Genomic DNA, 140248 nt, shown 5'->3' on the forward strand with positions numbered 1-140248 from the left:
TATAAAACCACAATATAAAAGTACAACCAGAATAAAACCGAGCAGCAATGCAGAGATTTAAAATACAGATTTAAAATACAGATTTAAAACAGCAGAGCTAAGACTAGGGGGCTGTCTTGATGTTGTCTTTGCTCTGAATCCATGCTGTGTCGCAGCTGCAGGTTCGAAGCCACACCTGGGCAAAGAGGCAAAGATGTGTGGCTGAAAAGTCAGGGACTTACTCCGACTTTTCCAGCCAGAGTGTGGTCAGCTCAGCTCTTCTGCCGGTCTGTCCTCGCTTGGAGAAACTCTGGGGCTGTTCCTGGGTGGAAGGCAATCTATTGGTTGTTGGAAGCCGCCTGCATTGGCTGCCTATATGTTTCCGAGCCCAATTCAAGGTGCTGGTTTTGACCTATAAAGCCTTACACGGCTTAGGACCATAATATCTGATGGAATGCCTTTCTTGACACGAACCTACCCCCCCCTGTTCACTGCGCTCCACATCTAAGGTACTCCTCCGAGTGCCTATTCTGAGGGAAGCTTGGAGGATGGCAACAAGGGGGAGGACCTTTTCAGTGGTGGCCCCCCCAATTATGGAATGATCTCCCCGACGAGGCTCACCTGGCGCCAACTTTGTTATCTTTTCGGCACCAGGTTAAGACCTTTCTCTTCTCCCAGGCATTTAACAGCATTTAACAACATATGCTGAGTTTGTTTGTTTTTAACGGACCCCAGAATAGCTGTTTTTATAAGGATACTGTGTTTTTATTCTTTTTATGTTTTAAAACTTTGTATATTTGTTTTAATGTTTACTGTTTTTAACTTTTGTAAACCGCCCAGAGAGCTTCGGCTATGGGGCGGTATATAAATGCAATAAATAAATAAAGAGGGGGAGGGCCCACGCTGCCTCCCCTCGTTAGAACAACTTGCCGCCACTGTGCACCAGGGATCGTGCTGTGTTTGGCAGTGGAGTGGCGCTTACCCGTCACTTCTTTTGGCAGGGGCTCATGGAGAAGGACCTCCTGAAGATGATCCAGGCAGGTACATATGTCTCTTGTCTCCCAGCCACCATTCCAGGCTTTACAACTACTTCCACATTCCTGATATCTTAGAACAACCACCACATTGTTTGCCAACACTGTTTTTAAAAAAAAATGTACTCTGATCATGCGCAGTTTTGCATTTTAAACTCAGTTAAATCATAACACCACCATGTCTACAGGAATACAATGGAGTTTGCTCCTGCTGTCCTGCCGCTCAGGGTGGTCATTTGGGGTACCCTGGGGCTGCAGGGCCCTGACTTTAGCCCCAAGGTCCAGCCCTAGCTGCACCACTGTTGCCTTATCCTGAAAAGTTCAGGGTGGGCTTCCACGTAAAAATGTTTTCAAACCTCATGCCGGTTAAGTCTATTCTAACTATGCTGAAAAACCTTTGGGTCAAGAGCAAAATCAGATGAAACACCCCAGTTAAAACACTCACACCTTCTACTGGCAACCCCAAATTCCTATCCTTATCCTTCCCGTCTCTCACCTACGAAGATGCCCTTCCTGAAGCCAAGGTTATTTCTGACACTGCAGATGTCCAACCCTAATATATGGTCCAACTGAGCCTAGCGTCTGGGTCTCTTGCAAAGGAGGCATATTTTAAAATCCGACTGTGAGGTCAGACAGGTCTCTGGGTCATTTGAGCTCCCCAGCAGTAGCAACAGACTCCTGTGAGTGGTTTATGGAGGAGGAGGAGCGGGGGCTGGGCCTTTGGGGTTGGTTTTTCTGGTCACTCTTTAGGGCACTGTGTGGTTGAAGGGATTTCAGCCACACACGGTTGATTTCCTCTTTGCTTGCTGGGGTGTTTTTCTACACCTAAGGATTATCCCAGGAAAATGGAGGGATCGTCCCTGCCTGCTCCTGGGATCCCCTGTGTGTCATTTGCATGCACAGGGATGATCCCAGGACGATCCTGAGGAAAAGAGGCAGGTGTAGAAATGGCCGTGGAAAAAGATGAATGGGTGGTTGGGTGGGGAGCTCCTCTTGCAAACAGGCCAGGGACCATGATAACCCTTACACACAACTAGATGTTAATTTGATTGTTTGGGAAGGGAGGGGGGCAGCTTTGAGGAGGTTTCAGTGAGAATGTTCTGCCAAAGGGCTCTCAGAGTATCCGGCCTGCCAGTCCCTTGGCAAACTCGAACAGGGGGACCAGATAGAAAAGGAGGAGGAGGAGGAGGAGGAGGATAAGACTCCTGTGTGCATAGTTGTGTAGACAAGGGAATTCTGATAGGTGCAGGGCCGGTGCCAGACTATTTTGTGCCCTAGGCAAGGTGAGCTACTTTCACACACACACCCCAAAATGCTAACTTTGATTTTTAAGAACATTTGTTTCCTGGAAAAAATAAGCACAAAATTTGAAACTGCTAAATTTATTTTAAAGTGCAAGAAATACATCATGCCAATTATAGCAAACAAATTGGAAAGGAACATCTATGGGTCTAAAATGCATTATTTAATAGGAATATCACCTCCAAATCATCCCCCCAACTCACACACGCGCGCACACACACACTCAGCATCACTCACTCCAAACAAACACACGCGTGAACACATGCATTCACTCAAAGACCCCATGCACCCCATGCACCCATACATTCTCTCTCTCTCTCTGTCTCTTCCGGGCACTTTCCAGAAGTCCGAACATGGAGCCGCCCCACCCCCACCCCAGCGTCCCTGGCTTCGCTTCGGCTGGGCAGGCGCAGGGCACCATCTCGCCCACCCAGGCCCAGCTAAATCCTCAGGCCGGGCCAGCTTACAGCCAACGCACGTGAGTGCTGCGCTGTGCCCGGCACCCCTCTTAGCTTGGCGCTCTAGGTGGCTGCCTGAGTGGCCTCTATGGTAGCACCGGCCCTGGATAGGTGCAGCTTCTCATACTTGGGTGAAAAAAGCTGCATGCCTTCTTGCATAAAACAGAGCAAGAGGGATCCTGTCCTCCATTCCACCAGGTCACACTGAACCTGGAGAGTTAGAGAAGGTGGGGAAATGCTTGCTTCCCCCTCTTTCCCCAATATACAATATATCTGACCATAGTACAGAAGACTATGGCCAAGTGAGCTGCAGGCTAACTGTCGATGGGCAACTTCAAGGCCCCTGCTGTTGCTCTCCCTCCCTTTATATGTATCTTTAATTAGGCTTTAGACTGGACAAGCCTTCAAATAGAGGACCGTGAACTGCAAAGTAGAATACGTGGGCTGCCCTAGAAGCAATCTTCTACATTTTTGCATTTTTTTTGTTTTTCTTATTGTCCATCCCCAAATATTGGCCCATGAGTGCCCTCTCTTCCTCCCTAGTATTTCTCAGGCCAGAGGCAAGTGTGAAGATCACCTTCTAGCTAAAGGACTGGCTCAGAATTTGTCATGAGCCTCCCTGAAGGTCCGAATCTACACTATGAGCTACTTTAAATGAGCGTTTTATAGCATGCTCGTTATAGGCCACTCACGGATGTTTGTGGGTCATTCTGATGACACCGTTAGCCTCCTGTGCATCTCCAGCTCCATTACCCCATTCTAGCGCTAAAAATAAAACCTCAGAAAACCCGTCTCTTCTTTGATAAATCAATATTTGCTGGGTTTTCCTGCCGTGTGCAGGCAAAGTTGTGCTATAAAATGCCCACTAGAAGGCGTTGTCCCGTTCAACTGCATTGAGGCTGCACAAGCCATGTGGTCACTGCTCTCTTCCTGCTCCTTTCCTCATGTAATTACAGCTTGTTGCAGAGATGCAGGAAGCAGAGCCACGGTAAGGGAACGCAATTCCCCCCCCCCTCTGTCTGAAGGAGCTCTATATGACCCTGTTCAAGTGACATGCTAAACCACAGTGGTTAATCATTTTGAGCTTAGTGTGTTGTGTGACGTGAACCATTCCTAACCATGGTTGGTTACATAACCAAGGTTTAAACGCACTCACTAACCTTTTGCTGCAAAAGCCTAACAATGGCTTAGCGTGTTGTCTGAACAGGCCCTGTATGTATATCAGTTTAATGCCGGTTTTGCTGCACAGCTTCTGCCAAGTAATCCTGGGAACTCTAGTTTTGTGAAGAGGCTGAGAATTCTCCAGTAACTATCCCGTGCTAGGCCTTGTTACACAAGGCTGGCTCTTCCACTGGGGAGAGCGAGGAAGTCACCTCAAGTGACCAATGCTGGAAGAAATATCAAGGTATGGGAGTCACACACAGCGTGTTCTGTGCCCCCTGAGTTAGCCTGCTGTTTTATATGTGGTGGAAGAAAGTTTCAACTGCCTGTCCAGTCAGCTTTTGTGCATGGAATGAGAAGGGGCACCTCCTCCTCCTCCTCCTCCTCCTCCTCCTCCTCCTCCTCCTTCTCAGGTGGCAAAATGTCTTATGCCTGCCCTGCTGTCACAAATAGGTTTGCCAAGTTTTATTTTTTAAAAAAACTGCTCCTGTGACATCATCTAAAAACCTTGGTTTGTAGTAGGGTTATGCAAGGGTTGTTTAACCCTAAAATAACCCACAGTTGCTGGGTTCACATGACACAGCCCCCACTAATAAGAAGTCGCGTATGCAAAATGTTGCCCAGCTTGTGCTGAGGCTCATCATGGACTAAACAACCTCCAATGAGCCTAACATGTCATATAAACCAGGGTACTTGCTTGGATCTGAAGTAAGAATTAGCGGAGTTCTGCTTGTGCTGGAGAAAGAAAGTGATAGAGTGGTCATTTATGCATTGCCAAAAAGGAAAATGAAATTGACCAAACTGCATTAAATTTGCATATGCAAATGTGTGTGTGTGTGTGTGTGCCAATGCAAATTTAGAAACTATCATTATAATTTAAATCGAAATACAATAGATCTCCCCATAGCAGGGAAGAGTGTTACCAGGTGACCCATGTGCCTGCTGTTGAGTGCTGTTGAGGGGCAACTTCAGTGCCCCTTCTGGCTCTCCCTTCTTCTAGTTCTTTTATTTTTAAACCAAACTCAGATTGGACAGCCCTTCAAACAGAGGAAGCCTTCAAACAGAGGATGGTCTTCTGGCAGCGTTTCAAATAGAGGACTGTGCTCTGTAGAATAGGAAACATGGTCTCCCTAGGGGCAGAGAGGCCATCTTTGTGATTCCTCCTTCCCTTGGCAGACCTCTGGCCTCCTGATGTTCTGGCTGGACATCAGGAAAAACTTCCTGACTGTTAGTTCAGTACAACAATGGAACCAATGACCTAGGGAGGTTGTGGGCTCTCCCACACTAGAGGCTTTCAAGAGGCAGCTGGACAGACATCTGTCAGGGATGCTTTAAAATGAATTCCTGCACTGAGCAGGGGGTTGGACTTGATGGCCTTATAGGCCCCTTCTAACTCTACTATTCTATGATTCTATGACTGGAGATCCTTCAGGGCAGCATGAGAGGCTATGTACTAGGCTGTAGGAGGAAGGGAGAATGGGCAAAGATGCCTCTGTGCCATCTTCCTCTGGCGGGCAGCCTCTACTGGATCCTTGTGTCTTCCATGAACGGAAGGAGTCCTTCTGTTCAAAGAATGGCCACTCTACATCCAACCTGCGGAGTTCAATGGAGCATATTTTCAAGCAAGTTTGCAGTTTTAAATCTCATCTCAACTATTTCAATGAGATAATTAAGTGTGTGTTTTAAATCTTTCCATTGATGTCTGTCTCATCTGACGGTTTTTGACCTTGGCAGGTTTGTGCCCATATTTCAGCACTTCTGCTTAGCCTAGGCCAATTCACAGTGAATGTCGTTCTGTGCATTCCTCCATGAGAACCTAAGAGCTCATGTAGAGGTGACGTGGCAGACGATCCGTGAATCTTCTGCAGTTTTGTTCCATTTTAAACTGAAGAACTGGCATGTGGGTTTGTTCATTTGAGTGGGTAGAGGGCATTTCCTTGATCTAAACTGTATCCTTTTCCAAACTTCTAGGGCATGGCTAGAGGGCATTGCCCCGGGATTGTCTCTGTGTGTCTACATGACGCACAGGGGAGGGCATCCCAGGAGCAGGGAGGGATGATTCTTCCCTTCCCCTGGGAAATCGCCCTACCTTTCCATCTTGGTTTTTCCCATGGTCTCAGGAGGATCCTGAGACTGCGGGACATGTGGCCCGCTGTCGCGATTTTGTCCTGGCTCCTTGCGAGTAAATGTGAGGAGCCAGGAACCGGGCATGGGGCACGGAGCTCCTCAGGAGCTCTGTGCCCACGGGGGTGGGGTGGGGGGAGTGTGAGGTTTTATTTAAAAAATAAAAAACTTATGGTTTTGTTTGAGCGCTCATGCACTCATTTACCTTTTTTTAAAAAATCCAAAATGGTGGGCTCTTCCTCTTCCAAAATGGTGGGCGTGGCGTCCTCTTCCTCCTGGGACATTGCGTGCCGTGTGTAGATGAGGGGGATGATCTCGCGATCATAAAATTGCGAGATCATACCCCTACACCCCCCTCATCTAGCCATGCCCCTAGGGTAGATCTTTTCCCTGCAGTTAATAGCAGCTTTGGAGGATTAGGAAAGGCAAGGGAGATTCAGGCCTAATCTACACCAAGCAGGATATTGCACTATGAAAGCGGTATATAAGAGGCAGGAGCCACATTAGTGCTTTATGGTGGTACGGAAGTGCACTGACAACTGTTGGGGCCTATTGACACGTACCATATACCGCTTTCATACCGTTTCCATAGTGCAATATCCGGCTTGGTGTAGATTAGGCCTCAGATTGAGTAAACAGCAGGAGGGGGAGGGTTAAATACCCCTCACCCCCTGCAATGCTTCCCCAGTGTGGCTGCTTGGATGTTAAAAGCAACACCAAAGAGAGGATCGTGATCTCATACCTCCCACATTACGTCTGCTTCAGCCCTGACCTGATGATATCGTATCACTCTTGCACAGCAAAGATAGCTGTGAATGCACCCTGGCTACTCTACAATTCATCCTGTAGCATGGCCTTCCCCAACCTGGTGCCTTCTAGATGGTTTGGACTACAAATCCCATCACCCCTGACCATTGGCCATACTGGTTGGGGCTGATGGGAGTTGTATATATACACAAGAAAATTTACATGTAGTCAGTATAAACTGTCAAACCAACATTTGAGAACAGGAAGACTGCAGAATTATTACTATAATATGGATTTTAGATTTTTTTTCTTCTGGCCAATATTTGTTTTGTTATTATGTGTTTTTTTAAACTTTCTAATATTTATTATAATGTTTATATTTAATATATTTACATCCCACTTCTCATAACAAAGCTTGTATCATCAGAAAATGACAAACAACAGACATTTTAATTTAATATATTTAGATCCCACCTCCTCTTCTAACAAGGCTTGTATCAAACAACATAAAACTAAAAAGTATGTGTGTGTATGTGTGTGTACATATGTATAAATGATGGATAAATATAGATACAAGGTTGGACCCAGATTTAGTCATAATTACAGCAATGCCATTGAAATCAATAGGGCTTCTAACTTAAGTACAGTTAATGTCAATGGGTATACTCTAAGTAAGACTAAATCTGGATCTTACGCATTGATCAAGGAGCCATTCTAAGGGGTTTCCTAGTAGTCCCCCATCCAAATTGGTGCTCAGGTCAATATCTATTTTGGAAATGCAGCAGTGCCTGTAGTCCAAATGCTGCTTGCAGCCCTCCAAAGCTCAGTTCTACATGTAGGTGAGTTATTCCATCAAAATAGATGTATGGAACACACAGTTTTGGTGACTGGTCCCCTGTGGCGGGGGTTGCTGCAAAAGCCCAAGGCTAAGATAAGGAGAGTGCGTTAATTTCTGTTGCAGCCACCCTTGAAGCAAAGAAGCCAGCTCAGGCTCCTCACCAAGGTTACTTAGCAATGTCATCATTGCTCCTGCTGATAAATTTAGCCTTGACTTGCTTATAAATTTATATAAGCTGCAGCTGTAGGACGGAGAAAGTCTTGGAGGCCTGCTCCTTGGGAGTGTAAGAAGAGGAAGACGTGCCCTTTCCCCGGGACATACTGTCCTCGTGAAAACTGCTACTCCCAGCTGCTTCTAGACCATCGCCAAAAAGGCTGGAGTTACAGACCATTTGCACGGAGATTTGATCAAGATCATGTCTATGAGGTTGATAAAATCTCCTGGCCCAGAGTACACATCTCGCAGCAAAAAGCGCAGGAGGGGATCATTATGTGCAGAGGCTTCGTTCAGATCGATCGAGTATATATGCACCAGCGATCCCTATTTACTTTCCAGGGACATTTCTTATTTTCTGGTCCTTCAAGACAGCCAGGCCCCTAAATTGAGACAGGCAGTATGCTCTCACACTTGTCTTTATTTTTGCCTTTTGAGGGATGCCTCACTAAAATGTTGTCGTTTCAATTTGCTAGTCATGTTTAAGAGTTCAGCTCCCTCCCCTGAGTCGGATACATCTTGTCAGCAGTGCACATACAGATATGGATTTATATTTATTTATACAAAAAGTTTAGTTTGCTTTTTAGGACATAGCCATCAGAAGGCGGCTTACACAGACAGCTAGAACAAATATGAAAATAATCAAACACATTTAAAACGGTTATAAAACAGCAGCTTAAAAACCAATATAAAGGCAGTATCCAATGCTGCTTAAATATAGGGCAGTATCCAATGCTGCCAATTTGCCAGCACCATTTACGTTGTGCTAAAAGGGATGACTGCTAACCCAACAGGAAGCTAGAGCTTTATAGCGCAACCCCAGAAACTAGCTCACACTAGTGTTTATGGAGCGGGAGAAATCAGCAGAGTTCTTTTCTGCAAGCTCCACAGATGTGTCCTGTTCCGGAAGCGCTCGTTTGAACTCATTTCCAGTTGCATAATGAAGTGCTAGCTTCCTGTTGCACCAACAGTTGTTCCTGCTGGTGGAAGGTCACTGTTAGATACTGCCCAGAGATATACAGATCAGCATCATTCCACTGAAAATAACTTTAAAACAATGGAAGACAGTTCAGCAGGTTTCAATCAGCCACTTTGTCTGGCCCCATCACTGCCCAAACTTATAGAATCATAGAATAGTAGAGTTGGAAGGGGCCTAGAGTCCAACCCTGTGCTCAATGCAGGAATCCACCCTAAAGCATACCTGACAGATGGTTGTCCAGCTGCCTCTAGTGTGGGAGAGCCCACAACCTCCCTAGGTAACTGGTTCCGTTGTCATACTGCTCTAACAGTCAGGAAGTTTTTCCTGATGTCCAGCCAGAATCTGGCTTCCTGTAACTTGAGCCCATTATTCCATTTCCTGCACTCTGGGAGGATCGAGAAGAGATCCTGGCCCTCCTCTGATTGACAACCTTTTAAGTATTTGAAGAGTGCTATCATGACTCCCCTCAATCTTCTCTTCTCCAGGCTAAACATGCCCAGTTGTTTCAGTCTCTCTTCACAGGGCTTTGTTTCGAGACCCCTGATCATCCTAGTTGCCCTCCTCTGAAAACTCACCAGCAGGTTTTAAATTAATACCTTGTTCTCATGTTTCAAATTGCTCTGTTTTTTTTAATGGTATCCTATTTCGATTTGTTGTTTTATTTTACCTTGTGAGCCACTATCATGGGCATCTGCAGGAATTGTTCCAGGGGGTGTGGGCAAAGCTGTGGCTGTAATTTGCAAGCATAGCCACTGTTACAACCTGTGCATTATCCTTGTGCGTGCGCTTGGTTGTTTAGCATCACATTCCATGACATTTAGAAGTCCACACACAGCAACAGAAAAATCCTGGGAATTTGACAGCACTAATGCAGAAGAGTGCTATATTCAACAAGTATCATGAATTCCATCAAAACTTGATTTGGTGTTAGGGATAACCTCCCCACCGCCACCCACCGGCCACACAGTAGGGACAATGAGAAGAGAAGACTGAGGGGAAACATGACAACATTCCAGAGGAGGGCCAGGATCTCTTCTCGATCATCCCAGAGTGCAGGACATGGAATAATGGGCTCAAGTTAAAGGAAGCCAGATTTCGGCTGGACATCAGGAAAAACTTCCTGGCTGTTAGAGCAGTACGACAATGGAAACAATTACCTACGGAGGTCGTGGGCTCTCCCACGCTAGAGGCCTTCAAGAGGCAGCTGGACAGCCATCTGCTTTAAGGTGGATTCCTGCATTGAGCAGGGGGTTGGACTCGATGGCCTTATAGGCCCCCTTCCAACTCTACTTTTCTATGATTCTATTATTTATTACTTGAACCCCCTTAGGAAAAGGCAACGAGAACAGAATGCATTTTCAAGGCCCGCTTGAAGGCTTGCAGTGTAAGGCTTCGTATAAATGCATAAGAACATCAGAAGAGTTCTACTGGATCAGGGCAAAGGCCCGTCTAGGCCAGCATTCTGTTCGCGCAGTGGCCAAGCAGATGCCTCAATAATGGGAAGTGCATAAGCAGGACATGATTGCAATCGTGCCTTCCTTCATATGTTCTCCAGTCTTTGTGATAATATCTATATAAGGAAGAATGATATCACTATTGGGGGAAGATAGTCATAATGATATAATTTATGCTTTCCCCACAGTCATATTAAACTATTGGACTTTTTTTTTCTCTCCTTGCTTGTTTTAAACAAACTAGAATCTTAAGTTTTCAACGAATAACAGCAGAGTCTATATGTCATTTTTATGTTTTAGGCCTGTGAGATTGCAGTGTTTCATTCCTCCACTGTGCTGACACTAATGTACCACAGCTCTCCAAAGATTATCGACAGCAGTTTCCTCTTCCCCCTCGCACCCTGTGATCGTTATTCTAGATGTGGATGAGGTATTCCTGTTCTCAGAACATCTGGCTCCCACGTGCCCATCCCGGAAGGATTTCAAAGTCCAGGCATAACTCTATAAATATAAATGGATTTTCCATGGAACATCTTGACCTGGCAGATTTATGGATGAGGGCTGCGGGCGATGTACTTTGTGCCCAGGACCAGTTTATAATCAAGTACAGATGTCATGAAGATAGCATACGATGCCCGAGCCCTCCTTCAGTGGTAGCATGTGCAAATCCCACCATAATGGCCATAGAAAAGGATCCTAAATGGGAAAGGGAAATAAGGTAATTGACAGTATGGGCCTGTTCAGACAAAAAGCTAAGCCATGGTTAGGCTGCTAATCCTTTTGCAGCAAATGATTAGTGAGCGTGTTTGAACCGTGGTTATGTAGCCACCATGGTTAGGAATGGTTCACACAACATGCTAAGTCATGGTCGACCAGACACGATAACCCATAATACTAAGCTCAAAATGCTTCACCACCGTGGCTTAGCATGTCATCTGAACAGGGTCTATAACAGCTGAGAATTGCTTGAGGTTTAGTCATGTTAGTCTTTGCTGCTGCAAGAAAAGCCAAGAGTCTTCTGGTAACTTCAAGACTGACAGATTTAAGGCACAATCTTATGCATGCTTAGACAGAAAACAGTCCTTCAAAGCATGGCTGGAAATTGCTGGGAGTTGTAGGACTTTTTTTCTGTCTAAACGTGCACAGGATTGCACCCTTTTTCTCAAACAGAGTCTACATAATCAGATGCGTGAGGTGTTATTCTCAGTTGACAGTTGTGTTTGTGTATGCATACATATGCAAACATGTACACACATGGGCATAGAGACAGGGCCCCCATCTTGAAGGTGGAGCATTGGCACCGCGAGGCCTCAGGCTCCTGGATTTGTGCTCCTTCCCAGCATCTGCACAGGAAGGAACACAACTGCGGAGTTGCCACCACCACCACTACTGCTGCGCTGAGCACCGGGAGGGATGGGGGAGGAATGAGGCAGCCAGAGGAGGATGGGGAGAAGGACGTGGGGCGCCCAAACCACTTCTCCTCCCTCTGACTTCCCTCTGGCTGCCAGTTCTTTCTCTCCATTTTTATTATTATTATTTATCTATCTGCGCAGCTTTGCAGATACAGATTTTAAAAAACTGGGGGGGGGGAGGAACAGGCCCCGTTCCTCTCCTCTCCCTCCTGTTTTTCTTTTATTTGCATGATGTGCAGAGCCCATTCCTCTCCTCCCCCCTGTTTTTTTTAAATTTATTTACAGGGATGCGTGGGGCTCTGCTGAGCTCTCGGAGGTCCGCCCCCTTCTCTGTCCAGCTGATGGTGACCAATCAAGGGGCACCATCGTCTGTGACATGCCTTCGGTGAAAAAAAGTCGGGATAAGTGCCCAAATTTTTTGGAGCGGAGTTTCCAGGGTTTGCTCCTGGATGGCTTCGCAATGGCAGCTGCATCATGTAGATGGCCTGCCGCTACTGGGAATCCACCCCGGGGCAAACCTTTTGTCAAGACAAGCCCCAAATGGCTATGTGTTCCTGTCCTACTACAGCTGTTAATTAACATAGCCAATCTGGGATGATGGCTGTTATCACACTGCTGTGGTGAATAGTCACTTTACTTTAGATCAAACTGTCCCAGGCAGTACTTGTGTGTGTGTACATACATTTCAGGTATGGAGTATAATTCCATTTCCTCCCTCTATACTCATACCTGACAATAGAGGATAGCTGAGATTTTTGCTTGCTTGTTTCTGGAAACCACCTTGGCAGCTATGCTGAAGGGCAGTGCATAAACTTTAAATTGAATAAATAACCCTTCATGCATCTGACGAATTGGACTCCAGTCCACAAAAACTTATGCCACAGTAAGGCTGTGGTTTGACTAAGTCTGGATGCATCCCAGCAGCTGCAATACTATGGATGCTTACTTAGGGATAAACCCAACAAAACTCAGTTGGACTTCTGAGTTAATATGCATAGCATTACGCTGTCTGTTGTGAGAGCTACCCAGGTCAACGTCATAATTTGCCCATGTACTGTAAGCTTCCGCTTCTGAAGTAAAATGTCCATCCTGTGAAACCACACCATCCTACTCTATGCTATCTGTGTACCTATACATATAAAAACATAGCAAAGGGCCTTAAATTGTGGTAGCACATTAAGGAAGCCGAGATTCCCTAAGTCCTGCTCTCTTAATTCCTTCTGAGTTAAAACTTAGTTATTTATTTCAGACATACCTAAGGACTAAGGCGTTACGTAGGTTTCATTTCTGCCATTGCTATTATAGCATTTGGTCGTTGTTTTATGTTTTTCAACTGCATTTTTTGAAAACATAAGAAGAGCCCTGCTGGATCAAACCAAAGGCCCATCTAGTCTAGCATTCTGTCCACACAGTGGCCAGCCAGATACTCCAATGTGAAGCCCACAAGCAGGACATGAGCGCAACAGTGCCCTCCGGCTCATGATCCCCAGCAACTGCTATAGGGAAGCACACTGTCCATGATACTGGAGGTAATATATAACCATCATGACTAGTAGCCACTGGATACTTCATTTTATATGTTAGGATGACCATATGAAAAGGAGGACAGGGCTCCCGTATCTTTAACAGTTGCATAGAAAAGGAAATTTCAGCAGGTGTCATTTGTATATATGGAGAACCTGGTAAAATTCCCTCTTCATCACCACAGTTAAAGCTGCAGGAGCTATCCTAGAGTGACCAGATTTAAAAGAGGGCAGGGCACCTGCACCTTTAACTGTTGTGATGAAGAGGAAATTTCACCAGGTTCTCCATATATACAAATGACACCTGCTGAAATTCCCTTTTCTATGCAACTGTTAAAGATACAGGAGTCCTGCCCTCCTTTTCATATGGTCACCCTATATGGTCACCCTATATTAGCTTTATTTTGTACTCTGCATTGAGTCGTAGTATAGAAAAGTAACTATGTTTTGGAGACTGTGTGCTACCTGTAAAACCAAAGTCATTTCACATGAGGAGACTGTGAAGTGTTGTGTGCGAAGTTGCACCCTTCATCTGGGTTTTGCGTGCATTTGTTGCAAGGGCGGCTGTGGTGTGTAGGGCTTAGAATCTTCACACAGCGCATAGTCAAACTATGGAACTCACTACCACAAATGTAGTGACAGCCACCAATTTGGATGGCTTTAAAAGTGGGGTAGATAAATTCCTGGAGGAGAAGGCTATCAATGGCTACTAGTCCTGATGGCCAAGTGCAACTGCCAGTATCAGAGGCAGTAATCCTGTGTACACTACATGCTGGGGAACATGGGTGTGTGTGTGCTGTTTCACTATGTCCTGGTTGTGAACAGAGTGCTGGACTAGATGGACCCTTAGTCTGATCCAACAGGGCTCTTCTTCTGTCCTTATGTCTTTACTGAGCAGCCTCAGTGCTGCAACATGAACACACACACACACACACACACACTGCTCCCCAACAAAGGCATCCATGTTCTGGCCCAGCCAGCCGGGGGTGGGTTGTATAACAAGGCCAAAGCACAAAAGGAGGCTGAGGCATCGGGAACTCTGACAGCGGCCTTGCAAGGAGGCCCTTGTCTTCGGAGTGACCAAGGATTTCCTAAACCCACACGGCCAAAAACGTGTGGCATCCAGGCCTGGAAAAAGAACAGCCTGGGATTCCATCCCTGCCTTTACGTCAGATTCCCTTTTACTATTGTACAGCTTTGGAAATTAGCGATCAATACCAAACAGAAAGGCCGTTGTTCCGGAGAGGGCGGGTAGCCAGCTGTTTATCTCGGGCCATGTCAATGCCCCTCTTGTTAGCATAGTTATTGCCGTTTCCCTGCCCCACCCCCACCCTCGAGAGCCACTTTGCAAGGCAAAAGATGAAGAATTGCAACACTTCTGCTGGCGGGGAATATTTCCTCTAGAGTGGATTATGGAACTAACTGGCAAATGCGCCAATGGTCAGAGAAGGCTCAAGAGGGGCTTTTGATGGCAAGAACAACTACAGCTGGAACAGCAAACTGATGAGAGGGGTCCAATGGACTGGATGGCAGAGGACTGAGAGATGGGTTCAAATCCTTCCTCAGCAATGAATTCACTGGCTGCCCTGATCCATTTGTTCATCTTAAGCCACCCCATCAGTAACGAACAGAAGCCACCGTGTTTTTCCAACGTTGCAAGGATAGGGTTAAATTTCTCCATCCCCTAAACTACTCTGCCCTAAAACAGTTACTCATGGAACCGAGCAGAGGACAGGCGATTGTGGACTTAATCATAACTGGTGTTCAGGACTTCGTACGAGATGTCAGTGTTGTTGAACCAACTGGAAATAGTGGCCACAGTACCAGTTGGATGTGTTAGCTTCCTTGTCTATTCCTTGCCTAGTAACTAGAGACACCCCCATGTCTTTTTATCTTTCTTGAGGGAAAATACCTTTCCAGCTAGGACAACTATTTTGATTAACAGCTTCTAACATCTTTCACTTGCTCCTGGATTCCCCCCCCCCATAAGACAGGTGGTGTGAGACGGCCTGGTGGGTGTGGATGAGAGTGAAAGAGGGACAGACTAATTCAGTGGTCTTCAACTGGTCCAGACCCGAGACCCACCTCGGACTCCTAACCTGCCACATGGGACCTACTTCCACCATTTTCTCCATGCCCAACTTGGCGGCAACGGCTTTGCCTGACCCATTTGGACTGATCTTGCGACCCACTTTTGAATCACGACCCACCAGTTGAAGACCACTGGACTAATTGGAGCAGGAGTAGGCTCTGAAATGCCTAACCAACAGCTAATGAAACTAGCGCACTTTGCTCTTACAGTCTAATAATATTAGAGAGGTCAGAGCTATCAGATAGTTATACAATATTTTACTTTTCTTTACCAATTGTCTTCTCCCTTGTGATTGCTTGATTCCCTTTAAATAAATGTTGCAGGATTTTGCTGGTCTTGGTTAAGATCAATATTTGTGGCTCTAAATTTATTTGTGCCTGAAGCCCCACAAAGCACAACTATTTTGCACTAATCCATTCTGCTCTCTGTCCAGAAAAGACAATTCTCAGCATTCCTTCACACTTTAAAGTGACCAAGGAACAGCACCAGGATGGGACTATGCAGATCAGAACAGGCTTGATTCTTAATATTTGGAGCAAGTGAGGGTGGGGGGACAGCAGGCCAGGGAACAGATTTATTCTACACTCCAACAGCACATTCTGGTTTGGAGGACACACAACAGCTCTGCAGGTTTTTGTTATTTCTATTGGAAGCAGGACATCACCTAGTTTTCTGGGCAGTTGTAGTTTTAAATCTGCGATTGCCTTTTAAATCTCTGCATTGCTGCTAGGTTTTACTCTGGTCTTACTTTTCTACTGTAGTTTAAACATTTATATTTCATATTGCATGTTATGCTGCATTTTGTGGTTTTCATTTTTGTGACCCACCCAGAGAGCTTCAGCTACTGGGCAGTATAGAAATGTAATAAACAAACAAACAAATAAATAAATGTATCATCAGCCATTTATTTGTTAAAAATTATTTATATAATTATATATCACAGCAGTTTACACGTTTAAATAAAGTAATAAAAACAATAATGCAACACTTCGTTAATAGTAGACAAAAAGTAAAACAACAGAGCAAAATAGCTGTATAACAAAGGATAGATACAAGAAAGTACTTCTTCACGTTGCACATAGTTAAACTATGGAATTCACTACCATAAGATGCAGTGATGGAACCAATTTGGATGGCTTTAAAAGGGGTGGTGGTGAATAAATTCCTGGAGGAGAAGGATTTCATTGGCTACTAGTTCTGAGAGCTATGTGTGACCTCCAGTATCAGAGGCAGTATGCCTATGTACACCAGCTGCTGGAGAACATGAGCAGGAGTATGCTGTTGCACCCATGCCCTGCTTGTGGGTTCCAGGTTCTGTGCGAACAGAATTCTGGACTAGATGGACCCTTGGTCTGATCCAGCAGGGCTCTTCTTACGTTCTTAACATGGGATACAATAATCAACTTCAGTTTTCAACAGCAAACTGAAATTCTGGTCCGCAGAAAACTAGCATGAAGGAAATAGGACAGACCTCCCTTGGAAGGTAATTCCCCAGTGTTGGGGCTGCAACAGAAAAGGCCCTGCTCCTGGTGGAGCCCAACAGCCTCCTATAAGATGGAATACAGATTAGGCCCTCATCAGATGTTCTTAAGTGCTGGGGAGGCTCATATTAGAGGACAAGTTCCCTGAAATAATCAGAATCCAGGCCATTTAGGGTAAGGGTGGGTAAGCCACCTGGACTTGATGGGTAAGGGTGCAGATCATGGGAAAGCCCTGTGGTGACTACGAATCTGTGTCTGCGTCGTATAACCGATGCAGTGCCGATTTGCAGCCACTATGGGGCTTTGGCTGTGTAGAGACAGGCCCCTTCTTCCTGCTCAAAGATAGCCACCTCACAGGGCTGGGGAGGAAGGAAAACTGTTGTCTGAGCATGCTCTGAATGGGAAGGGGAATGATTCCGCCACACATGTTCTCATTAGGATCAGGTTTCCTCTGAGTACAGTATGTACAGTCTATGCCGGTCACACCCTTCACAGAAAGGTGATCAGGCACAACCAAGGCTCATCTTTCATTATCTCCCCCGCTTGAAAAAGAGCCCATCTCAGTGCTAGGGCCTCATATTAATGGAAATACACAGGCAATTTATGCACTTTGTGTGTGTGAGAGAGAGAGAAAGAGAAAGAGAGAGGGGGGAGAGAGAGAAAGAGAGAGAGGAAGAGAACAAGAATATCTGGACTTCCCACTCTCTGCTAACTGGAAGACAATAAGACACTATTGTCAAAGTTGATTGAATTTGAATCAACAGTGCGGTGCGGTGCTGTTGAGAACAACCACAAAAAAGCACATGCTATTTTGGGATGTGCTAACTTAACAGGAGAATTATGCCTAAGTCATGGGGGTGCCGTAGTGGTTCCGCTTGGCTCAGCATTGCTCAGACCTTGGCTCGAGAGCAGCAATCAGTTGATCCCCCTCTGCTGGGTTGGAAACAAAGGGACGTGATCCTGGCTTAGATGGCGACTCCCGCCCGCTTCAGTATTCCTCTAAGGACCTGGGTCTTTCCGGTCTAGGCACTCTCCTGCGTCTTTGGGCTCAGCTCTGAGTCTCTGGGGTGGCCAAAGCAGAGGAGGGAGGCCACCATGTCTGTATTTTGGCAAGAATCCACCTGGTCTCCGGTACCCAGCCTTTCTGGCACACAAGCTGCGAAGAGCTCTGTGCGTGCATCTGAATTCATGTCCCTTCCCGCCCACGCGTTGTTCCACTGAGGCCTCAATGCCGCTACTGTCCAGAGCACAGATACCCACGACCGGCAGCCAGCATGCTAAGTGTTCCCCCTCTTTCTGGCTCGCCTGCTGCAAAATGAAATGGACTGGAACATTCCACACCCACAAAGCTGAACACCCTAGGATCATTCAGGGTCCAGCTACAGAGATACACAAAAAGACCCAAAGGAACTGGCTATATCCTATCCTATCCCATCCCATCCTCTTCACCAGGGGAGGGACACAACCTCTCTTCTTCCTTTCCCCCAGTCATGACCTGCCTACATAAAATAGTGCAGTGAGGAAGGTAATTTTAGACTGCTGTCCATGGTCAGTGAATTTCCCTCATTAGGTGGTCGTGCGCATGAGTTCACTTTCTACAAAATGTGTGTTGTATTACAAGAATCTTAAGATACCAGAGACATCTCCTTAAACACTACTTTATTCTCGGCCTACACTGAAACTGCAACTCCAGCAAACACACTCCAATCTTCCTGACCCCACACTTCACTTCCTCTTCCTCCCAGCTCTCCTCCATGCCTCTACTACAACTCCCAACATGCAATTCACCTACCACAATACCACAATGTGTTAAGTCAGTCTTGCTGCCACATTTGGGAACCCTCCTGCTCATTCTGATAAACGGGGCCCTGGACGTCTGCCCCAAAGTTCTACCCTGTTGGCACCACTGTCTCCATGGCAATGCCTCCGTTCTAACGCGTTTTCTCCTGTAGACGTATAGAGCTGCCCCAAGCGGTCCTTCTGCAAAACCGGGAGTTTTGCAGAAACTGCGAAACAGCTAAAGGAGGCTGCAAGTCCTTGGGCGTTCTCTGAGCTGAACTACACACTACACTCAAATGTGTAATACGGGGTGGGGAACTTCATGCTCAAGGGCTAAATCCAGCCCTCCTAAGGGCCCAATTTGGCCCTCTGGTGTTGCCCAGATCATGGCTATGCCCCCTTCCCCTGCCAGTCATTTGTGGCTTCCCAGCTTTTGTGCAGTTTCCCCACATCCTAAAATGCCTCTCCAAAGGCTGAGCTCAAGGCAGCAAGAGCTACAATAAGGTCTGTAATTTTTTGTACATTTGGCCCCACCTCTTTTGTCTTTGGTCCCGCCCACCACTGGAAAGTGGCCCCTGAGAGCTTCTGTAAAATGGAATTTGGCCTTTGGGTTTAAATGGCTTCCCCACCCCTGACGTAATAGAACCCCAGTGTGGGTTTTTGTGTGTGCTGCTATTATTATTATTATTATTATTATTGTTATTGTTATTGAAAGAGGGATGTGCTTGAAACTTGAAGGTTCCTGGGGGAGAACCGGATTGGTGACAGCAGTGATTTAGAGTGGAGAAGCAGCAGTCAGAGAATAATAAAAATAAAAATAATCATAATCATAATAAATTTATTTCTTACCTGTCTCTCCATTTGCATCAAGGTGGGGAACAAATATAAAATACATAAAACTGAATTAAAAACATAGTATACATTATTAAAACATCCTAAAATGCCACTGGAAAGGCCTGCCAGAAGAGATCAGTCTTTATAGCTTTCTTAAATGCTAAACAACTGTTAAGTTGATGAGTTTCCTCCGGCAGGCCATTCCACAGTCTGGGAGTGACAATACTTGTCAGCCAAATTTTGGCAGACTGAAGTAGATTCTTCCCAGAGGACCTGAGTGTACGGGGCGGATTGTATGGGAGAAGGCGATCCCGCAGGTAGCCTGGACCCAAACCATGTAGGGCTTTAAAGGTGATAACCAACACTTTATACTTCACCCGGAAACTAATTGGCAGCCAGTGAAGAGATTTTAAAACTGGTGTAATGTGGAGGGAAAAGGGTAAGCACCCACTATCCTACTTTTCCACGCCAAATTGCTGCCTCCAGGAGCTACGTTACTTTACAGGAGCAAACCCCATCCTGTCCACCATGTTACATGCAGGTAGGCCCTCTTCAGTAGTACTGGGAAGGAGTGCTCCCACTTTGCATCCTCTGTCTCTCCAGCCCGCTCCCCTCCAATATGTGACTGCATATATGTGGCTCACCACGGTGACCGTATGAAAAGGAGGACAGGGCTCCTGTATCTTTTAACAGTTGTCTAGAAAAGGGAATTTCAGAAGGTGTCGTTTGTATGCATGCAGCACCTGGTGAAAGTCCCTCTTCGTCGCAACAGTTCAAGCTGCAGGAGCCCTGCCCTCTTGACCAGATACAAAAGTGGGTAGGGCTCCTGCAGCTTTAACCATTGTGATGGACAGAGAATTTCACCAGGTGCTGCATGCATACAAATGACACCTGGTGAAATTCCCTTTCTGTACAACCTGTAAAGTACAGGAGCCCTGTCCTTCTTTCCATATGGTCACCCTAACATAGCAGGTTCCTGTCTTTCTGTATGCTGGCACTATCCCTTTTGCAGCATGAAATATACCCCCCTCTGGTCAAAGGCTACATTCACACAAGCACTGCCTGTAGTTTCACACATCCTTCTCAGACTCCTTTTGTCTGTACAACAGTTGCCATTCCACAACCGCCCGCCCCCCTGCCCACTTAATCATTAACTGCTATCCTGTAGCATTTCAGTATAGAGCTGCATCTGTTGAATTAATGCCTGTCACACTGCTGTTAACTAGGGTTGGGTTTTTTTTAATTGATAATATAAACTGAGGCAAAATGTATTACTAAGAATAATATTTGCACTGGGATTTGGGTGTGGGCACACAGTGTCTCTGCATTGACATTATACCAAGAAGTAATTGCACAGTGCATTTATTTATTTATTACGTTAGTAATGATAGTAGTAATAATTAATTCCATACCACAGATTAAAGCTAGAGAACCCACTGAAAAACATGGACCAGATCGCTGGAGCAGGACATTGCTAGCCGATTATTCCATAAGCCACATCACTCCTGCTTTTCAAGTTATTGAATGCCTTGGCTTAGCTCTTAAATGGGTCTGACCCAGATGGCTGCTCCTGGTACTGTTGGACTGAGAAGCTGGCCTCAGTGCTAGGAGAAAGTTTCACGTTTTTGGCTTTTGTGACTGACAACTTTATGTTCTCGTTGCTTATCCTAACTTTAAAGGCAACTTGTGATTTGCACGTAGTCTTAAGGGCTGACCGCCCACGTTTTCCTTCAAGGGGATAGTGAGTGAGTGTTTGGGTTAACTGAGGAAAGACGTGGGGTGAGAGCAAGAAGAAAAAGGTCCTGGTTTTGCTTTATTAATTTCATCCAGAACAATGGATCTGTACGTTCACGACCTGCATCACGTGGAAAAATATGGACGGACACTTTTAGATTCTAGGACATGTGACTACAACTTTAAAGGATACAAAGATAAAGCCAAGTGTAACTAGGATCCACTGAAATTGCAATGAACTCGTTGTTGCCTATTTCACAATATTCTGTTATTTGTTTTAAAGAATTTCTCTTACTAGTGTACTGTTTTAAATGACCAATTTATAAAATTCAGGCACATGGCAGAAAGCGCTTAAGCAGAGATGCCTGATCTGGCCCAGTGACACATACCTTATCCCATTTGGACTACAATCACACACTGTGCATGGGGCTGCCTTTGAAAAGTGTTCAGAAACAGCTGGTCCAGAATGCTGTAGTCAGACTGCTGATTCAGGCAGGTTAAAGGGAGCACGTGACTGCCTTGTTACAACAGCTTTACTGACTACCAGTCTGTTTTGGGACACAATTCGAAGCTTTAAAGCCCTATGTAGTTAGGAACCAGGCTATGTGAAAGATCGCTTCCTCCCATATGAGTCTGTGCAGGTTTCAAGAACTTCTGGGAAGGCCCCTCTTCCAGTCCTACATTTTCGGTGGAGATGCAAGAGACGTCTTCTCGGCTGTTCCCAACTTCTGGAACTCCCTGTTGAGGGAAGCGGGGGTGGTGGTGTCCCCCTTTATTGTCCTTCCGCCAGCAGACAAGGATATTTTTATTCAAGTACACCTTTGGCATATAAGCGGGTCTGTTGCTGCAGGGCTTTTTAATGGGTTGGTTGATGCTGATTTGTTTTATTTTTGTGTTTTTAATGTATTTGTTTGTACGTTATGTTTTAGTTACATTTTTATTTTAATCTCAATTTTTTATTGTTGGCTTAATGTTTACTTATAAATTAAATCATGTTTAATAAATAAATAAATAAATAAATAAATAAATGTTCCCAACTTTTACCTGGGGAGGTTGTGGGCTCTCCCACACTGGAGGCATTCAAGAGGCAGCTGGACATCTTTCAAGTATGCTTTAGGGTGGATTCCTGCATTGAGCAGGGGGTTGGACTTGATGGCCTTATAGGCTCCTTCCAACTTGACTATTCTATGTTTCTATGATTCTAACTTGATGAACTGGCTGCTATGGCTACAATTTATTTATTTATTTATTTATTGCATTTTTAATTTCTCTAGAGATGCTGGAAGAATTTTGTTTGGTCCATATTTTTAAGCGAACCAACCTAATTAGCACTTGCCAGAATGATACGCAGATTGGAACATGGCTATCCTTTGGAGCTCACCTTGCTTTGAATTTTGCAATGTAGTTCGTGGCTGAACGAGCGCATACAGAAAGGGAAAGATTAGATGGATTTGCATCCAAAAATCCATATATTAGGGAAAGGTGTGCATAAATGTAATTAGCCTGGGTTTGTTTTTGTATGTTTTTGTGGTTTTGAATTGTATGTTTTTGAGATCTTAAATTTTTGTATATTGTTTTTAAATGTTTTTTATCCTATGTAAACCACCCAGAGACCCTCAGCTATGGGGTGGTATACAAATGTAAACAACAACAACAATAACAACAACTTACTGCCCTGTTGGGAGAGTCTGGGGTACGTGTGTCTATACGCTGTCACTTTGCAGCTACTTTGCCCCCAAACCACACGGCATTGCTGCTGCGGGGCGGGAATGGTAAATCTAGATGGCAGGAGGGAGCATGGGCTATCCAGCGGCCATCCCGTTTGTCAGGCCCACCCCCTGCTCAATACACTGTGTTTCCCGGTTTATCCTGCACTGAGAACCGCCCCTTGGAATGCCCCCAAACCGAAGCCACCAGTGACAGACTGGAGAAACAATGTGGTGGCATCGGAGCAAATGGGACAGTTGCGGTAAAAGGACACTGCAAAAAAGCGCAGTTTCAAAGGTAAAACCCCCAATGTGGCTGTGAGCCAGAAGCTGCGCTGAGTCATTTAAACAATGCGATGCCAATGCACAGCCACTACGGGGTTATTAGAGCATATAGTCACCCCCTAAGAAACAGCCCAATCAGGCTTTTTCTGTGGCCAAAGTGCCAATATAGTTGAGAGAATAGGTGGATACAGTTGGTGGATTTTAGGCGTCTAGTAGCCGCCCAGAGAGCTTCAGCTATTGGGAGGTATAAAAATGTAATAAATAAATAAATAAATAGTAAAAAAAAGTAAGTAGTTGCCTGGAGCCTGCCCTCCCCTGACCAAGTGGATTCATGAGGCAAGCTTTGAGTCAATCTTCAGTCACAGCGCAGTCGCTCAGCCACTAAAGTACACCAGCTTTCTAAGCCTCTTGGAGATGGTTGCGCGGATATGCCCGGAGACGTCTGAAGACTTAGAGCTTCTAATAGAGCTTCTTCAGATGAGCGTTTTATTGCCAAAGACTTCGACAGCAGCACAGTGCAACGGGCGGCTGTGTTTGAAAGGCTGGGGTGTGTGTGTAGGGCTTTTGACCTGATACACCCTTTGTCAACTTGATACCCACCAGATGTGCTCGACCACAACTCCCATCAACCCAAGCAGCATGGCCGTGGTGGCTGGGGATAATGGGAGCTGTAGTCCAGCACATCCGGAAGGCACCAGGCTGGGGAAGGCGAGATGAGAAGATCCTCAGTACTATTTATTTCAGTCCGCAGTCCACTAGGCAAAGCAACCCTTTCTGAAGCTGTCCTCTCACTCGTTGACTGCATAGAATCAAGCTGGTGACTCACATATTCCTTAGGAGATAGGTCTCTCTCTCTCTCTTTCTGCTTCCTCTCTGCACTTAAACACCATTCTTTTGGCGACCTGATGAAACCCTCACCCAAAGAGAGTGCCACTACAGGCAAGGGGAGCCTTTGATTTGGTGCCAGGCAGGGAATTATTCCAGCCAGTGGGGGAGAGTGGAGAGATCATGATGCCTGGGCCTATTTTGGGGAGAACAAATCAACAGCCTAACAGGTGGCCAGCCTTACAGCTGCCGCCAAGGGGATATTACTTACGGTTCAAGGGCATCAGACTTTCCACATGGGCTCGCCGTCCTGTGATCCCACCCACCACTTGGCACTGACCAAACTGCTGCCCGACAGTAAAGCCAGCTTTTTGGCTGGATCTGCCTCTCTTTGCACGGAAACAGCGAAGCCAGGGCAACGTTCAAGGAGGCAGCTGCTCTAACCCTACTAGAGACACACACCTATAGCATGGAAGTCCAGACTGAAGGCAGCATTTGGTTAAATGTGAGCCCAGTGACAGTCCCCCAACAAAGGTCCTTCTGTTTGGGGCATGTCAAGAGCGTGAGCGACGTGCAGGATGGTTGAAGAGCGCAGATGCAAACTGGCTCCCAGAGAGTTGAGAAGATCCCAGCATTTTGCCTAAGAGGGGCAGGGCAGCAAGACACACTCCTGGGGCTCTTTCATGTCCTGGCTGCTTGTTCAGATCCAAGCCCAGCTGCTTTCCTCTATCATTTTGCTTCCCTGACTCGAGTCCAGGAGAATACTCCTGGGGGCTGGCTATCGCTGTGGCAACCTGATGCTTTGCAATCACAGCGCTCGGGTGGGCTTCTAGCATTTGAACCGGGATTCTTGGCATTGGCACAAGGCCCTTCGCTGAGTGACTTGCTCGGAAGCCCTGATTCGGCCAAGGGCCTTGCTGGACGCCCACTTTGAGGAGCAGGGCTAGGGTGACCACTTATGAATCACAGGAGTAGAGGACAAAAGAGGATGCCCATCTGCATAATATTTGCATATGCTAATTTATAGGTATATAGACACTAATTCAGAAAGTGATTATAATTTAAATAGAAATATAATACGTCTCAGAGTTGTGCAGAAGATTGTGACCAGGTGAGTCAGTTGTCCAGGGGCCCACTGTTGATGGGCAATAGTTCTTAGGGTCCATTGTCTGGAATTCAAATAGAAGATGCCTTCACATAGAGCTTCTTCAGATGAGCGTTTTATTGCATGCTCGTAACTTCACTCACACTTCTTTGCGGGGCATTTTGACGACGCAGCAGTCCTCCTGAGCATCTCCCGCTCCTCCTCCTCTTTTGAATGTCACAAAATGAGCCTCATCAAATCTGATTTTTTGGGGGCTATAACGATACTTGCTGCCATTTCCTGCTGTGTGCAGGAGAAGCTGCGTGATAAAAATGCCCACTGGGCCATGCGGTCGTTGCTTGCTTCCTCTTTCTTCCCCATTTATAGAAAGAGAAAGCTGCTCGTCCCTATTGTGGAAAAGAAGCAGGAGGCAAAGCAACAGTAGGGAAATGCAATTTCCACCCCTGTCTGATGATCCTCATAGAAGCCAGTCCTCTGCCAGCCCTTCAAATAGAGGGATGTCCTCTGGCCACCCTGTGCCTTCCTTTTGATCCTTTCCTAAAGTGGCCTGCCAGCTGCAACCCCTACGAAGAGGACAAGAGCCATCCTGCTAGTTCAGCTCCATGGTCCTTGTAACGCAGCATTCTGTTTCCCACAAAGCCTAGCCAGATGCTTCCAGGACGCCCACAAACAGGTCTGGAAGGTGAGAGCCTTCTGCTGTGACTTCCAGCAATTGGTGTTCTGGGCAGTTGCTCTCGGGGCTGGAGGTCCAAGCTGCACCACTCAAGAGGCAGGCTTTGGCCTGTGAATCCCCTCTTACTGATCCCCTCTTAGGCGATATTCATACAATTGCAAATCTACTTCCTATAACGCACAATATGTCAGGGATAGGCAACCTTGCGCCCTCCAGATGGCTTGGATCACATGACCATTGGTCATAGTGGCTGGTGCTGATGGGAGTTGTCAGCCAAAACAGCTGTAGGACACCAGGTTGCCTACTGCTGCTATAAGCCACAGAGGTTGGAAGCCCACTTTTGAAACCTAGCTCCCTTAGCTTTCACCCCCCCCCTTCTTTTTTAAAAACTTCCTGGTGCTATTACTATTTTTGAAATTTCTACCAGGAAGGTCAAAGACTATATGCTTCTTATACTTCCAAAGAGCATTTAAGGATGGACAAGAAGAACCTACTGTCAAGAGTTCTACCTGGAAAGGAGCATCCTGCAAGTGGGGAAGTTGTCCTCCATTTTGAGAAGCTGTCTCCAAGAATAATACACTGGCAAAACCAAACAAACCATACAAGCAGGAAAGGGTTGGAAGCAAGTATTAAAGAAATGTTGCCACATACTTAGGTTGACCATATTTGGGAAACCAAAAAAGAGGACACCTAGTGTGTGTATGGGGAAGCAGCTTTCTGAGTCCTGCAGAAAGTACGTTATTCCCCCGCCACCTTAAAGAACCCGATTGGAGTGGAGGAGGGGAAAGGATTTCATTCTGCACCACCACCATCCACTCCAATTGGGGCCTTTTCTATAATGTCCACGAATGACCCACTTTCCCCTTTAAGACCTCAATTGGAGCTCGGGGTGGGGGAATGATGTGCCTCAAGAAAGCATGTCATTCCCTCCTGCCATGCTAATGGCAGCCTTAAAGGGGAAGGTGTGTCATTCCAGGACATTATTGAAAATTATAGAAAATCCCCCCTGACACCATGGAAAGAACAAAAACCAGGACAAATCCAGGGAAATCCTGACAGTTGGTCACCCTACACATACTAGATTTCCTTTACAAAGGAGAGAAACCTGAGAGATCACAGAAGAGAAGAGGTGGCAATGCGAACCCAACAATCCACAATAAAAATTTGGAGAAGATGGAGGGAATGGAAGATTCACCCATTTGCCATGCTTTGACCACCTCTATTATGTGAATACAAAAATACACCTGACACAGACAATAGTGAACATAATTCTTCTTAATGCTTCCCTAGGGAATGGGCAACCTTACCCTGAGCCTTGCCCCATAAAGGGCAGCAGAAGTACCGTATTTCTTCGATTCTAAGACGCCATCTATTGTAAGACCTACACTAATTTCAGTACCACCAACAGGAAAAAAGCTTTGATTCTAAGAAATAATAAACGCACCTGCGATTCTAAGACGCAGCCCATTTTTAGAGATGTTTATATGAGAAAAAAGTGTGTCTTAGAATTGAAGAAATACGGTAAGATAGAACTTGTACAATGCATGCCACAACTGCTGCATTCTAATAGTTGCATGAACTTCCTTGTTTTGAGTTGTGAAGAGGTTTATCCCTAGAGGGCTCCAACAAGAAAAAAGGGCAGGAAAAAGGGGAGAAAGGAAGAAGGGAGTGGGGGGAAAGGAACTGATAGAAAATAAGAGTTGAGTTGTTTCTGGGTCCTTCTTACTGAGAAGATAATACAAAAATGATTTAATGAGGAGGATGGGGGGAAATAATCTCCCTTTCCCCAGTTTTCACTGGACGCTCATCTTGCAAAAATGAGTAATTAGAGCTACACACACACAGCTTTCTCGTTCATGGTGTTCTACTGTCAGTGGTGGCAGCCATTTTAGATTTCCATAGACCGGGCAAGATACAAAGGCCTGTTCTGTCTTGGATTGGATTAGGAATGTGTGAGAATTTTGTTTTGAGCTTGTAATAATTTACCAAAATCCACAAATTTCTTCATAACCAGGAGGGAAAGTACTAGAGATTTAAAACATTTAAATATGAGAGAAATCGTAACTGACAGATTTGTTCAGCCAGAGGGCTTTGAATGCTAAGCTCTTAACAGTCTGAGTTTGGATCCCTAGTCAACTATATTTGTGGTGTTGATTTAGGGTTGCCACCATTTTTTTTTGTCGTGGGCTTCTCATTTTTAACAACTACATTGGCAGGCAGATACAACGTATTCTCTCTATACTGAGAATAGCTGCACCTACAGAATGTGGCTAGTGCAGATGGGTGAACATTTAGTTCGGTTTGGGTTTTTTGTAAGAACTTACCAAAATTTGCAAGTTTCTTAAAAAATGGGACAGAAAGTACTTTTAATTAAAAAAAAAACCCACTGTGGGAGAAAGCAAAACTGGCATGTGTCTATCCCTGTCTTGGATGTAGTCAAGATTTAAAAGCCAAAGCTTTGAAGAGCATTTGCCTTTAACACTTCCTAGTAAAAATATCAACGCATAGCAAAAGGCTTAATCTGGCTTTCTCCAACCTGGTGCCCTCCATGTGTTTTGGTCTTCCACTCTTATCAGCCCCAGCCAACATGGCTAATGGCCAGGATTGCTGGGAGTTGTCAACCAAAACATCTGGAGGGCACCAGGTTGAAGACCTGATTTCACTATTAATCTATGCAGTAGATACACATGCCCGTTTGTTTATATCAGCAGTTACTCAGTGTGCAGAAGCAGTGAATTTGCAGGGAAATTCTTGAGGAATAATCATATGTGGTCTGGAAGCTGGGGGGGCACTATTCTTCCCCACCCCACCCCAGATATTATGCTCACACACAGAGAAAGAAGGATAAGACCAAGACCAAGTTTTATAGTTTGCAGAAGTGATATCCCGCATTAAACGTTGCATGAGGGAAGCAGTGGTGGATATATTATTGCTCCAGTCAATGGCAGGTTTCCATACGCGCTAATTAAATAAAGCAGTATGCAGCCAGGAACTCAGGAAGTGTTCTGACCTCACCCACCCCACACAAAAGCCACATCAACCAGGCCAGTGCTCTTCACTGGTGGCTCCCAGCTACCTCTAGAGTGGCTCTCCGCCTCCGTCATTCACTTCGCTTTTTGCAGTAGCTGCTCACTTTCAGCAGGGGCTCTCTGTTTGTCTTCTTGTTTGGTTTTAGTGCTGGGCAGTCTGCTGTGATCTGGGCTACCAGTGGAAATGTTCAGGGTGGGGAGTCAGGAGCCCCTGCCATTTGTCAGTTGTAAGGTGGCAGGCGGGGTGGTGGTGGTGGTGAATGCAGGAGCAATCTGCTAATTAGCTGTGGTGGTGGACTCCAAGATAAAGAACAACTTGATTGGTTAGTTGCAGTAATGGAGTGTACAGGTGCTGGAGGTGGAGGGAAAAATTGGTGGTGTGGGTGCAAAGCAGAGCATGGAACTGTTCTGGGGAATGTTGCCGCACTGAGTAGAGCAGAGCACTATCTCAGTGACAAGAAAAAAAAATCCCTCCCTACCCAAAGACCAAGTGAGCCTGTCAGAATTTGCATGCTGGAGGAGGGAAAAGGAGCGACTCCCACCTGATGGCCCAGAAAAGCCCCCCAAGTGGCCTCAGTAGCGGTGACCAGTGTCAAAGTGGCTCCTGTCTAAAAAATAGTGAAGATCACTGAACTAAACTATTGGCCCTTCTTCCTTTTAATCTTATGAGAGAGGGACATTCATGCATAACCAACCCCGTACATCATCATCATCACACCCTTGTGTGAAAGTGCGCATGTTCAGACTGATGACCTCACATGTACAGGCCATGCCTACAACCGGTGGGGACACATCATAATGGTTGCATGTTATTTCTAAGAAAGACAGAATGGTTGCAGTATAGGGATTTCATTGCATTTGGAGTAATTCGGAGGAAGCCATCCTATATCCCATATTTCCCCCCCATATCAAGGTGTGTGTGTGTATGCATGTGGTTGGAGCTCGGGCAGTGATCTGGGATGCCCAGTGTACTCTGCCAAGCCCCACTCAAGGCCACCTGCGTTGCGGATTAAAGAGAGTCTATTTGGGTGGCAGAGATAAGGCAGGCATTTGTCGGCTCAGTGGGACCCCCAAGAAGGGGATCGTCCACCCTGCTCCAATCCATTGATAGCAAGAGATCTGTCACCAAAGGGCCCCTCCCCCCAGGAAACGCCTCTGGTCCGACTTACTGGAATGTTGAGCCTACAAGACACATCTGAACAGCTGTTCAGGGTCAGACCAATGGTGTCCCATGCTCAACATCCAGCCTACAAGAGTGATTAAACTGAGATGCTTCAGAAAGTTTTAATATCATGGTACGGTGATACAATTTGCTACTTCCTGCTATTTACACCCTTCTGGCAGATTAAGATATTAAGGACATTCAAAGAATGAAAACAAATGTGCAGAGAATCCATATATATATATATATATATATATATATATATATATATATATATATATCCCCTTTAATTCACATGACTTTAACTAAAAAAAATGATGTTCTACTACTTACCCGTTAATAATTGTAGTGGGGAGGGAGAGAGAGGATGTGGCTTAAATTAATGATATGCTATGCGAGAGAGAAATGCCATGTATTTCATAACCTGTTGCTGCATTAAATTTGATTTGGTTGCCCTCTTTAAGTATGTTTTTCCCCCCTTCATGGAAGGGCTGTCTCATGTAGAAGAAAAAAACCAAATCACATGGAGATTCTCCCAAGTGATCACTGCATGTCTAATTTTAGTTTGCTCCAAATATCGAAGCTGCTGCAATGCTCCACAACTTTCCAGCTGCATCTCTTTTGCAGTGCATATGTAGGTAACTGATGAGATTGTAGCTGTATGACAGGGCACATGCCTTGCATGCTAAAGGATCCAGGTTTGATCCTTGGCATTTCCAGCAAAAGGAAATGGGGAAAAACCAAACTCCTGTGTGAACCCCTGGAGGACTGCTTCTAACCAGTGTTGAACTAAATAGACCAATGGTCTTGATTTGGTGTAAGGCAACTTCTTACTTACCTACACCAAGCTCTATCAGTGCGCAAAAGGACAATAATTTGTTTTCTGATCCTTTTCCTTTGGTGTTCTCATGATTTCTGTAGCAGGGGTGGGGAGAAGGTAGAGGTCCAGGCTTTGGGACCAACTCCCAGAAGCCCCTGCCAGCATGGCCAATGGTCAGGAATGCTGGGAGTTGAAGTCCAAAATGTCTGGAGACCTTCTTTCTGCCCACTCTACTCTACAGTAGACAGTACAGAGGAAAGCATGGTCCATCCCATCCCTCTTTAGCCATTTATTTTCTAAGGTAGCATACGTTAATGCAGCCTTCCCCAGCCTGGTGCCCTCTAGTATTGGCCATGTGATTGGGGATGATAGGAATTGGAACCCTCCAGATGTATGAAATATAACCAATTCCTGGACACTATTGGAGGTAGTTATTTTGGAAGAGACACGGCACAGGAGAATTGAGAACAAGTTGGTACTTAAAGTTCAGTAAAATCAAACATACAGGTGTTAACCCTCAATTTTTAGAACTATCCCTCAAACTTGAATTTTGACAAACTTGAATTTGTTAAGTTGTTTTGCCAAATTTGTGCAAAATGGGTGATTGGCCTTTGAAGAAAGTAAAGAATTATTCCATTACGATTTGCCACTTAGGCAGAACATAAGAGCTGCGCTGCATCAAGTCAAGGGTTGTCCAACTAGTCCAGTATTTGTCCACACAAAAGTCAACCAGATGTTTCAAAGGGAATCCCACAAAACAGCGCTGTCCCACTTGTGTTCCCTAGCAACTGGAATATATACACACCTTTTTCCTCTTTAAGGAACCCAACGTGGTATACATAACCCTCCTCCTCCTCCCCATTTTATCCTGACAACCCTGAGAGGTAGTTTGGGCTGAGAGTCTGTGACCGGCCCAAAGTCACCCAGTGGGCTTCCATGGCCGAGTGGGGACTAGAAACCATCTCTCCTGACTCCTAGTCCAACACTCTAACCACTACAAATATAGCCATTGAGAGCCTTACCCTCCATACATTTGTCTAATCCCCTTTTAAAGCCATCCAAGTTGGTGTCCATCACCACATCTTGCGGTAATGAATCCCAGTTTTAACTATGCCCTCTGTGAAGCACTTCCTTTTATCTGTCTGAATCTCCCACCAATCAGCTTCATCAGATGACCCTGGGTTCTACTACTATGGGAGAGGGAGAAAAATATTCCCCAATCCACTTTATTCCCCAATCCACAACTTAATTTTGTGCATTTATATTATTTTCTCACCCTACACACACACACACATTTTACTCGCCCTTTCTCCAAGCTAAAAAGCCCCAAATGTTGTTACCGACTATAGATGAATTTGGTGAAAGACGACTGCTTGTGGTGCAAAATGTTCTTCCTCCTTTACATCTATGAGATTGTAGCTCGGAGTTGTAGCTCAATGGGTAGAGCAACATCTTTGCAGGCCCCAGGTTTAATCCTTGACATCTGTAGCTGGGGCTAGGAAATTCTCCTGTCTGGAACCCTGAATTGGACGGATCAACAGCCTGACTTGATGCAAAGCAGTTTCCTACATGGAAAAACCCATTGACCAGAAGAGACAGTGCACCCAAAGTGTGCGCACATACTGACAAGCAATGCCTGGCCGCAGCCTCAGCTTCGCCTTCCTTTTTTAAGGCAGCCTACTTAGCAACACAACCTAGGGCAGCACCACAGAAACAGACCGGATCGTGATCCTTATAAAAGGAACTCTGGCTTCGAACTGCTCAGCATGTAAGCAAGTCTCAGGAACAAGCACATAAGCAAACGGGATTAGATTTACATCTACTCAGGGTATTTTTTTTATTCAATATATTAAATATATATATATTAATAATTGGAAAAAAGTCACATACTGGAAATTGGAAAGCAGGGATAGACAAATATAAATGTCAAAAAAAATTGGTAGACTTTACAATACAAAGTTATGTACACAGAAAGGCAGAAGGTGTCCTGCAGGTATAGGGCGATGCACAATCGTCAATGGCTCAAACAAAAGAGCCCCCATTTCTCCCCTCTGCCATCCATCCATCCATCCATCCATCCATCCATCTGTATTTACAAAGCCAACATGCTGTTCTTCTTATATACAACTTTTACAAAAACAAAACACCCAACAAAACTCGACTGCCACTGACAAAGCAGCAGGCTGGGAGCAAGCTGTCTGACGGATGCCTGCTTATTTACGGCAAAACTGTCCCTCCGCCCCTTGCCGGCTGCACCAAGTGCAGAATGCTAGCGGCTTCTATGTGCAGAGCTTGGGAAATTCCAGTTCCCATATCTGGGAGTGAACTCTCAAGCCAGGGCTGATCCAGGACCGACAACATGGATTAAAAAAGAAAGAGAAGGTACCTCTTTTTTTTAATTCCAAGCCCCTAATTGATTGTAAAAAAAAAATAAAATAAAATAACAAACACCAACTGAGCTTATTCCACACATATTACAGAAAGCGGATCTGTGCAACTGTATGGAATTTAGGGTGCTGGATTGCACGCAGAGCCGTTAGCAGGCCGTGGAAAAAGGCAGCATCATTTAGGGATATTGTGCATGTAACCCTAGAAGGCACACTGGGATTTCCCCCAACAGGGTTCCAAAAATAAAAACCCAAGACTTCCTCCCAAGTTCGGAGAGAATTACATGGTGGTTCTTAATGTCCCAGTAATGTCTAAAGTGGGGACGGGTGGGGGGAGAAAAGAGGGGGCATCTGGTGTTCGTGGTCTTCAGTTTCCAACCGCTGGACTTCAGCACCCCTCTAAATGAGTCTGGAAATGTTCCTGGCATCTCCCCTCCAGATGACGGGTGGCAGGGAGTTTCCTCTGCCGGTTGCTCTCCATCCGGGGGAGAAACACAAACCAAAATACAAAAACAAACAAAAAAGGGACGCCCTCCCCAAAAGAAAGCACCACATGTTCATGGCAGCTTCCCCACGTCGGGTCCTCAGAAAGGCAGCGTGTCCATGAAGATTTTATCCACAATGGGGGGCGGTGGCACCAGATCCTCCAGCTTCAGGTAGAAGATGCGCTGCAGGCCTTGGGTGCACAAGGTGCGCAGTTCCGGGAGTTTGCCCAGCAGCTTCGAGAGGCAGTTGGGATGCACCTGCTCATTGGTGGTGGAAGTCACGTGGTCTTTAAGGCAGCTGACAATGCGGTTCTGGAGATCTTCAACCTTCTTTGGCTCCTTTAGCCCATGGCGGTCTGGTTTGCAGATCGGAGAGGAGAAGAGAGAAAAAGGAACAGAGAGGAGGAGTCGTTAGAAGAAAAGCCTTCAAAGGTTTTACCCTAAAGCAGGGTTGCAAAACCTCTTGCAGCCCGTGGGCTGAGTTCTATTTTAGAGAAATTCTTGGTGCGCTGGGCCGGAAGCCAAGAGGCAGGTGGAAAACACCAGCCTATTTTAGCTTGAAGCTCTTACTGCCTGTACATAAGCCTTAGGAGAGGCTTTTTAACATTTTTTTTTTGGGTGGGGGAAGGAGAAAGGCATTGTATTTTATATTTTTAATTGTTTGTTTGCCATTTTTCTCTTTTAACTGTTTGGAATCCCCCAGAGAACATTGGTTATTGGTCGGATTAAAATAAATAAGCAAGCAAGCAAATAAACAAAATAAACCCCTGTTCTGTGACACAAACATCCATTCTTTAACCCTCACCAGTGTCTACACTTTTCTATGAAGACATCTAGAAAGGTCACAGACTGATTGAAAGTTTAAGTGCCTTTTTCCAGACCTCTGGAGACTCCATCAGCACAAGCTTGCAGCTCCTGATCATTATAACCGGGGATGATTTTGCGGATTTGCCCCATCCTATGGCAAGCAGCATTTGCCCAAACTTCCTGTCCTTGCTGCTGCCTTCCTTACTCGCATACCCATTCATCCCAGAAGCACTGGTACCCACCTACCTGTGATTATGACAAGTGCCGCAAGACAGGAGAAGGAGGGCACATCAATGTTCATGCGATGGAGGCTCTGGGAGAACTCGATAATGGAGTCTATCCATTCCCCAAAGCCTCGGACACACTGCATGCGATGCAGCACCACACCATTGCAGAAGATCAGCTTGCCTTCTTCTGGCTTGGACCTGTGAGAGAGAAAGAGAGAGCGTGCATGGTGTTGTCAGAGAGGAGTTGGCTAAATTTGACACTGGACAGGAAAAATGTTGGGAACCCCCTCTCTACCAAAACCCTCACCTTCCACCAACCTTGCAACCAGATATGAGACATCTACCATACTAAGGTTGGATCAGATGGTCTATATACTTAGAGGCTAAGGGTGCATTGCAATGTGTGTTTAGACAGAAAAGCTGCCTGGGGAATGCTGGGAGTTGCATGCCTTTTTTTCTGTTTAAACATGTATCAGATTGTGCCCTAAAAAGATCACAGTTTGCTTCATACTACAGACTTGATGCATGTTACCTGTATGCTAGCCGAAGAATGAAGAGTTCCAGAAAAGCAGATTCCAAAAGCAGGTCTTGATCCTCTTTTGGAAGCTCTAGGAAGCCTTGGATCTTCTCTGCCCATTTCCGGATCACGTCCATTGAGCCTGTTAACAGGTCATAGAACTGTTGCACGTCTACACAGTCCTCCTTCTCAAATTGGTAGGAGACAGTTTCCTGGAACTGACAAACAAAACAAGACTGCTGTTGAAGAACAGGCAGAAACAGGGTTTCTCTCACCCATCCCACTTACTTTTTTGGGCTGGGGGGAGACAGGCAGAACTGCGGAGCACACCCGCAGTGTACCAAACCCCCACAGTGTACCACACCATGAACATTTGGTAGGGCTGTCAATAGACAGAGAGCGAGGGGCCATCACTCTGTGGTCAAGCAGCTGCTTTGCATGAAAAAGGTCCCATATTCAATCTCTGGCATCTCCAGCTAAAAACAACAGGAAAGACCTTTCCCTGCCCTACACTTGTGGAGAGCCACTGCCCCCCAGGACAAATGATACTGGGTTAGATGGGCCAGGGTTATGATCTGGTATAAGGCAGCTTCCAATGTTCCAGAAGGAAGGCTGCAAGAGCTTAATCTGGTATGCAAGCCATCATAAGAACATAATGGATCAGACCAAGGGTCCATCTAGTCCAGCATTCTGCTCACATAGTGGCCAAGCAGCTGTCGACCAGGAACCCACAAGCAGAACACGAGTGCAACAGCACCCTCCCACCCATGATCCCCAGCAATTGTGTCTGATATTGGAGGTAGCACATACCCATCAGGGATACTAGCCATTGAGAGCATTCTCCTCCAGAATTTGTCCAGTCCCCTTTAAAAGCCGTCCAAATTGGTGGTCATCACTACATCCTGTTGTACTGAATTCCATAATTTAACTCTGTGCTGTGTGAAGAAGTACTTCCTTTCATCTGTCCTGAATCTCCCACCAATCAGCTTCATGGGATGACCCCGGGTTCTAGCATTATGAGGGAGGAGAAATATGTCTCCCTACCCACTTTCTCCACACCATGCATAATTTTAGTTGAATAGATCCATTTTGGAATTCAAGAAAGGAGAAAAACAAGCCAGCCACTCCATAGCTTAGCAGAAAACAAGGAGAAAGCAGGCAAAGGACCCCTTCTATCAGTTGGCTTTGCCCGTTTGCATTTTGCGTTTCTTGCATTAGCCACTTTGTGTTTGCTGAAAAAGGCAGGCAGGTTAATACATATTCCTACCACTCCAGAACCTGGGGAGTCATCCAATAATGCTAAATGGCAGTAGATTCAGGACTGGCAGAATGAAGAACTTCATCACCCAAGTGCATAAACAAAATTATGGAATTTGCTGTTGCAAGATGTGGCAATGGCCACCAACTCAGATGGCTTAAACGAAAAGATTGTATGGATCGACACAGAGGACAGTCCATCATTGGCTTGTAGTTTTAAAAAGCATTATGGAAATACAACATTCAGAGGCTATTGCCACTGAATACCAGGCTCTTGGGACAGACATGCCGGGGTGAGCTGGTGCGTTCATGTCCTGCTCATGCAATTTGCAGCGGCTTCTGCCTGGTTACTGCACTGAACTGGTCACTAAATTAGATTGGATTTGCTCTGATCCAACACCAAAGTTTACTTTATTTATTAATTAAATATATACCGCCCAATTGGCAGCTGCTTGGAGCAGTTCACAATCGTACACACACACAAAAACCAACACCCCCTCCCCAAAACCCCAATAACTCCAAACAATAAAAACCATCCTGAAAATATCAAAACTTTAAAAATATTAAGGATCAGTTAAAAATCAAAGCAACAGATTAAAGGTGCAATCCCGTGCATGTTTAGACAGAAAGCACTCCTACGACTCTCATAGCTGGCTGGGGGATCCTGCGAGATGTAGGAGGGTGTTTTTTTCTGTCTAAACATGCATAGGATTGGAGTCTAAAAGATTAAATGCCTGCTGGAAGAGGAAGTTCTAAAGGTATGCAGTGAAGCTGCTGGGCGGATCTCCCTGGGAAGGGCATTTCCCAGTGACTTACCCAACTCTAAGGCATTACATGGCAGAGGCACAAGTATTTCACAGTTTGACTGGCACATGGGCCAGAGGCTTCAGGCTGTACTGGTACCTCACCGCTCCCAAACAATTAACGATGACCAGGATGGCCTACATAACCCTGGCCAGCATCCCAGAGCAAGTACAGGATGTTCTGACGCCGGGGAATCGCGGGGAGAAAGGAACTCTCTCTCTTAGGACAGCCCCTGGGCTCTTTGCTGTCTACTGCAGCAGTGCATTGGAAGAATGGAGGCCCTCCTATATCTGGCTGCGCCCTAACAACGGCATTCCGTGTTAGGTCCCAAGACATCTGGCAGGCTGTCCCATTTATCAGCCTGACACATTTCTAGTCACCAGGGTCTCAGGCTGTCAAGAATGCAGATCAGTTAGTACCTTGGAATAGTCGAGCTTCGTGGCGCTGGGTATGGAATCTATGTGTGCTCTCACGAGAGAGGAGATGAGGCTGACCGGAGAAGCATCTTGAGCTTGCTTGGGTTTGGAGGGCAGCCGACCACGCCGGCCTTTCAAACTGTCTGTCCGCACAACTGAGGGAAGAGAACGGGAGAAGGCCAGGGGTGGGGGAGGACGAGGAGGAAAGCAGAGAATAGAACTTTAGATAAGCAGAAGCTGCTGACAGCAGATGCATGTGGCTTAGGCAGGTTTCGAAATCAAGGAACACAATTTTAATCCTAGCCAGAGCAGCAGGCTTCGGCCTAATTGCTACAGGTTTACAATGTGTTTCACTAAATGGCAGGATGGCATTTAGCGTGGCACCATTATGTACATTACGACCACTGTTTGGAAGGCGGGAATATGATCCTGTAGACCCAAGCTATGGGCATCTGTAGAGACCCTGTTCAGACAACACGCTAAAACATGCTGGTTAACCAAGTTGGGCTAACCGTGAGGGCTTAACGTGCTGTGTGCAAGGTGATTGCCTAACCATGGTTGCTGGAGAACCACGTTCTAACCATCTTCATCCTGGTTCTGTGGTTGTGTGCAAGAGAACTACATGTGGTTAGTGGTAACCACAGTGAGACGTTGTAAGCATAACCATGTTCCCCAAAGAGCTTGTTCAGATAACATGCTAAGCCACACTTTAAACATGCTCACTAACCATTTTCTTCAAAAGGGTTAGCGGCCTACCATGGTTGTCTGAACAGGGCCAGGGCCAAAGTATCATTTGTACAGGGTACAGTTTGGCCTACAACTCCCATGATCCCTCACCATTGTCTATGCTGGCTAGGGTGGATGGGAGTTGTAGGCCAAAACATCTGGAAGACCACAAGTTGACCACCCCTGCTGTACACAGAGTTTGGCATCTCCAGAGCTGCTTTTGGATATTCAAAGGAAGTGGTGAGACCTGCAAGAGCTGTGCTTCATCTCCCAACGCTTGTAGGTCTTGGAGGCATTGGAAGAACACACATCTTCCCACACAGATTAGTTGCAAAGTCTTACTGATTCTTTGGCAGAGGTCTGAATACTTTATCTTCTCTTTCACAGGCTCACAAAATACATAGGAAGTCTCATGGGCTAACGCAAGGTTGTAGCCACCAGCACTTGTCAGTGGCCAGTTGCCTACCTTGGCTGTGCCACAATGAGGCGTACGGCAATTTGCTTGGCTTGCCACCAGCAGAGTAGCTGAACGCCCTCCTGCATCACTTGGCCATACTGACAAAATATGGTTGGGTTTTCCCCAGAACACGTTTATGGCCGTAAACGAGATTAAAATCCTTCTTAGTGATTGCACCTACTAATCCAGGGAAGAAGCTCCCCTCAGTAAGTAGTGTGGGCTTTAAGGCTGTGATCTTGTTTGCAGCTTATTTGTCACCAACCTTGCTAATGCTGAACCAACACAAGAGGGGCAGAGGGAGGGATGGGAAGAGAGAGGGAGAAAATGAACACCTAGGCCCAGAAAAAGCATGGGAAGAACCCTGCTCACCTTCTTTCACCATTCCCACAGCAAGGCACTTCTGGAAACGACAGAACTGGCACCGGTTTCTCCGCCGCTTGTCCACAGGGCAGTCTTTGTTGGCTAAGCAGATGTATTTGGCATTCTTCTGTACTGTGCGCTACAAGAGAGAGTAAGACGATTAGATGAGCGCTCTCTCTCTCTCTCTCTCTCACACACACACACACTCACACACACACACACAAAATCCCCACCAGTACATTTCAACCTTGGGGGAACGAAAGTCAAAGGTCTGTCTAGCAGGGATTTATTCATCACACAACATTTCTCCAACCTAGGGTTTCTCGGTTTGCAAGAGCACCATCCCAACGGTCAAATAGAAATCTCATGTTCCACGTGGGTGCACCTTCCAGACACAGCTGTGCCTGCACATTTCTGTATGTGGGTAATATTACAGCAATGCCAGAGAAACATGATGAAAGGTGGAAATGGCACTGAGCAAGCTTGACATATCAGAGAAACTGAAGTATCCGTTTCTGAGATCTACGGTTGCCTTATTTCAACTAGAACCACTCTGAAATATTTTGTGTTCTGAACTAAGTATATATAGAGCACTCACTTCTCTTTATTACTGATAGCTGAACATGTGAACTAGCTTCACTAAAAAGCATTAAGCTTGACTTGAAGTTCTCTCTGTGGTGCTATAATGGGAGATGGCCTGTTCACACCTAAAACCACTAGTTGTTACTGTCATCGAGTGATAAACATCAAGTGAGATAACATTCAGTTTCAAATATTTTGGAACAGCAATTCTATATACCAGAAATCCTCCCTTCACGTTAATTGTTGGTATGCATCAGATCTAGATCCTTTTGGATGCAACTGAACCACCCAGCCCTCAATGTATATTAAAAAGGGGCAGGTCTGAGGTACGAATGAACTAATCTATTGGTTCCAGGTCCTCTCCACTTCTCTTCCCCCCCCCCAAAAAAATCTTAAGTTCATCCCATCCCATTTCTGCATCAGTTTGCATTTTTAAATCCACATGGAAATTTGCACACATTTGTCCTAATGTGTGCATGCATGTTAGGAGGGGTCATAGTTCAGTGGTAGAGCACCTGCTTTGCATGCAGAAGGTCCCAGGTTCGATCCCGGGCATTTCCAGGTAGTGCAGGAGAAACATCTGCCTGAAACCCTGCAGAGCCATGGCTGCCAGTCAGTGTCAACAATACTGGGCTAGATGGACCAAGGCTGTAACTCTGTATAAGGCAGTTTTCTAAGCTCCTGATATATGAATATTTTTATACAATTTCCCATAATATGAGCGTTTTTGCAGATTTTGTCCTAATATACACATTTTTGTATACTTCCACTAATGCACGCGTGCATTTTGCTAAATATTTTTGGACAGGAGAAATACACTGCAAAATTCAGAGAAGCACAAATACCCAAAGTTAACTGTGATCCAGTTCATTCGTTTAATTGGGAAGTGTAATTTAAATAGGTTCGCACTAAAGGGTGAAGTGAACGATACCCCACCCCCTCCAATGCCCCAGACTTGGGAAATATCTGAGCTGATGCACCAAAAGGCACAGCCATATAATGAATTAACCTGTTCTAGCAAAGTCACCTGACCAAATAGGCATATGCAGAATGCAAGTTACGTGGCTCTGGGTGGAGATCTGTGTGCTGTGAAGTAGCAGCGTGCAGCTGATTTGACCCAAATGATAGCTCTGCCCACAGTTATTTACGTCTTTTAAATAAAAGTTTACCAGGTTACCACTTCTGGCTGTTTTATGGGAGCCATGTAATCAAACATCTGAGTTGCAAACAAAGAGGAGTAACATGACTGCTTCACAACCACACCAGAGTCAACATGGTTTCCCACAACGCCAGTTTGGTTAAATAAATTAAGGCCAAACTACACATGACGTTCGTCATGTCGCTTGCCCTTGAGTGCAAACTTTGTCATTCACAAGGTTTGGGAACCTGACATTGGGTAAGGGGAATTTAACCCTTTGCCCCTCATTGTGGTCCCAATCCCTATTCCTGAAATTTGCGTTGGAAAAACACACCACCCAACGGCAGCAAATTGAGAGAGAGAGCGCTTTGGCTATGGGGTGGTATATAAATGTAATTAATTAATTAATAAAATAAATAAAATAAATAAAATAAATAAAATAAATAAAATAAATAAATAAATTAAAATAAAATAAAATAAAATAAAATAAATTGCAAGTGCGATGAGCCCAGAGCTTAGGAAGCTTCCTCGCACTGAATCAGAGCCTTGGTCCATCTTGCCCAGGGTTACCTCTACACTGACTGGCAGCAATGATTTTCCAGGGTTTCAGGCAGGAATTTTTCCAGCCCTATTTGGAGAAGCCGGGGATTGAACCTGGGACCTTTTGTATGCAAAACAGGCGCTCTACTACAGAGATACAGCACCTCTGGATGAGGAGTGGAGCAGAGGGCAAAAGGGTTGAAGGGGCTAGCTTCCCTCTCAAGGTCCCTATTGCTTCCCTCCCTGTTGGGTTGTTAGTAATTTGTGAAAGAAAAAAAAATCTTGCATTTAAGGAAGAAAGGACAGTCCCTAGCTGTGCTGGCCTGAAGCCCTCGTCATTCCCAGCCAGCATGACCATGTTGGCTGAGGATGGTGGGACCTGCAGTCCAACACATCTGGAGGGCACCGGGTTTGACTTGGGAAGGTATAAGGAAAACTGTTTAGGCAGTATTGTACCCAACCCTATAGGCTAATATTGAATTCATTTCCTGAATGCTGGAAATGTTCTAGCGAAGTCACCTGAACATTTGTTTGTCCTTAGTGTTGTTTGTCCTTACGCAGCACAAACAACACTATTCATGCACAAGATGGAGGCATCAGCAGGTTTGGGGGAAGCCCAAAGTCTGCATATGTAGAAAAATCCTTAGAAAAAGCTTTTAGGGAGAGCTGACAACCCCAGAACAGCTTAATGAGGGCACTCATTGGGCATATAATGCTGACTAACTCCTGCGGGGAAATCAGAAAATGGAAGGTAGGGAGAAGAAACAGAATGGAGTATCCCTGGAAAGGGCACAGCTGGTGGAGCCGTTAATCAGGAACACTCCAACCCACTGCAGCATTTTGTGGCAGGGTCACAAAATGGTCTACTCCATTGCTCGCTATAAGCAGTGTTCTGACTAGACAACTTTACAAACATCTTCAGAAACCTGTACGGGCCGGCTGTTATAGAGTGATTCCCAGCCTCATTACGCAACCTCACCAGCTACTGGCCTGTCTCTACATTTTCTTATTCATGGTCTTCCCAAATTTCTATTTCTAGGAAACAACCTAAGTGGGAGCTACGGCACTTGGGACACCAACACACTCCATAGGCAGTTATGTTTGTGCAGTGTTCTGCCTGCCCTCCCAAAGAAAGTGATGCTTCAAAGTAGCCTTCCTCACCCAATGTTTTGGACTACAACTCCCATCAGCCACAGCCAGCATGCCCACTGGCTGAGCATGATGGGATTTGTAGTCCAAAACGTCTGGAGGGTTCGATGTTGGGGAAGCCTGCCATGAAGTGACACCTTTGATGCATTTGGGTGGGGGGGGGGGAAGAAAAGTCATCCACCCAGGTCTGGCCTGTTGGGGCAGGGCTGTCACTTGCAATTTTTGTGCCCCAAGAAATACCCAGCTCATAGTCGTTGTAGGTCTTGTTCACAGGAGTTAACAGATGGGATGCATTTGCACATCTCAGCCTTTGTGAGAGACCAAAAGGCTTCATAAAGTCCTGTAGCATGCAAAACACTCACTTCCAACCCCCAAAATTTTCCTGCCACCTACCCCCATGAAGGGAAGAGAGTTTTTCCACAATAACCTCCTTTATTTAGAGAGGCCAGGCTGAGGTCCAATGACTCATCCCTGGAGCTGTCAACAGCAAAGCCTTCTCCCTTCCCCTCCCCACAAAAGGAGCCCTTGGACTCCCAGCATGCTTTGTGCTGACTGCTGGGCCATAGAGAATGCTGGAAGACCTTTGCCATAATGCCCTCCAGATGTGTGGGAATGCAACTCCAAGGCCAGGGATTATGGGTGTTGTAGTCTCACACATCTAGAGCAGATCAGATTGCGGAAGTTTGCCTTAACGGCACTCAGCGCTGGGGAACACCAGCAGAGGTGCAAGGAAGTTCACCGGGCGTGATGCGAGAAGGGATGACTTCCCCTTACCTTGAAAAACCCCTTGCAGCCTTCACAGGTTCGGACCCCGTAGTGTTGGCATGAAGCGTTGTCCCCACACACGGCACAGCGCCCCTCATTGGATCCGGGGCTGCGTGCCTTGGTCGGAGAGAGGGGATTGTCCATCAAGCCGGCGCCGTCCAGGACGGGCGAGGCCTGGCCAAGCGGCAAAGGGGAAAAACCCACAGAAGGGGAGCTCTGCGGGAGCGAGAAGACATCTCCATCCACCAGGTGTTGGTGGGCAGCTGGCGGCATCTTCAAGGGGCTCTGTGGAGGGACCCCAGGGCTGTGAGCCGAGGGGCCGAAGGAGAAATAGGACGGTTGGGTGGAGCCGCTTTTGGGGGGCTCTGTTGCTGCTGCCGCTGCCGCCACCCAGGGCCTCATACCCTCATAGGTGTGAGTGGGCGAATAGGCCCCAAAGGAGTTCTCCCAAGATGGGCCCTGAGAAGTCTGGAAGCTTGGCGTGGAAGGGGAAGGGACCGAGCACGGGCTGCCGTAATAGTCCGAGCCGCTCGAGGACATGGTCTCGTCCAGCTGGCTGCTGAAAGGGCCGGGGTAACAGCCGTACACTTGGAAGTCCTCCAGCTTGAAGGAGGCGGAGGTGGCGGTCGCAGGGTTCGCAGCCGGGATCTGGTAGAGGAAAGCGTCGAATTCACCCGCGTAATTGTCCATGAAGGTGCTGAAGCTGGGCAGGGAGGCAGTGGCAGCCGTGATCTCGGTATTAACCAGGTCCATGGTGGTTTTGCCAAGCTCAGGAGTCAAGAGGTCTGCTGGGTGGCGGTCACAGGGTCCTCCGCTCTGAAGCAAGGTCCCATATTGGGTTTGGATACAGGGCATCTCTAGGAGGAAGAAGAGAAGGAGGAGGGCGGGAAAGAAAGGAAATCCACGGTTATTGGGCATTCACTTCTGAGGCGAGCAGAGAGACTCAGCAGCTGGTTGGCAGGAAAGGTCACTGACCAAAACACTAGTGTAGAAGGGGCCAGGAAACAAACAGTCATGCTGTGAAATAATTCTACACAAGCACCCTTATAAAGGTGGCTTGGACATATTGGCTTCTCAAGATCTTGTATCCATTGGGTTGAATCCAACTTTAATCCCATTCATTTTGATGAGTCTACTTTAAGTAGGACTAACCCTACTTTAATTTCAACAGCCCTCCCCCCACGCCCCCAAAAGTCTTCAGCTTTGGTGCTAAACACGGCCCTTTGTTCAAATAAAAAGAGGAATTCAAGTAAGGAACGAACAGAAGTGCAGAACTGTGGTTAGAGGAGGACTAACGTTTCCATTTGTTTAATGGAAATATTAGGAGGAGGAATAGGGCCCAATCCTCCCCTTCACAGGGTGCGCCCTCACTCCAACACTACAGGAAGCAGAGCGAGCACCACAAACTCTGGGTAGACCCTCAGAATATCCCTCATTGTGATTCCCCTGAGAAAGAACAGCATTTATGCATTATTTGTTCAAACACGTGCGGATATGAAAAAGGAGACACCCGCCCCCCCATAACTGTGTAGCCCCTTCACAAGTACCCAGTGTTAATACTGTCCTCGCATTGCTTGTGTTAATGCGAGGACAACCTCAGCATTTTACTGTGTGCCTCTGCCAATCTGAGGCAGATGCTAACATGGCCCTGACCTAGAACTCCAGAACTGCCAGTGATCAATCTTAAACAACAACCCCGTCTCTGACAGTTGCTGGCCAGACGTCACAAGCAAGGCACGGAGATTACCATGTGTTGAGGCAAACACTACCTTAGCACACGGTGGCATTCCTTCATGAACTGACTGCCTTGTGGGAAGAGGCGATCGCTGGGAAATAATTGGTTTTGAAAACGATCTTATCCAACATCAGGTTCAAGTTCACCATGATGAAAGTCACAACAGCGAATTTCTCCACTGATGGCATCATAGCTGATGGGAGGTGGGTTGTTGTTCTTAATTATTTATTCCGAGATAGGCATCCACCTGTTTCGCTTCCCTCGCCCTTGGTTAAATCCTTACACATTGCACAACCTCTCACATTTGCTAGACATGGGCAATGCCGCAGTCTTAGGCGAAGGCTACAGTTTCCTAGGTAATATGGAGAACACCATGGATAGCACAGTTGGGCAATCCCCACACACAATGCTTGTATGGTCAACAGAACATTTAAAAGGACTTACGGCAACATGGGATGCACTTCAAATGTCAGTGAAAAGGCAAAAACACACCTCCAGGCATTGAGGAAAACATCCCACAAATAACTGGTTTCTACAGGACACGTGAGGCACTCCTAGCAGCACACTTGAACTCTGTCATCTCTTCAGTGCACGAAGCTACTGCTCAATGTCCACTTGTATGGCTGGTGGCCATGCAGTGCCCAAGACCCTGTTCACCACTGCAGGTATTTAATGGGGATGAGGAAGAGGAAACTGGAGATAAAGCAATAGAGGAGGACTGGGAAGAAATGCATTTTACTTGGCCTTCATTTCAAGTAGGAATGAATGATGACGGAAGGATTAAGCCAAAGGAATTATGGAAGAACCATGCAGATGTCCTGGAAGGACGTTCAAGGCAAAAGGACAGCAAAGGTGTACAAGACAAGTTTTTTTTAAAAACACACACACACGCAACACCTCCTGATGAAATTTAAGGGTTGATGCAAGAATCTGGCTATCCAGGAATGGACCCAAATCCTTGAAGGTTCTTGTTTCTAGGTCCAACAATGCCAAGGTCTATTGAAGTTCAACTCCAGATGCTCCACTTGCAATGTTATTTCCATCCTCATTTCTTAACACATCGAGGATCCCACAGTTCAAACTGAGGAGCTTAACAGCTGAGTGGACGATGTCCTCTTAGACCTCAGGCCTTTCCAACATATTATGGGGGATGTTGGGGTTGGGGTCTGGAGTTTTAGAACAGGTGAAGAAAGGCAGACAGTCCCAGATCACTATCAGTGCTTCACATATGCCAGCCTCCCCAAACTTGAGGCCCTCCAGATGTTTTGGACTACAATTGCCAGCATTCCTGACCATTGCTCATGCTGACTGGGGCTGGTGGGAGTTGTAGTCCGAAACATCTGCAGGGTACTAAGTTGAGGTTGCCATACACTTCTCTCCCTTTCCCAAGCTTAATATTGAAATTATCAGCATAAAGACCTGGAGGAACTGCTGCCATTCCCTCTCCCCCTTCTACCACCCCCACATCCCAATTTAGCCCATTCTAGAAAAAATAAACTTTGAGAGGCTTTATCCCACCCTGGTTCTTCTGTGCCAGCAACAAAGAAGAAAATTACAAAAAGGAGACCCAATTTAAGTCAACCCCTGCCTTCTCACCCCACATTTACCTTGGAACAGTCCTTCTCTTGAAGGTGTTGCTCCTATTTCTTGAGACTTTCTGAGGCTGCAGTTTTTAAAATTCAGCTCTTAAGAGTGTGCTATGGGCTTTAACTGCAAATGGTGCCCTGTAAAAGGTGAGACGTAACAGGAGTTTTTGGCCGAGGTGAAAGCCAAGAAAGTAGTAACCCTTGTGGCAAGATGATAATGTCATGCATATCCCAGACCTTTAAAGGTTAGTCTCTATTGGTCAAGGAGCTGCTGCTTTACTGGGCAGTAAAGGATTATGGAATGTTGAGACACAGAGAGCTCCAAGGAGGTTTTCACAGGGCCATGCCATTGCAACAGGGTGAAAGCACTCTTCTTGATAGAAGAGGGCTCTTCTTTCCAGTTCAACACAGACACCTCTGGTTGGAAAGAACCCCCTCCACCAAGGATGGTGCTGGAAGAACTGTGACTCTGGAAGAAGGACCGGTATGAGCCACATTCGTCCAAGAGGGAACAAACTCAGAAGGAGATTATCCCATTGAACTGAGACAAACTCTCTCCCCCAATCTGCCAGGAGCATCAGGTGGTGCAGGCAAGAGTGTGCATGCACTGTGACAACCCAGAGAGCCACAGGGACAACGGCAGCAGCTGGAATGGCAACAATTAGCATTGATGATTCCGCTCTGGCAAATAAGAGCTTATTTGTTTGTCATCTTGTTCTTTTGCATGCCGTTCCTATTAACCTGTAAATCATAGGGATGGGCAAACTCCCCCGCGTCCTGTTCGCATTCTGTTTGCTGGACTCCCGCCGGTTGCCACCCGTGGGTGGGTGTGGCGAGTTGCCAGACAGTGCACAGGCACCCGATGAGAACTGCCAACTTCTTTTTATCCACAAACTGCGATTTTGCACAAAATTGCAAGGGGGGGGGGAATATTTACGGAATTCGCAATTTGTGCAAATTCATGGCTGTAAAGAGCACAACTCACACAAAACTTGCAGGTGTAAAGGACCTTTTACACCTGCATTTTTGTGCAAATCATGTTATTTGCGGATGTGAATTTGCACAAATTGTGATTTCCATAAATGTTTTGCGCAAATCCGCACAGGCGCAAATCAGAATTTGCACATACAAGAAAGGCAGGATACCGCAAGTTTGCTAACGCCAAGTCAAGCTAGCTCAGGGATCCGCAAACTGGTGTCTGGGGACGAGCTAGTGAAAATCCATCACGCTCTGCCCCTAAACCGGATTCCTCTGACATCCCTAGTCTCAAATGAAGGACTTGCTGTGTTAATTTCCCCTGCTCCAAGGCTAACAGAAAGTGACAAAGATGGGCCTGATTTTCTAGTGCGTCTGAATGGACACCCAAACATTCTCCTCCAGTTCCTTCCAGAAGAGGAAATGGCAGAAGCCCCAGAGCTCCCAACAGCTGAGTGCAGGGGCATCCAAGTTCTTTCAGCCTAAGGGCTGGATTCATAGCTCTCTGCTGGCTTCCAGTGGTGGGTGGAGTCAAAGGCAAAGGGGGCAGGGCCAAAACACACAAAGGACAGCATATTTTCACATAAAGTGCTTACTGCCAGTAACCTAGTCTTAGGGAAGGCATTTCAGCTTTTCAGAATGGGAGGGGGGAACAGTGCAAAAGCCACCAATGAATCAGTGCTTGTGGGGAAAGGGAGGGGCTATCTGGGGAACCCCAGTGGGCCAAGTTCAGACTTCAGGTGGCCCAGATTTGGTCCGCAGGCCTGAGGTTCAACATCCCTGACTTTGTTTTAGGACCCTTGCAGAACTGTAATCAGGGGCATGGGTCCAATTTACCCAATGGGCGGGCCAACCCTGGTCAATTGCTTTCCTAAAAGAACTCTCACATCTTTATATCTTTTGCTAGCCATAACGTACACGCTCCCAACGCCATCTAAGCTGTGGCTCAGCGGTAGAGCACCTGCTTTGCATGCAGAAGTTCACAGGTTCAATCCCTGCTATATCCAGGTAGGCTGGGAAAATATCCTGCCTGTAACTATGGAGAGCCATTGCTGCCAGTCAGGGTAGACAATACTGGGCTAGGTGGCAGCATAAGGCAGCTTCCTCTGTTCCTTGTTATCCTACATTCTTAAAATAGAACCTTGGTACTTAATTGTTAAAGCCTGTTATGATTTACAGTGTCCTGATACAGCAACAGATGCTACCCAGGGCTCTTCATGACACAGTATTTATTAGCTCTCTCTCCCCGGAGAGGAAGGCCTGACGTCTGCAAATGCGAGAGGACCATCTCCCTAGGTAGGGCAAACTGAGGTATTTCCATTACACTCATGGGAGATCTAATCTTGGGGATTGTGGCTGGGTTGGCTGAGTACTAGGGTTGATTTGACGGCAGAAAGTTCTAGCAGCCAGAAGGAGCCTCTGCTGGAGCTTCTGAAACACAGTGGGCCTTCTCAGGACCAAGCTAGACACGACCTTTGTCAGGTACTAAACCCTAGTGTATAAGGTTTTTTCATTTTTTAAAAGCAGCCAGCGCCGGGGCCCTGATCTGGATCAGGGCCTTAGCAGAGATGTGTGTGTTTAACCCTTTGTGGTCCTGATCTGAACTGGGGCGGTGGCTTTTTTTTAAGCTGCAGACTAAGGCTAACTATGTGACAAATGTCACCTCAGGCCTGGCCCTCCACTCAAGGAGGAAAGCGAAAAAGAAGAGGTTTGCAAAGTTTGAACAAGGAGCATTGAAAAAAAATGGCCCAACTGCTAATACTAATGTTCCCTCTAACTTGAGGACAGAAATATCAAAACCTGAGTTGGACAGAATGAGGCCCAAGGGGACCTGGGGCATATTTTAAGAGCTCGGAGGTTGAAAGGCAGCCCAGGTCCACACACAGAAATTGGCAATCATCACAGACCTCTGAAATGGAAGTGCCCTGGACGTACAACCTTCATAATCCCCTGAAAGCACACATTTAAAGTGGGTTGGTCGAGGTAGTCAGGAGAGGCCTCCCTACTGCTTCACCCCCAAGACTTGAGCCTCCGCCAGGAAGCTCACAGCTCTAACGAAGCTGAAGTACATGCTTGGTAGCTTCAGCTTGGTAGCTTCTTTGCATGAAGTATTGCTTGCTCTTAAAGCAGCCTTCCCCAACCTGGGGCCTTCAACTCCCATCAGCCCCAGCCAAAATGACCAGTGGCCAGGGATGATGGGAGTTGTAGTCCAAGACACCTGGATACACAAAGGGGAAAACTGACAGGGTATGGGCATGATAGAACAGGAAATTTTGACTCTGGTTGCTAACTTTTCAGCCAGCCATCATAACTGGGCCTTAAAGTCTCAAATATTGACAAGCTTGATCTACAAACGTCAGCAGGCGATAACACTGATACCATACAGTGGTTTCCCTACTGATTTCTGCACGTCTACCTTCTGTTTGAGCACCAAATCAGACCAGGCACCTTTTTCTTTTCTTCTGGCCAGTTGACAGACTTACTTGGTGGCACAGTGGTAAGCAGTCACAAATGTTAATACCTGCATTTCTACAGAAGCATATTTCCAGATCACTCTTGAGAGGAGAGGTAAAGTCTCCTCTTCCAGGAAAAGACATGCCTGTTGGTCACTTTCAGTTTTAATTATTTTTAAGTGATTGTGCCAATTTCCCAGGATTGGGCAAGTGTTTGCTTGTTTTTAAAGAAATGCAGCTAGTAAAAATAATGAGCAACAACAAGAATTGAGGTGGCTTGCAAAAGAGAAGCTGAGCAACCGACAGCCTCAGCATATCTAGTATCCAAAACTAAACAGCTGCTCTACAATTGCCACAACCGGTTTAGATCTATATTCAGTAGAAGAGGCCTTTCCAGGTTCCACAAGTCTTTTCCATCTAGGTCTTCACCTAGCTGTCTGCATGCTGCATAAACACTTCTGTTCATGCAGGTGGGATGAATATTCCACTTTTTCTACAACTCCTCAGGGAGTGGGTAACTGAGCTACAGAAGAACTGGCATTGGTGCTTTGTAGGAGAGGACTTACTTGTGATATTTATATACCGCTAAATATAATAAAACCTTTCAGCAGTTCACATATAAACATTAAAATCACATTTAAAATACAGTATAAAAACCACCACATTAAAACAATTCCAATTCCAAAAAAAAACCAATAAAGGAGCAGTGAGATCGAGCAGCATGAGTAATTTAATTACAGCCCAGAGAAAGCCGGAGTGAACAAATGTGTTTTCAGGAGGCATTTGAAAGATGCCACATTTTCTGCCTCCCGAACTGCACAAGGGAGGGGTTTCCAAAGGATGGGGGCCGCTACTAAGAAGGCCTGCCGGCAGGGTATTGCATAACAATATCCTTTAGTTTCGGAATGACTAGCAAGGCCTCCTCTGATGATCTTAAATGTTGCCTGGGTTTGTATAAGAGAACTGGTCTGCTTAGGTATTATGGCAGGGGTAGGCAGACTTCAGGCTTGGGGGATGTACTTTGGGGTTCTCCCCCCCACTAAAACTTTGAGATCCACCAACCATAGCCTGAATTATGAGCCTAGGTATTTGCTTTGAGTATTGCAACTGAATAGCGCCCACAGTTCTCACACACCACTCCTGGTTACCTCCAGCATTGCTTATTTCAGCAGTATTTTAGGGTGGGGTGGGGAGTCATGTTGTTATTGCTATTATTAAACAATGGGAAGTCAGAGGAATTCTTGCTGATCTATTGCAAATCATCCAGAGATCTACCAGAAGATACTGATTTGCCTTCTGTGGACCCCAGCGTACAATGGGAAACTCACTCTCCTTCAACAGAGGCCTCCACACCCAGGGCTATCTTTCTTTTCTTCTCCTGCAGGCAATACAACCATCACTTCCCACTGTGCAAGCTTCTCACACAGTCTCCCCACCACTCCACCATCCAAGAATGGCAACAGTGCAGGGTTGCTATAACAACGCACTCACCTCCCCACCTCGCCCGCCAGCCACCCCTTTGAGATTCTTGTTGTTTTAATACACAAATGGCTTCTGCAATCATTGTCAATAGCAGCAACAGATGCACCAGCATCTCCTGAGCAGCGGACACATAAGGTTATCCACAGAGTGGCACATAGCTGTACAAGCTGGCTTCCCTACATGTTTCCCTTCATTTGACAGCTTGGCCTTCAGAAGGAGTTTTCCTTCCTTGTTCTAAAGGTTGAGACAAATGCAAAGACAGCAAACAAAGGAGAGGCAGTGTGGTGCAGAACTTAGCATTTTAGACCAGGACTCAGGAGATTCGGGTTCTGGTCCCCACTCGGCCGTGAAGCTCACTGGGTGACTTTAGGCCAGTCACAGACTCTCAGCCCAACCTATCCCACAGAGCTGTTGTTGTGAGGATAAAATGGAGAGCTGGAGAACCATGTAAGCTGCCTGGGGTTTCTTGCAAGAGGAAAAAAGGCAGAGTATAAATGCAACAATTAAGAACAACAGACAAATACACACAATATTGAAGAGCAGCTGGTGAAATCCCAATAATCTTAATAAAGTTATTCCAGAATTAGTGATTTAAGGATTTCTGCCTTTAACTACCATCAGAGGTGTTGTCCTGGATCAAAAACGTTAGCATTCAAGCCCAGTAACTCTTGACTGACAGTGGTCAGAAGTTCCAAATGCTTTAGAGCAGGAGTTGTCAACCCGGAGTCCTGCATAGTTTCCTTAAATCTGCTTTGGAACATCAGCGCTAGGTGCTATCAATACAATATTCAGGCCTTCCTGAACCTGATACACTCCAGTTGTTTTGAATGACAACCCCCAGCATTCCTGACCATTGGCCACACTGGTTCTGGCTGATGGGGAGTTGAACTCCAGGAGGGCACCAGGTTGGAGAAGTTGCAGTATTCAGCTTAGCTGGTGCTACTTGTGCTCAGATTGCTGTATTTAGACATTACAGGCTGCTCAAGTGCACCCCCTGCTGGAGAGCCAGAACAGTGAAGATGGAACAATTTATTGGCACTTTTAGTGTAAGTAAAACCACTGAAAGCAAAACCACTAAAAGATGCCTAGCTTTACAAGCAAACCCTGCCCCATCCCCCCCACCGGATCATGCTGTTTCTAAGCGGATATGGCAACCAGCTTAAGGGGGTTTGCAAGAAGCAACAGCTTATTACTGTCACTTTGAAACACATTGGTGGGAGTTATCTTCTCACACTAGAAAAAAAACAACCATCCCGTTAAAAGGCAATTTCTTACGGGCCAAAAGATTCCAGTATTAACTGCTGAAAATACTTGCTTCTGCTCAAGCCATTTGACTGGGGATGTTAGCCTTGCCCCAGATGCACAACAGTCCTGTAGCACATAGCCAATGTGGTGATCTTTTTCCTTGGGCTTTGAACAGCTATGCAACATGCAAAAATTCAACAGGAGCAGTTTCCTACAGCATCGAGAGGGCAGTGAAGGGGAAAGCTATGAGATTTCTCATGTGCCAGAAAGAGAGGAGGTACCATAACCGATACTGTACTCCAAGCCTGTTTTTAAAAAACAACACGCTCCAACTTCTTAGCGGCCAGCCCCAAACTTACGAAGGTGCCAATATCAATTTTTAAGAAACCAAAGTCAGCCTTCTGAGATTTTTCCAGTTCCAGCCAGGAGACAATGAAAAGGATGTAAGAATTCATTGATTGCTGTTAATCTATCAGCAGCCATTTCTCTTAACAGAGGAGGGTGTGAAGGGGATTTAATGAAGGGAACATGTTCTCTTATATAACCAGGGCTGGAAGCCCATACAGCAGTCTTCCCTAACTTGGTACCCTCCAGATGTGCTGGATTACAACACCCCAGGAGTTTGCAGTTCAACACATCTGGAGGGGGTGCCAGATCGAGAAATGCTGCTATACAGATTTATCTGAGAGCGAGCCTCATTAAATTCAGCAGCCCTTCCTTCTAAGCACAGGATGGTGCCATAAGAAACCAGGCATTTTTAGGGGCTGCTCAGATTACACGATTCAAATCTCTATTTTGTTTTGACAGACTAATCAATTTATGCCGAAGTTTTCAAAATGGATCCATCGCGCTCAACTCTTTTGAAGTGGCCTGGATTACGAGTGGTGCCCCTGCTGCGCTTCAAACCAATGGCAAAACAAATTCTGCAGCAAGACAATTTTTGTCAGCCTTTGAAGTCTAGCGCACGAACTTGGAAACAAGCAGAGAGCCCTGGTAGCTGTGAAAAAAAGAGGAGGGGGCTGCCAGGTGCTCAAACTTGATGCTGCACCTGTTGCTCAGAACGTGCCAGGAACTGCAAGCCCCCAAGAAACCACATGAAAGGGGCCATGATGGAGCCCTTCCTGATTTATACCCTTCAGCACCTGTGCTGGTACCAAGCTGCTTTGCAAATCAAAACTTTCTTTTTTTTTTTAAGTAGAGCATCTCTTGAAGGAGAGGGAAGAAACCAGACTGCTAGAAAAAGTGCTTCAGACTTTCTTTATATACATACATACATACATGCACCATTAAAAAAACACATTGAAGAGAGATTACTGCATTCAGGAAATAAATGCAGAATCAGTTGACTTGTACACACTGCAACAAAAGTTCTCCAACCCCTTCAGGATCAGCTGTCCTTGGGGGACATTTTAAACAGGCAAGAGTTGGGCACAGCCAACTCTTCACCTAGAGGTCTTCAGGGTTAGGAAATAAATTTGAATCTTTTTTCACTTGGTGCAGAAGTGTGCAAACTTTCAAGTCTTTACTAGGCAGACTGAGTATACATTCAGCCCAATGAAGCAAACTTCTGCATAAGTTGATCGCTGCAGATGTCTAACAAGTCAGAGGATAGCCTGATAAGATATATCTCCTTATTTTCTCTTTCCAAAACATGGGGATAACAAGGAAGCATTAGCAGTCTTACAGTGAGGCCTTGCAATTGGATGGTCTTTATTAGATGCAGTTTAATCCTAGCTCACTGCGGGCACATTGTACATTGCCCATCAAATATCAGGTTGCATTTGAATCATGCAAACAGCCTTCCTCCCCAGTGAGACAGTACAAGTCTTTTGCCTCCCAGATTGAGGTGCCTTCCCTACTAGGTTGCATTACTGCTACAATCAATGCTACACAAAATGAAAGAAATGGTAAAAATAAAAGCCGTCACTTGTACACATCTGCCAAAACTCCCACAAGCTCAGGTTACTGCAACTTAATCCTTTAAAATGCAAATGTGGACCTTGAAAGCTGCAGTTTGGACAAGTGCACCATTATAGCTCCGTCAAACTAAACAGAGTCCACTCCCCACCCAGCCTGATCCTCTGGACACTTTTAAGTCTACAAAGCATAAAAGGAAGCAACATTTCCACCCACCTCAACACACACACACACACACACACACACACACACACACACACACACACACACCCCATCCTAGAAAAAACACTCCTAAAAAGCAATCACTTTAAGCTTATTCCATTTGTGGGACAGCATTCCCAAATTGCTCACCTACTTCATGTTTTAAAGTTAAACACACACACACACACACACACCATTAAAATGAGCAGCCAAATCCTGGTAGTAACTTCCTACCTTACAGAGTAACTTTGCTAAGGCTGCAAACTTAAGGCACGCCGATTGAGTAGCAAGTCATGTTGAAATCAATGAGGTTTACCGCGTTTTAAAATATGGGTAAGCAGAACTCTGCTTCTTGAGATGCATCAAGATAACCAATTTATTCTGCAAGGAAGCGGCGGTGGGTTTAACTACACACTCGTCCTGTATTTAGAATCCACTGTAGTTATCATTAGCCCGGTCCTAATCCGTGTTTACACCTAGCCTGCCTTGCAGAATAGCTTTCTAGAACACAAGTTCCCACTCCCAAAGGCACAAAATACGTATTTCCCCTCCCCCGCCCTCAATTCCTCTTGCATAGTAGTCACTTTTCAACCTGAGAGAAATGCATCCCCCAAACCATAAAGTTTTAAATAAGCAATGTAAAACGCCAAGACTGCATGCCCGGCCGTTTAAAGATAAAATGACCCCGCGTCTCCCCCCCCCGCAAGAAAGCCCCCCGCTATGAAATCCCCCATCTTGCCACCTGTCAAAGTCGACGAAGCGCTTTTGAAAAGTTGCGATCTCGATCTATCCACATACCCAGGTGAACTCAAGAAGAGTTTGGCTGCCCTGCCGTCCGCTTGTGGGCGCGCGGTTGCAAAAGGTTCGGGAAAGTTGCGCTGCTCAACCCAACGTGCACCGAGAGGCGGCAATGCCCTCCTCCGCCACGGTCCAGCCCAGAGAGAACCAAGCAGGGGAGCGAGCGAGCTGCATCCAGCCTAGACCCCGCGTAAGCCACTGGGGCTCGCCAGCCCGTGGCCAGGAGATTCTCTTAAGCTCTCTGTGACGCACAGGCGAAAGGGTGGGCAGGGAAGGCGGGGGGGATCCTCTGACGCACGCGCCCGGCTGCAGCCTCACCATACAAGGCAAAAAGGGGCGGAATGTTCCGGCGCCCGCGGAGCGAGGGGAGGGGTCGGAATGTCTGCGCGGGTGACGCACGCGGGGTTCCATTGACGCACGCCTTGGAATTGTTTGATCTAAAAATAGAAAGAGCTGCCCCCGGCTAAAAATAGCGCCTTTTCCTAAGCCGCGGGGGGAGAGAGAGAGAGAGAAAGAGAAAAGTGTGTCATAGGAAGAACCAAAACGGGGGAGCGGGAGGACCCAAGGCGGCACGGAAGTGCAGGGGCGACGGCACAGCGAAGGACGGCTGGACGCGCAAGGCCAGCGCCCCCTCGCAGAGCCGCGCATTTTGGCCGCCCCTCTTTCTGGCGGAGCTGGACGCCTCCCTATCGCGCAGTCGACAACCCACCCACCCCGCCAAAATAGTGGTTGCGGCCCCCTCCCTTTCTCAGGACAATCCCCAAAGCGCGCTTTGCTTCTCCAGCGCGCTCTCCCTCTCCCCTTCGAGTCACCCGAAGCTGCAGCTCCGCCCCTTCCCGGGGGCTGCTCTCACCTGCAGCCACGCGGGGAGTTCTAGCAAGCGGGGGGAGGGGGGGGCGAGGGGTGCCGCTCTCGGAACCACCGCGGCCTCGGTGTCGCCGTCATCACCCAGAACCGCATGTACCCATTGAAAGCAAAAGTGGGGACCCTTCCTTGATGTTCCGAAAGACCCCATATCAGAGAGGAAAACTTATAAACGGGGGTTTAGGTTGCAAACTCGCCCTCCCCCCTCCCCTTGAACTTGTCTTGCTCCTATGTCTTCATTAGTAGCCTGATACACTGCAGGGTGGATAAACTTTCCCTGGCCCGGAGATAAAAGTGATGGTGATGAAAGCGTCTCCTGCTACACTTCCGTGTGTCGCGCTGCTACCGCTCAGAGGCACAGGTGGACGCAAGGCCACCCACAATGATGCAATCTCACAGAGAGTCTAATTTAGCTGGCCCGCCGTGGCATTTTCCTAACCCCCATTTAGCAACACGAGAACGTCACCCAGGGTTTCCTCTCCTTGAAATGCATATGAAAAGGAGGCCAGGGCTCCTGTATCTTTAACAGTTGTATAGACAAGGGAATTTCAGCAGGCGTCATTTGTATATATGGTGAAATCCCCTCTTCATCACAACAGTTATAACCTGGTGAAATCACCTCTTCATCACAACAGTTAAAGGTGCAGGAGCGATACTAGAGTGACCAGATTTAAAAGAGGGCAGGGCACCTGCAGCTTTAGCTGTTGTGATGAAGAGGGAATTTCACCAGGTTCTCCATATATACAAATGACACCTGCTGAAATTTCTTTTTCAATACAACTGTTAAAGATACAGGAGCCGTGTCCTCCTTTTCATATGGTCACCCTAAATTAACTGGTCCCCAGGGCACAGTTTAATAAACTAAGGGCAAATGATGGCTATGCTTCAGCAGGCTTGCTCAAAGTCTGAATCTGGGCAGGGTGCATGGACAGGAAACTGACTAGGAAACTCACCTCTCAAGTTCCCATCTTGAGGCCTGGCAGTGGGTAGGAAGGATGAAAAATTAAAGTTTAACACAAATTTAAGCCAATTGTTTTCGTAAAGCTCGACCTGCAAACTCACTTGTGAGAAGGCACATTTTATACCACTTTCCCAAATGGGGTACCATCCAGATGTGTTGGACTACAAGCCCCTTAATACACAGCAGCCCACTGTTTATGGTGGCCAGGTATGATGGGAGTTGTAGTTCAGCATATCTGGATAACACCATGTTGGTGAAGGCTGTTTGTGCATGCCTTTTAAAAAGAGAGGGAGGGAGGAAGAAATAGACTAGGCTACAACCTGATTAAATTTTTAAAATCAACTTTATCAGTTTTAGTTGATTTAACCAATGGATTAATTTCCAGTCATTTCATTTTAGATTATGCACACCTGTTGCCCCCCCTCACACACAATACCTTTTCCAAGACTGTGCTTGCTATTTGCATTTTTTATTCCCCCCCTAAAAATGTTTCCCAATCAGGCACACCCTGACTTAATTAATATATTTTAGAACATTTAGTATGCAATCCTATGCATGTTTAGATAGGGGGGGTAAAACTCCTGCAACTCCCAGGATTATTTTTTTGGGGGGGTCTAAACCTGCATAGGATTGTGTCTTTAACTGATTATAATATTGCATCTCTCAAAATAATAATGCACATATTATGCAGGCACATATTATACCAGCAATGACACCAATCTACCACATGTATAAAGCTCCTTAGAACTCCTGAGTGGATAATAAACCTGGGATCCTTAGAGAAATTAGTCTGTGGAAGACAATGGTGGAGGCCAGCCAAGCTGTATTAGAATTTGTCCTTTCACCACCATCTCTAGGTGGCTGACTCTGTTTCGGGAAAGAGCCTGGTGGAACCCTGCTGGGTGTTTCCTCAAGCAAGCAAGGGAAACTAGAGACAAGGGCTGCTGACTAAGGAGCCCAAAAAAATCTAGGTCAGCTTCAGCATGTGCCTTTTTGCACCTGTTGCTGGCTGGGTGAGTTTTCCTGCATGGCCCAGCCATAAATATGTTTTAAGAAGCATTACACTGGCTTCTGGCAAGTCTTCTCAGAGGTGCACCTCTACCACAATGCAGCTGATAGTCATCCCCCAAACCTCTCTCTGTTCCTTTGAGCCAACTTTCCATGCAATTTATGTCTTCTCTCAAATCAAACGTTTACATCCTGTGTTCCAATGATCAAGCCTTCAAGGCAGCCTATAAAATTACCAATACATAAAATCTAATTAGTGAGTGTGTGTGTGTATATACATCTCTGTGTATGTGTATATATATATATAATACGGAGCTGCATGCCACTAAAAAATCATATAAAGACAACAAACAGAAGACATGCCTCTCATCAAATGTTTGGGTAAATAAAGGTTAACAACACCTAAAAGTTTGTGAAGTTGGTGCCACCACAGAGAAAGCCTGAAACCTGGTTGCCACCAATTTAGGGTTGAATCCAATGTTAGCCTAACTGAAGTCCCATTCATTTCAATGAGTCTACTATAAGTAAGACTAATATGGGATACAACCCTTAGCCTTGAGAGCAGGGGTGGGCAACTTGAGGCCCTTCAGATATTCTGGCTCACAACTCCCAATGGCTCTAGCCAGCATCACCAATGATGATGAATCATGGGAGTTGTGACAAAACACCTGGAGGGCCACAAGTTGCTCACCCCTATAGTGACCCCAGGAGCTGGTCTTAAAAAGATTACAGCTCCAGCCTGCAATATTGAGTTGGCAGGAGTAGACTACATCACAGGGCTGTCCATAAGCAATCCCTCTTATAGTATATGAGGAAGAAGATGCAACAAGCACCATCTACAAGTATAGACTCTTGAACCCTGCTTTACATTTGTGCTGGTTGTTCACATCCCATATTGGTTCAAGTTCCACATTGAAAGTAGAGACCCCATAATTAAACACTGGCTCAGTTCAGACAACACATTAGTCAACACAGTGTGAAAACTCCATTCAACAGTTGAATTTTTAGGAGGTACTCCCCACACAACATGTTCTAACTCCACTGTTGTGTGAATGTGGGCTACCATGGGGTTGAGTAAAATCAATTGCAATTTTTGATTGATAGTTCCTCCACTCTCCCCTGGTGGTCCTGATGGTATCCCATCAGCTGTTGCTGCAAAAAAAATTCTAGTGGCTTTCCTAGAGTGGCACTCACTCCTTTCACTGCTCTTGCCCAGGGAACTCTGTAGCCAGAGGGAAAAGTCAACTCAACACAATGGAAAACTCCATGGAGCCCACCATACAACCCACAACATAATGGTTGTGCAGGAACTCTCCTCTGCACAATGTGGATGTTCAGAGTGGATTGTTTCTCCCCCCCAAAAAAACCCTCCAATGCGGCATGGAGTTTTCCTGCCAGACAACAAGTTTCTCAATTGTGCTATAAAAACTCCACCCTAGAGTTCTAAAACCACCACTGAGAAATGTGTTGTCTGAACCGAGCCATTAACAAAATTGTGTGTGTGTGTGTGTCGGGTGTGTGTGTGTTAATCCTTTTAGTGCTGGCTGCAGCCTAACACATCTGGAGGGCACTACATTGGGGAAGGCTGCTTTTGACTGGTGTAGAAATGCTGGGTAAATCTTCATTAATCTACAAAAGGCCATTTTTGTAGCACCCTCTATTCTGTTTCCCTCTTTTAAAAAAAGTCTCCCCTTTTGCTTGTATTTCCTGACTACATTGGGCAAGATGTTCCTAAAAGAAATCATAATCCTGTGTTAGAGAGAGAATCCAAGCCAAAATAGCAAAGACATGAACAGCAGACCTATAAAATCTGGCCTAACAACCCATTCCGTCCAGCAGCTCCACTACCTGTTCACCTTCAAAAGCCTTAACATCCACCCATCAGGAACCACTGTCACAATTCTCTGGCTGCAGTTCAAGTAAAGTGACCCAGGAGACATTTCAACATCACAAGGAAACTTGAATCACCACTTTCCCCCCTTTGGGGCTAATTTGCACAACTGTTCTATTTAGTTGTGATGAGTGAAAGCTACAAGGAAGCAAACAAACATTCAAGAATAAAGTTCCAAGACAGACCCTTCCCACTTCCTGCTCAACTATTAGAATATTTGTGACCTGGACTCCAGTCCATGAAAGCTTATGTCATAATAAATTTGTTAAGTCTTTAATGTGCCACAGACCCTTTGTCATAATCCATGAAGATATGCTGGCTATTCCAGTGACAGTGTGTGTGAGAGAGAGGGGTGGGGAGGGAGAGAGAGAGACAGACAGCACTCTAGTGCAGTGGTTCCCAATTGGGGGTCCGTGGACCCCAGGGCGTCTGCGTAACCCACTCAGGGGGTCCATAGCACCATTCACATATTCACCATTCATTTCTGGAGTCCACTGATGACGAATTCCTACCAGAAGTAAAATCATAGAATAGCAGAGTTGGAAGGGGCCTACAAGGCCATACAATCCAACCCCCTGCTCAATGCAGGAATCCACCCTAAAGCATCCCTGACAGATGCTTGTCCAGCTGCCTCTTGAATGCCTAGTGTGGGAGAGCCCACAACCTCCCTAGGTAACTGATTCCATTGTTGTACTGCTCTAACAGTCAGGAAGTTTTTCCTGATGTCCAGCTGGAATCTGGTTTCCTTTAACTTAATGTGATGTTAAAATATAACATCACTGAGCACCTGTGACTAGCTTCAGAGATTACTTCCCTGCACCTAATCCTGAAAACTCATGGATAAGGAATCCTTTTGAATGCGGTGATGTACAACTAACAACTCTATCTAAGGAAGAGTAAGATGCACTTGTGATGGTTCATTGAAATCATTTTTCAAAGAATATAGACTGGACCAATTCTGGGTGACGTTTTTTCCTGATTATAAGAAGTTAGGTGAAAAAGCTTCAAAACATCTAGTTCCCTTTTGTTCCACATATCTTTGTGAACAAACATTTTCGACATTTTGTTATATGAAGAACAAGCATAGAAATAGGCTCAATGTTGATCCAGATTTTAGATTAAAAGTAGGAAATATTGAACCGGATGTGGAAGGGATTGTTCGGGACAAAAAGAGGCATGATTTCTCCCATCACATTTAGGTTTAGTAGCTGCTAGACATGTCATAATTTGTTCAATTGTAAACTAGACATTAGTAAAATTATTTTTTTCTTTATATTCCTAACTAAATCATTGTCATTTTTGCATGGTAATATCACAAATATCACAAATTTTATGGTCTGTTTTTTAGTATACTTAAAATCCTTTATTAGGGGCTACCCCTTACTTTCTCCAAAAAAATTCTTTGCACAGGTAACTACCATAGAAATAACAAATTTTTCAAAAGTAGGGGGTCCGTGGCTTGGCATTTGAAAAACAAGGGGTCCACAGTACTTAGCTAATTGGGAACCACTACTCTAGTGGACAAATCAGAACCACCACAGTAACTCTGTGCTGCATGACATTTGCTTTTCATTTGGACACCAGAGTTCCAAGCTTTCACAAGCAGCCTCAATATGCTGCAGATATTCATTGAAGTCAATCCCATTCAATATGTCACTCAAACACTGGGCAGACTGATACTGTGAATCTAGTACAGCTAGCGTGTTGCAGTTAGAGCAGGGGGTAAGCAGATTCCAACCTTGCAAGTTTGCTTTTTTAAATGAGAATCCCATAGATTCATCATTGTGTTTAATTTACAAAGCAAGGGTGCATGCTCCAGACTCCTTGTCAATCAGGGGATAACTGATCTGGGTTCAAGTAGACCTGAATATTTGTGCTTATTCAAGAACAGAAGTGCTTTGCTGGATGAGTCCACAAAGGCAATCTGTATAAGAATCCCAGCAGCCAAAACCCATGTGGTGGTCTTGGAGGGACTGTGGCTCAGTGTGAGAGAGCACCTGCTTTGCATGCAGAAGATCTCAGGTTTAATCCCCAGCATCTCTAGGTAGGGCGAGGAAAGAATCCTGCCTGAATCCCTGGAGAGCCATTGCTGCCAGTCAGTGTCAACAATACTGGGCTAGATGGATCAAGGTTCTGACTCAGCATAAGGCAGTTTGCTATGTTCCAGTGGCCTCCTGCCTCTCTGCTTGCCAGAATTCAGAGAAAACAGCTTACCAGAAGGAAAGGATGAAAACTGTATAACACTGAATCAAACATTATTCCATTTAGCTGTGATGGCTACATAGGCCCTGCCTGTTTACAGGCAGTATGCCTCCCAATACCAGTTGCGGGGCATAATCAGTAGGCAAGGGTTATCACCTTCAAATCCAGTTTGTGGACTTCAGAGGCATCTGGTTAACCCTGCTGGGAAGCAGGATGCCAGACCTTGGTCCAATTTAGCAGGGGCTCTCTTCTATATTCATTGATCGAAGGATCAAGAGCAGTCCTGGGCAGTGGTATCTGAAAAGGCCATGTTCCATGCCAAAATAACAAATACACAAAAATATGTGCCTTCCTCCCCAGGTGCCAACTCTTCCCACCTTCAGAAGGAACACCCCAATGCTCTGCCATATTGAACTCAGTGGGACTTACTTTGGGGCAGACATGCACAGAACCAGGCGGCAAGGTTTGGTTTTTAAGGAAACTTGATTTCACAATAAACATCATTAATTTATATCCCACCTTTCCACCAAAAATTCAGTCAGACCCAAAAGGTGTCAGACACCTTAGCAAGACATACACCAGTTGCTGGGGAACATGGGTGGGAGGGTGCTGTTGCACCGTGTCCTGCTTGTGGGTCCCTGGTTGACAGCTGGTTGGCCACTGTGTGAACAGGGTGCTGGACTAGATGGACCCTTGGTCCAATCCAGCACGGCACTTCTTAAAATGGTGAGGGGAGAAGAGTCCATCTAGGCCAGCCTTTCTCAACCTGGGGCGCTCCAGATGTGTTGGACTACAACTCCCAGAATGCCCCAGCCAGCTCTGCTGGCTGGGGCATTCTGGGAGATGCAGTCCAACACATCTGGAGCGCCCCAGGTTGAGAACCACTGATCTAGGCTCTTCTTTTCCCCCAATTCTCCATCTTGGTGATAGACAAAGGATTGAAACCTCCAAGTGGAATTCCATGTGCTAAGTATAAAAGACACCCAAAACTCAGCAGCTGGAAAGATTGATGTATTTTCCTATTGTTAAGAATATTTTTAGCCTCGGCAGCCTCTGGGTTTGCTTAAAGGCCTCACGTTTGTAAACCCGACTGCGTAACAAGATGCGTTTTTATTGCATGTTTGAGTTGAAGCCCTGGCGGGAATCCCGGAGCAGCTGCTGCGGAGAGGAAGGGCAGCGTCAGTAGGATCTTTCCAGCACTGGCTTTTTAGGGCAAGCCCAAAAATTTAAGGAATGTGGAACCGAAAGTGCCCTGCAAAATATATATATGTATGTGTGTGTGTGTGTGTGTGTGTGTGTGTGTATATATATATATATATATATATATATATATAATAATAATAATAATAATAAAATGTTGGTATTAGATCACAGAGGAATAATGGCACAGAGCTGCCCAGGAATAGCCAAGAGCAGATTGTAGCCAGCCCGACAGTTAAAAATAACTTAGCTCTGGCACAGCCTTTTTAGTTCAAGACAGCCTCAGAAACTTTGGAGTCAAGTCTCCTAACACAGTAGTGGGCAACCTCTTTCAGCCTGAAGGCCAAATTCAATCTGGGAGAGGTTTTGCAGGATCGCATTCCAGTAGTGGGCAGGCCACAGGCAAAAGGGGCAGGGCCAAATTACCCAAATCACCAGCCTAGTGTAGCTTAAAGCTCTTACTGCCAGCAACTAAACTTTAGAGGGGTGGAATTCAACCTTTTAGAATGAAGGGGGAAATCTGCATAATAGCTGGGAAGCCATCAAAGGATCCATGGCTGGGGGGCTGGGCGGCTGGGGGGAAGGTGTTAGGGCCAGGGGGAGAGGGCGGGGCATCTGGGGGAACATGAAGGTCTGTTTTAGGACCCCTGACAGCTGGATTTGGCCCCTGGTCTTGAAGTTTAACACCCCTCTCCTAGAACTAATAAAAAATGTGATGATTATCAAGTCAAGACCTGTTTCAAGGAAGGGTTCAAAGTCTCAGCCCCCCCCCCCCCACTGGGGTTACGATGAGGCTAAAAGAATAGGCCTTGGACCACAATGAGCTGAATAGCCGCAAAGGCTCCCTTGGAGATCTCGGGCCAGTCACCATTGGTCTCATAGAGGTTTGTTACAAGGATCAAAATAGAACAGCCTCCTATCTACCTTCATATATAAAGTTTCCAATATATATGTATAAACAAACACACAAAATACAGTAAACTTTTTTCAGCCAGAAATTTTTAAAAAAATTACTTTCTTTTCAAACTTCACCTTTTATTCCTTCTCCCTGTTCCCTCCCCCAGCCCTGTCCGTCTCACATAGATTTTCCCTATTTTTTCTTTCTAGGATGGTATATCATTTTTCTTTATCTTTTCCATTTTATTTTGTGTTATTTTATATTGTTTTTATAGCCCTACTTCTTTTTCAGGAGTCCCAGAGAGTCCTATAAGCTACTGCCAAAGTTGTTCTATTCTTTTCTTTCTTCATATATTCTATATATTTTTGCCAATCCTTCTTAAAATTATCTCTTTGCTTTATTGCTCTTTGAAATTGTAACTTCTGTGTCAATTTTTCAATTATTGTTATTTCCCAAATTTTCCTTTTCCACATGCCTACTGTTAGGCATCCTTGCCATCTTCCAATTTTTTGCTATTAGTTGTCTAGCAGCTGCCAGCATATATCCTATTAGCATTTTTCTCATCTTTTATTTTCTTTGACAAAAGTGTTCAACTCCTATCTACCTTCTTGAACATCTTGGAAGAAGAAGGGTGGATTGCCAATGCAACTGACCACTTTGAAATTGATTGTGAAGAAATTATTATGCATTTTCCTCTGGCCAGCTATGAGGTAGCTTATGGTGATTCCAGGAAGAATGAACGAACCATAAAAGGCAAAAAGCAAGCTAGGTGGTAGAACTCAGAGGTGCTATGAAATAACTTACTTGAAAGAAGCATATAGACGTAGTGGCCCAGTCCTCAAATTGCCTCAATGGAAAGTTCCAGTGATTTCAATTAGGGTACTTCAGAGCAAGCGGTTTGAGGCTTGCCACCTTACTGATGCTTGAGAGTGAGGCAAGACCTTCCCACCCCCCTGAGAGCATGGAAATGTGGTTTGCCACTCGGAGGGCAGGGGGAAACCTTCTTTCCACCATCACACTCAAGATGTCACCACTGAAGTTGTTACAGGGAGAAAGCTGTCAGGTACACCGGGTTCTGTTCCAGACCAATGTGTTACTACAGAATGTAGTAGTAATATCATCTAGTGCCCAGTACATAGCACTAGCAAACATGAGAATATCAGGACTGGAAAGAAGAATGAACTCAGAAGGCAGGTGTGCTGGAACTGCTTCCGAATGAGGAAAGCTTACGACGTCTTGGACAATTTAGCTCAGAGACAGGACGAGCGACGGGAGACATAACAGAGGTGTACAAAATTATGCATGGTGTGGTGAACCTGGATACGGAAACATTTTTCTCCCTCTCTCATAATACTAGAACCCAGTGGGGTCGTCCCATGAAGCTGACTGGTGTGAAGTCCTTCCTCACACAGCTATGGAATTTGCTGCCACAAGATGTAGTGATGGCCGCCAATTTGGATGGCTTTAAAAAGGGTTTACACAAATTCCTGGAGGAGGCTACCAATGGCTACTAGTCCTGATGGCTATATGCTTCCTGCAGTATCAGAGGCAGAGTGTTTATGTACATCAGTTGTGGGGAACACTCATACTCTCCTTGTGGGTTTCCCATGGGCAGCTGGTTAGCCACTGTGTGAACATAATGCTGGACTAGATGGCCTGTTGTCCAATCCAGCATGGCTCGTATGTTCTTACGAAGATCAAATCCAAGCAAAGCAATGTACAAGTTAAATAATCTGGGCTAGCCTTCCCTCTAGATGTGTTTGGGTTACAACTCCCAGCATGCTCTGCCCTCACCCACGTTGCCTTTCTCCATGCTGGGAGAGGCATGGAGAAAGCCCGCCTGAGTCATTTTAAACACTCTGGATGCAGCAGGTCTAGATATCACCCAGACTTTTAAAACTCTTTCCCGTTCAGCTGCTAAATCCATCCACCTCAAGAGACTGAGATGGATGTTTTATTATGGTTTTAATTTTTGTGAACCGCCCAGAGAGCTTCGGCTATTGGGCGGTATAAAAATGTAATAAATAAATAAATAAATAAATAAATAAATTATGGTGCAGTTCCTAAATTCTAACACAGATAAGTAATCCCCACCCCCCACTAGAAGCAGGCCCCGGCATTCCATTTTGACAAGGCTGCTCCGCCCATTACGCTGCCCTGTCCATTACATCTGGCTTTGCAGACATTCTGCCTTGACACAATCTGATATTATGTTGAGTTTGGAGCTGCAGGAAATGAAGTGAACAGCTGAGCAGCGGGCGACAGTGCCCCCTCCCAGCAGCCCAGGTGCAAACCAGATTAGCAAGATGTACATAGTCCTCAGCAAGAAGTACAGAGTCCTCCCGGCTCACTGCAGAGTGTTCTGGACAGGAATGCGTTGAGGGGCTTGGAGTTCCTGGCTGGGATTGTGATAGATTGATATCCTGAGCAACACAGAAGCTTCCAAGGAAGTAAGTCATTCCCAGGAGAGCTGGTGGAGCCTCACTCTGTTAAAGGTCACAAGGCCCTAATAGATGATGATGATGATGATTTATTACTTTTACATCTTTCCTTTTTCCTCTTGTAAGAAACTCAAAGCAGCTTTACATAGTCCTCCTCCTCTCCACTTTATCTTCCTAACAACCCTGAGAGGTAGGTTAGACTATGACTGGGTTCAGACCACATGCCAATGGTGGTTTAAGTAGTCGACAGATGGTTATTTAACCCAACATGGGTTATCATGTTGTGTGGAGTGAGTTTTTAATGAACGGTTAGTTATTTGGCCAAAATAACCAACGCTATGCAGAGTTGGCTATTTGAACCACTGTTGGTTATTGTGTGGTGTGGAGGGCACTGTTGGTTATTTTATCAGCCACAGACTCACAAGGCAAGAGCAGTCAAAGTGGTGGCTGCTATTCTAGTCCAGCTGGCTGGATAGATTTTTTGGCAGCAATGGCTGATGGGATACTAGCGGGAGGACTAAGCAGGGAGAGAGGATGGGGGATGAATGAGTCAACTCAGCATGGACTAATAGTCAACTCAACACTGATCCTAATCCACACCACGGTTGATTATTATCATGTTGTGTGGGGAGATAACTGTCGAGTTGATTATTACCCCACCATTGGCTAGCAAGTTGTCTGAACACAGCCTGAGAGTCACTGACTGGCCCAAAGTCACCCAGTAAGTTTCACGGCGAAGTGGGGACCAGAACCCCAGATCTTCTGAGTCTCAGTCCAACACTTGAACCAATACACCACACTGGCTCTCCAAAGAGTTTAAGGGACCTCTAAGTTACTAAACAAGGGAAGGACCTGGGCCTTTCTCTCATCAAGGCAGGTGTTCCATCCCTTGGGAGGGAGGACAGAGGGATGTAGCAGTTTGAATAGGAAGGCCTGATACATGATCTTTTCCCTACCAATGGGGAAAAGGCATGCAAGCCCATGCAATGTCCTAGATTAGCATTCTATTTTGAACTTATAGTTTTATAATATGTTTTACTATGTTCTTGTATTTTATGGTTTTAAGCTTTGTCTTGTAAATCACCTAGAGAGCTTTGGCTAATGGATGAGACAGAAATAGAATGAAGTAATACAAATTAAAACAAAATAAATAAAACCAGGGTGACCCGGCATTTAATCCCCATTCAGCAAGGATGCCCACTACATAGCCAATCACAATATTTATTATCCCTAACTTATCTCACAGGGATGTTGTGAGTATTTATTTGGGTAAATCCCATATTTGCCATCCCAAGGTTGTAGGAAGAAGCGTTGGATATAAATATGATAAAATAAGCTATGTCAGGTGAATTGAGCTAATAAGTTGGTTTCCAGATTTTAGGGTATGGCGCTTTGAATCATCCAGTTCATCTTTTCCATGGACTCATAGTAAAATGTTGGTTCAATCGCTTCAGCAGGCCAAGACTAACAGTTTGTGTTCACAAACCAGTTCTCCTGAGTTTTTTTGTGTGGGTGGGGTGGGGGGTACTCTGCTAGGAAAAGTTGTGCTTGGCAAAATTCTCTTTTCTATGTGACATGTTGGATTAGTTCGCACATAATACTAAACCCTAGTGTATTTAATTCATGGCTTGTTGTCCTATCCAGGGTTTGTCTGGCAGATAGAGCAAACCATGGTTCACTCTCACAAACCATGGGTTGTTTATCCTCCTTTGCCTTTTCCCTCCCTATATCCAAAATGCCTTTGTGGTGCTGTAGTAGTAGCATATGGAATTGGTGGTGTTGTTTTAACAACTTTTGCCCACCATCAGCTCTGTAGTCTGGCAAAATGACCCTCAGCTCTGAGTTTGCACATAGCAACCACCTGTGGTTTAAACAATCCAGAATTCATAACCCAATAACTCTTTCTTGGTTGTTTGTAGTAAACAAACTATGGCTTGTTAGCGTGGCTAAGTTCGCACATCACGACAACTCAGAATTCAACAACCCATACCATGGGTTAGCGTTATGTGTGAACCAGGTTATTTTATAAGGTCACTCTTTACTATGAAGGAGAGAAGGCTTTTATAATCTTTGTGTGGGGTGGAGGGGGGTAAGATACGTGACACAGGTGTATAGCGTGACCTCAAATGGCTTCTTATTGTTTGACAAGATCTTTTTCCCTAGGCAATGTACACCTGTGTGGCACATGCATCCCGGAGTCCTGCCACAACCATTTTGATTGGCAGAGAAACAATGCAATTCTAAAGCATCTCTCCTGGCACAAACTGACAACTGAAGGACAAGGTGTACGAACATGTCAGCCTGAGCACGGAGTTTGGAGAGACCTTCCAAGAAAAGCAACACGGTTAGAGGAAGGGCCCAGTTCTGCAAGAAAGGCATTTTTGTTTTTACAAAATCGTATTGTCCTTTAGCATAAGGAAGCTGCAGTCTCTCACAGAATCAGGGTAGATAAAAAGTTGATCCACCCCACTTATCCAACACTGGCTTGTGGGAATATTTTCAGTCCAATGTTTATATGAATAGAACATAAAAGCCATCCTGGATCAGACCAAAGGCCTATTGCGAGCCCACAAACAGGACATTAAATCCATGGCTTGTTGCCCCACCCAGGCTTAACTAGGTAGCACCATTGGCTTCCAATTCACTCCAGAATCCAATATAAACTTCTCCTGTTGACCTTCAAAGCTTTTCACGGTCTAGCTCCTGCCTATCTCTCCTCTCTCATCTCACACTATTGCCCCGCTCGTGCTCTTCACTCCTCTGATGCCATGTTTCTCGCCTGCCCAAGGACCTCCACTTCCCTTACTCGGCTTCGTCCTTTCTCTTCTGCTGCCCCTCATGCCTGGAACGCTCTTCCAGAACACTTGAGAACTACCAACTCAATCACAGCTTTTAAAACTCAGCTAAAAACTTTTCTTTTCCCTATAGCTTTTAAACATTGAGTTTGTTCTGACTCTATACTGTTAGCTTCACCCTACCCGGTGCCTGTTTACACTTCCCCGTGCCTGTTTGCATTCTCTTTCCCTCCTTATTGTTTACTACAACTTTATTAGATTGTAAGCCTACGCGGCAGGGTCTTGCTATTTACTGTGTGGTCTGTGCAGCACCATGTACATCGATGGTGCTATATAAATAAATAATAATAATAATAAAAAATAAATGTTTTCCATCAACTGGCATACAAAGGCATATTGCCTCTGATACAGGAGGTATATGTCATATATCACCAATACATCTTTGGGCAGGGCAGAAAATGCTCTGGGCATCTTTTGGGAGGTTGGAGAATGACACCTTTAACTAGTTTTATTCAGCCCAATAATATCCTATTTATTTAAGTGTAACTAGTTCTCCCTCTCATCTCGTTTTTTCTAGTCTATTGCTTTAATCCAGCCCTCTAGATGTGTTGGACTACAACTCCCTCCAGCATGGCCAATGGCTTGGGATCATGGGACTTGTAGTCCAACACATCTGAAAGGCCCCAGGTTGGGGAAATCTGCTTTAATCCACTATTTCAATTGCTTGTATTGCTTTGGGCCATTTCTCTTTGCAATACTCAAAGTGATTAGTCAACAGAAAAGCAACTAAAGTTTTATAAAATTATTTGGGGTCAAGGGGAAGATGGATTTACATCCCATTCCAGACAGAAATGTAGCCCTCTGTATAAGCAAGAACATCTGTTTTGCCCAGAACATTGCAGCTACAATTATTTCCAGGGTTTTTTTTTCTCCCCCACCTCAAAAGAATTCTTGCTACATTCTTGTCCTAGTAACAGAAAGTTCCATAGGTTAGCTATTTGCCAGCATGAAAGAAGAGTTTCCTTTGATCAGCTTGGAATCTGACTCGCCTTCCCCGCTCTCTCTCTCTCTCTTTGCCTTTTCAAAACAAAGCTGCAGGTGCAGTGAGCACCTTGTGCAGGAGCCATTTGGTCGCTTGCCAGCCGTGGTGGAGGGCAGCAGCCCCACAGCCGGTTCCAATCATCAGGGCCCCGGCCAGGAACTGCTAGCAAGGTTTGGCAGGCCGCACGCTCAACGCACGCATGTTTGTGTTTAAGAGGAAGCCAAGCCCACAGGAGCGTCAGAGAAAGCGTAAAGGGGTGTCCCACCCTTCACTGGACGTCAGCAGCTGGATGGGCACTGACTCACGTCAGCAGATCTTGAAAGTACACACCAACGGCCATATATAGGCCATGTGGGGAATCCCTTCTGAACCAGGAATCTTCCCCTCCTATCCTCCACGAACCTCCTGAATGACACTTCCTGGCTACAGCTGGAGAGAGAACTTGGGAGCCCCAGTCTGGCTGAGGCCAAAAATCTGATGCGGCCAAGTAAACAGTGTCTATGTTCTTCCAGCAGTGTCAGCACAGTTATAAGAGAGAGTTTCTTTTGCCAGAACTGAAGGCAAAACTCCAGAAAGGGAATTCACACACATTTTAGCACCGTCAAAGTGCCACTTGCCCAACATTTATTTATTTATTACATTTCTATACCGCCCAATAGCTGGAGCTCTCTGGGCGGTTCACAAAAATTAAAACCATTCAAAGTATAAAACAACAGCATAAAACCATAATATAAAATACAATATAAAAGCTCAACCAGATAAAAACAGCAGCAATGCAAAATTATAAATTTAAAACACCAAGTTAAAATTTATTTATAGACTTTTAAAATGCTGGGAGAATAAAAAGGTCTTCACCCGGCGTCTGAAAGCATATAATGTAGGTGCCAAACGAACCTCCTTAGGGAGCTCATTCCACAGCCGGGGTGCCACAGCAGAGAAGGCCCTTCTCCAGGTAGCCACCTGCCTCACTTCCTTTGGCAGGGGCTCACGGAGAAGGACCCCTGAGGATGACCTTAGGGTCCGGGCAGGTACATATGGGAGGAGGCGTTCCTTCAGATAGCCTGGCCCCAAGCCGTTTAGAGCTTTAAATGTTAATACCAGCACTTTGAATCTGGCCCGGACCAGGACTGGCAGCCAATGAAGCTGGAAAATGAATGCTTCAAGACATTTTTAGAGTCTGAATTTTAAACAGGGAAAATTTACACACACTCTGGTAATGATCTGTATCCATACGACTTGGAGGCAGTCAATTGGCAATATGACAATGGAACCAGTTACCTAGGGAGGTCGTGGGCTCTCCCACACTAGAGGTCTTCAAGAGGCAGCTGGACAGCCATCTGCTTTAAGGTTGATTCCTGCATTGAGCAGGGGGTTGGACTTGATGGCCTTATAGGCCCCTTCCAACTCTACTATTCTATGAATGTAGCAAAAACAACAAAGCATCTTGGGGCACCTTGAAAACATGAAACATGTTGCTTTTGCTGCAGTAGGCTAATACAGCTACCCTCTGGAAATCATGAATGTAGCAACCCTCTTGGTTGAGAAGAGCAAGGAGGGGTGTGTGTCAGATGTTTGGTAAGGAAATTTAATTGGGGGGGGGCTCTATAGAAGCAGCAGCACACCACTACCACCCTTGCTTTGAGCTAAATAATTGTCCTGCCCAACAAAAGGCATTCTCTCTAGGCTAACCCTTTGGTCTCAAAATATGGGGTGAAAGGAATAGCTGCAGCCTGAGGTTCCACAGAGGCGCCATCATGTAACTTCTTGCTAACCTCTTAATGTTCCAAAGCCAATATCTAAGGCTGTCTATATTTCACACTAAACATGGGTGGCAGAAGTTGAGTTATTTATTCATTTACTTGAATTTATAGCCCATCTTTCCATGCGAAAGCACCCAAGGAAGCATTTAACAGCATATGCTGATTCTATAACTGACCTGACAATAGTTGTTTTAAATGGATATTTTTGTTTTTATACTTTTAGTGGTTTAAAATTTTGTATATCTGTTTTAATGTTCATTGTTTTTAAATTTTGTAAATCGACCAGAGAGCTTCGGCTATGGGGCAGTATATAAATATAAATAAATAAATGCTCTATAATATTATGAAGTTGACCAATGAATAAAATGTGCACAAATTGTGCTACGTTCAACAATTAAGGTACTGAATATTGTTTTATTTAGAATATTCCTAGGCCAGCTTTAAGGGCAAAAGGCTGCTTGTAAGCCCTAACTTTGGCTTAAGCATTCCATTGGATACTGCCCACATAGTTTCAAGCTCAGTTTCACAGCCACAATGGCTAGAGAGTTGCTTTTTTATATAACTAAAGAAAGGCAAGTTATTCTCTGACAGATACCACACTCCATGCTTACCTAATGAAACTGCAAATTTATTTATTTATTTATTACATTTTTATACCGCCCAACAGCCAAAGCTCTCTGGGCGGTTCACAAATGTGTATAACACACTCAACTCTACCTACATCCTAAACACACCAATGTGATTCACAGAGCAAACAATAGCTTATCCTGCTGGGCACAGCTACATCAAAAAATTTTTTAAAAAAATATCGTTTGAAACATTGCCTAGGCTTTATTAGGTCATCAATGAATACTTCTATTTGGCAACTGGTACTGTCACTCCAGCAAGAGAAGCAGATTGAAATGAACATAGAATCATAGAATAGTAGAGTTGGAAGGGGCCTATAAGGCCATTGAGTCCAACCCCTTGCTCATTGCAGGAATCTACCTTAAAGCATTCCTGACAGATGGTTGTCCAGCTGCCTCTTGAATGCCTCTAGTGTGGGAGAGCCCACAACCTCCCTAGGTAACTGGTTCCATTGTTGTATAGAATCATAGAATAGTAGAATCTAAATTGCTTCTTGCTTGCCAGCCAAGCAAAGATTTAACTGTCCTCCTAGCATGGTTACTGACATCCAAGATTAAAAATCCTGAGCCTTCAGACTGTGGAGCAAGTCCTATTGAACTCAGTGTGACTTACTTGCAATTAAACATACTTAAGACTGCGTGGGTAGGTTAGTCCCTCCCCATACATACATATTCGAGAGTAATTCCATTAAACCCAGTGAGAGTGTATTTCTGAGCAGAGAAGTGGAGGATCAGGTTGAACAAGAGCTGCTTTAAGCCAACCTTCCTGCATTCGCACCTAGCACACCTCTGAAGTACTTTCATGTGTTACAATCCCTGGACTATCCGACATAAGAGGGTCTCCGAGATGATACATGAACATAGTTAATGAAAATTCTGATCCAGGACAGAGAGGGGGAACATGCAGCACTCTAGCTATCATTGGACTGCAACTCCCATCATCCTTAAAAGGCTTTTAATAATGTGCTGCTTTTAACAATGTATTAGTTTTAAATGTTTAAATCAATTATATGTATTTTATGGTGTTTGCATTTGTGTTGTACCCTGCCTTGATCTGGAAGGAGAGGCGGGTAACAAATAAATTATTATTATTATTTTATTATTCACCTTTAGCTATGCTGGCTAAGGCTGATGGAAATTGCAGCCCATCAACATCTGGAAGGCCACATGTTCCACACCCCTAATCAGCTTCACCCCAAACACATTTAGTCATTTACACACTATTCAATTGCATTCAGAGTATGCAGTCTACAATAGCAATGGGTCCAGCTCCTGGTCACCCAGCATGTATTTAAATTTTAAAAGCTTGTGCCAAAGTGGGAACAAAATAGTAGCAAATTGGATGAAAGCGCTACAGACCAAGTGTACTTTCAGATCTCAATTTGCAATTAAACTCACTTTCAGGAGTGGGAGGAAAAGCACTTCCGTTCTGACTAGAACAATCTTGGAAACTTCTTGCAAGACCCGAAGTAACCCGGGGTTTGCAGATTCCAGGGAGAAAGTAAAGTGAGACAGAAGCGGGACCGCGTCTGCAGAACAGAAAAAGCCTTTTGAATAGCATCTAGCCCACAGTCTTCCATACAGAACTGAAATGAATAGTCAGTTGTGGGGCCAAGCCCCACAGTTCCAAGAATGAAAGAGAGTCCTGGGTGCGAGATCCCCATTAGAATCCAGAGATGGGGGTTCTTCCAGATAGAGAGTTCCTAGTGCTACCAATCAGAAGGCATTGTGCAACTATTCTGATTTTTCGTCTTTTAAGGGATTTTCTGCAGTAAGGAAAAAAAAACACGAAAGAAGCAGTAGGAAAACCAGGGAGGGTTACGAGTGGAAAACGATCCACCCCCCCCCCTGTAAAATCCCATAAATGAGGCGGGGCTATGGCACAATAAAAGCCTCGTCTGGACAAACCCATAAATACCATATATAGCACCCTGATCCTCTCTACGGATGTTTAGTCAATTAATTGAACCCACTGTAGCTTTTCTCCCAAGAAAATACCCACAGGATTGCAGCCTACGACATATGAGGTTGGCGCGTGCGTCCCAAGACCTCCCCAATTTAACCCCTATTTTCTCTCCAACAAGTTGAGAAAGATCACGACCTCGATACGAATCAGAGGAAAAGCCCTGTATCCAATACCCTCCCTCATCTGAAAGAGAGTGGGAGGACTTTCCAGCAAGACCCAAGAGAAACCGAGGCGACATCCCTGGTTACCTGGGAGTAAGCCCCACTGGACTCCGTGAGACTTACTTCAGAGTAGGCCTGCACGCGATCACGCGGTAAGCCCGAGGGCAGGGGGAAAGACCCCCATCAGCTCACCTGCTGACCGCTCATGCTCCTCTGCCTCCACTCCCTGTCCCTCGGCGAATTCTCCAGGGCAAGCAGCCCGGCGGCGGGATCCGGGCGAGGGCCTCCCGAGCCATTGTCAGCCCCGGCCTACCTGCTCTCCCGCCAGCGACCCACTCGCCCGCGGGGAGCGGCTGAGCCCCGTCTCTGCTGCCGCCTCCCGCCCCCCACGCCTTCGCTGGGGCCGTTCTCGCCATCGGCCTGCCGCTTTATTTTCTGCAAGCGCCGCCCCGGCCAGGAAGGAGCCTCCGTGACGTCAACGCCGGGCTCCATTGACGTCGTCGGAATCCCAGCCATCAATGGGGCTAAAAATAGGCACCCCCGGAGCCAAGAGACAAGCCCAAGCGCGCAGTCCCGCCCCCTCATTGTGTCGCTGCTGCCGTCGCCGTCCTAGCTCGGCGGCACAACAGGCGGGGGCTGATTCTGAGTCGTGGCGGCGGCGTTTGCCCGGCTAGACCCGGGCAAGCAGCAGCAGCAGCAGCAGGGCAGGAGAGGAACGCAGATGTACACAAGGCTGCCCCACTTGGACCATGCTGGAACTGCGCGGGCGTAACGTGACGTACAGTGGACAAATTCCGGGCTTGATTCGGGGAGGGGGTCTCCTCACAAGCCCTCAGCCCCGGAATGTCCCCTCTCCCAGTTGTGCCCAGTCATGCCCCCCCCTCTTGGAGAGGCCACAGCCAGGGCCCGTGCCAGGCTATTTTGCGCCCTAGGCAAGGTGAGCTACTTTCAAGCCCCACCCAAAACAAAACGCCAACTTTGATTTTTAAGAACATTTGTTTTCTGGAAAAAATAAGCACAAAACTTGAAACTGCTAAATTTATTTTAAAGTGCAAGAAATACGTCATGCCAATTATAGCAAATTGGAAAGGAACGTCTATGGGTCTAAAATGCATTATTTAATAGGAATGTCACCTCCAAATCATCCCCCCAACTCACACGCGCACACACTCAGCATCACTCACTCCAAACAAACACACGCATGAACACATGCATTCACTCAAAGACCCCATGCACCCATACATCCTCTCTCTCTCTTCCAGGCGCGTTCCAGAAGTCCGAACATGGAGCTGCGTGGGGCACCATCTCGCCCGCCCAGGCCCAGCTGAATCCTCAGGCCAGCCCAGCTCACAGCCAACGCACGTGAGTGCTGTGCTGTGTCCGGCGCCCCTCTTAGCTTGGCGCTCTAGGCGGCCGCCTGAGTGGCCTCTATGGTAGCACCAGCCCTGGCCACAGCTCAGTGTGATAAAGCACCTGCTCTGCATGCAGGACGTCCCAGGTAGGATGAGGGAAAGCATCCCGCCTGAAACCCTGGAGAGCCATTGCTGCCAGTTGGTGTTGACAGTACTGAGCTAGATGGACCAATGATCTGACTCAGCATAAAACAGCTTCCTATTTTCCTAGTACTAGACTTCCCGAACCGGGATCCCTCTAGATGTGCTTGACTACAATCCCCATCATCTAGTGCTGGCTGTGGATGATGGGAACCCGATTCGGGGAGAGTGTCAACATGGTGGGGTTTGACGTTTAACAGGCATTTGTGCCACATGAAAGACTTCACTCTTGTATGTAGTTTGGCAGCCCTATCCTAAATATGATTACTTAAAAGTAGGCGTTGTTGAGCTGAATGGGACTTCCTTCCAAGTAAGTTTGCATAAAGTTGCAATGTTACTTAGGACTAAAGGCCATTGAAATTAATGGGACTGATTTCAGAGTAAATAAATATTAGTACATAAATGGATAATGCAGAAAGGCTGCCTGCCATCCTAATCACTCTTCCTTGGCTGCAAGCTCCATTAAACACAGGATTCACTATTATGTACATACCCACATAAGAGCTACTTATTGGGCAGAAGAACTGTGGGTACCTGGGAAAGGATGAACTTAGCAAAGACAAGAAGGGTCGGCAGCAATATTGTAGAATGTTTCTAGAGGAAACTTTTATTGTTTGGACAACTGTAATGTACTCTACATGGGACTGCCTTTGAAAGCTGTCCAGAAACTTCATCTGGTCCAGAATGCTGGTTAGAGGGAGCACATGACTCTCTTGTTAGAACAGCTTCACTGGCTACCAGTTTGTTTCTGGGTAGAATTCTAAGTGCTGGTTAAGACCCATAAAGGCCTATACTGCTTGGTATCAGGCTACCTGAAAGGCTACCTTCTCCTATATGAGTCTGCCCAGGTCTTAAGAACTTATGCAGAGGTGCTTCTTTTGAGACTATCGCCTTCAGAGGCATGTTTGGTGGTGTGGCAAAAAGGGCCTTCTTGGTGGCCACTCCCTAGCTGTGGAACTCCCTGACAAGGAAGGCTGGGTTTGCTCCCTCTCTGCTGTCTTTCTCCTGGCAGACAAAGACCACTTTATTCAAGTATACTATTGCCTGGCTGTAAGCAGGTCTGTTCACAGGGTGCATTTTTTACTTTGTTTTTTTTTTTAAAAAAAATATTTGCTTGTTTTTATCAAGCTGCCTTGAGTGCCGTTTTTGGTAGAAAAACAGGGTACAAATTAAATAAATAAAGAATAAAATATTTTCCATTGTTATTCCTCACTTATGGTGGGTTGCAGGTGCTTTAGATCTTGTGGTAACCCCCCAGAGCCTCTCCCATGCTTTCTAAGCATTATCATGGGGTTGGGTTTTTGCTCTTTTGGGGACTGGGGATTATCCGGCATTTTGGGTAATGCCGGAATGAAATGCTAGTGTAGTTTAACAATTCTGCTATACCACAATGCCACCTACAGGTTATGTAGCTGAACATACAGAAAGGCAGATAAGGAAAATATCCGAAAAAATGGTGTGTAGATATCCAACCTTAATTCCGCAATGGAATCTGGAAGCAAGAAGCAGCAGTAAAGCACCAGGTTAAAACCCTCGTCTAGAAATGCCCCATGTCCCATGCCTTTCAAAGATCATGAGCTTCCTTTTCTGATGATCCTCCAAATCTAGGCCAGTCCTAAATACTTGTGCCAAGCTGATGAAATTCATTTTTAACTATTGATCTTGTAAAACAATTATATTTTTGATAATACCTTTAACCAGATGCTATCTTTGAATTGAAATCACTGTAGGACAAGCTGCTTCTTCTTCTTCTTCTTCTTCTTCTTCTTCTTCTTCTTCTTCTTCTTCTTCTTCTTCTTCTTCTTCATCATCATCATCATCATCATCATCATCATATCTCTGTAGAGAACAGCATTTTCAGATGTTCTGTGCACTGCCTGTGAAGTACTAGTACAATGGCTAGAATGACTGGTATGGGAAGAATAACACCTCCAACCCACATACTTGTTACACCAAGGATGGAACTATATGTTACGTGTAGTTCCATGAGCCTTTTTTTTTTAATGAATTGCAATGGCTGAGGTTACAACTTGGAGTCGAAGGTGGGCACTGGGAGAGAAGGCCTTCGTAACCCTTTCCCTCCCTGCTGCTTTTCCACTGAAAATTGCACACCTACAGCTGTTGTTATCTCACTGGGGAAAGGATACAATTACCCATATCTTTTCTACTGCCATAGTGGAAAAGCAGCCTGGGAGGCAGCCTTTTTTCTCAGCAGGAGAACAGCACAAGGGGAAGGGTTAAGAAACCCTTCTGTCCTTGCAGGGGTCTTCCACTTCAGGTTGCAACCTCCACAGCTATATTTTTGTCATCCTTTCAAAGCTCTCCCCCCCACCCTTCAAAGAATCACAGACTGTGTAGCCCTGTCCTAAATGAACTCCAACCAGCCTGACATTTGGGGCATTTCTACAGAATGTTTTCTCCAGTGTTTGTGCACTTTAGTGCTACCCTGGAAGTGGGACCAGTTTGAAAATAAGGGCCTCTGATGGTCCCACAGTTGCCCCCTTGCTGTGGCAGCATACCCAGGAGACAGGCACATATGCCTTGCAGATGCTCTCTGGAGGCTGGAAAGCTGCACTTGGAGGTTTACGCAGGGATGCCACTATTCATGCACAGAGCCTGTTCAGAGGTATAAGCCATGTACACAATGCTGGCTTCAGGCTTTTGAGGGCCTTTGGGCAAGACCCCCTCAATATCCCTTAGTGAGTCCACTGTCTTGCATCCATTGTCATCAGCTCCTCCTCTTCCTCCTATCATTGGCACCACTTCCTTGCTTGACAGGCAGTGAGCCAGAGTGCAAGTAGGCTGTGGCATCTATTGTTCCTCTTCCTCACCACAGTAACCTGGGCCAGCAAGTGCAATGGCGAAGAGGAGGAGCAACTCCAGGAGACCCTTGCCAGTGGGCCAGTGCTAGAGCATGGGCTCTCTGCAGGTGCCCAATCATGCCTACTGTTGATGCCAGCCCAAACACCTCAATGCACATTCCCTTTTGTGAACCGCCTAGAGAGCTTCGGCTATTGGGAGGTATAGAAATGCAATCAATCAATCAATCATTTTTATTTATGATTATTATCTCTTTCTCGCTCATGGCAGTTTTTCTAGATGGACACGACGGGCATTGCCAAGTCATGCTGTCTTTTACAGATTCAGGAATTTCCTGACAATTGAGCATGTTTTAAGTATGACTGCTTTCTGGATGTTGGTATGGATGTATTTTGGTAGACCCAGTTTCTGAAGGTTTTCTGTATAGTTTTTTGATGTGATGCCGGTGACTGATGTGACTAATGGAATAATTGTGACCCTTTCCAGTTGCCATAGTTCTTTGACTTCCATGGCCAGTGGTGTCTATATTTTTTTCTCTTTTCCGCTTCCTTTTCAACAACTTTTTTGTCATTTCGTATTGCTATGTCGATGAAGTATGTGTTGTTGTTTATGGTCTATGACCGTTATGTTTGGTTGGCTGCAAGGTATTGTTTTGTCAGTATGAATTGTTCTGTCCCAGTATATTTTATGATCTGCAAACTGCCATCTTGGCCCTGTGGGGAAGAAGAAGGACCGAGGGGACAGGAGCAGGCAGAAGTAACATCGGGGCCTGCTCCTGCTGGACTCTCTTTCTCTCTCTCTCCCTCCCTCCCTCCTTGACTCCTTTTCCTTGTGTGTCATGTCTTTATTAGACTGTAAGCCTGAGGGCAGGGACTGTCTTTTTTGCTAAATGTAAGCCGCTCCGAGAGCCTTTTTTGGCTGAGGAGCGGGGTATAAATATGATAAATAAATAAATAAAATAAATAATAATAATAATAATAATAATAATAATAATAATAATAATAATAATATTTATATACCATGCCATAGCCAAAGCTCTCCGGGCATTTGTCTGGGAGGAGAAGCCTGCCTTCTCCTCCCTCTCCACAGCCACCAGTTCATGGAAATGAATAACACACTACAAGCAACTTACCTTGCTGGTGAGGTAACCATTGAAGTAGCTTTTGTGGACTCTCAAGGGCAACTGATTAAATCCATCACTCAGTCTGTAAGGCAGAGTGATGTATTTTGCTGATGTAATAGATGTTATTATGACTGCTATTCATTTGTTTGCTTTAGATTTGTTGAAACAGTTTCAATAGTAATTACACCCCTACTAAGACAGAAACCACTACCACCCCTTCTTCCTTTTTGCTCTTTGTTTCTCATTTTAACAAGTCATTTTGTTATCACACAGCTAAAGCTCAAAGGTAGTTGTGAGAATAATGTACTTTTGAGTGTTAAGTCAATTTTTATTTTTATTTTTACAATATTTGGGAGTTTTAGGGTGACCGTAGGAAAAGGAGGACAGGGCTCCTGTATCTTAAACAGCTGCACCAAATTTCTTTTCAGACCTACTCAGAGTTTGGCATTCCCAAGCCTTTTGAAATCAGTGGGCTTATGGCTATTTATACCTACTAGTCCTGATGGCTATATGTTACCTCCAGTATCAGAGGTGATATGCCTCTCAATAGCTGGTTGGCCACTATGTTAACAGAATGCTGGATGAGATGGTCTGATCCAGCATGGCTCTTCTGTACTTATGCCTAATTCTGCTCAAGTTGCTGATTTCTGTAGATAGCCAATTAAGGATGTCCGTATATCCTTTTTATAAGTGCTGATTGTGCATAATATGTTTCACTTCCCTTAGCTGTGAGAAGGAACAAAACAACTTTTCAAGGGAAATGATACCTCCCCGCCCCTCACACTTCCAAGCTTCTCTTGCAGTCTTAAACTTGAGGCATACACACACTCACTACAATTCTCAGAATGCGGAATCCTCTACCCACGCTGTCCCTAGCCTGCAGCTGGGTCTCAGAACACATGCAGCCCTGTCCTTCACTGGGAGTGGTGCGGCAGTGGACGGCCTAATGCTGATGCCACGCCAGCCCCCACCACGTTTGAGGCAATCGTCACACCCGCAGGTAGCTGGTCCGTGGTGTGCATCCTGCAACTCGGACGTAGGAGATGGGGAAGTGACCCCAAGTGTGGTGCAGATTGTGCAGGGCCGTGGCCTGTCGTAACCTCACAGCTGCTACTACACCAGCCTTCCTCAACCTGGGGTGCTCCAGATGTGTTGGACTACAACTCCCAGAATGCCCCAGCCAGCTCTGCTGGCTGGGGCATTCTGGGAGATGCAGTCCAACACATCTGGAGTGCCCCAGGTTGAGGAAGGCTGTACTACACCATGCAGGGGATTTGTGCCTCTGTGGATAGGCCCTTTGGGTCCTAAGAAAATAGTTCTTGCCATAGAAGAAGCAGAACCTCCTTCAGCACAGAGAGGTGCTCCTTCAAATGAAAGAACCCAGTCCCGGAGTTGATAATCTCCGGCCTGGGCAGGGCCCGAATCCAGCCCTCCTGGGGACCCAATCCAGCACTTTCGCCTGGCCTCCAGTCATCTGGTGGTTCCCTAGCTTTTTGCAGCTCCCCCCTCATTCTAAAAGAATGAAATGCCTCTCCTTAGTTTCTGACAGTAAGAGCTTTAAAGCATAATAGACTGGTATTTTTGCTTCTCTCCCTTTTGTCTTCAAGCCCTACCCACTAGAATGAGCCCTGCCCCCTCAGCTTCTCTTAAATGGAATTCAGTCTTCAGGATGAAAGAGGTTCTGCACTTCTGAACAAGTCCTACAACCCAATAAAGCTGATTATAGGATGTCGGGAACCAAGAATTGGAGCAAACATGATGGTCCCTTGTGCCAGAGATACCTAAACATTTTTTTAAAAAATGGCTGATTGAGATATTATTTATTTGAAGTATTTTTATGCCCCTCTGCCATGACACAGGCTCTTTACAACAGGCCTGTCCGTGGACACCCCCTGCTCAAGCTAAGCGCCACCACTTTATGAGCCTGAGGTGAGGGACAAACACCACCTTTCTACAAACTATTTGGAGAAAGGGGTTAAACAGGAATAATTTCAGGAATAAAATAATGTACTGTAAATTATATGTGCTGATGGTAAATTAATGTCAGAACTGGTGTTATATGTATATAACTGCAGATGATAAACGCCAAGGAGACACGTGGGATTTCTGTGGTAGTAAAACAAACTGAATAAAAATTTATTTCAACGTTCACAAACTTTGTTTCATAATAAAACTTTTCACAAAACTTGTTAAAACCTCTCATCCAATCCTTTCTCTCTTCTCATACACGCTTTCCTTTCTCTCACACCTTCACTCTTGAACTTTATTATCAGGATTGTTTAATATATACTAACTGACTATCTGCACGCTACACTCAAAAGACAACCCTCTTTACCCTGATCCTCTAATTCTCCCTCGAACCAAAGTACCCCCCCTTATCACCTCAGTCATTCCCTTATATATTTTCCTCCCCACTCCTAAGATATTCCGTCTCTCCCATTCAGGTCAACATTCTAAACACAATAGACTTGCAAATTCTAGATATACATTAGGGAACTGATGTGTGGGGTGTAACGCCACACCCTCCTTAGCCAAAAACACTCCCAGAGTGACCTACTTACAATCCAAAAAAGACACCACACTCAGGGAATAAGGAATGGGAAAGGAAGAGGAGAAAAATGTAATTCATAGAATCATAGAATAATAGAGTCAGAAGGGGCCTATAACGCCATTGAGTCCAACCCCCTGCTCAATGCAGAAATCCACCTTGAAAGCATACCTGACAGATGTCCAGCTGCCTCTTGAATGCCTCCAGTGTGGGAGAGCGCACAACCTCCCTAGGTACTTGGTTCCATTGTTGTACTGCTCTAACAGTCAGGAAGTTTTTCCTGATGTCCAGCTGGAAACTGGCTTCTTGTAACTTGAGCCCATTATTCTGTGTCCTGCACTCTGGAATTCTTTCAGCAGGGCCAGTGGAATGGCTCTGCTTCTCCTCTCATCTCCCTCCATTACAGCCTGCTTGAATGGCTGCTGGTGCTGCTGGTGATGGTTTAAAGAAGTGGGACAATCCACATGGTATAGGGGAAAGAATCACCCCACTATCTGCTAACCCGTTTTTGAACTGGGAGGAAATTTGTGGACTTCCCAATGATGTGCGCAACCTCAAGTGTGACACAAATCTCACCCAGCAAGCCTCCCATGTGAGAATATTTTCATGGCACTCTAACACAAGTCCTTGATGTTCTTGGACAAATCCCATTAATTTCATCAGGGCACGCACAAGGGAAGCTCCTGGTGCATTGCGTTTCCATATTTGTGGAAAGCGGGTTGCTATTTGGATTTTCTACCAAAAGGTACATCATCCCCTGGGCCTGGAAACACTGATCTGTAGGGTGGATGGTAGTGGTGGTGGTGATGAAATTCCAGGGGTCTGGGGTTATGTGTGGGTGGGTATGTGGGTTGGGAATAGGAAAGATGGGGTTATGAATGGACATTTAGCGATATCATCAGACTGATGTTAGACTTCTCCATTTTCTGAAAGGCTGTGCTGCCCTCGTGTGGTTAAATTAAACACTATGAGTTCTAAAAGCAATTCTGAATTATCACAAAATTATACTAAGGTAGTACATGTATTAGAATCAACTAAAAACGTGACAAAGTAGCTTTTGCATTCTCAGAAATTCTTCATACCAGATGAGCAATAGGGGTGGGGAGGAGTGAGGGCTGGGGAGAGACAGAAAACTGGCCACAATCTGCAGTTTGCAGTTGCTTTACAGGAGGTGTTATGCAAATATAATTAGATCAGACCATGTTGGGTGACAGTAGTTTTCAGTCTGCACCAAGGTCAAAGTCTACTAGGTTGGGACAAAGAATCATTATACCAATGTTTCTTTCTCCCTCCTTTGAAAAGATAAAAGCCAGAAGTTATTTGGATCTTAGGTGTTCTGTGATGTTTCTTACTTTCAGTACACTTTGGTACAACCTGAAATCTGTTTTGTATCCAGTGTGATTAATGTAAAATTACCTCTTCAGTGATTGACTGACTACAGGGTTCTAGTGAGCAGTAATGTCTGGGTCAGGAGAGAGGAAGCTGCGGGCTTCAGTCGAATTTCAACCCCGTCTGCAAGTGATCAGTTCAGAGCTCTGGCAAGAGCAATATCCGTCCTTTCTTAGGCAGCTCACTGGGCAGAGAAGAAGAGGAAGAGAGAAGGGGATATCAGAAAGAGAAAGAGAGACCTGGTTCACATGTAACGTTAACCCATGGTTTGTTGCTCACCCACGATTTGTCTAGCAGGCACTTGAACAAACTATGGTTTGTTTTATCAGTACATTGGTCATTACCTTCCTTTGCCCTCTCCTTCCCTGTAGCCCAACTGCCTTTGCAGCACTGTAATACTTGGATGTAAAGTGGCTTGGTTTTGTCTTTTTACCACTCTTGCCTGCTGCCTCTGTTGCTTGGCAAAATCATCTATAAACAACCACAATTCTTGATTTACACGTAATGACAATCCATGATTTAAACCATCCACATTTCACAACCCAACAACAAACCATGAGTTTTTGTGGGATGTTCATAGTTCCAGGTTCACATGCAATGACAACCCACAATTCAACAACCGACAGTTAATTAAATAATGGTTTGTCATTACCAGAAAAGACTGGTAGAGAGAGAAAGTAGAGGTGGTCCCAACCACTTTTGGCTCTGGCCCCACCCACTGCTTAGGCCCTGCCTTCTGCTGGCATGCCCCTCCCCAATCAACAGGTTACTCCCAAGGGAATGGAGTTCTCAAAAAGGATTGCTTTTTAAATCTTTTGCCTGGGATGCAACTAGATAAGTTCCGTCTGTCTCTTGTTCACTACATATGTCCCTATTGCTTCAGCTTTCAGGAATGGCTCCAGTTTATAAGTATCTGTCCCTGCTATATCACAATTGCTAATTTATTTCCTTTTTGTCTTTTTGAAAGTTTTTGAAGATGCCTTCTTAAACATGCATTACTGTGAACTGCCAAAATTGCTATCCAAACATGATGCTGTGCCCCTTTGCCTCTGGAAGATAAATCACTGAAAGGATGGACATTGTGTCTAGTGCACATGCATATCATTGCCATCCTAAACACATTTACTAGGAAGTAAGCTCTGTTGGACACAGCCGGACTGACCTTTGAGTAAGCAGGCCTATGCTGTAGTGATCCTGGCATTTCACATCCTGCTGCCAGTGGGGTTCATTTTGAACTGTTGTTAACTTAATGGAATAATTGTAGGATTCTGGTTTCTTTAATAAACTAGGTTCTTTACAGTAGTTCTTTTGAGGTTCCCATGAGGCAGGGCCAGAGCTACCTTTAGGTGGAACAGGCAGCAGGAATGAAGGCAGTGAACAGCACTGAGAGAAAGGCCTTCAGCAATGTGTGTGCGTGTCTGTGGATGCCACAGCCCATGTTTCCATCACCAGCCAGTCCATCATTCTCCCAGTGTAAGCAGCATGCAGATTGCCAGCTCATGTGAACCCTGGAAGTAGCAAGTGAGTAGAGGACTGACCCGGCCATTCATTCCTATGCCCATTGGTCAATCTAGTTGCCATATTAGACAGAGACAGCAGGGTCTCCTGTGCCCTCCTCATCCAGTTCATCATCACTTAAGTCCTGATTTAACTTGAGTTAGATTGCCAGCATCTCTCCACCCCCACCCACCCCAGTCTGGTCAGCCCAACCCCAAAGTACTACTACACAGAAGGGAATTTCTCTTCACAAATAACATGCAGCCCAAGTGTAGATTGCCGTGCGTGAAGCTCCTACATATTTGCTCTGGACTGGAACTCTCCAAATAGGTGGTCTACTTTGCTCCCTCTCGGATCGCCTCCCTTCACTTTACGAAGAGCTGCCTGCCCGCACACCCACCCATCCTTTTGTGGAAAGGTATTTTGCCTGCCTAGCTGCTAATTTTAGCTGTCTTGGCATATAAAAGTGTTAAGACATTTTAGTTGCTGACTCTGCCTTCTTTTTAGAAAGCTATTATGGTTCAATTATTGATGAATTAATTTGCCTTTTAATTGTATTTTAATGCCTGTTGTGAACTACTTTGAATAGTTTATTGGAAAGGCAGGATCTAAATACTTCAAATAAATACATAGAAACAGCTCACATTGATAAAAAAAAATCAAGCCTGCATGTGTGGTCATCATGAGCAAGGCTGCAATCCGATGCCCGCTTTACCTGGGATTATATTTCATTGAGCTCAGCGGGATTTATTTCTGAGTAACGTTTATTCATTGATTGATTGATTTCATTTCTATGCCACCCAATAGCTGAAGCTCTCTGGGCGGTCTAGAATTGTGCTGTAACTATCTGTCACATCCTACACAGAAGTCTCTTCCGTGTAGATGTCATGTGTGAAGTTGTGCCCAGATAAACACTGATGTGGGTACCTGAATCAAGAGAGAAAATAGTGGTACTTCACTCCCCCCCCACCCCACCCCGTGCTGACCAGAAGCACTGCTGGGGCTTTTGCTGTACCAGTGTATCATTTGTATGTATTTGGAGGGGTGTTGGGATATTTCATGGAAAGCTAGGTTGTTGCTGTTGTGTGTATGGACAAATCTCTGCAGAGGGATGCCAGCATGAATCAGAAAAATGTCATGACAGAGCCAGTAAGTAGAAATTCATTTTTTCAAACTGGATAAGTGTGGTGCTTCTTCTCACTGTAATTTTTTTGTGTACACAAAGAATCACTGATAACACTTCTTGCTTCAGATGAATTGGTCTGTAGTCCACAAAAGCTTATGCCTTATAAAATTCATTTGCCTTTTTAAAAGGGTGCAAGAGTCTTTGTTATTTTTGCTGCAACAGATGAATATGACTACTCCTCTGGAAATTCTTCCCGGGCTCAATCTACACCAAGCAGTATATAACACTTTAAAAACAGGATGAAAACGTTATATGTAATGTGTCCTGGGCCTGAACAGTTGTCTTAACCATTATAAGCAGTAGTGTAGATCCTGCCCCGGAATCGTTGTTGCATTTGCCACTTTGTCCAGTAGATGGTGCCAGATGGAACTACGTCTTCATTTCTTTGTGGTAATACATGCTTCTATTGTACTATATTCCATGTTTGCTTTAGGGTGGGGTGGGGGGAGGGAGGAGGGAGAAACTTCGGGCTTGCGGGAACTACTTTGTTGTTTTTTACTAGAACCAGCCAGAGCCTGGTTGAAAAGTTGCACACTTAGAATTAGAGAATTCTGAACCCTGGAATTCGTTCAGAGTTCCATAATTGAGTGAGACTCACTGTCCTTCCACCCACAAATCCACTCCTCGTTACTTTAAGCTTTCTTCATTTTAGCAGTATAATTTAGGGCACAGGGGTGGGGTGAGGTTTTGTCGTTACTATTGTTAGACATTTGGGAGTCAGAAATCCTTGCGCATCTGCTGCAAATCAGATCCATGTTCTGCCTACTCATTACTTGAGAGGGAGATGAACATGAATATTATCCGTTAGTCTTTTGAAAGTAGTACTGAACAATGTTACTATTTGTATATATATATTTATACCATTTCATGCCAATGCTGTCAGCAAGCAAGGAGTGTTCCATTTATAAACACAGGTAACATCAGAATGATGAAGTCTGCATAAGGACAAAACGGGGGGAAAGTATTTAGTTGAGACTGGGACAATTATTTGTCTGGGCCAATATAAACATTGGTTTGTGCATTCTGCACATCCTCAGGTTTGCTGTGTAAACATGGGATTTAGTGTCTGCCTTAGCATTAGGCATCCTGAGAACCAGAGCTTGAAGTCAAAGGAGGAGGAAGTTCTACTTGTTGTGGAGAAAAGTTTGGAAATAAACTGGTCCTGTCTACCTCCAGTTCTTTCCAGCAATGTCTACGGAAGGCTAAAAAACGGAGTGGAAGCTGGAAAGTGCTAACAGCGTGGCCAGTATCTCATAGGTCCTATTCATTTGCCCTTCTGTTCTTCCTCTGTTCCACTTGCTTCTTCCTGTCTGACCTCAATGCTTTCCAACAATGTTCAGATTATTTGAAAAATGTGAATGTCCAAACCCTCCCCATTGGCAACAATTAAATGATTTATCAATTAAAAACCTTCCAAATGATTCAAACATGTCTTTGATTATTCAGGAACTATTTTAGGAGAGGTATTCCCCCCTCTCCCACTTTATTTCCAAATTGGCATTTTGCCATTTAACTCCCTCCTGATCCCACTCCACAAGCCACAGCTTGGGCTACAGGATGGGAAGATATGGCTAAACAAAGGCTCAGAGTTCTCTAGCACGCCAGCCCCGTTTTCTGGGCCTCATCTCACCTCAAGGAGGAGTTGGCTCGAAAAAGGAATAAGGACAGTTTGCCCAGCCTGTCACCAAAGGAAGACATCGGATTGGGCACAGTCAAACAAGCTGTAAGGTTGCAGTTTTGAAGGCTGAAATCAGTGGTATTCATTTCCAAGGCGTATGATCCAGAATTCACCTGGTCTTTTTCCTTCAGAATGAATGGTTTTATGCACATGGGAATTTATATACAAATACCAATTTTACTTCAGTTCATTGACTGGACTTGACAGCCATACAACGTCAAGAAAACATAAACCTTTAAGTGCCCTGAATGTAGTGCAACCTTCTCCAATCCGGTACTCTCAGTTGCATTGGACTACAGCTTCCATCCTCCCCAGGCAGCATGGCTGGGGATGATGGGAATTGTAGTCAACAACATTTGGAGCGCACCACGTTGAGGAAGGCTGCTGCAGTGAGTCACATGGCCTCCACTCAGCTTTCACCAACCTGATGCACTTCAGCTGTTTTGGATTACAACTCCCAGGATTCTTGACCATTAGTCATGTTGGGAGGGGCTGATGGGAGTTGAAATCCAAAACATTTGGGGTGTACCAGATGTTTGGGGAAGGCTGTTGACTTGCCTGCCTCTTGGACTGGCCTGCAGTAGAAGGTAGTGATGGTGGGGGAAGAAATTAATCTAACATAGCTTCCCATCAAAGCAACGTTGAACAAGAAATCTGTGGGCTTTAAATGAAAAGATTAGAATTGAGAGCTGGCAATTTGACACAACCACTGCATTGCCTGTATTCTCCTCCAAACTCAGAGGTAAGGGTGGCAGGAGAAGGAGAACCGATTCCCACCCAGCCCAGCTCGAGACTTTCTTTAAACAGACGCTAGGACGGCCCTTTGCTGCCACAGGAAAAGGTGGGAGTTTCCAAGCAGAAATTCCACAAGATCCCACAGGAAGCCAGGCAGGAAGAGAAGCTGGATGAACCTAGAGTGCGCCAAGCAAACCCCAGACATGTGTCCCTTTATAGCTGTCAAAGTAATAGGCTCAAGATGAGGCCTTATTCCTCTTTCTCCTCTCGGCAATGCCTGTTGCTTGTGTCCTATTGCTGGATTCCATGAAGTAGATAACGAGATGGGGACAAGGCTGAGGAAGAATGAGGCGTGGGTCACGTGTCAAATCGGATTCGGATCGAGCCTCATGTACAACCACCGTAACATGCTGTAGTGAGTCACAGCGGACGAGGCTCCTTGAACTTCAGTTGGACTCAAAGTGCTATCCAGAAAATGGAACTTCCTCCAAGCCTCACACCAGGGAGGAAGGACAGTACAAGAGGTCATGGAGAGTCCATGTGAAGGTTGAGTCAATTGTTTAATTTCAAAGGGGCCTGGAAAGCACTTGGCTACAGTTCTGTGTTGAACTGAAGATTGCAAGTGCCAAAATCGGCTGGCTTTTTCAGAAAAACAGTTTTTTAAACAATATATATCAAGTTTCTAGGCATCATTATGTCAGAGAGCTTGAGAATACAAGAAAGCAGTTGCTTATTAAAGGATGTACTATAACAGCCAGGAAATCAGAAGATGTTTACTTCTTGGGAGGAGAGCAATGACAAATCTTGATAAAATAGTTAAGAGCAGAGACACCACACTGACAACAAAGGTCCGCATAGTTAAAGCAATGGTATTCCCCGTAGTAACCTATGGCTGTGAGAGCTGGGCCATAAGGAAGGCTGAGCGAAGGAAGATAGATGCTTTTGAACTGTGGTGTTGGAGGAAAATTCTGAGAGTGCCGTGGACTGCAAGAAGATCAAACCAGTCCATACTCCAGGAAATAAAGCCAGACTGCTCACTTGAGGGAATGGTATTAAAGGCAAAACTGAAGTACTTTGGCCACATAATGAGAAGACAGGACACCCTGGAGAAGAGGCTGATGCTAGGGAAAGTGGAAGGCAAAAGGAAGAGGGGCCGACCAAGGGCAAGATGGATGGATGATATTCTGGAGGTGACAGACTTGACCTTGGGGAAGCTGGGGGTGGCGACAGCCGACAGAAAGCTCTGGCTTGGGCTGGTCCATGAAGTCACGAAGAGTCTGAAACGACTGAACGAATAAACAACAAAAAACTATAACTACACTAATTGTTTATTGCAGGTCAGAAGGATTTGAAAGTTCTGTAACATGTCTTAAATCCACCTTATCTAGAACAACCCATTTGTGCGAAGTATGTCACATGCAATCAGATAAAATATAAAATAGGTCCAAATTGACCTTTGTCTGTTGCTTGTAAGCTCCCCTCCAGCTATTGGCTGAGAAGCTATGATATCATAGAATGTTTCAACCCTATCTAATTTATGGCTGTCAGTTTTTTTCAACCATTATAGTATCTGTGTCTTTAACAACCACTTGATCTGCAGACATTAGTAGGTGATGATTCTTCTCTCCATGCCAGGGATCAGACAAATATTACAAGACAAGCTGCTGTTAAAAGTGCAAAAAAAGACTCAGTTTCCCCCCTGATCAGCTGATAGGCCTATTCTAGTCTTCCCCCGCCTGGTGTCCTCCAGATGTGTTGGACTACAGCTCTAGCACAACTGGAGAGCACTGGGTTGGGGAAGGCTGCCCTGTTTTAACTACTTAAGGAGAAGCCATCAGGAATAGATAATGTTGACGAGCAAGAGAGTTACTGCAGTAAGTGGTGACCTTTTTTCCTTCTGGCAGGGCCCTTGTGTCTTTAGCCAGGGCTTGCATCAAGAGTAAGCATGGTTCGGCACCAGCCAAGGGCCCCCTGGACTTGATCTTCCTCTTCACCATTGCAATCTACTTGTTCACCAGCCTCCCGCTCCGCCCTAGGCCACAGTAGCAGTGAGAAAGGGGAGCAGCAGAGGCAACATTCTCTCTCACTGGCTCCTCCAGGCCTGTCAAGCAAGCAAGAGGTAGCAATAATGAGAAAGGGGATATGGAGCAACAGGAGCTGGTGACAACAGCGGTGAGGAGGGGGCTCATGAAGAGGGTCTTGCCCCTGGAGCCAGTACTGTGCAGAGCAGCTCAAAATTCAGCCGGTGAAACTTTCCCCATTGTTATATCTTTATGCTGGATAAAGCTTAACTGATTGCATTTCTACTTCAACAGCTGCAGCTGCTAAAGGCACTGAACCTCTGGCAACCGTAGGAGGCTGTGAATCAGGGTTTCTAGGTTCCCTCTCTGGTTCTAGACAAGCACTGCTGTCTCCGGTGGTTGGACAGGCGATCCAGAGGCAGAGCTTCATGGTTGCGCCTGGCTCCAGGCTTTTTCAGAACTTCACAGCTGTCCTCCAGATTGATCACCAAACACGCCCAGGGTGCTGGGTGTGGAATGCTCCCTGGTGCTGTAGCCAGCTGCCTCCATGCCTCGCATGCCATTGTAAACCAAGCGAATGCGCCTCGTTGTCCTGGGCCTACCAGCCTGTCACAATTGGTTTGCATCTCAGGATTGCTGTGCTCAAGCCCCTGGAATGCGGGAGAGTTGTTTCTGCCTTGGCTGCTGGCTGTTTGAACGCCAGGTGGGAAATGCACACCCACTGAGGCGGGTGCACATTGGCTTGTTCACACATCGTGTCCGCGGACAAAGGCACGCTCGAAAGCACCGTCCATCAGCAGCAGGCACGGTTGCGCTCGGAGAAGCTATTTGCAAACGAGCTGGAGCTGTGTTTGCACCAATGGGAACCGAGAAGCAATCGCTCTTGCTGTGGCGGTCCTGCTGGGATGTCTTTTCTCATATGCAGTCCGATGATTCGGTGCTCTGCATTGGCTAGGGTGGGGCCTCATGGGCAACGTGTGGCCTTCCAGATGATAATGGACTGCACCTTCCATCAGCCCTAGCCAGCAGAGCCAATGCTGTGGCTAATGGGGGTTGCAGTCCAACAGCACTAGGCGGGGGGGGGGGCACATATTTCCCATCCCTTGCTTACATTCCCAAATTGTGAGGTAGCCACCACCCCTCGTGGAAAGGGGGTGGGGTGTTTACAAGTCCTGGGATTCTGGGAGTGAACTCCTGCCAGAAGAAAAGCAGAGGTTGAAGTTCACTTCCACCTAAGCATCTCTCCATCCCACCCTGGGGACCCTACCAGACCCTTCCAAGCAGCAGCTGGTGGAAAGAAGTCCTCTGCTGCTGTTCTTCCGGTTAATGCCCAGAGCAGCCAAATGGACGGTGCTACCTCCCAAACTAGTGGAGTTACTGGACATTTCTTACGCAGTGTTTATTTATTTATTTAATTATTTAATTACATTTATATACCGCCCCACAGCCGAAGCTCTCTGGGTGGTTTACAACAATGTAAACCCAAGTGTTGGGCTTGGAGGCCTGGTTGGGCACCTGCCGAAAGCCCCCATCAAAGCAGGGGCTTTACTGACAACCCCCACCCACCCACCCACCCAGAGTTGCTCCTCTTCACCATTACAACCTGTTTGTTCACCTCCTCTCCTTCTGACCTAGACAAAGATGTTAAACTACCTGCCTCCCCCACTTTACATACCCATTATATCAGCAAAAAGTTGACTGAATTGTGATAACTCTGTTGGAGGGGGAAGTTGTGTACTTGAACACGTACAGTGGAAAGGTATTGGAGACCTGTCTTCCTGTTCCCTGCAACTGCTTTTAGACTGAAATAGTAGCTTATGTCAGAACGGCTCCTTCCCACCCCGACCACCATGTTCATACTAGCGTCATTCTGGCTCCTGCCTATGCTACTACCACTTCCTCCTCTATCCGTACAATGCGCTTTTTTGCTCAGACATGACCCTTGTGGCTTTTGTTTGGGGAAATTTATTTCCTCACAGACATGGTTTAGGAAAAAGGGTAGGTGTTGTTTGACCACTGCAACAGTGGCAAGCGTTTGCCAGGCACTGAAAGTGACACTCTGGGGCAGACAGGCAGGTTAGCACAGAGTAAGTCATAACTGCCTTTAGGCGCAGATGCATGTGTGGGAAACCCACCAGGTTTGGCTTCCACCATTTTCTGCAGCGCTCTGCTAGGAAAAACTGAGCTTGGCAAAATTCTCTCTTCTATGCAACATGTTGACTTAGTTTGCACATAACCCAACACTTATTTAATTCATGGTGATTGCACGAACCTTGTTCTCTTTTCTCAATCTCTGGACAGTTGCTTTTCTTCCTCCTTCTCCTGCTCTCTCCCTGTATCTCAAACGCCTTTGGGGTGCTATAGTAGTGGCTGGTTTTTTGTTTGTTTTGCCCACCGCCTCTAGCCTGGCGCAACAACCCACAGTTCTGGGGTCACACAAAATGTCAACCCATGGTTTACAACCTAAAGTTCGCAACCCAACATTAAGCCATGCTTTTTCTTTCTAGGTTGTTCATGGTTAACAAACCATGGTTTGTTATCATGGCCACGTTCACACATCACAACAACCCAAAATTCAACAACCATTCCCATGGGTTAGCGTTATCTGCAAACCAGGCCTAAAAGGTACAGCAAAGACACTTGCAGGGCTTCTTCGTCGCCACCAAAACAAGAGAGCAGTAATACGCAGGATGAAAAAGCCAGACAAAAGCAGAACTGAACACATGCACACAGGTATCTCTTTCTCCTCATAATTCCCTTCTTTATCAGGTGGTGTATTGTGCGTGCGTGTGTGCACGCACACGAACACACACACAGAGCTTTTCTAACTATATCTCATAGTTCATATTAGTCATTTTGTGTTGGCCACCTACACTTGGTAACGCAGTTCCCAAAAAGCCAAGTGACGGAGATTTTAATATTCATCATACCGGAACTGCTACAAATAAACCTCCACAGATTTTTTATTTATTTATTGGTAGACATGGTTTGTTCTAGGCATTTCATCACCTTTCCCCTTCTTGCATCTTAGGCCAAGGGATGGAGAGGTCCTTGAAGAGGAAAAGACAGGTTAGATTGAGAGAAAGGAGCCCCTTTCTTGGTTTGTCCAGTTTTCTTGTAAAAAACCTAAACTAACAGCAGCAATTTTAAAACAATGAGCCACAAAGCAGTTAATCATGTTCCAATCTACACCCTTGATCCAGCATGAGCACCCATCCAAATCATCCATACATTGCCATATTAGAGAAGGCATCGTAGGGGTAATCTTGCAGGAGGCACAGAAGAGGTAGTAGGATAACTCTAAGATCAGAAAATTATAAGTAGAGAGTTGAGATCAATGTGTTTTAAACAAAAAGAGAGTAGCAAGATCATCCCCACAACACAAAGAAGATTCTGGGCAGGCAACTCTTCAACAGGTGTAGTCGTCTACCCCCCCCCCCCACAAAAAAATATTGCGTCACAGTCTTCTCTTGCACCTTCTCTGTACACACTACAGAGATTGAGCAATGTAAGTAAAGGGAAGTCAGAAAACGGAGAGCCTCTTTAACTGCTTTGTTCCCCATACAGAAAGGTCAAGGAAGATGCTTCCTCAAACTCTCAACAATTCTGTATAATTCCTATGACATAGCAAGAAGAAAAGAGAAGCAAAAGCAGGAGAGAGAGGAAGATTGCATCATTGTGAAAGATGAGTCTGACCGCACAAGTAACCCAAACAGCCCTCTGGGTGGGTGGCAACATTTGGAAGGGCATCATTGGCAAAGCATCATCTAGTCCAGGATCCCTTGCACCAGCACAGAATGTTGGAGCACCCCTCTCTGATCATGGTGCAGCTATTTCGTTGCCTTAAAGCAAACGTGAGAACCTGCTACGAGAAGTGAGGAATGGGAAAAGAGAGATGCAGGGCCAGCATCGAGGGAGGGATGGTTGGGCACCTGCCGAGAGTCCACACCTGAGCAGGGGCCCATTGACAAGAGCTCCCTGGACCTGCTCTTCTTCACCACTGCAACCTGCTTGTTCATCACTCTTTCAGTCTGGCCCTGACAAGGGTGGTGGAAAGAATTGCTTGCTTGCTGGACAGTCCGAGAGCCAGTAAGCAAGTGGCAGCAAGAATGGTGAGAAAACGGCGGAGGAGTAATAGCAGTTGGTGAGAAGGCATAGGATGGGGCCCTAAGAAATCCAGCCCTTAACATACGGCTTCCTCGCTAACATGGCCATCTCCCCCACCTTTTTTTTTCTGGTGAGGCTTCCCTGCTTGTAACACAGTAGACTCACCTGCAGAAATCTGGCAGCTGAAACGTTGGAAGACGTGGGAAAGATCTCACCTGTAGAATTTTTGCCTAGCGTGAAACTGTTAAAAGGCGTAGTTGCCCTGTCAGGGAAAGCAGTTGGCAACCTTTTGCCTCACCTAGCGTTCAGCCTGCTTGCCACGTCCTTTACTTCTTTCCCACTTGGGTTATACATGGCCTGCTGCAGGAACATCATTGATAGAACTGTCAGGTACTATGGTAACCAGGGGCAGGTGAGTATTTAGATAGCAGCAGCACCTGCTTGTTCCTAGTGGCGTGACTGCTATTTATAGACCCGGACCCCATGGTGCTGAGTCCCTTTCAGCTGCAGCGCCTACGATCACCCAGCAATAATCAGCAGCCACCTCCTGATCTCGCCTAATCTGCAGCACACTCAGCCCCCTAAATAAGCTTATCAACAAAGAACCTGCCCCATCCTCAGGTTGTCTCAGTGTGCAACAGGTGGCCAAACCCCTCACCAAACAATAAGCTGTTTGTTTTCGCTGCGGTTTCTTTTTAATAGTGTACGGAAGGTTCCCATTCTATTATTCATTTACATGGGAGGGGCAATTTGGGCAGCTGTGTTGCTTCACCTGTTCATGTAGCACTGTGATGGGAAAAATCCCCCGCCCATGGCTCTCCAGCCACCTCAGGACTTTTACAGCCCAATCTGGTGCTCAGGTCAGAAGCGCGTTTCACTAAGTATGATGGGGCAGTATTCCCAAACAAGCATGGAAGAGGTTGAAACTTTAAAATAGGAAAACGCACCAGGATTGGTTTGCTTGGGCAGCAACACTCTGGGTTGGATCCTACCCCCACGCCACAGATATAACACAACCGAGAGACGCTCTCTCTGACTTCAGACAGAATGCTTCTCAGTTGAGCTTACTCTGTCGTTCAACTGTGATGGTCTAGGACAGGGGCTGGGGCATTCTGGGAGATGCAGTCCAACACATCTGGAGCGCCCCAGGTTGAGGAAGGCTGGTCTAGGATAATTAAGTCATATCCATGCATGTGTGAACCAGGCTTGAGGGGCTGACATTTGCAACTCTAAACTATTCCCCCCCCCCACACACACACATACACCAACCTTAAGCAGTCCTAGGTACTCACAGTCTGTAACATCCTAGGTTGCATCTAGGTCCCAACATCCCTGGCCTCCCCTTTTATTTTTATTTTAGGAACTTCCGTCCGTCAGATGAGATTGGAGCCACCCTTTAAATTTCCCACAATGCACCAGTGCAATGCTGCCAGGGACATTGTGGGAAATAAAAATGGCAACCCTACTACCCAACACAGATTGAAAGGGTCATTCAAAAAAGAGGAGGCTTATTACCCTTACAAGGGCCTCTTCAAACCTGGAGTGATTTTGGACTCTACGGATCTGCTTGACAGACAATTTGCAGCTAAAGACCGACTGGAATTAGGCTTACCAACAGGGCCGGTGCTTCCATAAAGGCCAGTTAGGCGGCCGCCTAGAGTGCCAATTTCGGCGCCCCCGGAAGTCGTCCTCCCACTCCCAGAGCCGCTCTGGCCGAGTGAGGGCAGCTTCTGGGTGCGCCGTTCTGAAGCCTTCTGCCTTGCTCCCCAGCGTCCCTGGCTTGGCTTCAGCTGGGCGCCTGCCCAGCAGCCGAAGCCAACCTGGGACATTGGGGGGCGGGGGCGGGCGGCTCCACGTTCTGACGTCCGGCGCACGCCGGACGTCAGAACATGGAGCTGTCTGACCGCCCTCCCTCAGCTTCCCGGCTTGGCTTCGGCTGGGGGCTCCCAGCCAAACTCAAGCTGGGACGCTGGGGGGAGGGAAGGAACGGCTCCACGTTCTGACGTCCGGCGCGTGCCAAAAGTCAGAATGTGGAGCCATCTGACTGCCCTCCCCCAGCTTCCCAGCTTGCCTTCGGCTGGGGACTCCCAGCCAAAGACAAGCCAGGATGCTGGGGGGGGCGGGGGGCGGTGGCGAACGGATGGAATTGAAGCTGCCCGCCCACCCCACCGCAGCGTCCCGCCAAGCCAGGAGGACTTCAGGCGAGGGACAGGTAACCTGTCTCCGCCTACCTGGGGTGGTGGGGATACGGTGGGTGGTGGTGGTGGTGAAAGCAGCTCACCTTGCCTAGGGCACAAAAAAGCCTGGCACCGGCCCTGCTTACCAACTGACCTGAAAAACATACAGCCTGCTCTTGCACCATTACTACAGGTTGACGTGTAGAAATCAGCAATGATGCTTTCCACAGCACAGATAGTTAAAAAAAAAAAAGATCACAAATGTCTTCGCCCCATGCCCTGCAAAGCTCCACTTGCTGATTTCTGCCCATCAAATGGCCACTAAAGTCACAGCTACAAAAGGCCCATGGAAAAGTTGGCAACCTTCATTGGGATAGGGCAGAAGGTGCAACGCCGCCCAGCTTTGGAAAGTAATGGTATTAGGGGTTTGGAAACCTGGACTTCTGGTGCTTATTCCCAGATGTACTTTGAGCTTAGCGGAAAGGGCTTTTGTCAAGAGCTCCCAAACTCCCAGCGAAGTGTGCATTTCTCTGAACAAGCAGAACAGTCGGCCACAGCCTGGCAGGTGACAGATGGGGAGTGGGGTCCATTGAAGTAAGCTAGGTCTAGGATAAAGCATAAGCCTCATCAGCTCCCACTCTCCCAAACACAGCCGATTAGTCTGCTACTGCTCACGAGGTGCCCTTGGCAGAAAATAAGGATGACTATAGAAAAGACTCTGGCAAAAGAAAGCACAGAGGCCACCATGCATAGCTTCCGTATGCAGAAACAAATAAGGGCAGATCTGGCCGTTTACAAGGGAAGCAAAATTTCCAACCTATGTGCTTCCCTCGTACAAGATCAATGGCACTTCCCCAGTGAGAAATGGCAGGTTGGAAAGTGCTTGATCTTCCCTCACCCCAGACCAATCATCCAGAAATAACGCTCCCCCCTAAGCAGTTTTAAATCATCCCCCTCCAGAACTGGAAGCAAACTTGGTTGGGGTAAAATGATCCCGAACACATTCACCCAGGAGAATTGACAAGCATGAGAGGGCTGCAGCATCCCACCTGCCCATCATTGGACTATTCCCTTTAAGTGCTGACCAGGTGCATCAGCAAATAGGGCAGCGGAGTCAAAGACTCTGCCATGAGCGCTGATGGTGATATGAACTCCACCTCCCTCTGGAAATGTCTCTCACGCGAGATCCCTTTGGTCGGCTGGGGACACTAGATTAAAATTTGTGTCATTAGGGGTTGCAATCCTAAACACACTAGGACAGCTCTTCCCCATCCCAGTGCCCTCCAAAGTGCTGGACTACAACTCCCATCACTCTGGGCTAGCAGATCAAGGTCTGCTGTAGTTCAACACACCTGGATGGCATCAGGTTGGGGAAGGCTACATAAGGGAGTAAAGCCCTGTGGAAACATAGTGGGACTTACTTCCACAAAACATGCATAGGATTGCATTGCTAATCAGTTAAAGTCCATGTTGTGGAACTTGGTACACCCATTTCGTCATCCCCACCCCAATTCTTGCAAAATTCTTTGCAGAGGAAATTTCAGAGGCGAAATGCAGCCATTTCGGGGAATTAGGGTGGCTGATGTAGAACGTTTCCTTTCCCCCCTTTTGACCCTGCATTTTTACAGTGTAGTTTTAAGTCTTCTAATTTATGCTGTTGGTTTCAATGTGAACTCTAGTAGTTGAAAAATAAACTTTTTAGTATTTTTCTCTTGAGCTGCCTCGAATCAGTGGAATGAATAGGACAAAAAGAGCTGGGAATTGAGACATCCAATGTCTATTTCTATCACTTTGCCACTGGCAAATCACCAATCTGGGAAATCTTGGCTAAGCAACTTCCCCTCTCAATTCTCACTTCACATCTAGAGCAAGCTTATCGCAGTTGCATCCCACTGTCTTCTCAGATCCACATGGTGGCATACATGGGATTAGATCATTTTTCTTTTTATAATACTGTGATGTAGCTTAGGCCAAGAGAAGATGGCTCTAGGCAAGAACACCAAGGGGCTGTCTATACACAGGGAAAGCCCCACAGTGGCTGTAGATCTGCGCTGTGCCCGTTAGACGACGCAGGTGCAGCTACCACAGGGCTTCCCTGTGATGCTGCGTTTTGAAGAAGTCACCGATTTACCCCGACTTTTTCAAAAGAAGCGACGTCAACACGGGGTGGCTGGTGGAAGGCAACCAGCGATTGGTTGCCTTCCACCAGGAAGAGGGCAGGGGTGGCTCCAGGACCCAGATGGCTGCCAAGAAATCTTGTGCTCCCTCCTCGGGAGAGGGAAAGTGTGGAGTTGAAGAGGGAGGTGACATCAACCCGGCTCCATGAAGACAGCCCCCAAGTGAGCTGCATAGCCCCAAGTCCAACACTATCCACCAAACCACCACTATGCTTTTATTTTCAAGAAGCTGGGGCACACTAGAGATACAGCACACAGATTTGCTGGGAGGGAGTTTGGCTCTGAACTGTCTAGAGGCCAAATGTACTTGATAGAGACCACCACCTTCCTACTGGCTGCGTTATGACCTGTGAAATCCACAGAGCGCCCCCCCTCTTAATGCTGCCTGTGCTTTAAGTTGAACCAGCACAGATATGAACAGAGATGTGCTTATTAGCTCCCTCCCTAGTTATATAGCTCTTTCCCTCTGTGGATTTGCTAGAGGTCCAAGTCTCAACACCTTGTGGAAGCATTGTAAGGCCTCTCAGTTTGGACTAGCCTTCGAGGCTCATGGCTAAGTTGAATACATTTCCATTTAAGAAGAACCCTACTGGATTGGACTAAAAGCAGGGATGGGCCTCCAGGTATTTTGGTCTACAGTTCCCATCATCCTATAGGAACATAAGATGCTGCCCTAGACTAAGTCAGAGCCTTGGTCCATCTAGCTCAGTATTGTCAACACTGACTGGCAGCAATGGCTGTCCGGGAGTTCAGGCAGGATGCTTTCCTAGGTGTACCAAGAGATGCCAGGGACCAAACTAAGGACTTTCTGCATGCAACGCATGTGCTCTACTACTGAGCTATGGTCCCTTCCTCACCGTTGGCTATACTGGCTGATGGGAGTTGTAGGCCAAAACATATGAAGTGCCACTAGTTGCACATCCATGGACTTAAGATGTCCAGCCTTCTAAAACGTGGCACCTTCCAGGTGTGTTAGACCACAACTCACACCACCCCCAGCAAGCACTGCCAATGGCAACCCATCTGAAGAGCGCCATGTTGGGGAAGGCTGACCTAGTCCAGCATCTCACGTCCCACAGTGGCCAACCAGATGCCTCGTGGGAAGCCCAAACGCAGAACGTGATGAAGACAATGGCTTTCTCCCACAGTGGCCAACCAGATGCCTCGTGGGAAGCCCAAACGCAGAACATGATGAAGACAATGGCTTTCTCCCACAGTGGCCAACCAGATGCCTCGTGGGAAGCCCAAACGCAGAACATGATGAAGACAATGGCTTTCTCCCATCTGACAGCAAATTCCATACATTAATTGTGTGCTGGGTGAAGAACTATTTCTCCCAGGTCTCCCCTCCTCATAGCCTTTCCGCAATGCCTCTAAACATTTGAAAGTCATAGAAGTGTTGCAGTCTTACAACTTGTTGCCTCCTTACATCTGTTGGCGCTACAGATCATCTACAGCACAGCCTATCTGAAAGGAACAAGCAAGCTGTCTAATCTGCAAATTTAGCAGGTGAAGATTTGGCTGGCATGGAGTCAAGTGGCAGGGAAAAACTGCAAACTTTGTGTGGCAAGCGGCTTTTAAAAGCCTGTTTAAATCTAGTTGCAGGGTCCCTAGTACAGGGATAGTTCCCATACAGAAGCCAGATGGCACCTGCACCCTCCAAAGCTAAACTTACCCAGAATTGCCTCTGATCTGGGTTATTTCGGGCCATCCGTCAGGGGAAAAACGTTCCCTGTGCAATTAAGGGTAACCACATGGACATGCACAAGCAGTGAGTTTGGGAACTCCCAGATTCAGGACATAGAACAAACCAAAGCCTGTGGAGAAGCAAAAGCTTGGACGCAGCAAGACTGAGGAAATGCCAGGAAATTACCGGGTTGCTTGGGGCCCCTGGAATCCAGCTGGGCTAGCTCAAATTTCTGACAGCAGAAGATCCCAGTTACAGGAGAAGAGACCCATCCGTCCTCAGAACATCCTAACACCCGACAGCAATCAGCTGTAGATGAAGCTGGGCAACCGACTCCACCCAAATTTGGTAGCATAAACACTTTCCGCATTAACACCCCAAGTCATCAGTTAGAAGAACCGTATGGTCAGTGGATACCTTTCCCCAGTTTCTGGAGGACTGGGGCAAGAGGGTTCGGAAGAGCCGCTGTGCATTTATACCTGTTTGCCAAGACCAATGCAAAATGACAGCACCACCGCCTGAATGCAAAATGTCGTATTGTATTTCTCCAAAAAGTAACATCTGAAACACTGGTGCACATGTCTGTACAAAACCCCCGGCCTCACTTCCCTTGACTCGGGTCACATTTTTATGCGTATGTACGCTGTACTCAGCCACCCCAGCCAACCCCTCCTGCCCCTGTCCCGGCATTTGCTTTCACTTAGGGGTTGGTATCTCCTTCTGAGGCGCATCCATCAATGTGCACCCTTTGCCCGCTTTTTCCTCCCTATGCTGTATCATCTGCCTCCCCTTCCTGCAGCTACTTCCTGAGATAAGGTTCAGCTTCAGTTGCAAAAAAGAAAGCTCCCCTTTGGTTGCTCTCACCCATGGCCTTCCCCAAAAAGAGACCAGCACAGAATGAATTGAGGTAAAGCGTTTTTAAAAGGAATAATTCCACCCCACAAGACTCCATGTAGATGAATAATCTATAACCTCTTCCACTTTTTCTGCTCTTGTTCGAGGTCCTTCAGTTAAGAAAACAGTGCAGTATCTCTGCCTTCCAGGCTGGCTGTTCTAATGAGTTTCAGCTTGGCATACTTCCTGTCTGGAGGCAGCATTTAGGCACTATTACCAGGCCAACCCCCAGAAACCAGGCCTCAGGGTAATTCCATGGCTTTTCTTCCCAAGGAACCCTGGGAATTGTAGTTCAGAAGGGGGAGGGTGTAGGGTCTCTGACAGATCAGCGTCCTCGATGATAAACCAAAATAAACACAATTTAAAACTGTGTAGGATAGAAGTACCCCCCTATGGCCAGAAAGCCTTTCAAGTCATTCTGCTTGTGCCAACGGGGAGAGCATGCAAACAACATCTTTTAAGAGCTGCTCTATAAATATATTAAAAAGTTTAACAGCATCTGGACTTTTTTAAAGGATGGGGGGAGGCTGTTGGGAGCTGAAATTGAGCCTCTGGAGGTGACGAGACAGGCAGGATGTGGTTTGTGAAGAGTGCTTCTCTGAGCAGACGACTGATAGGGATCAGGAGCTCCAAAACCACAGATACAAACCGGGGGTGGAGTGGGTGGGGGATTCCCATACGTTGCAACCAGATTTCGATATCAAACAACCATCACAATAGCTGATAAAATGCTAGTTGCCACGGAAGCGTGGGCCTACAAGGCATGGAGCCACCCACCGGATTAAACAGTTCTGCCTCTCAAGGAGCAGGCAAGCAAAAGGCCTGCAAGGTCGGAAGGGAAAAGGGCTGGTCCAGGGATGCATCATCTTTTTGCACGTTTTGTTCTTTGACAAATTCACCAAGAAGTAACATTTCCAGACGCCCTCAGTCCTCATCTTATCCCTCATGGCTTCCTCTTGTACAACCCTCCCCACCCCGTACCTCTTAAGTCCCCCTCCCCTGAAAGCCATTTTTATCCCAGGACAGGGCTCTCACATCCTGCCTCTTATTATATAAACCTCAAGCTCTAAACCTTAAATGCTACTTCATGCCCTAGGTCAACATGCCAGTTCTGCTAATACCCCTTCAAGTCCTAAAACAAACCCCAACATTTACAACCCCCGGCCACCCAAACTTTCCAGAAGATTTAAGGGAAAAATCCCTGCCAATTAGGAGTCAGAAGCAGTTTCTCATTTTCCAGTTCCACCCCTTTTCAGAAGTCACCGAACCCCTCAACAGGAGCATTCATAGATTGCTTTACTCTTTCCTGAGAGGCATCCTGCTCCAAAAATTTCCTCCTACGAATGAAGGCGGCCAGATCACTTTGTGCTTCTTTGGCCTGACAGTTTGCTACATTTCCTTTCGAGACCTCCCCCCTCCCTGCCTGCCGCTGCTGCTTCCTGCTTCCTTGAAGACTCAGCTTTTCTCTCCCCCCCCCCCACCTCCCCATGAGCTCATTTCCAAAAGGATGAAGCTGCCCTAACAACCTCAAGGCCCACGACCAGATCTGTCCAGCACAATCTGTATCCCTTGAAGCACAGGTAGACTGCTGGCATTCAGGTCTTCTTGGACGCTCGAGTCCTTTGAACCACCCCAACGGAAGCTCAAATAAATAAATAAATAGCCAACTTTGAAAGCGGAGACAGCCTGGCTTCCCACTTCCCCAGCTATGTTATTAGTCCTTCTACAACTGGCTCTCTTCTTCTTCCAGAGAACGGTTCAACCCGGGGATAAACTTGAGCAGCCGTTTCCGGAAGCTTCCGTGTTTGTTCTTCCTGGGCCTCGGTGTTGCTATGGAGTTCTTTGGGTCACATGGCTTGTCCCAGAAGTGGGCAGCTCCGTTGCTGCTGGTACATTTGACGCTGGCGCTGCGGGTTAACGTTGTCCGGGGGCGCAAGGACTGGGCCACCATGGGGGCAATGTCCAGGGAATCGGCAGAGTCAAAAAAGCAGGTCTGGTAAACCGAATCCTCGCTCTCGTCCGTGGCAGTGCTGACGCAGCCCACACTGCTATACGTGCTACCTGGTGCCGGCAACAGCATCCTGAAGGGCGTAGAGCCTCTCGCCAACGCAGTGCCGTACAGGCAGGAGCGCACAGACTCCAAGGTGTCATAGATGCTCGGGTCTTTAACTACGATTCCTAGCAGGAAACAGCAGATAATTATTCCATTAAGTGGTGGTGGTGGGGAGACACGTGTCAGTTCTCAAAGGGAGTGGGGCTAGTTTAAGTCTTTGCTTCTCCAACATGTAGGAGGAGGGGGGCTTTTTATTTGACCCAGGAGACACACCCAGCCCAATTCACCCTCACCCACACCCTGCTGCTGCTGCCCGAACGACAGAGCAATCCCAACAGGGCGTGGGAGGAAGAAACCATGGCGAAGGAACGGCCAAAGTCCCGCTGGGCTTGTTATGACATAGCAAAAGTGAGTAGAGGTGTGTGCATGGGGAGGGGGCTGGATGGAAAACTATGCCCCTTCCACAGTTGGCGTAAGTTGTGTGTGTGTGTGTGGATGCTGGGAAAACAGGAGGATCCAAAGCTTCCCCAGGTCTGCCCCTGGCGCACTTCCTTTTTTGCTGTTCCTGGAAGAGCACAGTGACATGGTTCTTTCACACCAATAAGGAGGTTTGCAAAGGCAGATCTCGCTTTTTGCCTGTGGCCCTCCCTCGCCACAAGCAGAGAGGGAGATCTGCAGCATCCTATGTATGGCCTTCGGGAGACCCTGCAAGGGATCACAGGATTGCATCCTGACCCATATAGAAAGCACAAAAGTCAAGTTTCCCCCCCTCCCAGGCTGGGGGAGGAGGGAACCTCAGATTTTAAGAAAAGGGGAATTTCATCCAATGGCAGGGCCCTGCTCTGGGGACGGTAGTACTGTTTGTTCCCAAGCACGACGTGGTTTTAAAGGGGTTCACGGATTACGGTGTGGTGAGCCGTGCCCAGCCTCCAGCACAGCAAAATGAAATGTCCAGACTTTGCAGTGGTGAAATGGTCTCAAAGATGCTGTTCACGATGGTCACGCTTTCCGTGGTACTCACCATGGACTAGGCGCTGCTCCTGCACCATCAGTGACCGATATTCCCCCCATTTCTCATAAAGTGTTTGCTGCAACGGAAAGAGGCCAGGATTGATTTGTTTTTATACTGTTAGCCTTGTCAAATTTACGCCCCCCCTCCCCCAAAGCCCAATTCCCACGTAGGCTGGATAGCTGATCCTTCTCAGGGTTTCACAGAATCCAGCCCTCTTTGAGAAAGACCAGAGGGAAAGAAAGGCAGGGCTGTAACTATACAGTCTACAGAGGGGAGGAACAGCCGCCACGTTGCGAGAGAGGCAGGGGAAAAAAACAGGAGAGTACTGCTTAACCACGTCGTGGCTTCTGAACTTCACCAGGCTACCAATGTATTTCCTAAGCCTCTCTCAGCAGCCTGGTCTCAAAACCAGGGGTGGAGAACCTCAAGCCTGGGGTCCCAATCCGGCCCTCCAGGGTTCTCCAGAAGGCCATGCCTCCTCCCCATGGCTCCACCCCCTTTCCCCCAACCATTGATCTTTTGATGATTTCCCAGCTTTTGTGCAGACTCTCTCTCCCCCCCCCCCGCCAATTCTAAAACGTTGAAATGATTATCCTAAGGCTTCATTACTGGCAGGAAGAGCTTTGAGATGAAATACGCTGGTGTTTTTTGAAGTTGTGGCCCCCACTCCATTTGCCTTTGACTCCATCCACCGCTGAATACAATCCCCGAGGAGCTTCAATGAAACTGAATGTGACTGTGCAGCATCCTGGCAAATCAACACAGAGCTCTGCTTGTGTAACTCCTTACAGTCAGGTGTTACCCGACTTGAGCCCAGGGGCTGCCGTTTCATGCCAAACTACAGCCCTTATCCTAGACTGCCTCCACCTTTTGCAGATGCCCACCATTTTCACTACCTTTTGGAAATGCCCGGAACAAAATCTATCGCTTCCCAGGAGATCAGAATAAATGCGATATCCCCACAGAGTGGCTTTGCGGCAGCAAAGATACAAAGACTTAATCTCACAAATGGCCATGGAAGGCAACTCATCATCTTTCTAGGCCAACAGCTTAGATACGTGCATTCTTGCATTTCCACCATTGGTGTTGATTTTCAACACGCTGACGTAGCGTGTTATAATGACAGACTTGTTTAGCCTCCTGTTCGAAGCTGCCCCTCGCAGCTCTGTCCTGCTCCTGGACAGCACCTTATTTGTTTCCCCTCTCCTCCTTCACTGAAGCACTAACCTTGAGATACTGCAAACGGGCCTCTAGCTCCGCCCTCCGGATTGACGTGCCGTACAAGGTCTCCAACCTGGATAGAGTAAAAAACTGATGAGTGGCGGAGCCTGGTGGGAGACCGTTACGCTGACCCCCGGTGGAAGAGCAGCGCATGGCGGTCCTCTCCAACGTACCCCAACCCACTCTCACCTCAGCACATTCCCAGATGCCTTGATGATCTCCACAATCTCACGGTGACGGATCCCCTCCACGTTGAGCCCATTGACGCCAGTGATTGTATCTCCTGCAGAGAACAGAGGAACAAAAAGCCTGGGATACACAGCATAAAATGGCGGAACGAGCGTACCCTAGCTTCCTCTGGCACCAGATGGAGGATCTGTGCTGGGCAACACATCGTAGTTTTGTGATGTGATTTTAACCATTATACTTGATGGTCATTTGTGTTTTTTGTATTCTTATTATATTTCAAGCTGCATTGGCATGCTTGTTACTTTCAAGTTGTTAATTGCTCTTATTGGGCTTTCATTTGTATTGTCGTGGCATTGTTATTATGCTTTGCATTGTAGTGTGCCCAGAGAAATGTATTTGAAGGGGTGTTTAATAAATGAAATAAATAATATGTAATACATGAATGAAATACTTAAGAAATCCTGTACCGAGGTAACAAATTCTGCAATAAAAGAAGACATTTTGCAACCTGTACAGACGATGCAAATAAACATGATTGTTTATTTTACTTAATTTATTTATTTTGAGCATACTGATCAGAGGCCAAGGAGCTCTCTATGAACTCCCGCCAGGACCACTGAGAAATACTTATTCAAGCAGCTCTTCTGGTGTCTCAAATTTCACCCGGCGTTGCTCACAGACTTTGAAGCATATCACTGCAGTCTTAAGGGCTAGCGAGGCTTCAAAGAAATAAGTAACAAAAGCAGAGATTCCCAGTTTGGAGCCAATCTTAATTAAATTAATTAATTACATTTATACCCCACCCTTCTGCCCAAAACAAATGGTAGCTAACAATAGTAAAATGTGGATGAAAAATTCAGATGGAAGTACAATGTCCATTAAAAACACAGCAATAATAAAACAACAATTCCAATTTGACAGCTTTTCTGCGCTTGTGGAATATCTGGATAGGAATGCTTTTAAAGTCATCTGCAGTGCACAGAGGTGGTGGTGGTGGTGGGGAAGACACCTTTAGAGCACCGTGGAGGGAAGAATGCAGCACAGCTAAGCGCCCTAGAGCACCTGGATTCTTGGCCTGCTGTCAATGTGACCCTGGGAACAGCCACGCAAACCTCAGCTCTCCTGGGAAGAGAGCAGCTGGGCACACTGTGGAGAGGAGTCACATGCCCTGCTCCCGAGGTGGCTATTTCCCAGCCTCCTTTGCACCTGCCTCTTCTAAGGAGCCATCGCTGGCTTTGACCCACTGCAAGAGGTGAATCAGCACACCTTCCCCAACACATGTAAGACGATCATTGAGAGAAAACGGCCCCCGCTGTGAGGTTCTCGCCCAACAAAAATTCCAGGCTCTCTCCTGCTGCCTTATTTCATCCCAGACTGGTCCAGGAACGGGGAACCCCCACTTGTCTGTCATACATGGGCACACTGCCCACTTGAAATTTGGCCCTGCCTCTTCCTCTTCCTCTCACTTCCCCACTGCAAGCTTCCTTCCTTCATTAGCAACAGCTCAGCTGGGACTTGTGCAGAAAAATCGAAAGGGGGAATTGTTATGGGAATGGGACTCGTGGTGGTGAGAAGCTCTTTATTTCCCTTCCTGCTTTCATCCCTCTCCCTCCTGATAAATCCCGGAATCAGAAGCCCTATACTGTTTTTCTGGATATGTAGGGTGAGAAGGGTTTCAAGTTTGGGAGATCAACAAATGGTGAACCTTCCTGGGGCATTGTTCCCAGAGGGACACTCACCACTAGAAGTAGTAGTGAAGGTGCCAGATTTCATGGTTTGGCTGGCTCAGGTTTCTGTTCAGTGATGGTCGGAATTGATGGAAGAGGCCAGTGAAGGCATGGAGAACTCCACTGCCGATTAATCAGGGGCAAGGAACCTGTAGTCCCCCAGATGTTGCAAGATACCAACTCCCATCAGCTCCAGGCAACATGGTCATTGGGGCTGATGGGAGTTGGAAGCCAACAACATTCAGAGGGCCACAGTATTTATAGTATTAATGCTCTGGCACCATTTGCTGCTGCCCATCCCGGTCTCAATACTCTGCTCCAGTCGTAGCAGAGTTGCCATGGTTAGACTTACAGGATCTCTCTCATACTTGAAAGAGAAGGAATTAGAACTCAGGGTGGGGGGCCAGAAGACAGACAAGAAACCTTTTTCTTCAAGGCTGTCCCCATTTTCTTTCACTATTCTATAGTTTAGACTGCCATCTTCTTCTGGGATGTTTTCTAAATGAAAAAAAAGTGTTCGCTCTTGAACTGGTCTTCCCTTCCATCTATTGTGAAAGGTGTTTCGGGGGGCGAGGAAGAGGGAAATATAAAACAGGAGCTATAGAAGTGCACATTGAGATCTCCCACTTCTGGCTTTGTCAGTGGGCTGCACATCATTCTCCTGCCTTGTCTTCTCAGCACAAGGGGGTAAGACACGTTCACTCCCAATGAAGGACCAGCCAGCTCTGAAGTCTGATCAGTGTTTGCTCGATTTCTCCAGCCAGCCAGGTCTCAAAGTGAGCTGCGTGGCAAGGGTGAAACCTAAAGCAGTTCCCCTGGTTCCAAACAGGAAGCCCCATAATTTCTTACCAGGTTTAAGGCCTGCCGCATGGGCCGGGCTCTCATCATGGACGCGGCACACGAAGGTGAACATTTCTACGCGTTTGGTATCCTGGTGGTGTAGCCCGTAGGTCTGAAAGGAGCCAGAGAAAGAGAGGAGAGGGGTGGTGTTATGAGGTCAGAGAGTTACCACTTCACCTGCAAGCGCCCCCCACCCCCACCCCCATAGCTTGAGCATTATTTAAGAAGGTACAAGGAACAGTTACCTCCTAGCAGCATGAGGATAAAGAAATGGGTGGCAAAAAGTGAGACACCCCCCCAAAAAAAAATCACTTAAAATTTGGAAGCTCCCCAATAGGCATAGTTGAATGGTGAAGGTCAGATAGTACTGAAGTGTGTGATTTCCCAGGTCTTCCATTTTGTCACCCCCTGCCCAAGGCTGCCAAATCTACTGCTAGGCACCCAAAGTGCTGTAAATCCAAATGTTTGAATTGTAACAATTAAACATTTATTTCACTCTTCGATGTTCAGACTTCCACACTCACAAACACGCTATTTTTTCAGAATGGTCCCTGACAATCGCAATCCACAACACACACTCATATCCTTATTGGATGCAGACTCAATGGGTTAGCGAGAGATGGACAGGATTCTTTTGTGCTCTCTCCACTCACCTGAATCTCAAATCCAAAGGCCTGAGTCTCTTCTTTCTCCAACGTGATCACCTTCCTAAAAAGTACAAGGGGGAAGAAGTCAATACCTGAGATTCCCCAGGAGTTGCTCAGGGCACAAATGGGACATATATGTGAAGGTGTGTATGACCCAGCTTCCCTTTCCTAGCTGCATCAGGTGCTGAAAAACCCCACCCCCTCCAAAATCCTCAACCACTATGCCACGATTACATTACAGAAGCCTCCCTTGGTTGCAGGCTCAAGAATTATTGTCCAATCATTTTTTTAAACATGTCTCCAAATACGGGCATGAGGAAGGCAAAAAGCAACATTATGCTTCTCGCACAGGCATCTGGTTCAAAAAGTCTACCTTTGCGAGTCACATCTCCTCTCCTTACCCCCACCCCCACCCCCACCCTAATTAATCTAACAGATTGAGCAAGAGGGACGCTGCCTTCCATATATCAGCCAGCCTTAACCAATCCAGGCTGGTGCTCAGACCTGGCAAAGCGTCAATCGGTGGATGTAGACACAAAGGCATAGCCACAAGCAACCAAACAGATGCCCTGGAACTTATTTACTGGGTGCTGACTACACAGCATAGACTAGATGATTAACACTAAAGAATGGCACCATGTGGATTTTTGCAGAAGCCGTACCTTTGGGTAGGCTGCGTGATGGCCAGCTTCCCCCAAAGCCTTGGGCATCCTGTCTTTTGTTTTATTTATTTATATTATTTAACAGTAGCACTTGTGTACTGCTTAATATAACAAAATCTCTAAGCTGTTTACATGCAAAAGTATTAAAGATCACACATCATACAGTAGAACACACACAAAACCTTTCACCTTATAACAAGAAAGGTAAGAGCTTCTCATTCGAAAGTGATACTTTTCCAATTCGGTCAGGTTTTTGAAAAGCACTTTTAGTTACCGATATTGAAAATAGGGGGTCGTATTGGTTTACAGAAGTTGGATAATATCGCTGGATCGATTCTCTATTAAAGGAATAGTTACAGGGTGAGAGTTCCCTGCCAACTCCAGGTAGGGTTGTAAAAGCTCTTTATTTCGGGATCCTGCCGAGGGGCACTTGTAATTTGGGAACCAGGTCTAAGTTCAACATATGCTAACAGCAGCCAAGCTTAGAACAGAGTCAGCTGTTATCATTGGCAGTAGGATACTAGTTGTGCTGTCCCAAACTAAGGCCTTGCACAGCCTTCGCCAACATGGTGCTTTCCAGATGTGCTGGACTACAACTCCCATCATCCCAAGCCCTTTGCAAGATCCCAAAGTTAAGAGTTACAGTGGTGATATCCAAATGGAATCTCCTACCATCTTCCCCTTTGGCATCAGAAAGCTGTCAGCGCCTCCAACCATCTCCCCTTACTCCTGCCTACCTTCTTGGCTGTACTATAAAAATTCCCAGTACTCCGGGGATTGGTTAGGGTACTACTTTTAGTTTTGAGGGGCAAGAGCAATTACTCACAATCAACCAAGAAACTGAGCGGGATACTTTGAAGCCCACTGAGGGGTGAGCTACTAGGTCAGCCTCCCAACAATCTCGTGTCTATAAAGTGATCTGTCAAAATAGTAGGGATGGTTTATTAAGGAAGATGGGGGCTGAGTCAAGGGATTATGGAGGCTGGGCCACCCACGCAGTCCAACACCCGATGGAGGCATTTAGCAATGGACACGGCGTGAATGAGCAAGGGCATGACACTTTGCAATGGAGCCCATTCGCCCATTTTAGCTGCCTGCCATCAAGTGCATGTCTGAACCAGCCTTGAGAGCAGAGGGGTTCCTGGGTTCTGCTTACTGGTTCTGGGAAAGAAATATGGTGAAAAGAGTAAGCATGTCTTCCATCAAGTGATACCAAAACTGAAAGTCAGTGTGGTATAGCAGCTAGAGTGTTGGATTGGGATTTGACAGATCTGGGTTCTAGTCCCCATTTGACCAAGGAAGCTCAATGGGCCAGTTGCAGACTCTCAGCCCAGCCTACCTCACAGGGTTGTTGTTGTGAGGATAAAATGGAGAGGAGGAGGAGGTTTATGTACACCGCCTAGAGTTTCTTGGAGGAAAAAAGGTGGGATATAAATGAAATTAAAAAAATTGATTCCCACAATCTGTGGATCAAATGAAAGCTGTGGGAGATGAAAATACATCCCCCAACATCACTCATGAGAACATTTTTAGCTAAGACTGAGAGGGAGCAGAGCCTCCAGGCCTACTGCTGGCTTTCTTCTCCAACCACCACAGGGGTAGACAAGCTTTTTGGGCCATGAGCACATGTGGCAATTTGAGAAATTGCCCTGAGCACCACCACAAAATGGCAGCCATGGCAAAGGACAAGTAACCTTGACTACCAGGCAAAGGTGGGGGTCTGAGATCCAACACGCTAAACAACTCCTTTGAACCCACACTTTTCAGCACAAAGAGAAACCTATTTCACAGCAACCCCAGCTGGTGGTAAGAAAATGCGTTAACTGACAAAAAAAACGTGAGTGGGGGAGGGCACCTTGGCTGCCACCCAGGAAGGTCTCTGGGGATGCATTGGAATCAGTGGCACCACGCTGCTTACCTTTGATCTACAGGCACAGAAGTCAGCAGCACCAATATGTTAACTTAGCCTTCCCCCAACTGGTGCCAGTGTGGCATAGTGGTTAGAGTGTCAGACTGTGGCATGGGAGATCCGGGTTCAAATCCCCACTTGGCCATGAAGCTCACTGCGTGACCTTGGGCCAGTCACTGACTCTCAGCCTAACCTACCTCACAAGGTTGTTGTAAGGATAAAATGGAGGAGGATATATGTTGTCTTGGGCTCCTTGGAGGAAAATGCTGGATATAAATGTAACAAAAATGAGTATAGAAATTAATCCAGCCTTCCTCAACTTGGTGCCCTCCAGATGTGCTGGGACTACAACTTGGCATGGCGGAAGTTGCAGTCCAACACCTCTGGAAGACAACGCTTTTCCATTCCTCAGCCCTACCTGCACAGAAGCTGTTGCCCTGTTGATGGCCTTATATGCCCCTTCCAACTCTACTATTCTATGATTCTATGACTTGCCTCTGCTCCTCTGCAACAAGGCAGGCGAGTCTTCCTCCTGACAAGGTGCTTTTACTGTGATGTGCTCAGACATTTCCAAGACAGCTGGGCCCAGTCACCCTACAACTAATTGCCAGGTTTCATAACTTGACATTTCTTTCCACTTCCATTATCAAATCAAATCACACCCAAGCCCGCCCCAGAAAGGAACATATCCAGAACATGCTCCTTTACACCTCTGGTACACCTGGGCAGCTAAGCTTTTGAGAACCAACATTCCCCTTTTCTGTGAAAGCTGCTGCTTTATGAGAACTGAAAGGTGACGCCAGATCATTTCGAAAAACCTCAAGCAAAGAAGAGACAGCAAAAAAGGAGATCGGAGCTCCTTCCTCAGTTGGTTTCACATCCACATTTACATGCCTCAAAGCATGTTCACAAAGGGCCGAGATGGAGATCCCACTCGCCACATGCCTCTCACAGCTTTTACCACAATTTCTCTGTAACATCCCCAAAGCTAGAACAAGACACAGTGCTCTACGTATAAATATTTATATGTTACTTTCAACCTTCCTCATCAAGCAGTCAAACCCAACAATGTCATTAACAGGAACCAGAAGGCCTTGTAATCCAGCCTCATGCTGCGAGATAACTCATGAATGGATGCCTGTATCAGAGAAGTCAACTTATGCACGCCTGACTACAGGCAGAGCATGTACATTATGGAAATATGCTTATGGCAGTGGAGGATGGGGGAGAAAGGGATCTTGGCTTTGACCGCTGTCCCCAAGGGGGCACCAGGCAGCACATGAGTGGACTCAGCTGGTGCTGGGAAGAAAGACCACTTCTCCCGGCACCAGCCAATTCTCCTGCTGCCTGCCCCCTAGAGGAACTGCCACTGTTATCTCCAAACCGTGACTGGGTGGGGGAGTGGTGCACACAAGGGAATCCCACTGTTATCTCCAAGCAGATTGGAGATAACAGTGGTGATTCCTCCGGGGGGGGGGGGGGGGCAGAGTAATCCAAGGAGGCTCCGCAGGGTGGATGGGGAATCTTCACAGGCTTGATTAAGCTCATAGGCCAGAGGTTCTCCATCCCTCGTTTATATTAAGAACATAAGAAGAGTCCTGCTGGATCAGACCGAGGGTCCATCTAGTCAGCCAACCAGCTGCCCACAGAATACTCACAAGGAGGATATGAGTACAACAGTACCATCCCGCCCATGATCCCCAGCAACCGGTGTACATAGGCATACTGCCTCTGATGCTAGAGGTAACGTATTGCTATCAGGACTAGTAGCCATTGATAGCCATCTCCTCCAGGAAGCTGTCCGACCCCATTGCAAAGTCATCCAAATTGTTTGCTGGCGCTATTGTCGGAATGAAGACTGTGAAGTGGGTTTTCCCCCTTATACCTGGCAGCCTGCAGATGTGTTGGACTACAATTCCCATCAGCCACAGCCAGCATGGGTGCCTAGGTACTGAAGGCTGCACTATAAGGATAACAACCAGCAGTTTGCATGGGGCTGCATTTGGGATCTGTCGGCAGCTTTGCGGCGGTGAGGCTGGCCTCCACGAAACATTTCAACACGGGAGACTGATCACCGTGGGATTTATCCTGGGGGAATTCTGTCCCCCCTCCCCCTGCCACTCCATTGCACAGACAGAGCAGTGGCAGGAGCTGAATCCGACACAGCAAGTGGGGACCAGCCACTGATTAAGCAGATGTCATTCTCTAGGCAATTCCTCCCCCCCAGCCCCAGGGAAAGCCAAGAGCCTTGACAATGCTTTGGGAATGAACTCACATCTCTCCCTCCCTATCAAGCACACCTCAGGAGGGGGAAATTTCAAACACTCCCTGCGAGGATCCCTTTGCGCTCCGTCTTTAGAAAATCAGCTGCCCTATTGTTGCTATTGAAGGAGCTGCTTCAGAGGCAGGACGGGAAAAGGGCCCATCACGAAAGCCCCTCCCCAAAGGCTATTCACCTCCCTGCCCCCCACCCCAGAGACTGTGAACTGAGCCGGGAGGGGGCTACTAGAGGGTGGCGGCACGTGTCACAGCTGTGATCGGTGATTAACTGGCCCCAGAGGACCCGGAGGGGGGGGGATTCTGGGTGCAGCATTATGCGTACGCGTGCATTTGAAAGGAGCTGGTTGCTCCCTATTAGACATTGTGTGCGGCTAACAAAGACCGCGAGGCGACATGCCCAGCCTGGCTTCCGAGACGACTCAGCGGCAGGAATCCCTTTGGCGGTCAGAGCGGGATCTGCTGATTCCACTAAACGTTCCCTGGCAGAAAGGAACAAAGAGACTTACCTGTGCTGCTCGGGTGACTGGCTGAGAGAGCGCCATTTGAATCCGGAACCCTGACAAAAGAAAACAACAGCAGCAGCACACCATTAGTCATGGACACGGAACGAGGCATGCCTCAAAGCTTACACGCGCACACACACACACGCTCAATGGCACGAGGGGATTCGAGAGGGGCTGGATTAGGAGAACAACGACATGGCTTTTGAAAACCGTGGAAAAGCCCCAGGACGGTAAGAAGTCCTGCCTGCCCCTGGTCACCCCCATCCCCTCCTGCCACTACTTCCGATGGGCTCTTAAGAAGGGTCCACGTTTCAATCCCTTTTGGAAGCCACGGAGTACCAAAAAGATGAACCGCTGCATGAACCCAAGCCTTTCAAGCAGACTTCTACCACCTGGTGGCCTCCAGATGGGTTGGACTGCAACTCCCATCACCCCCAGCCAGTGATGGGAATTGCAGTCCAAAACACTCTGAAGGCACCAGGTTGGAGGAAAGCTGCTTTGAAACACAAGAATCATGTGATGGTACAACCAAAGGGCTAAAATTAAACCAAGAAGACTTCGTTTGGTTTTCACCATAGACTCAGTAGATGGCGCTAGGAAAGTCAGCATGCCCCCCTGACCTACAGACAACTTCCCCTTCCCAACAGACCCTCCTTGCCCACCTCACAGGACTGTTGTAAAGATGGAGGAAATTCACATCAAAAGTCGCTATACAAATGCCGTGTTTCATTTGCCTGACTTGTATAACTATTCGAAGCAAATGCTACAAGGGGGCATTGTGTCATAAGCATGTACAGCTACCTGCTCTTGGTGAGACACTCCACCCTAGGGTGACCATGTGGAAAGGAGGACATGGGGCTCCTGCATCTTTAACAGAGTTGTATAGAAAAGGGAATTTTCAGCAGCTGTCATTCGTATGCATGCAGCACCTGGTGATATTCCCTCTTCATCCCCACAATTAAAGCTCTCTAGCTATAGAGTGACCAGATACAAAAGAGGGCTGGGCTCCTGCAGCTTTAACTGTTCTGATGAAGAGGGAATTTTGCCAAGTGCTACATGCATACAAATGACACCTACAGAAATTCCCTTTTCTATGAAACGGTCCTCCTTTCCATAGGTCACCCTACTCCACCCCCAAAGAAGAGGAATCTCTCCCCATGACACCACTTATCCCTGAAGCCAAACCAGACAAGATACTATTATACACAATTCTTTCTAGGGACAGCTGAATAACAGAACAGGGGCCCAAGTCTATACCATGACCTTGGTAGGGGGCTTTAACCCACTGCCCCCGGCTCGGTCTTGATCCGGATTGGGCTCCCTGTGCGTGATCTTTGCACGGAAAGAAAAGGTTCCACTTGCACCAGTGGATGCTTCCCCCCCGCCCGCCCGCCCCAATGTAAATGGAAAAGGGAGCCTAATTCAGATCATGACCCCATGTGTCTGCTAGCTACTCTGAAGAAACCGTTCACACATTTGCCAATTGTGTGAATGGTGTGCCGTCTAGACTGGACCTTCGAAACTAATTTGAAGATTCTTAATGCATTCAAACATAGATAGCCAATGCAGGTCCGTTTGGAGACCATTGTCCACTGGACCCACAGACCTCACAGCCATTACACCCGGCCACTTTTTCGGACTTGGTTTTTCCCCTCGATCCCCTGTTTTTTGTTATCCCCCAGCCTGACGGAAGAGTTCTGGAGAACATGAAAACTTTGCACATTTCTGGGGAATTTTGGCTGGTTCTAACAGAAGTATTGCCCAACTGTAGAGCTTGAGCCTTTAATTCATCCAGCACTTGCTTTGTCCTGACATTCAGGAGGAGTTTTCGGTTTCCTTCCTTGGCCATGAAAAGCTGCAGGAAGACCGAAGACACGCACATCCTCCACCAGAGAAGCTGGTCAAAATGAATGGCAGCACTACCAACTTGAGCGTTAGATCCTCAAGGGCAGCCAGTCCGACACATGGCATCTGCCAGTGGTGCTAGATGGCAAGTCCCATCTTTCCGAGCCGTGGTGCCAAGTTGGGATAGGCTGCTCTAGGCTCATGAGGTGTGTTTCTCTCTCTCTCTCTCTTGGAACTACCCCAAAGCATTGGTCAAATACTTCACTCAAAGGCTGCAAATGCAAAAAGAAGGTCTTATGCCCACCCTCAACTTTGATGTCAAGCAGGCAAGCTTAAAGTCACGTTCTGAACATTGCTGGCTTTTAAAGCCATCTGGCTCAATGCCACGGGGAAACGAGAAATCCTTGGGAGAGAAAGCCCTGTTTTATCCTAAAGCTCCATTTTAAAATAAAATTAAGCGTCCAGCCCACCCTAAACAAACCCTCTCATTGTTGGGTATTTAAGCAAAGTGGCACACCCAGTGCATGATGGGAGTTTGGGTTAGGAGGACCAATTAGGCCAACCTATTAGCATAAATAGATCCCATCCACCCCCAGAAGTGGGCGGCGGCCCCACATTCATCCCAGTTCACATTTAGCATTAAGAATGTCAGACATCTTGGCAGAGTCACAAGCAGCAGAGAGCAGTTGGTAACAACAATGCGCCGCCTTTTCTTAAGTCTCCCCAGTGGCGCGAGCGTGCAAACGCGTGCGTCTTTGGATTTGGGTTGAACTCGACGTCTTCTGCGGGGAGCAGCCAAGAGACAAGGCAGCAGGTTTCTATTAAAGAGCCACACATGCAATTGGAATTAGGTTTGAAAGTAAACAGCTGTTCCCGCACGGATGCAAATGCCTCGGCAAGGCAGCCGGGGCCCACGTCCGAGCACAGAGTGCCCCCCACCCCACAGCCCCCTTTTCCGCCAGCCTAAAATGACCCCGAGCCTTAGATTGCAGCCTACTGGCTCCAAGGGAGTTTCTTGCACAGATGGAACAGCTCACAAGCCTCTCTCAAACCCAGGTTCTGAAGTCCGAGCTTCAGAAGAGCATGCCGGGGTGCGTGGGTGGGGAAGCTAAGCCAACATGTTATGGTGACGCTGAGGGCTTATAGCACACCCACCACTCCCCTATAAGTGAAATGCAATACATTGGGCACCCAAATGGATGGAAGGAGAGGACCAGAACTGGACCCCTCCCAAGGATGAAAGAAGAGGACCAAATGGGTGGAAGGAGAGGACCAGAACTGGACCTCTCCCAAGGATGAAAGAAGAGGACCAAATGGGTGGAAGGAGAGGACCAGAACTGGACCCCTACCAAATGGGTGGAAGGAGAGGACCAGAACTGGACCTCTCCCAAGGATGAAAGAAGAGGACCAAATGGGTGGAAGGAGGGGACCGGAACTGGATCCCTCCCAAATGGATGGAAGGAGAGGACCAGAACTGGACCCCTCCCAAATGGATGGAAGGAGGGGACTGGAACTGGACCCCTCCCAAGGAACACAGGAATAATCCCCTCCTCTTGGCCTGCCACTTTTTCATGCCCCCTGTAAGTTTTGAATGGATCCCCACTTACAAAAAGCTAATCACAATTAGAATCTTTTATCACAGAACTGTAGATTAGGAGTCAGCAACTGGCTGCCCCAGAATGAAAGCTGCCCCCCCCCCCCCCAAGTTGTCAAAGCCCTACTCAGGCACTCTACTTCGGGACAGAATCAACATACAAATGGGATGGGTGGGAAGAGAACAAGGACAAGCATGCCAGCCCCGTTCCCCTGTTGCTGCCGTCGCCCTCCACAAATCGGAGGGGCGATGTCTGAAGTGGGAAGCCTTCTCTGCAGCTCTCCTACGAGGGAAGGTTACAACAGTTGGGATTGTTTAGCTTGGAAAAAAGGAGGCTACGGGGAGATCTGATAGAGATGTACAAAACTATGTATGGTGAGAAGAATGTGGATAGGGAGACATTTTTCTTCCTCTCTCATAGTACTAGAACCCGGGGTCTGATAGCTAGGTGCTACCTCCAGTATCTGTGGCAGTAAGCCTATATGCACCAGTTGCTGGGGAATATGGGCACCAAAGTAGTGTTGCATTCCTGTCCTGCTTATTTATTTATTTATATTTATTTATTTATTACATTTATATACTGCCCCACAGCCGAAGCTCTCTGGGTGGTTTACAACAATTAAAAATAGTAAACATTAAACGTATACAAAAATTAAAAAAACAGTATAAAAACTGTTTCCCATGGGCAGCTGGGACCAAAGCAACTGGTTGGCCACTGTGTGAACAGAGTCCTGGACTAGATGGACCCTTGGTCTGATCTGGCAGGGCTCTTCTTAGGTTTCCTGCGTAGGCTCCCCTGCACGATTCACAACCCTGGAAAATCAGGGTTCCACATCACACTGGAAGCCTACACAAGCAGAAGGACTCTGCAGCGTAGACGTTGCTGCCAATTCAGAGAGCAATGAGGACGGTGACAGAGGGGCCCCAGCAAACACACTTGACCATGCTCTCCCCCATCTTGCATGTTGATTCTTCACTGGAGTAAAATGCCTGAACAGGGTAATCAAAACCCATCAGGAGAGCAAAACAACTTTATTAAAGTATCTTACATGAGGTGCTGCTTTTTCTAGATCTCCTTTGGAACACACATATAGTCGGCACTCATGCCACCTCCCCTCCCACCCCTGTTCAGGCATTTTACCAACTTAGTGCCATCCAGATATGTCGGACTACAACTCCCAGCATCCCCCAGCCAGCCACGCAGGTAGCCTAACACATCTGGAAGGTTCCAGGTTGAGGAAATCCACTTTCCACAAATAGCCAGGGCTGTTCTTGATGCTGGTGGGTGTTCGCAATGCTCCCCCCTTCAAGCTGTAGAGTGGCTAGCACTTGCCAACCTCAGTGTCCCTGTGCCAAGCACGTGAATCGGCTTTGAGTGTTAAGCTTATCGCTTGATTCTCTTGGAGACGTGTGTTGCTAGGGCGGGGGGGGGGGAATCTCAGTCGCCCCATCGTCCAAAGAACCTCAACGTTCCAAAGGCCACAGCTTGGAGTACTTTTCAGTTCAGCTCCAGAACGATCTGAAGTCACGGGATGGAGATCTTCCATTCCCCTTTGTGTGGCCAGTCAAGTTTAAGTGCGGTCTCCTTGCAAGGAAGTAGAACTTTGAGCCAGCGGGATTCAATCTCAAAGCCTCCAGTTGCTACTTGAGATCATTGGGTGGGTGCGCACGCGTGTGTCACTGCCACGTACAGAACTTCGCGATGAATAGCAAACCTCTTGGCTGTTTGGAGCCAACTGACCAGATAGTTGTGGCTAAGGGAGTCTTATCACCAGCCATAGGAGGAAAGAACCTCTGGAGGATAAACAAAGGGTTCTTTGCCAAGGGGGGGCGGGAGGGGGGGCTTCCTGAAACGAGCAAGAAGCAGCCACGACAGAAGCTGCTCCAGCTGAGAGAGGATGCTTGCCTTTCAGATAAACTCAATTATTCCAATTCAACCCCACCCCCTGTCCCCCCACCCCCTTGCTTTGGTCCCTGGGCCCAAAGATGCAAAAGAGCAGCCTTGGACTTGCCAAGACTGCTGTCTCCACCAGTAATTAAACACAGACGCATCGGCAAACATGTGCTTCCAATATCAAGCTGCAGGCGATGGCGGCAGCAGCAACAGGGAGGCGCACCAAACGTCCCTTCGGGTTGGGGATGGTGCGCCTGCTTGACGGAGCTGGGTGAAAGGAGGGGGTGGGGGGAGAAGTACCCTTTCATCTAGAGGGGGAATCGCCTGGGAGATGGGCGAAAAGCACATGTGGGGAAGTTTACGCCTCCCCAGGGTTTTCCTCTCCATACAGCCCTATCGGACCCAGGATTCGTGGCAGGAGAGAGAGAGAGAGAGAGAGAGAGAGAGAGGCAAATAATTCCACGCTGCCGTTTTGAAAGTGAAATGAGCCTCCGCTCCATCGATCCCCTCCCAACAACTGGTGGATGGCTCCATAAACAAACAGGGCTTTTCATCTCCTGGCTGAGAGAGTGAATGTTTCCTGCTATAGGGTGGGGCGGGGGCGGCTTTTCGAGGTTCATGGGTTTACAGAGATCACAGGCGACAGCCCAAAGCCTAGTCCACCAGGGACGCTAATAGTGCTGTCCCCGAAGACATGCCACAACCAGAAGCGGAGCCCAAATGGCACCTTCCCCGCCCCCCGCAAGGACACTCCTCATCACCTCCCCCTGAAGCAGATTCCTCGACTCCGCCAAATGGCAGGGTCGGCCCTTGCCCTGCGATAGAAATCAAGGTTTCCAAGTACATTTGCTGCACCAGGGCGAGCTGCTATATTATGGAGACAAAGGAAGAGAGTGTTACCTGGCATTAAGATACCTGTTCCACTAACCCAGGACAGCGGAGGAGAGACTCGTGTGCCATCTGAGCAATCCAAGGTGCTGCTGTTTCCTGCCTGCATTGCCACAGGTACCTAGCTACTGGCTTACCTGTCCTACAGTGCCACATGGGCTAGATACCACTATGACCCTAGCAACAAGACATTTTGTTCTGTCCAACGGTTTGGTTTAAGTCCCACAAAAAAGGATCCTGCTAATTGATAATGGAAGGAAGGGGGTTACTTTGATTGATTGATTGCATTTTTATACCGCCCAATAGCCGAAGCTCCTGGGCGGTTCTAGTGATTGGAGCAACTGAACAAACTGCTGAGGGGTGGCTGAGGACAAGCAAGAGTTACACCAGTTTTAAAATCTCTTCACTGGCTGCCAATTAGTTTCCGGGTGAAGTATAAAGTGTTGGTTATCGCCTTTAAAGCCCTACATGGTTTGGGTTCAGGCTACCTGCGGGATCGCCTTCTCTCGTTCGATCTGGCCCACACACTCAGGTCCTCTGGGAAGAATCTACTTCAAGTCAGCAAAAACTAGATAGACATCTGTTGCCCAGAGGACCTTCTCTTCTGCTGCTCCCAGACTGTGGACTGGCGTGCCGGAGGAGACTTGTCACCTTAGTAGTCTATCAGCATTTAAGAAAGCTATTAAGATTGCTCTCTTTTGGCAGGCCTATCCAGTGTAATTTTAGGATGTTTTAAAATGATTTCAGGATGTTTTTAAAATGATTTTAGGATGTTTTAACAATGTATATTATGTTTTGTTTCAGTTTTATGTATTTTATATTTACTGTTGTTCCCTGCCTCGATCAGAATGGAGAGGCGGGTAAGAAATAAATAAATAATAATAATAATAATAATAATAATAATAATAATAATAATAGTCATTTATGGCTTTTTAAGGTGTGGAGAAACCTTATCCCCGGGGGATATCCATGTGTACCTTTGAAATCCATGTCCACTAGAAATCAATGTTAGAGTGAAGCCAGGAGTCCTACTTTTAAAGAACCTTCCCTTCCAGGTCTCTTCATTTCAGGACTGTTCCTGATGAGGTCATCTGCTGTGGCAAAGGTACCACATGACAGCCACCCCACCACCCCAAGTATACGCACAGAGCATCAGTTATGAAGGGCGTACATGTCTTCCGAACACAGCTTTCCCTTAAAAAAATAAAAATAAGCAAAGGAGTCACCTGATCCTTACCAGCTCACTGCTTAAGTTTCCTTAAAGTGGAAACACAGTGTTCATAACTCAGCCCTTTCATTACTGACATGTCTGTGCTAGGGCTATGCACTCAGGGGTCTGTATCTGAGAGAGAGGACGCCCTCAACCTCTCTCCGATTCGGCATCAGGACACCGCTTTTTGTGCTCTGCTTTAAGCTAAAGTTGTCCTCGAATCGCAGGAAAAGCCAGGACTTGTGGCTACGAAGCGCTCTTGGATCCAAGCTCTTTAGGCCTCACTCTTGTCCACAGTCCACCTAGCTGGCAAATTATATCACTGCCAGTTAGTGCTCAAGATGCCCTTATTAAAATGACAGGCCAGCATTCCACATTTACTTTGCATCGGTAAGCACCCCTTTGAAAGCTTCCAGCCGGCGACTTACACCAACACTGCCTTTGTGAACTATTATGCAAAGTTGGTTTTGAAGGCAGTTCAGAGTGGGCCTCAGTTCTTGCCTTTTGAGTCCATCCGTAGTAGTCCTTTGCCACTGGCATTGGAAGAACAACCCTACAACCAAAGAGAGCAAGTCATCTATGGTAGGTCTAATTTTAATCGCCCAGTATGTTAGTTAATTACCAAGGAGAGAGGCACCCTGGGTCAAACCTGTGAACAGGAACTGCCCTCGGCCTCCCAGCCCCAAACAGCTATGGGCAAAGAGCTGTTAGTGGGCAACCAGGAAAATAAGTTGTACATATGCACAGACACACTCTTACTAAGTCACATGATCCAGGGAGACAGGCTTAGGGTTCAGTGCTGCCACTAATTATAGGACTGAAACAAACAGTAGCAGCACCTTTTGGCATACCACTGTTATAAGGGCTCAATTCACAGTTCTCAATTCAGAGCACCTTCCTACGCACAACAGTTGAAGATAGAATCCCTAATTACAACAGCGTTTGTACTTCAGCCATTGCAAGGAAGGATGGGATAACCAGGAGCAAAATCCATTGCAAATTCCTGACGCACCTGGTTTCAAACTGTGTGCTATGAGAAATTATTAAAATTCCTGGGAGCTCAATGCACCCATCTGTAGAAGCTGCCCACCTTTGCTTTGATCTTGCCTCCTCCCAAGAAACCTCTGCATGGGGTTGGGATATGGGATACTTTATGATCCACAATTACCCCTGATGCAGATGCCACAGTGTTACCTGGCCTAAAGGAGGCCATCCATGACAGGCAGTGTGGTGCAGTGGTTACAATGTTGGACTAAGAGTGGGGAGACCCAGGTTCAAATTCCCACTCAGCCTTGGATGCTCACTGGGTGATCTAGGGTTGTTCACCATGCTTCAACCTAACCTACTTCAGCTTCCTGGAGGAAGGATGGTGGGGTATAGATAGAATAAATAAAATCTCTGCATGAGTCTGGGAGTGAGCTCAGAACTCTCAAAGGCAGGTGGCCAGGCTCCTCCGAAGGCAGATGACATCTTTCTTATTCCAAAAGTGTTTTGGGTGCAAGGGTGAATCATGCCTCCCAATTTTAATTCCGATGCAAGTGTGGCTGAGATATGAGACACAGAGATACACGGATGTTACAGAATGGTAGTTTGTCACCTCTGAATTCACCACAGTGGTATAAAGAGTGGAGGACCAGGAGTTTTAAAACAGTCAATACAGCCTGACATAGAAACCATCACAAAATGCAAAGGTAACACAAATTTCTGCTTGGGAACTCAGGGTTCAAAAAACACTGCGTCCGTGGCTGCTAGCAAAGAAAACAAATATCCAAATACTTCCACAGCTCTCCTCCGGACCTCAAACCGTGTTCAAAGCCAGTGAACAAAATTTGTTTTGGAAATGACTTTGCAAATTAGGCTATTTGCCATCACCATGCACATGTCTCGTCCTTCCCTCTTAACACTTATGTCACTTCTGTTCTGAACAACAGTGATGTCACAGTAGCCAAGGTGTTCGAGTACAGACGTCACCCACCCACAGCAGTCTGTCCCCCTCATCCTCCTTCCCTTTGCCCTCTTCGGAGTGAGGTAACAGATTTTACATATCTAGTAAATGGTACAGGTTTGTAGGCAGTTACTGGCACTCAAGTCCCTTGCGAGAGGCCACCACATACAAAGTTCCTTTCAACAGCTGTTATCTCTGTGCGCAGTAGCAGGCTGCCATAGCCACAGGATACTATTATGGGATGTGGAGAGCTGTACAGGAAATGAGTCCTTATTTCCCCCAACTGTTGCCTCAAATATGACCGAGTTCAGAGACTTTGTGCAAGATAGTATTAGAGGCTAGATTGTCCCTGCGTATCTAAGGAAAGTTATTGCCTCAGTTCAGAAAACACGTTTCTCAACGATGGTTTTAGAACTCCACGGTGTATTTACACCACTGTTGAGAAACGTGTTGTCTGGCGGGAAAACTCCACACAATGGTGGAGGTTTTTTGGGAAAACATTCCATGCAGAATATCCATCCTACAGAGGAGAGTTCCTGCACAACCAGTGTGTTTCGGATTATATGGTGGGCTCCATGGAGTTTTCTGTTGTGTTCAGATGACTTTTCCCACTGGCTACAGAATTCCCTGGCAAGAGCAGCAAAAGGAGCGAGTGCCGCTCCAGGAGAGCCGCCTGGATTGGTTTTTTGCAGCAATGGCTGATGGGATACCATTGGGATGACCGGGGGAGGAGAGAGGGAGGAGGAACTGTCAATCAAACATCGCGATGGATTTTACTCAACTCCACAGTAGTCCACAGTCACACAACGGTGGAGTTAGTATATGTTGTGTGGGGAGAACCCCCTAAAAACTCAATCGCTGAGTGGAGTTTTCACATTGCGTTGACTAACGTGTTGTCTGAACTGAGCCATGTAATGGTTCACTTACTTGGAGTATTTAAACAACATCTAGGCTTGTTTTTAAGAACTCCCATTTGCAGAAATGGCAAAACTTACAGTGATAATTAGAGATAAATCAACAGCCACATTTATATCGGAATGGAAACCATTGATAGAACTTTTTCAAGAGGCAGAGAAAAATGATGTATTTGTCTGTGGATTCAATGTAACTTAGAAGAAAGAAAAGAATTTGATTACTGTGTTAAATGTATTAAACAAGGAGAGAATATAGAGAACTGAAAATATACCTTAACCTTGTGTGTATTCTTTTGTCCTTTTGTCCTTTTTCTTATTAGATGGGATGTCTGTATGTAACATTTTTAGGCTATGTATGTTCATGAAATAATAAAATGATTTCAAAAAGAACTCCCACTAAGGGACACATCACAGATAACCTTCCCTATAAACTGCTTCAGTGGAACAGATAGTGAACTTGATTATTCCAAAAACGATGAAGAGTCTTGTGGCACCTTAAAGACTAGCAAATATATTCTGGCAAGAGCTTTCATGGCCTGTAGCCTACTTCATTAAAGGCATGGAGTATTACAGAGAGTTTCAGGTTTTTATACAGTACACGAGGTGGGAGGAGAAGGGAAAAGCAGTGTAAACAGTGAGGTCAGGAGGAAATTAAATGCAGAAATTGACAATCACATTATTAACAGGGCAGGTGTTGCTGATAATACAAATATCCTGGCACTAGGTAGGCCAATTAACACACGTAGCATGAGATAAGGTATCCATGGTTGGCAGAAGAGTTGCCAAGTTGTTTTGGGATGCTTTTTGTGAGATATTTTGTACTCAAGTATAATCAGGCCTACAAGGTACTATACAAAGGAAAGGTTGGGTTGTAGAGTTGACGAAGGCACAACTGGACATTGGCTAAAAATGGGGGCAAAGAACAGCAAAGGGGCAGGGAGGCTTAACAAAGGCCTTACTTTATGGACATTGCCCAGTTCTGAGGAGTCAACATGTCTTTCATAAAAACGTAAGAAGAGCCCTGCTGGCTCAGACCAAGGCTCCATCTAGTCCAGCACTCTGTTCACACAGTGGCCAACCAGCCATTGGCCAGGGACCAACAAACCAGGACATAGTGCAACAGCACCCTCCCGCCCATGTTCCCCAGCAACTGGTGCAAACAGGCTTACTGCCTCGAATACTGGAGATAGCACACAACCATCAGGGCTAGTAGCCATTGATCAACTGTAACCTTTAAAAATGCACAGAAGCAGTGTGCAGGGAAGGAGGGTGTCTCCCCTTCTACGAATTTTACAGAGAAAAGGCAAAAGCACACACTCTTTGTTAACCGACACAGTACATGCAAACTCTGGTGTTTGTTCTTGAAGAGCCAAGCAACATAAGGAAGAGGGAAATGGAGCAAAGGAATGGGGTGTTGGGGCAAGATCCAGAGGAATCAGAGGTGGCAGCAGGGCAGGCATTCTGAGAAGCAGGTCCAAGCATACGGGGAAGCAAGGGAGAAAGGGTGGAGTCTTGAAGGAGCAAGACAGCGAAGGTGGAGGAGCTGAAAGGTCGCAGGCAGGGGTGTAGCGGAGTATAAGAGCAGATGAAGACCGGGGGTTTCAACCGCACAGCTGTAGATATTTACACAACGCCCAAGAGCCTATACCTAGCATCTTGGAATCCAAGACACACAATGTGCAAAGGGAAAGAGAAATACAAGGATTTGATAACTACGTAGTATCAACGGATGTGGGTGCTGATTTGTAGCACAATATTCTTTATCAGCCAAGTTATTGAGGCAAAAGGAAAACTTTGCAAAAGCAGTGTGATCTGAAGAGAGAAGAGGGAGAACTGATTCATTTCTTATATTTATGAAACTCTGATTGGAAATTGTGTCTAAAATTAGGTTCACCTAGGCCGGGCATGCGCAACTTGTGGCCTGATCCACCAAATATGCTTAAATCTTCCAGGTTGTGGAAATGGTTGTCCCAGATTATTAGGAATTTGTGGTTCTGGTGAAGGAAAATGAGAATTTCAAGTCTTTCTGTTGAGCATACTTGACTCACCTTTTCTCCAAATATTCTTTTTCTGAAACCCATGGCATTTTTCAAGTTGCTAAGCTAAATATGCACTTTGGCCATCAATGTTTCATAGAAAGGAGCAAATTGTTAAATATATTACTAGTCTTAAGTGTCTTGGACAGGGTGGGCAAAGTGTGGCCCTCCAGATGTTTTAGCCTAAAGCTCGCATCCTCCCTCACCATTGGCTATGCTGACCTAGGACTGAAGGCCGTTGTAGGCTAAAACATCTGGAGGGCTACACTTTGCCCACCCTGTCCAAGACACTTAAGACTAGTAATATATTTAACAATTTGCTCCTTTCTATGAAACATTGATGGCCAAAGTGCATATTTAGCTTAGCAACTTGAAAAATGCCATGGGTTTCAGAAAAATAATATTTGGAGAAAAGGTGAGTCAAGTATGCTCAACAGAAAGACTTGAAATTCTCATTTTCCTTCACCAGAACCACAAATTCCTAATAATCTGGGACAACCATTTCCACAACCTGGAAGATTTAAGCATATCTGGTGGATCAGGTAAGGATGGGTTAACTTAATCCACATTGGATCCTCTACAACAACTGTGAATTTGCCAACAAACATTTGTCATGTTCTGCTCTAGAAGGAGAGATATATTTAAACAGCAAATTGCTTTGGTCAATAGCTAATCAGCTCCACAGCCTCAGGATATACCCAACCCTACTGCTCCACGGAACAGGGAGTTGCTCAGCTAGCTTAACCCCAATCCAGCCAGTTGCACTGTACCACAGAAACCAAAGACTCGCCTGAAGCAAACTGTATGAAGATCTATGTCTACTCTAGGTCATGCTTTTAGAACGTGTGGTGCTGGTACTAGATGTGTCTTCCAAGGGTGGAGGCACTTACAGTCTTTAACCCCATCCATTCTTCCAAATGGCTTAGGGCAATTTTCACAGCTCTTCCCACCCTGCTGTATTCTCAACCACAGCCTTGCAGGGTAGGCACGGTTGAGCGATGACTAGCCCAAGGTTCTTGTCCAAGCTTTATGACAGAGTGGAGATTCGAAACCACGTCTTCCTAGTCCGAAGTAGCTCAACAGATGGTTCTGGGAGCTGGAGGCACTTCTATTCTTCCAAACAATAACCCTTTCATATACTCATTTGCAGAGAGCAATGTGGCTCTGTAGCATACATTAGGGCAGGCTTCTCCAACCTAGCTGGTGTGGCCAATGGCCAGGGGTGATGTGAGTTGTAGCCAAAAACATCTGGAGGGCCCCAAGTTGGAGAAGGTTGGATTAGTATATAAGACATATGATGCCAGTGATATACATAAAGAAACGGAGAACAATTAAAAAAAACCACAGCTTTAAAAAGTACCAAAGAAAGCACATGCAACCACTCACATCAAGGAAGTAGACTATAACCAAAGGTAGGGAGGCAAAAAGCTAGAACAGGTGAGAGAAATGTAACCCCAGTTATGGAAGCAGGATAGGGTATCCTTACTCTAGCATCGGGGAGCAATGTAAACAAATATCACTCACCCTTCTAACCCCACAATGAGTTAAATATTCAAAAATTCACCCTAGGATGGTTGGATCAAGTAACAGCTGATTGATATTTCTGTGGAGAGACAGTGGGCATCTTAGGAGTGACACGTTGTGTATGGCTTACTGGGTGAATTGCATGCAAGTTTAAGTTAAGGTCTGCAGGCAGCCCTGTTCATGCTGTTGATGTGGGAATTGCCCAGAAAGGTGCCTCCGTTGTACTTTTATTCTGCTCCCCCTGCCCCCAAAAGACGGCCTATAATGCCCAAGGGCCATGCACATTAGTCCTGCGTCAAAACTGGAGTTGCTGCAGGTACTTCTCCGGGTGCACCCATAACAGTCTTGAACCTAAAGCAGAGCTACCAGGAGGCATGATGCAGAGCTATCAGCCCAAAAATGCAGATAGTATTGGTGGGAGAGAGGGGGGGGTGATTTAGAAAGTCTGGCACCCACTCCAATGCTAAGTTACGCCTGGAACGCTCTTCCAGAACATTTGAGAACTACAAGTTCAATCGCAGCTTTTAAAGCTCAGCTAAAAACTTTTCTTTTTCCTAAAGCTTTTAAAACTTGATGTTGCGCAGACTTTATACTGTTAGTTTTACTCTACCCTGTGCCTGTTTGGTGCATTCTCTTCCCCTCCTTATTGTTTTATTATGATTTTATTAGAATGTAAGCCTATGCGGCAGGGTCTTGCTATTTTATTGTTTTACTCTGTACAGCACCATGTACATTGATGGCGCTATATAAATAAATAATAATAATAATAAGTTACATTCAAAGGTGTATTTCCAAGGAAGCATTTTTTCAAACAGACACCTCCGTGTCACCCGGGATTTGAAAAGCAAGTCTGTAGCTGTTCAAGAAATAAAACCTGGTCCTCTCGAGCATCTAGCTAGTTAGTACACTATGCTTTACCCCAAGGGAGTCCTTTTCGGCTTTAATTTCCCAGAAGCACTAAACCCTGCAACTTCTAGACAGTCCTGCCACACAAGTCACAGTTAGAGAAATCCTTTTCTCTTGCCTTTCAAGTCAGTGGAACTTTTGAGAGAACCCAATCATGTATCCAGAACTAGGGTGGGATCAAAAATATAGTAATTAAATAAATAAATAACAGCAGCCAGGGATTCTGTAAGTCAGCCTTACCCAAACTGGTGCCCACCAATTGTGGTCCCGTACAACCAGAGGGTATCAGATAAGCTGTACTTGTTTTCATACATCACATCAGTACAGTCTTTGAGCCTCTTGTGCAAAGGTGAACATGGTTTATGGCACAGAAAGGGGTGCCTTCCCAATGCAGAGTAAACACTTTTAGTGCCAGGTGCATCCCAAGTAGCCACATGAAACTGCAGTAATTGGACCACAGAGCACGTTGCATACTAAAGTATCCCCACAGATCAAGATTTATATACCCCCTACACTTACAATGGCACAGAAATTTCCCTACTCTTTCTCTATGTAATAGCCACAAGAATAACCATGCCACCCGTTCCAAATAGCAGCCTCTAACTCTGAAGTTATCATCTAGCCTACATAGTACCAAAAGGCACTGGTTACATTTTCCATCTTTTTACTTCTATCCACAATCTTCTTGTCTGGCAAGAAAGTTTCAATGGGCTGTTAGTTAAAATGGAGTGGGGCACCAGAAACTGAAACAAAACCAGTATGAGCCCACTTAGGCAACCTTATCGGGGTAATCCAGGCAGATCCAGAGGGAACATGCAAGTTAAGGATGAATGCTAGGAACTCCATCGCAAAAGGTACACACTGAACAACGAATGCAGGTCAGGTTAACTGGACTTTGGCTACCCCTTTCATCCTCATCACCAGAAGAGCAGAGTAAGGTGAGCTGTGGTGGGTATGGGGAAGATTGGGGGTGATGGGCGCAGAAGCCAAGATGGGTGTCACGAACACACGACCAGATCTCGCACTCATTAGTCCACAATAGCGCGCACCACGCTACTCACCGCTTCCTTATACATCATCCCCACCCACCCACTCGCGAAGTGAAAACACGCCGCCCCCGCTCTTGTCTCACCTTCCCTTTCAGCCTTGGACGGCGAGCATCACAGGTGCTTAAAGGAGGCCGGCAAAGACTGAACCCGACTTTCTGGCGTATAGACTCGCCAGAAGCGAAGGGATGGGACGCGGCGAACCCTCGAATTTCTCCATTCCCGGGGGGCGGATAGGTCAGGGCAATCCCGGGCGCCTTTTGCTCGTTCAGACCCATTCTCTGCCTGCTGGGGCGGGCAGGGAGGGCAAAATCGATCCGAGTGGGTGTGAAGGCTGACATGTGAGCCCCGGGGAGGGCAAGAGAGGGGCGCGCCCGAGGAGAGCCGTAGGTTTTTGGCGGGGTGGGGGGAGCCACGCCGGGCAAAGGACCGGGGGAGGGGGTCGCGCGTGTGCACAACTCGGCTCTCGCTGTTGCGTCCCTCCCCAGTCACCACGCCTCCGTCCAGAGGGCTGCAGCGCCCCACTCACTCACCCTTCTGGCGCGGGGCAAGGTGCCCCCCGAGGCCGCCAGCGCCTTCTCCAGCTCCAGCTCCGACGTTCGGCCCCCGAGAACGCCCGGACCCGCCGCGCTCGCCACCGCCGCCTCTTGCTCTGGCTGTCCGGGCCGGAGCCGCCGGAGTCTCCGCAGGGTCATGGCCGGGCCGTGGGGAAAGCAAAAGGGGGCGGCCGCGCTACACGGAGCTATATGGGTTCCTGGGGGCGGAGCCTCGCGGAGGACACGCCCGCCTGCTAGAGAGGCCACGCCCCTTCACGCTCTCGTGGCAAGCCACGCCCCCGCGGTTGCTTTAGGTGCGGGGAAACCACGCCCTCTTTCTTACACACCACGCCCTCGGTTTTGTTAGGCCCCGCCCACAGCCGAGCAAAATCCGCCTTCTTCTCAGAGTACCAGTTGGGAGAGGATGCTGCAATTTGAGAGAGAAGTAGCGAACGGTCCCCGCTGTCGCCTAGAAACCTTTCTGCAAAGATTAAATATATGCATGGACCCACTTCGTTGGGGGTTTTGGACTCTTTCCAGGGGATTTCTTACCCCTTGTATTAGCCACGACCTTCTCGGAGATCAGCCCCTTTTCACACCAATTCCGCTCACTCGCTCTTCTTCCAGTAAGACCCGCCTTCATCGCAGATCCTTGTCGAGAAAGAGCCTCAGTTTGTCGGAAGGGAGAAGGGGATGTAGGGGGGAGGCGCTGCTGCTCTCCTGCGCCGCCACTTTTCAAGTCACTAGCCCTCAAGTTTTCTTCTAGAGCCAAGGCCCGGCGGGACTGCGCATCCGGAGTCGCTGACGCCGCTAAATAAGAAGCCCTTTCCAAAGAAAGCTCTATTGTTTCAGTTGTCTCCGGCCGACTACAATGATGAGACAATGCCGCTTTATGTGACACAGGTAGTGAGGCTTCCGTTGCATGAGAGCCCGAGGCTGGGAAACCGGATCTTGGCCTGTTTCTAAAACTTTGAAAGCGATCATTGTGAAGACAAACAGCCGTTTGCTTGTAAGCAAATATAATAATGCCTCGAATGAATTCTTTTCTCTCTCCCGTCCCAATATTCGTTTGCGACGAAGTACTGAGATCCACCGGGAAAGGGGGAATAAAGAGGATCGCTCATAATAGTTTTATCACGCTTTTTGAGATAAACCCTCCTCTTTATGGCATACATACTTTGCTTCTGGAGTCAAGGGAGTGGCGTGCGTGTACATTATAGGGGAAAAGTGCGTTATTAAAATTAGGAAAAGCAACTATATACTTCCTGGATAGCTTGTTTATTGTAGGCCGATGAATTCTGTTATGTAGACAAAATGCGATTAAAATACGACCAGGGATGTCAATCAATCAATCAATCAATCAATCTCTGCGTCTTTGTGTGTGTGTGTGTGTGTGTTCCACATCTCTCGTCGTATTCCTTTGCGGTCCTATAGTAAAGTATGGCATCTTTGGGAGTGTAGCACCCTCTGCTGTCTACACGTCTCAATTTCAGGTGAAATTTTCATAATAGCAGGAAAACATGCAACAGAAGGAAGGAGGGACGGAATATAGGGAGGCGTTATCATATTCAATTACACAAAGCACACATTATGCATTTCAAATGGTGAGCACTTTTCTTATTTTATCAGATTCATGCAAATAAGAAAACCATATTCTCTCTCTCTCTCTCTCAGGCTACTATTCTCACGAGCTTCTTAGAAAAAGTTGTATCAGGTTCTATCTAGGGTGGAATCACACCTTGCATTTTTAGGTGCTTGATCATTCAGTGAGAATACAACAAACACGTGCATCATGCAGGTACACTCTTCAGAGTGTTGTGATTGGCTGCACAGAGTCAACTCATGATTGCCTCTGTGTAATGTGCAAAATGCTGCCACCTCCTCCCCACCTCGGCAACACAACAGTCCTTGTCCAAGCAAGGATTATTTGGGTGAGACGCTGGCCTAATCTATACCAAGCAGGATATTGCACTATGAAAGTGGTATGAATTTATTTATTTCATTTTTATACCGCCCAATAGCTGAAGCTCTCTGGGCGGTACACAAAAATTAAAAACCATGAAAAGCATAAAAACCAACAAATTTAAAACACACATACGAAATACAATATGAAATACAAATACAATATGAAAGCGGTATATAAAAGGCAGGAGCCACACTACTGCTTTATAGCAGTATTAAAGTGCATTGACAGCTGTTGGGGCCCATTGACACAGACCCTATACCGCTTTCATACTGCTTTCATAGTGCAATATCCTGCTTGGTGTAGATTAGGCCGCTGTCTGAACCTGCCTTTCCCAAGCTGGTGCCCTCCAGATGAGTTGGACAACTCCCAGGGCTGGCTGGGGGATTCTGGAAGCTGTAGTCCCACACACCTGAACGGCACCTGACTGGGGGACACAGGTCTGAACTAACTGGCCATAGCATCTCTTGCTATTTTGCTGTGTCTGTCTCTGAGCACACACCAGCTGAATGAATGAAACTGCCTTTTATTGAGTCAGACCATCTGCTATTGCCCATTCTGGCTGACGGTGGCTCTCCAGACAGAATGTGTTCCCAAGCCTTGCTACCTGAGATCCTATATGTGGCTATGCCAAGGATTGAAGCTGCGACCTTCTGCCCTACTTGGAGCTGTGATTCCATTCTGGGTTTCAGTCAGAACCAGCCAGAACTCTAAAGGAGATATCCAAGGTAATGAACCCATTTTGGGAATCAGGTTCAGCACCTTAGATAGTTCCTTTAGGGTTTTGGCTGGTTCGGAGTGAAACCCAGAATGGATTCACAGCCCCACTAAGCTACGGGTTCTCCTGATCTATTGCCCTTGTCTCCAATTTCCCAGTCACACACCTGCTCCTTACACTCTGCTTTCATAACAGTATCTAGCCAGGAATTCTCAGTTAGCTGGCAGGCAAGGCACTTATTGTAATCACACCTGCTGTCGTTCTCCCAGCATTAAATCAATAGAGGTATACCAATACTAATTAGAATCATGGTTAGACGTCATTGATTGCTCTCTTTGTCTCTTGCATGGGTCCTATCCAATCCTATGCACACTTACCTGGGAGTTCTAATGCTAGCAATGAAATTAAGGAGTTCCCAAATTTTCTACCCCCAGGGTTTGCTTGAGGACACGTTGGGCATCATCAGATGAGCATTTATTGCATGCTCATTGCTGGGCACTCACGGATTTTCACCAGTCCCTCTCATGGCTCTCATGACATTTTCTGCATCCCGCGTTCCTCCCACTCCTTCTGTCCTTCACGTGGCAAAGGAACACCTCAGTGAGTGCCAACACACAGGTGAAAATTATATTTGCTTACTGTTGCTTCTCCGCCCGTGCTTGTCCCTCATTACTTTGTCTTTTGAAAGAGGAAGTAAACAACTTGCACGTGGTCCATCCAGTGAGCCATTTGATCCCACTGCTTCTCCTACACACAGCAAGAGATAGCAGCAACTTCCATCCTTAAAAGTAAGTTGGACTTACTGGGGTGTTTTTTTGTTGCATGAAGAAGGCTAGAAGGGATGGGAGGTGTGTGGGAGTCAGACTATGTTGTGAGAGGGACCTGTGAAAATGCGTCAGTGCCCAGTAATGCGCGTGCAATAAAACACTCGTCTGATGGAACTCAGTAAGTCTGACTTATTTTTGGAGTCGAAACTTGCCGCTATCTCCAGATGGGTGCAAGTTTGGCATAAACAGCTAGCGAGTGCGGATATCATTTTATACTGGTATCTAATTCCTCTTTCAAAATTGCTAAAAAAAAATTGCCACAGCTATTTCCGTGTAGCAGAGAACTCCATGACTTAGCTTCACGTGAGTTTAATACAGACATTGGCTCTGGAGGTAGCTTTACTTAGCTTTCCCATTTCAAGAAGAACATGCTCTAAGTCTTAAGTTTCCAACGTGGTGCCCACCACACTAGTTATGCCTCTTGAGATTAAACTATTTTTAACCGGGGGATTGCTGTGCTGTAAACAAAGCGCTACCCTTTATTTGGGCACAAAGTCTTTGGGTTCAAAAGAGTGGTTTTGTATTTCAGAGCTCAGACCCCCACCTCTGCCATGCACTTAGGTTCTTGGGTAAGTTACTTTTCTATTTGTCTAGTTTGGCTTCTGAGAAAAGAGTGTTTTGTGACTGGCTGTGCCCACCATGGCAGCCATTTTATGAATAAGCAAGCCCTTCTATGACAGCCATTTTGTGAAAGGGCACACACATTTTCAAAATTCCAAATGTGCCCATCGACCCAACCCACATTTTGAGGTTAATTGCATACTGCATGAAGAGAGAAAAAAGATCTCTCTGCGGTGAACCTAATGTGAATCAATTGCATTGAATGACCTCTAATTCTAATATTCTGATAGTTAAAACATGCTTCCTGTTCCCTACCCACCTTTGTCATTATTACGCTTCAGTCTCTTCTCCCTCCACTTCCAATTCCCCAACCTTTACTAAGGATCTACTGCAACTGAGGCTATGCTTACTGTGCCATAACCTGATCTAGCTAGTCAGATGAGCACACAATAAATGCCTCGTGCAGAAAGACACTGACTTGTTTCACAAACCAGGCACAACAGTGGCCAACAGTAAATGAAACATCATTTTTTCCAAATCTTGCAACAAGCAAGTTGAATGGCCAGAGCAGCCATTCCCAACCTGGCGCCTTCCAGTAGTATTGGACTACAATACTCAGTATCCCCCAGCCCATATTATTTTAATTGTATCTGGAAATGTGATTTGGTGCGTCACATATTTTTAGTGTTTTCAATTTGTGCAAAGGCCTTTGGCCTAAAGCAATCAAAGGTTGACCTGATCTGACCTGACACTTTGATTTTGAGATGGCATCTTATCTTGCCTCATAGAATGCTAATGAATCACCAACTTCTTACATAGTTAGTCCTTTCTGGTGGTTACAAATGATGATAAACTGTAAAACTGGTTGCAAATGTGTATTTGATCAGTTATGTCACTTGCTGGCTTAGTCTGTTATGTGAAAAATGCAAACCCCAGCTTCTATTTCCGTCTGACCGCACAGCCTCTTTCCCCTTGAACACAGACAGTCTTGTGTTACAAGTAATGGTCCAGGATGGCCAGGTCCTCTCTTTGGAAGGACACATCCAGCCCATTTAATGGGACCTGGATGAGCTCTGCAATGTGGATGCGTTGACGGCACATATGTGATTTCACACGCAGGTCTCTCTTGCTACATTGGTATGTTTGTCTCCCACTAACCTTCTTTGTGAAGAGCAGACGGGCGAACTTTCTGATCTCTTCCAGCATTTTTTTTTTTTTTAGCTCTTAAGATCTCCACAGTAGAATCATAGAATCATAGAATAGTAGAGTTGGAAGGGGCCTAAAAGCAGGAATCCACCTTAAAGCATCCCTGACAGATGGCTGTCCAGCTGCCTCTTGAAGACCTCTAACGTGGGGGAGCCCACGACCTCCCTAGGTAGCTGGTTCCATTGTCTTACTGCTCTAACAGTCAGGAAGTTTTTCCTGATGTTCAACTGGAATTGGGCTTCCTGTAACTTGAGCCCATTATTCCGTGTCCTGCACTCTGGGATGCTTGAGAAGAGATCCTGGTAAACAATATATGTTACTGTTTTCCACACACACATACACAAACAACATTCTGTTTGGGATGAGTACGCATGACAGAGAAAATAAGAAATAGAACACCAGTTATCTGCTGCTTTTTCCCACCGTTCCTATGGAGAAATAAAACATGATGAAATGGCAGCTATATCTGTGCTGAATTTCTAGTTTATTTTTACTGATGTATTTAGAATTGGGGTTGTTCCCAGTTCAGGTGAGTTCACACATATAGAGGTCCAAATGAGTGCAGAAAAAACATTCTACTAATTTCAGGAAATCCAAAACTAAGGTCTGATTCACATGACTTGAGTATTCTAACTGGCAGCCAAATAGGTGAAGGAGAGAGAAGTGGTGCATTTGAGGCAAGAATGGTTAAGTTTGATCTATAAGATGTTTTATCATACCTACCAACATTGATGTTGCTGTCAGCCACTGACCAAAACACATGCAAGCCCTCAGCATCCCCTTCTTCCTCTGTCCCAATACTTCAAGGAAGCAGCCCAAATGCCTGAGCCAGCTACAACAATCCCCATCACCCTGCAGCCAGCATGGCAATTGGCTATGCTGGCCAGGGATGATAAAAGTTATAGTTCATCTGGAGAGCACCAGGGCCAGATCTACACTTTGTGTCAAAATCTTACGAATGTGGAATAAAAAGCGGGATATAATACTATGAAAGCGGTATATGGAATGTGAATTGTGTCCCAACAGTTATCAGGGCGTTTTTATACTGCTTTAAAGCAGTAGTGTAGATCTAGCCCAGGTTGAGAAGGCTGGCCTAAACAGCAAGGAACCATAACAATTTCTAGTCACTGAAAAGTTATAGAATCATAGAATAGTAGAGTTGGAAGAGGCCTAGAAGGCCATCAAGTCCAACCCCCTGCTCAATGCAGGAATCCACCTTAAAGCATCTGTGACAGATGGCTGTCCAGCTGCCTCTTGAAGACCTGTAATGTGGGAGAGCCCACGACCAACCTAGGTCATTGGTTCTATTGTCATACTGCTCTAACAGTCAGGAAGTTTTTCCTGATGTCCAGCTGGTATTTGGCTTCTTGTAACTTGAACCCATTATTCCGTGTCCTGTACTCTGAGATGATCAAGAAGAGATCTTGGCCCTCCTCTGTGTGACAACCTTTCAAGTACTTGAAGAGTGCTCTTGTCTGCATCGTTCTTGAAGTATGGTGCCCAGAACTCAATGCAGTACTCAGGATGAGTCTAACCAGTGCCAAATAGAGGGGAACCAGTACCTCACACAATTTGGAAGCTATACTTCTATTAATGCAGCCCAAAATAGCATTTGCTTTCTCCCCCCGCCCTTTGCTTTTTTTTTGCAGCCACATCACACAAGTCCCATCTTGATGGTTATTTTGTGGTCTTCCTTGTTAGTGTGTCTTTCTTTTCCAAGGTGTCTAGGAAAATTTGTCAGCATAAACTGGAACAGACAGGGAGAAAAGCTGAAGAAAATGAAGTCCAATCATTGCAAGCTGAATAAGCAAATCAGAAGTTCTGCATTAAACGCTGATTTGCCAATCAATACATGTGATGTATGCAATGCTGGAACAGGTTATTTTTAAAAAACAAACTTTGATTTCCTCCTAGACCTCTGAGTCACTCCCGGAGCTGTTGTGACACCATGTTAGTCAGCTAACAAGAGACCTTAAAAGTGCTTTCAAAGTTTGGCATACCACCTATCCATAGAAGATGAAACTGTGTCAAGATTAATACACAAAAGCAGGAAGCATAGAGGTGATGTTTTTATGCCTCTGGCACAAGGGTTCAGCATAGCTGGGCACCTGCTTAGTCCCATACCCCAGCAGAGGGCCCACTGCTGACCCCCAGAATCCCCTAGCTCTGGAACATAGGAAGCTAGCTGTCTTATACTGAACTAGAGCCTTGGTCCAACTAGCCCAGTATTGTCAACACTGACTGGCAGAAATGGCTCTCCAGGGTTTCAGGCAGAAGTTTTTCCTGTGCTACCTGGAGATGCTGGGGATTGAACCCGAGACCTTCTGAATGCAAAGCAGGTGCTCTATCACTGAACTACGGCCCCTGGCTCTGCTCCTCCTTAACTCTGTTGCTGCCTGTTCACCTGCCTTCTTCAAGTGTGTAAGC

At 46.4% G+C, this 140248-nt stretch overlaps 2 protein-coding genes across 4 annotated transcripts; both read right to left on the reverse strand.

The window, feature by feature from the left end:
- Positions 1-32418: 32418 nt before the first annotated feature.
- On the reverse strand, positions 32419-75887 carry NR4A1 (nuclear receptor subfamily 4 group A member 1). 3 transcript variants are annotated; one of them, XM_063119852.1, is made up of 7 exons: positions 75766-75887; positions 43376-44223; positions 39202-39331; positions 37653-37804; positions 35188-35390; positions 34675-34853; positions 32419-33977 (listed from the first exon to the last, which is right to left on the reverse strand). In XM_063119852.1, the coding sequence occupies exons 2-7, from the start codon at positions 44219-44221 to the stop codon at positions 33721-33723; spliced, it is 1767 nt and encodes a 588-aa protein (XP_062975922.1). In that variant the 5' UTR covers positions 44222-44223; positions 75766-75887; the 3' UTR covers positions 32419-33720. The 3 variants fall into 3 exon arrangements, with proteins under 3 accessions (XP_062975922.1, XP_062975921.1, XP_062975923.1); XM_063119851.1 differs by lacking the exon at positions 75766-75887 and adding an exon at positions 55759-55926; XM_063119853.1 differs by lacking the exon at positions 75766-75887 and adding an exon at positions 46709-46767.
- Positions 75888-104170: 28283 nt separating this feature from the next.
- TAMALIN (trafficking regulator and scaffold protein tamalin) lies at positions 104171-132712 on the reverse strand. Its single transcript, XM_063123148.1, has 8 exons — positions 132544-132712; positions 116212-116261; positions 110861-110915; positions 110217-110319; positions 107641-107734; positions 107458-107524; positions 106240-106306; positions 104171-105343 (listed from the first exon to the last, which is right to left on the reverse strand). Exons 1-8 carry the CDS (start codon positions 132703-132705, stop codon positions 104889-104891), a joined length of 1053 nt encoding a protein of 350 aa, XP_062979218.1. The 5' UTR covers positions 132706-132712; the 3' UTR covers positions 104171-104888.
- Positions 132713-140248: the final 7536 nt, after the last annotated feature.

The sequence above is a fragment of the Elgaria multicarinata genome, chromosome 3 (assembly GCF_023053635.1).
Source record: "Elgaria multicarinata webbii isolate HBS135686 ecotype San Diego chromosome 3, rElgMul1.1.pri, whole genome shotgun sequence".
In the NCBI taxonomy this organism is placed as follows: Eukaryota; Metazoa; Chordata; class Lepidosauria; order Squamata; family Anguidae; genus Elgaria; species Elgaria multicarinata.

Excerpts from the sequence above, each read along its gene's own strand:
- NR4A1 (XM_063119852.1), bottom strand. The coding sequence starts at position 44,221 with ATGCCCTGTATCCAAACCCAATATGGGACCTTGCTTCAGAGCGGAGGA. Across the intron at positions 39,332-43,375 it reads GCTGCAAGGGGTTTTTCAAG|CGCACAGTACAGAAGAATGC; the intron begins GTAAGGGGAAGT and ends TCTCTCTTGTAG. Across the intron at positions 34,854-35,187 it reads ATTCTTCGGCTAGCATACAG|GTCCAAGCCAGAAGAAGGCA; the intron begins GTAACATGCATC and ends TCTCTCTCACAG.
- TAMALIN (XM_063123148.1), bottom strand. The coding sequence starts at position 132,705 with ATGACCCTGCGGAGACTCCGGCGGCTCCGGCCCGGACAGCCAGAGCAA. Across the intron at positions 110,320-110,860 it reads CCTTTGGATTTGAGATTCAG|ACCTACGGGCTACACCACCA; the intron begins GTGAGTGGAGAG and ends GGCTCCTTTCAG. Across the intron at positions 106,307-107,457 it reads CCCGTTTGCAGTATCTCAAG|CAAACACTTTATGAGAAATG; the intron begins GTTAGTGCTTCA and ends TTTCCGTTGCAG.